At 36.0% G+C, this 144,179-nt stretch overlaps 1 protein-coding gene across 1 annotated transcript; it reads left to right on the forward strand.

Moving 5' to 3' along the window:
* The first annotated feature begins 14,406 nt into the window (after positions 1-14,406).
* Gabrg1 (gamma-aminobutyric acid type A receptor subunit gamma 1) lies at positions 14,407-85,766 on the forward strand. Its single transcript, NM_080586.2, has 9 exons — positions 14,407-14,609; positions 35,992-36,140; positions 51,198-51,265; positions 61,805-62,025; positions 63,619-63,701; positions 67,917-68,054; positions 68,178-68,330; positions 70,898-71,109; positions 85,257-85,766. Exons 1-9 carry the CDS (start codon positions 14,506-14,508, stop codon positions 85,524-85,526), a joined length of 1,398 nt encoding a protein of 465 aa, NP_542153.1. The 5' UTR covers positions 14,407-14,505; the 3' UTR covers positions 85,527-85,766.
* Positions 85,767-144,179: the final 58,413 nt, after the last annotated feature.

A 144,179-nucleotide genomic window follows, 5' to 3' on the forward strand; every position in this document is an offset into this window, starting at 1 on the left:
TCATGGTCCGATAGGACACATTGGATTATTTTTATCTTTCTATATCTTTTGAGGCCTGTTTTATGACTGATTATATAGTCAATTTTGGAGAAAGTACCATGAGGTACTGAGAAGAATGTCTATTCTTTTGTTTTAGGATAGAATGTTCTATAAATATCTGTTAAGCCCATTTGGTTCATGACTTCTCTTAGTCTGTCTATGTCTCTGTTTAATTTCTTTTTCCATGATCTGTCCATTGATGAGAGTGGGGTGTTGAAATCTCCTACTATTTTTGTGTGAGGTGCAATGTGTGCTTTGAGCTTTAGTAAGGTTTCTTTTATGTATGTAGTTGCCCTTGTATTTGGAGCATAGGTATTGAGGATTGAGAGTTCATCTTGGTGGTTTTTTCCTTTGATGTATATGAAGTGTCCTTCCTTAACTTTTTTGATGACTTTTGATTGAAAATCGATTTCATTCGATATTAGCATGGCTACTCCAGCTTGCTTCTTCAGACCATTTGCTTGGAAAGTTGTTTTCCAGCCTTTTACTGTGAAGTAGTGTCTTTTTTTTCCTCTGAGGTGTGTTTCTTGTAGGCAGGAAAATGTTGGGTCCTCACTGCATATCCAGTTTGTTAATCTATGTATTTTTATTGGGGAGTTGAGCCCATTGATATTGAGAGATATTAAGGAATAGTGATTGCTGCTTCCTGTTATATTCATATTTGGATGTGAGATTATGTTTGTGCTTGTCTTCTCTTTGTTTTGTTGAAAAAAGATTAGTTTCTTGCTTTGTCTAGGGTATAGCTTGCCTCCTTATGTTGCCCTTTATCATTTATTATCTTTTGTAGGGCTGGATTTGTAGAAAGATATTGTGTAAATTGTTTTCGTCACGGAGTATCTTGGTTTCTCCATCTATGTTAAATGAGAGCTTTGCTGGGCACAGTAACGTGGGCTGGCATTTGTGTTCTCTTAGGGTCTGTATGACATCAGTCCAGGATCTTCTGTCCTTCATAGTTTCTGGCGAAAAGTCTGGTTTGATTCTGATAGGTCTGCCTTTATATGTTACTTGACCTTTTCCCCTTACTGCTTTTAATATTCTTTCTTTGTTTTGTGCATTTGGTGTTTTGACTATTATGTGACGGGAGGAGTTTCTTTTCTGGTCCAATCTATTAAGAGTTCTGTAGGCTTCTTGTATGTTTATGGGCATCTCTTTCTTTAGGTTGGGGAAGTTTTCTTCTATGATTTTGTTGAAGATATTTACTGGTCCTTTCACTTGGGAGTCTTCACTCTCTTCTATACCTATTATCCTTAGGTTTGATCTTCTCATTGTGTCCTGGATTTCCTGTATGTTTTGGACTAGTAGCTTTTTCTGTTTTACATTATCTTTAACAGTTGTGTCAATAATTTCTATGGAGTCTTCTTTTCCTGAGATTCTCTCTTATATCTTTTATATTTTGTTGCTGATGCTTGTATATATGGCTCCTTGTCTCTTTCTTTGGTTTTCTATATCCAGGGTTGTCTCTCTTTGTGCTTTCTTTATTGCTTCTATTTCCATTTTCAAGTCCTTTATCTGTTTGATTGAGTTTTCCTGGAATTCTTTCAGGTATTTTTGTGATTCCTCTCTGTAGGCTTCTACTTGTTTATTTATGTTTTCCTGTTTATGTTTCTCTAAGGGAGTTCTGTATGCCTTTCTTGAAGTCCTCCATCATCATGATCAAATATGATTTAAAAATCTAGTTCTTCCTTTTCTGGTGTGTTTGGATACTCAGTGTTTTCTTTGGTGGGAGAATTGTTCTCCAATGATGCCATGTATTCTTGGTTTCTGTTGCTTGGGTTCCTGTGCTTGCCTCTCGCCATCAGGTTTATCCTTGGTGTTACCTTGTTCTGCTATCTGACAGTGGCTAGACCGTCCTATAGGCCTGTGTGTCAGGAGTGCTGTAGACCTGTTTTCCTGTTTTCTTTCAGCCAGTTATGGGAACAGAGTATTCTGCTTTCAGGCGTGTAGTCTTTCCTGTCTATTTGTCTTCACTTGTTCCTGTGGGCTTGTGTCCTCAGTCCACCAGGCAGGTCACTTGGAACAGAAAAGTTGGTCTTACCTCTGGTCTCAGGCCTGAAGTCGTTTCTCGGGGGCTGCATTTCAGCTCTACATGAGGGCAACAACCAGAAGGGTCTGCTCTGCCTTTTCTTGGGTCCCTGTGCACAGGGGTCCCAGATGGTGCTAGGCGTTTTCCTCTAGAGTCAGAAATGTAGGCAGAGAGTAGTCTCATCTGGCTTCCCAGGTGTGTCTGCCCCTCAGAAGGTCTATCTCTCCCTCCAAGGAATTTGGGTACAGGGAGCTGTTTAACTGGGTCTCTTCAGACCCGGGTGCATTCTGGACCACTATTTTATTTTATTTTATTTTATTTTATTTTATTTTATTTTATTTTATAGTTTATTTTAAAGTTTAAAAGGTGATGCCACCAAGAAGAGTCTTATGGACTCAATCACCAACTTTGAAACAAAGGAACAGAGGTTGAGTGTACCCTGCTATGAGAAGAAAAGCCTGCTCTAGGTCAAAATCCCAATTGTGTGGCTTCATTCAAAGACGGGTTTATTTGCTTTTAGAATAGATTTATATACAGAATTTGTATGAATCACTTGGGAAATTTCGGACCTAAGGTAAAAAAAAAACAAAAAAACAAAACAACAACAACAACAAAAAAAAACACATTGAATTCTGTAGCACCAAGCAGAATGCATAACAGATGTATATTATACAAGTTGCTAATGGGTAGAGATCTGAAGTTCTGGTAGAGAGCTTAACAGATAGATGGTATATTTTCGTCTACAGGATACTCAGATTCTTTCTAATCTGGGCTCCATGGGAATATTTTTGTGTTAAAATCCTGGTTTGACAAGCTGGCTTCTTCTTATTGACAGGTATTAATAGAAGTGTGATTAAATTTTTTTCAGAGTTAGAAGGGGAATATAAAGATTTTGCCCAAGTCATGCAGGAAATTCTGCCCACATTTCACAACTAGTACAGGGGAAAATAGACATCGGTAGCACCAGGCAGAGTGCATAACATAGATATACTATAAAAGTTGTTTGTGAATGGACATCTGACACTCCAGGTAGAGAGCTTTAAAGAAAAATGGTATATTTTGGTCTGCAGAAGGCTCCTATCATTTCTATTGTGGACTCCACAGGAATATTGGGTTGGTTTCCTGGCATGACAGATTTAAAAGGCCTAAAGTAGACTCGTACAATATTGTTTAGTTTACTTTACTTATTTTGAATTGTTTTAATTTTCAAAATGGGTGTGATTTAAAATTTTGTGATCATATTATTTCTCGAAGAGAATACAAGATACAAACTTTTCTGGTTGCTGACTAAAGAATATACTGATTTGGAGAAAAACGTTTTGCCTTTGTGTTTTTAGAAAAGGTGTTTAGGCTCTGAACACCTTCCAGAGCTATATGGATCAGATTGAATAGAGGGAGACCTCCTGAAGAACTAGATTCAAGAAAATAAATCAAAAACAGAATTTCATGCTAAAAGAGTTGGTACACTTTTGTGCTTTGTGATAAACATGAGTATAATTACATTCTTCTACAGGCAGACATACAGTTAACCCACCATTATTTGTTAAAGATTCTTTTATTTTTCCATTGTTTGGTTTTGATTTCTTTGCCAAATATCAACTGTCCATACATGTACAGATTTATTTCTTGGTCTTCAACTCTATTCCATTGGTCAACCCGTCCATTTTTATGCCAGTATCAGAAAGTTTTATTACTATTATTCTGTAGAATAGCTTGAAATCAGAGATGGCGAAAACTCCAGAAGTTCTTTTATTGTTTATTGTTCAGGATGCTTTAGCTATCTTGAGGTATTTTTGTTTTGTTTGTTTGTTTGTTTTGTTTTGTTTTTCATACGAAGTTAAGAATTGGTCTTTCATGTTCTACAACTAATTGTGTTGAATTTTTCAAGGGAATTGCATTGAATCTGTAGATTGCCTTTAGTAACTTGGCCATTTTTACTGTGCTAATTTGACCAATTCATGAGCATGGGAGATCTTTCCATCTTGGGTATCTTCCTCAAAATTTTCTTCTGATGCTTGATATTCTTATTGTACAAGTGGATCACAGTGATGAATTTTCATATATTGAACCTTCCCTGCATCCATGGTGTGAATCCTATTTGGTCATACAGGATAATGCTTTTGATGTGTTCTTGGATTCAGTTTGAAAGCATTTTATTGGGTATTTTCGAATCAATATTTACAAGGGAAATTGGTCTTAGGTTATTTCTTTGTTGAATATTTAAAGAATTTCAGTATCAGTGTGGCTGTAGCCTCGCAGAGTGATTTTACCAATGTTCCTTCAGTTTCTATTTAGTAAAAGAGTTTGAGGAATATTGGTATTAGCTCAAACAATGCCCCACTATACTATAGTGACATTTGCTCAACTATGTTCACAGCAGTTTTATTCATGGTAACCAGAAGCTGGAAACAATCCAATGTCCCTTGACTGAAGAATGGAAAAAAAAATATGGTACATCTAAACAAAGGAATACTATTCAGCTAGTTTTAAAAAAGAGGTCTTGAAAATTGAAGGCAAATAGATAGAAGTAGATAGTATCCATCCTCAATAAGGAAAAATAAGAGTACATATAGAAAGACAGTTATGGCATGTTCTCATTTATAATTGAACATAAGCCTTAAAGTGGAAAATAAACATGCTACTCAACAGACCCAAAGAAACTGGATAATTAGGCAGGTCCAAGGGAGGATGTGTGATTCTCACTCAGAAGGGGATGTGAATGGAGAGAGTTAACTGGGTGGGAGAGGGGGTAAGGAAGACTATGGCAAGGACAATCAGGTGTGAGGGAAGGGGGTAGGAAAGGACTGGGACTGAGAATGGAGATCAGTGAGAGGTATCTCTTGAACCAGGTGGAGATTAGGGATGGGGGAATTTATGGGGAGCTTATGGGGATGAGTGTAGCTAAGATTTTTGAGCTGCAGGGAATATAAAAACAGAAGTGGACACCTTCTGTAGCCAGGCAGGTCTTCCAGTGGAAGGAGGCATCAACTCACCCACAAAACTTTCCATCCAAACTAGTTCCTGCCAGAAAGATGAACAGGGATAAAGATGGAGCAAAGACTGAAGGAATAGCCAACCAATGACTGGCCCAACTTGAGATAAATTCCATGGAAGAAAAAAATGACACTATTAACGATACTCTGCTATCCTTACAGATAGGAAACTAGTATATCTGTCTCCTGGAAGTTTTCACTCAGCAGTTGATGGAAGCAGATGCACAAACACACACCTAATTTCAGGTGGAGCTTAGGGAGTTGTCTGGAAGAGTGTGGGATAGAACTGAGCAAGCCTAAGTGTTCAAGGATATAACAAGAATACTTACAAAGTCAACTAACCGGGGCTTATGGTAGCTCACAGAGACTGATCCACCAGCCAAAGAGCATACAGGAGCAGGACATAGCCCCAATCACATTTGTAGTTGATATGCACCTTGCTGTTCATGTGAGTCCCCTAACAATTAGAACAGAGGCTGCCTCTGACTCTGTTCCCTGCCATTGGAAACCCTTCTCCTGTTTGGACTGCCTGGATGGGCAGAGGAGGTGCTTAGTCCTGCTGGGATTGCATGTTCCAAGTTGTGGTGGTACCCACTGGTGGCTTCTTCTTCTCTGAGGAGAAGGGAGGGGGTTAATATGAGAAGGGGTTTGCCAGAGTGGGTTTGTAGGAGAGCATGCATGGGGGGATGAAATTGGGATGTAATGTGTTAAAAATTAATTATAAAAGGAAAGAGAACAGGGCGGGAAGGGGGGCAGAGGGAGGCAGGGAGAAACAGAAAGATAGAGAAAGAGGGATATATATGTATATATATATTATATATATATATATATATGTGTGTGTGTGTGTGTGTGTATGTATGTATGTATGTATGTATGTATGTATGTATGGAGAGAGAGAGAGAGAGAGAGAGAGAGAGAGAGAGATTGATTTTACTGAAACTGTTTTACAAGTTGCAGGTGAAAACAGAACCAGTCAGAGAATGAGAAGTAGTCATAAGACTGGAACAGATTCCCAGGCTTTGAGGACACGGAGAAAATTCAGTCAGAATCTGAGAGAAGGCAATTTGAATCAGTCAGTTTGGAGAGGAGATTTTAGCTAGAACAACTGAGCTGAGTGAGCTGTCCAGAGTTCTGAAAGGACAAAAAAGGATGAGGTTATTCAGCAGAAAGCCTCTGAGAGGATAATTATATCAGGTGAATAAAAAGTTACTTTTACACTAGTCATCACTAGTCATTTTGAAAGATGATGTAATGGCTATGGCTCTCAAATTCTGATGTATAAAATTTTACGTGGCTATTATTTATAATTCTTAATCCATTAGGTCCAGTGTTTAACCTATGTTATTTTACCTGTAGGTATATCAAAAGTTTTATTCTAAAGTAATTCCAAAACCAGAAACAACACTCAAACCTTTTAAAATAAAAAGTCATATGATTATGAGTTGATAGTCACTATGCCTAAATATGTATATAATATATATTAATGCACATTAATTAATACATTGATTAATTAATATGTTAATACATATTAATAGGTATATGGTAGGTATAAATATATATCATATGTAGAGAATAAAGAAAACATTTGCTTTCTAATATATCATTAGAAGATATTTTATGCTATGAACCTCCAGAAAAATAAAATCAGAAGATCATGCAACCCTCTTTAGGTTTGAAGCTTCTTTTGTGTAGCAGATGGTAATTAACACATGGACACCCAGTTGACAACATTCAGAAAGTCAGTATCTTTTCAGTACTAAGGCCTAAATGGGTCTAAATGGGTTATTGTTAACAAACCCTTCCCCTCAAAAGTCAGGGATCTATATAGAAGAGAAGACAAAAGGTTGTAAAGCTCGAGGTGATGTATGTTCCTAAACAAGGAACAATTTGCAACTTATAGTTCTTGGGAGAGATAAATCAGTATTAAACAATGGAGTTTTATTGGTTATGTCAGCCATACTTCATGTTATGCCCCATGCTATATAGTTGTTGGCCAACAGGACTAACTCCATATCTCCTTTCTTTACTTTTCCTTTCACCCCTTCCCCTCCTCGGTTACTCCCAAGTCCCTCCCACCCTCTACCTCCTATGAGAATTTGTTACCCCTTCTAAGAAGGACTGAAACAACCACGTTTTGCTCTTCCGTTTTTTTCATCTTCATAATGTCTGTGAGTTAAATCTTCTGTATCCCGAGCTTTTGGGCTAATATCCATTTATCATTGAGTGCATACCATGTGTGTTCTTTGGTGGCTGGGTTACCACACACAGAATGATATTTTCTAGTTCCATCCATTTGCCTAAGAATTTCATGAAGTCATTGTTTTTAATAGCTGAGTAGTATTCCATTGTATTGTACATTTACTCTTTATCCATTCCTCTATTGAAGGACATTTGGTTTCTTTACAGCATCTGGCTATTATTACTTTGCCTTACCGAAGCTTTGCGATTTTATGAGTTCCCATTTGTCAATTGCTGGTATTAGAGCATAAGCCATTGATGTTCTGTTCAGAAAATTTTACCCATGTGTTCAAGACTCTTCCCCACTTTTTCTTTTATTAGTTTGAGTGTATCTGGTTTTATGTGGATGTCCTTGATCGACTTGGACAAGAGCTTTGTACAAGGAGATAAAAATGGATCTATTTTCATTCTTCTACATGGTGACTGCCAGTTGAACCAGCTTCATTTGTTGAAATGCTTTTTACCACGGGATGTTTTAAGCACCTTTGTCAAAGATCAAGATACAGTAGGTGTGTGGGTTCATTTCTGGGTCTTCAATTCTATTCCATTGATCTTGCCTGTCTCTGTTCCAATACCATTCAATTTTTATCACTATTGCTCTATAATACAGCTTGAGGTTAGGGATCGTGATTTTCTCAGACGTTCTTTTATTGTTGAGGATAGTTTTTGTTATCATTGGTTTTTTATTATTCCAAATGAATTTTCAAATTGCTCTTTCTAATTCTATGAAGAACTGAGTTGGAATTTTGATAGGGAATGCATTGAATCCATAGAATATTTCTGGCAAGATGGACATTTTTACTATATTAATCCATGAGCACGGGAGATCTTTACATCTTCTGAGATCTTCAATTTCTTTCTTCAGATACTTGAAATTCTTGTCATATAGATCTTTCACTTGCTTGGTTAGAGTCACAATGAGGCATTTTATATTATTTGTGATTATTGTGAAGGGTTTCTTTTCCCTAATTTCTTTCTTGCATGCTTATCCTTTGAGTAGAGGAAAGCTACTTATTTGTTTGAATTAATCTTATCAACAACTTTGCTGAAGTTATTTATCATGCGTAGGAATTCTCTGGTGGTATTTTGGGAGCACTTAAGTATATTATCATATCATCTGCAAAAAGTGATATTTTGCCCCTTTCCTTTCCCATTTTTATCCCTTTGACCTTTTGTTGTCTAATTTCTCTGGCTAGGACTACTATTACTACATTGAATTGGTAGGGATAGAGAGGACAGACTTGCTGAGTCCCTGATTTTAGTGGGATTGATTCAAGTTTCTCTCCATTTAGTTTGATGTTAACTACTGGTGTGCTGAATAATGCTTTTAATAGGTTTAGGTATGGGCCTTGAATTCCTGATCTTTCCAAAACTTTTAACATGAATGGGTGTTGAATTTTGTCAAATGCTTTCTCAGCATTTAATGAGATGATCATGTGGGTTTTTTCCCCTTTGAGTTAGTATATCTAATAGATTACATTGATAGATTTCCATATATTGTAACATCCTTGCATCACTGTGATAAATCCTTCTTGGTCATTGTGAATGACCATTTTGATGTGTTCTTGAACTTGATTTGCAAGGATTCTATTCAGTATGTTTGCATTGATATTTATACGGGAAAATGTTCTGAGGTTCACTTTCTTTGTTGGGTCTTTGTGTGGTTCAGGTATAAGCATAATTGTGTCTTAAAGGAACTATTTTGGTAGTGTTTCTTCTCTTTCTATTTTGTTGAATAGTTTGAAGAGTATTGGTATAGGTCTTCTTTTAAGGTCTGATAGAATTCTGCACTAAACCAATCTGGTCCTGGGCTTGTTTTGCTTGGAAGACTTTTAAGGACTGCTTCTCTTTCTTTAGGGGTTATGGGTCTATTTAAATGGTTTATCTGATCCTGATTTAACTATGGTATCTGCTATCTGTCTAGAAAATTGTCCACTTCATCCAGATTTTCCAGTTTTCTTTAGTATAGTCTATAATAGTAGGATTTGATGAGTTTTTGAATTTCCTCAGTTTCTTTTGTATTTCTTCCTTTTCATTTTTGATTTTGTTAGTTTGGAGACTGTCTCTGTGCCCTTGGCTAGTCTGGCTAAGTGTTCTTCTATCTTTGTTTTTTCTCAAAGAACCAGCTCCTGGTTGTCGATTCTTTGTATAGTTCTTTTTAGTTCTTTCTTGATTTCAGTCCTGAGTTTGATTTTTTTCCTGCCATCTACTCCTCTTCGGTGTATTTGCTTTGTTTTGTTCTTGAGCTTTTAGTTGTGCTATCAAGCTCCTAGTGTATACACTTTCCATTTTCTTTTTGGAGGCACTCAAAGCTACGTGTTTTCTTTTTAGCGCTGCTTCATTCTGTACCATAAGTTTGGTTATGTTGTGCCTTCGTTTTCTTTAAATTCTCAAAAGTCTCTAATTTCTTTTTGTATTTCTTCCTTGACCAAGATATCATTGAGTAGAGCATTGTTCTGATTCCATGTGTATGTGGGCTTTCTGTTGTTTTTATTGTCATTGAAGACCAGCCTTTGTGGTAATCTGATAAGATGCATGGGATTATTTCAATCTTCCTGTATCTGTTGAGACCTGTTTTGTGACCGATGAAATGGTCAGTTTTGGAGAAGGTACCATGAATTACTGAGAGAGAAGTATATTCTTTTATTTTAGGATGAAATATTCTTTAGATATCTGTTAGCTCAATTTGGTTCATAATTTCTATTGGACTTACTGTGTCTCTGTCTAGTTTCTGTTTCCATGATCTGTCCATTGATGAAAGTGGTGTGCTGAAGTCTCCCACCATTATTGCATGTGTTGCAATGTGTGCTTGGACCTTTAATAAGGTTTCTTTTATGAATGTAGGTGCCCTTGTGTTTGGTGCATAGATGTTCAGAATTGAGAGTTCATATTGTTGGCTCTTTCTTTTGATGAGTGTGAAGTGTCTTTCCTTCTCATTTTTGATAACTTTTGGTTAAAAGTTGATTTTATTCAATATTACAATGGCTAGTCGAGCTTGTTTCTTGAGACAATTTGCTTGGAAAAAAAATTGCATAGCCTTTTACTCTCAGGTAGTGTTTGTCTTTGTCACTGAGGTGTGTTTCCTGTATGTACAAAAATGCTGGCTTCTGTTTCTATAACTAGTGTCTTAGTCTATGTCTTTTTATTGGGGAATTGAGTCCATTGATATTAAGTGATATTAAAGAATAGTGATTGTTGTTTCCTGTTATTTTTGTTTTTAGAGCTGGAATTATGTGGGTATCTTTTTTTGGGGTTGTTGAAAGGAGATTACTTTCTTGCTTATTTCTTGTCTGTAGCTTCACTCCTTGTGTTGTAGTTTTTCATCTATTATTCCTTGAAGGGCTGGTTTTATGGAGAAATATTGTGTAAATTTGGTTTTGTCACGGAATATCTTTGTTTCTCCATCTATGGTTATTGAGAGCTTTGCTGAATGATATAGTAGCCTGGGCTCATGTTTATGTTCTTTTTTTTGTTCATTACAAAACTTGAGTGTATATAAGTGGGTGGTCCACTTATCTCTAAATTTTTAACCCAGAATTGCTCCAGTCTAAAGGAAATATGGTGACAAAGTATGGAGCAGATACTGAAGGAAAGGCCATCCAGAGAATGCCCCACCTGGGGATCCATCCTACATACAGACACCAAACTCAGACACCCTTGAGTATGCTATGAAGTACTTGCTGATAGGATCTTTATATAGCTGTTTCCTGAGAGGCTCTGCTAGAGCCTGACAAATACAGAGGTGTATACTCCCAGATATCTATTGGATTGAGCACATGAAGGAGTTAGAGAAAGGACTGAAGGAGTTGAAAGAGTTTGCAACCCCATAGCAAAAACAACAATATCAACCAACCAGAACTCCCATGGACTAATCCACCAATCAAAGAGTGCACATAGAGTGACCTGTGGCCCCATCCACATATGTAACAGAGGAAGTATTTATCAGGCATCAGTGGCATTAGAGGCTCTTGGTCCTGTGAAGGCTTGTTTCCCCAATGTAGGGCAATGCCAGGGGAGTGAGGTGCGATCAGGTGGGTGGGTGGGGGAGCATCCTCATAGAAGCAATTGGAGGGATGTTTGGATTGGAGTTTCCAGAGGGGAAACTGGGAAATGGGATGACATTTGAAATGTAAATAAATAAAATATCCAATTTAAAAATAAGCTTTAGTGTAGGTAACTCTTTTTTAAGCAATTTTTTGTTGTTGTTAAGTTTGTTTTTATTTTTTGTGTCCTTTTGTTAGAAAATAAAATGCATGAAGTTAGTGGATAGGAAAATGGTGATGACCTCAGAAGTGAAATATCCTCAAAACACATTGAATGATACGTGTAGATAATTGCACACAAAATAAACCAGAAATGGCTGTGACTCAGTCATTCAGAAGATTATATAAGATAAGCATGACTTTAATGACAGTTAACAAAAAAATATTTATAACTGTGGTCAAGTCTATTTACTCACTTTGTTTGCTCATAGAAAAATCCTTCTTCTCCTTGGCACTTCTGAGATTTCACATTTGAAATCTTCATCAGAGGAGGAGGCTTTGTCTATTTCAGAGTATATAACAACAAAAAGTAATACTAGAATCTATTTGCTAACATTCAATAACCCACTCTGCCTTTCTTCACTCCACAAGTGCAACAAGGAAAAATGCCTGCCAGCATTACCGAATCTCTTGTGAGCAAACTGTCCCAAAGTGAAAAGAAGCCCCACAGTGCTCTCTCTCTAGTCCTGCATTCATAGTCATTTTGCACCTTCTAGACTTGAATCACTAGGACATATGACCTGTTCTTCCTATGTATGTGCTCCTGAGATCCAGGAGTTTTATTGAGGGGTACAGTACTTTCTTTTGGATTTTTTTCAGAGCCATAGTTACCATATTTGTATGGCTATCTTAACTTGTCCAGAAGGAGAAACAGAGTTGCCAAATGGTAGCCAACATCCAAACTTATGCCTTTTTTCTTTTTCAGGTTGCAAGGCACTTACATCTATTTTGTCTATTTTAGAGTGAACTGAAATTAGCCATTGTAGTTATAGATAGTAAGAGTTTTGAGAAGAATACCTCGGCACATATTGGACACATCATATTTTGGACAACACAGAAAAGTCCCATCATTGTAACTCTCTCTGTTTTGTGAATGTAAGTCACTTGTTACTATCCAAGGAGACACCCTTCACTTTTCATTTCCATTCATTTCTTATATCTGCTGCTAGAGCCTTCCAGTCAAATATGAGAAGAAGAGAAATACATTTTGAAAGTTATTGATAGGACAGGATAAGGTTACTGTTGTAGAGCATTAGATGGTATCATAATTTCATAAAATGTGGAGAAAACCCATTTAATATTAGCCAAATGCAAGGAGTAACCAGAAAGCTATTTGCTATCAATTCTGTACTAGAAGTGAATTAATTCCTGCTGTACTGGCTAATCAGATTCTTGAATGTGTGTGAGCATCCTGTGAAGCAGTTAAGTAATCCTTCACAAACACTGTTAATTGACAGAAAAAAAAAAAAACTTAGATTTATATTGACATCATGGCCCACCTAAATGCAGGCACTTTAGAATCTATTATAACGTACTTTATTTGGTATGTGAATTATTAGATGTGGGCTGCTTTAATTAACATACTTTATGGAAGAGAAAAATGCTAAATAGTGTGGAGTAAGAGAAAAGGAACAAGGAAGGTCAATACACATTTTCTGATGACGGCGAATCAAAAAGAAGGAAAAATACAGCAATATATGATATTCTGAGCAACATGAAAGAAAGGAAGGAAGGGAAAGAGACAAAGAGAGAAAGCCAATCAGTCTCTAGTCTGCCATGCTCATCGTGTTTCTTTAATGGATTTCAGTGGCTATGGTAGCAACAGTTCCCTTACCGCCTGGCAAGCACAAGCACTGTTACTTTTGCTTTGAACTGTTTGCTTCTCACGTGAGTACATGGTACATTTCACTTCATTTCTGAATTTGGGCAATTCCAGGTGGTGTGGAGTGATTAATGATGCAGCCTAGGACCCCATCCTTGGGCGACATCCCTGGGAAGCACGGATTTAGCAAGGCGTAAAGGCAGAAGATGGCTGGGCACTGAGCCTGCTTCTCCACAGCCACGGGTCTTTGCAGTACAGTTGTTCCAGCTGCCAGAGGCTTTCTGGTTGCCATGGCAACCCTTGGGCTCTCGGTTGAGAACTCAAAGCAGAGCCTCTGAAGTTAGGAACCAAACACAGGAGCTCCACAAATGCAAATGAAATGCGCTTGGGCAGGGGTAACACAACAGGATCATCCTTGTCAAATGTTACATCGCCTTTTACTGAAGGAGCTAGCGCAATCAATTTTCATGGGTTTTGTGTTTGTAAAATAAGAGAGGACTTGCCTGATATTCTTCATTACTGTCATTTTTCCAGCGACTGATGAGAGATGTACATTGCAAACCGGCACACTAGAACGCAGGCAGTAGGGGGGGTGGGGACGGAAACGTGCTTAACGGGAATGAGTCCAGCCTGCTCATTCATTTACTGAGTTTTACATTCCTCAGCTCCAGAGAGCTCATTTGTGTAGGGCATTGTGTCAGGTTCTATGTCTGCAAAGAGAAACAAGACACTGTCCGGAATCAAAATTTGTAACAATAATTAATCAAAAAAAATAATAATAACAGGATTCTCGCCAGCGCAGAGTAAGGCTTTGTCCACAGAGGGACACTTCCAGGGGCTCTCTGTGAAGACAAATTACGGCTCTCTGTGAAGACAAATTAAGAAAAATAAAATAAAATAAAAAAGTAAATAAGCGATTGCTAGCCAATGAGAGGGTAGAGGTAGTGGCTCCGATATGGACTCGCCGGGCAGCGAGAGAAGCCCTGGTTCCCTTGGGAGCCTGACTCTCAAGGCCACACAAATATTTCTCAGGGGCTGGGACGGAGAAGAGGTTTATTTTTCTTTTACAAAAAACCAAGCCCTTTTCCCCACTGGGCTTGATTTCTAGTTTGGAAAACCCCGCCTTTCTGGAACGCTGATTGGTCCAACTCCTTTTGAGATAATTTATGCCGCATCCATCCTGTCTGATTGGCTTCTCAGCTCAGTTCTGCTGGGAGTCGCATCCTACCTGCTTCGGAGGTGTACTGCCTATGCACATTCCTTGTACTCACTGTGCTGCTGCTGAGGTGTGAGGCAAACTCCGCTTGGGAACTGAGCTAGTGGAGAAAGGATCTTAAAAGCGACCTGATGGGTTCTGGGAAAGTCTTCCTTTTCTCTCCTTCCCTCCTGTGGAGTCAAACTAGAGGAGTGAGGTTGATATTCTTGTTACTAACCCTGCATCTGGGAAACTGGTGAGTAAACTGAGGGACTTGAAATTGTCTCCTTAATTTTCTTTTTCCTTAAAAAAAAAAGATCATTCCAAGTAATTTGCATTTTCCCGGAACACGTGCAATGTTTGTCATCATTGTGTGTTTTTGATCCTGCTTACTTGGAGACAGCATGAACTTGGCCTATTTCTGAAGCAAGGATGTTAGTTCGTTTGTTTTTGAGTTCTAAGGGATTATAAACTAATGTAGGCTCCATTTCCACAAAGGAGATTAGGAGTAGAAATGACTTTGTCAATATATTTGAGATTAAATGCTCTTGATGAACTTTGTGGATGATTCTGCATTTTAAACACAAAGTTTTTTTCTTCAGAAACTTTGTGTTACATAGCATGATGTTTATGCTGTATGTATATAAGCAAATATTATGATTTTTTTTACTCATATTTTGGGTAACATTCTTGATTGAGTTGTTCTTCCCTAAGCTAGGTTTGACAATACATCTTACAGCTGTAAAGATATATATTCACAAAATATCAGAAAGGACTCGATATTTTATTAGAAACAACTTTGAAACTCTCTCAGGACACTACGAATGTCCTGCTATATTTTTGTGTGGTACTACCGTACATAAACCTTCAGGGTGACAGGAGCAAGAATAGACTGTTAAGCCTTTTGAAAACTTTGAAGCCATCTTGTGCCTGATAGACAATCACACTTGGCCTGTGGAGGAGACAGTGGAGAAGATGTTGTCACGTTCAGTAAAGGCACAGATACTTTAAAAGTTTGTATATACCATTCATGCATTGTTTCACTGGCTTTAAATAAATTTGCATTCAAGTTATGGTCTTCTAGGCTTTATTCTTGCTTAGAATTCCAGTAAAGCACTCTTACAATTTTTTATATGGATTTTTGTTGTCATTACCAGTCAATAGAACACCTGTATATCCTTGGGATGTGAACACTGGATGACAGCATAAGCAATATTGGCCTCCCTGGATTGGAAATTTGATATTTAGTATGTTTAGCTTTCATTCGAGTGCTACAGTTCTATTTGTCCTTTTGCCTTAGACTTTTAAATGTTCTCTATGTAGAGACCATGTGATGAATGATTCATTCTATATGCTATGTTGTAATCGTGTATGTCCTTGAATATGTCGTGTTTAATAGGAGATATTTAAGGAGAATTGTTACTTTTATACCACTGCAAAGGAAAGCTCAGATTGGCTCAGTGTTTTTCTGGAGTAACAACCTGCATGCTCTTTTTCTCTTTATAACTTCGCATTTCTATTTCAGTCATGTCGGGACACTGTCTCACAAAGAACACATTGTCTATCCAAATGGATGTTTCTTTCCGAGTCGATTCAGATTATATTCATTGTAGCTGGCTCTCAAACTCTCATCAAGCTACTTGGGGTAAAGAGCTCTGTGGTGCAGTGGGCAAGGAACTCACTGGATGGAGGCTTTTACCTGCCACAGCTTTTTAAACTCAGTGGATACAGTAGTTTCATCTACAAAATGTAGGATAGCAATAGACCATGTCTGACTGCTTCAAATATCCACAGTCAATACATCTGAGATTTAAAAGGACATATGCAGTGATTTAAGGGTCTTTTTGTGGGTCTGAGTGGTAATGAAGAGGAAGTTTCTAATGTGGCTACCATCTCCTTTTTTTTACTGTATGTGTGAAAGAATGAATATGTTTCAAGGTTCAAATTTATAAATAATTCATCATTATTATATAGATAAACTGGATTACTTTTGTAAGATGAACAAATGCATATTGAAACGTCTAAACACTGCTACTATTCTTATGGTCCTCAATTATGAGCACTTATGGCTTTATTTTATAAAGCAGCCAACCATGTGATTAATTTTAAACTCTTTCAAGGCATATTTGTAGAAAATTGTCATCAATACTTATAAACTATGTATGATAATAAATATTATTTTTCTTTCCCCTATTCATTTAAGGTTTCTCTTCTCAACACATCAAAGGTTCTGTCTGTAAGAATTTCAATGTCATAATAGTTTCTAAAATACTTGTGCAACGTCATTTATTTAGATATTTAATAACTTGGGTTATGTTACTTTTTATATGAAATCAATGGGGAGGTTTTATTTCCATATTAGTTTCCATAAAGAGCAAAGGGAGACAGTATATTGACTTTCCATATTGCTGAGTTATGAAAACTGATCCTCTTGTTGGATCTAAAAGCTCTGGTCACAGAGCCTGGGCTTCATTCTCCAGGAGAGTCTGTAGCATCTTGAAAACTTGGCTTATGCTTCACCAGCCTGATTTCACTTTTGTAATGTTAAAAACTATACATAAGTTAATCAAGTTTACATGGAGTTGAAAAGATCTCTTAAGATTTTAGCTGTTCCATAAAAAAACAAAAAAAGCCATTGTAACCTTTGTCTGAGAAGTTACATTTTTGGAAACCTGCAGAAATATGATATATTTAAACATTTCCAATGGGTTAAAAAATCCACTGCAGCATTCAGTTTTTCACGTTCAAATATTCAAATGCATCTACTTTAAAAATATATTATTTTAGGTCATTTCAAGAATAAATTTATTATGAGTATGGTAGTTAATAGAAGATTTTTTATATTTTTCTAGCATTTAGGTTTATTTTTCTAGTACAATGCCCATGATAGCCATGTAATTGTCCCGTGATTACAAATATTAAAAGAACTCTAGAGACAAATTGATTTTGAAATGAGATTATAATTGATGAAAGTTCTGAATAGAGTACCTTTTAGATTATCTAAACACAAAGTTTCAGTCCAGCTGCCCTCCATTCTTTTTATTGAAACACTTTGGGCCAAGCAATAAAGGAAATGCATCATACTGCATTCAGAGTTCATATATGTTTTGTACTTAGATGCATGACATTATATTTGTTTCAGAGTACAAGAATGAAAGTAGAGTCAAGAAAAAGAAGTGAGTCAAGGTAGGAGAGAAAACTGAGTAAGGGCTGTGTAGTCCTGGGAAAACGAAGATCACATGTAGCAAGTGACTTCCTAAAAGGGAGGGAATGTTGGGAACAACTTAAATGAGGGAACCCTGGTATGCATCATCAAATTTCAGTTTTACTTTCAGCTCTCATTTCTTCCTGAGTGATTTCAGGCAACTTTTGGGGCACAGAAAACTCATTTTCCAAAGTTAATTCTAAGCTATTAAAAATATTTGGGAAAGTTCCTGCACATAATAGTTTGAGAAGGACATAGTATCAGATATTTTGTAGATTCATCATAATTCTAATATTATTTAACTTTTATAGTGGGTTTTTAATAGTGTAGAATTAAATATTAAATGTCATTTAGATTTTAATGAGATCATCATTTATTTATTACAACATATTTACTGAGTACTAATAATTACAAAGACAGTGAATAGAGGTAGGCTTAATCCAGCAAATGAGGTAAACACATGCTTTATACAAATGAAGATTATCTCTCTGCTAAGTTCTATTAAAGAAAAATATATGGACCAAATAAGGGAACAGAATATCAAAAGTCCAAAGAAAGTTTTTCTATAGTTCTTCATCTAAGGGTGAGATCTTGTGAAATGTTCTCCTCCCACGTTGGGATGTCAAGTGGCATTTTGTTATTTAAGTTTTGTTTAATCAACTATATTGAAGAGATTTCAGGTGTGTAACTTTCATGTCCTATCTAAGAAACGCTGTCTATAATAGTGGTAATCAACCTGTGGGTCAAAAATCCTTTGAGTTTACCTATCAGATATCCTATATATCAAATACTTACATTATGTATAACATTATGTGTAACAGTAGGAAAATTACAGTTATAAAGTGGCAACAAGATAGATTGTATGGTTGGGGAATCATCACACCATGAGGAATTGTATTAAAGGGTCACAATACTAAGACAGTTTAAAACCACTTGTCCAGCTGACAGTGGTCTGATCCCTCGGCCCTTAGAACTTTTCTATCTTCTTTCCTTCAGTTTTCCCTTAGCTGTCAGTAGAGGGTTTATTGAAAATGTCTCAGTCAAGTGTGGATAGTAGATGGATTCTGCATTTTGACCAATTGTGGATCTCTGAAGTCCTATTTGTTGAAACAAGAAGCTTCTCTGAAGAGAAGTTAGAGAAAAATCTTATCTGTGGTTATAAGTATTGAGAATGCAGTTTTCAATTACATTGGTTTAGGGAAAAGGTAGTAAGAGGTATATGATATCTCTAGTCATGAGTAGTTAGTTTGTAGAATAACCCGTTAGTTTCCTGCTGAGCAATCCTTAAGTATAATTACAAAGCTGTTTGTTATCCTTCAAATAAATATTTATTATTGTACAGTGATGGCATCACATTAGTTGGTAAATATGATTCATTGGCTTTTGTGATGGGTAGACCTACAAATTGATTGTCTCCTTTGGCATGTAACTCAGCATTTTCTGATGATGGGGGAGGCAACCCTGAAAGAGGACGTTGTTAGATCACTTCTGGCTTGGCTGCTTCAAGTGCTTTTTCTGAAGTTTATTGGTATTTTCAGCAATAGAGTTTTCCCTTTGAATTCTGAGAGGCAGCCAAAGGCAATGGTAATAGAATGTATTGTTTTGATAGTCTATTGGACTCATCTGATCAGCAGCTCAACAGTCAGTTTCTCATCCCTGATACTGGGTTTATTAGATAATATTTGGATTCTAGGGTGTGTATTATGACCCCATAATGAACAACTGTATATATATATATATATATATAATTTTAAAGTCAGAGAACACAAATCACTTTTTTCCAGGAATGAGCTGCCTGTTAGTTTATCTATTCCCATTGCTCAGCCATTGAACATTAAGAACAACACTAAATGGATCCAATTGGAATATGTATAGGATTATGACATTTGTAGATATCACTAATACACACACACATATATATATATATATATATGTATATATATGACATGAAATGCGACTAAACTCTGAATAATGAATCTATTATTCATTCATCTATCACTATTCATTATATATCAAATATATATATATGACATGAAAGGCGACTAAACTCTGGTTACTGCTCTTTCCCTCATTTTACAAATGGAAATACAAAGGAATAGATATTTTTAGAATATATTAAGGGTTATCTTGCTCTTAAGAGCTAAATCATAGAAATCCATATGTTCTCAGGCCAGAACCTGTATTCTTAATACCAAATATTCCATATCACAAATGTACTGTAAGTCAAAACCATGAGTGTGTTTCTCAATGGATGGAGACTGAAGAGCAAAGAAACAAGGGAAATATTACATAATGTGAAGAGGAGAAAAAGAGACAGAAGAAAAGAGAGGAAGAGAAAGCCATGGAAATGTAATTGTGGGTTCATTGATGCAAACACAGTGAGTAGAAAGTCTAGTGTATACCTATCTCATAGGTCACTGAACTATGCTAGATTCATTATTTTAGGGGAAGCATTAGGCAAACTGGAGTACTTGATAATTAAAACTGACAGGGTCGAAAAGAAATAAAGCAAGAACTTTCAGTTTAGATAAAATTTGTATCTAAACAGCTACTTATTGTTTCAGGGGTCTATAGAAAATCACAGTGAGATTTATTATGTACAGGTGTACCACATACCAGAAGAAAGTAATGAAAGTCACAGGAAGCCACAGTTTCTCTACAAAGAGATAATAGATGCCTTATCACCAGACCCATTCAAGCAGAAGCTTGTGAGAGTGTTCTTGTACTCGGTGGGAGGCTGATGAGATTTATGGTTTTATCTATTTTTAAGCAGTATCTAATTTTCTCCATACTAAAATAGTTTGGCCAATTGAATTCTAATGCTCTAACAAATAGCCTTAGCTATTAATCCATTCAATGAATATTTCTTGCCCATTATTCATCTAATAACTATTTACTCAGTGCTCACCATGTATTAACCAGTGTCCTGGAACCTGATGCTAAAGTGGTGATCAAGAAAAACCTTTGGCCCCTTGTATTTGTAAGTTATAAGAAGAACATAGATATGACACGGGACAGATATATGAGGTATTATTACAATTGAGCTTGAGTTCTGTTGCTTATTGTGTTGACAGTATGTTAATAGAAACAAATAAATACAATAAAACCAATGTAAGCTGTCCACATGTGCTAAGTGAGGTGCAGTACTAATGGTTAATACTCTGGTCTCAATGAAAATCCGAGCAAAGACCATATGCTCTGGATTATGTTAGACTGAAGTTGATCCAGAGCTGTAGAATGAGAGCTCAAGAAATATGTAACAGTCGTGTGTGTGTGTGTGTGTGTGTGTCTGTGTGTGTGTGTGTGTGCGTGCGTGCATGCGTGCGTGTGTGTGTGTGTGTGTGTGTGTATGTGTGTGTGTGGTGCTATTAGGAAGTTTGATAGTTTTTGGAAACGTCATTGCTCTGATAATCTCATGTAACATTACAGTAGAAACAGCAGTTTGGTAAAGGCTCTAATTTTCTATAACAGTAAAGTTCTGAATTGTACATAGCATTTTCTTCCAGAAACAATGTAGTCTGTAAATTGACATATCTCTTTACATTTTGACTGCTGAGTAGCAATGTTAAGAGACTACTATGCCACCGGGACATGGAAACACACTTAGAAATTCTATATGATAACTTGCAGCTGCAGGGATAGATTAGAAAATCAATGCTAATGCATGTTGGGTTTAATATTAACATTTTACTCTTGGTGTGGTCCAGTTTCTGAAATAGATTTAGAAGTGTTAGGGTTAAGGGTTATGGCCATTAAATAATCATTGTGTGTACTTCTGAGATGATCACTTGAAGTTGTACAATAGGAGAATTTCTTAAATGCAGGGATGAATTTGCTTCTCTGTCATTAGAGATGTATGCAATTTTCAGAACATTCATCTAATATGTGTAATTCATTGTTTTCAGTAAGGCATACATTTTTCCTAAAGAAGTCATTTTTAATGCATTAAATTTGATCTCAATGGACAACTTCAATCTATAAGGTATTTTGTTATTTGTGCAAGTGATTTATGAACAAATGCATATTTCCAGGATTTACTTAGAAGCAATTTCATTTTAATTGCCCACATTGTCACAATTAGCATATATGAGAAAAAATGATTGCCTAGTTCTCTTACACTCATTCGTATCCCTTGCTTTCTGAAAGAAATATTTCACAAGGATCTTATATTAATGAACACTATACTCTATTTTAAATCTCAGGACAAGATACTGGCTGGCATGTTTCTCTTATTTGAATTACTAAGTCTGAATTCTTTCCCTTTAAAATATTTTAAAATATCCTGTAATTGAATAAGAATCAACATGATGCCTTTACTTTAAAAAACTCTTGCAGATTTAAAGCATACACTTGATACATAAAGGCATCAAAGATTTAGAAAATATAAATGTCTTGAAGGATTGTGTCATATATAAATCCAGTTTATGTGTTGTCAGGCTTTATAGATATAAATTGAAATAGAAACTCTGATGTTCCCTTTAATATAATTTATATGTAGTGGATACTTAAAAAGTACTGTTCTGAAGATTATATTTGCTTTCTCTTTCTCAAACAAACAAACAAACAAACAAACAAACAAACAAAATCTCTCATGGAAGTGGTTACAAGGAACATTTATAATCTTTGGACATTGACCATATCCCTGAAGACTTTTCAAAGGATCCAAGGTTCCTAGTTTACTAAAGTCACTTTACGGGGCTAAAGAGGTGACTTGACATTTGGGGCAGAATGATTTTAGAGGACCAAACTTTGATTCCAGGAATTTGCATTGCATGACTGGAAACTTTCTGTAAATTCATCATTGAGGGTCTCTTATCATGTTCTGCTTTCCAAAGAAAAACCCCCACCTCCACATACACACAGATTTCAAAACGAATCTCTGATTTTAAGGACAGAGTTAGCCCAGAAAATAAAACAGAAAAAAATCAAAATGTTGGCAAGTTGCCTGTTTTATTAGTAATATTTGCTGCTTTTTTTTACTGTCATACATATCAATAAAAATAAAGCTTTTGAAATGGATATCAAAAATATTAAGAAAAATATTTTTATCATTTTATTTTTATTGTCCTAAATATATGTTTCTAGTTATGATTTTTTTTCAAAAATCTACTCTGCGCTACTCCTACTTTCTTTTACTCATTAGTGAAAAATTTTTCAATCATATAGTTCTAATCTGACTTAGTAAACTAGGTTGCAAAAGCTTAGGAACTCTTCAAAATCTTGTTGAAGACAACAATGACCTGAGAAGACCTCACTCCTATGGAAGGAGCTATGGAAAGTTGAAAACAGTGAAGGGAGGGAGAGTCACTCACTCTCCTTTTAGGGACCTGGCTGCTGGTAGGTTACCCCTCGCATTGATGGAGTGGAACTAATATGTGCAAAGGTAGCCCTACTAGGACTTATCAGGTTATTAAAAATAAAGCTATACTCCTTTTGAATTGGTTTAATATTTTATACTAAAGATGAGCACTGATTTATAAATAATTTTTTAAAAAAATTCTCTCAGTTCTATAAACATGAATTTTGTGTTTATGTGTGCATATGTAAATAATATATGTGACTGTTATTTCAATAAATTAATCAATATTTCTAAATTACTTCACAAAGAGCAAGTCTCTGATTCTATTAATGGTTGTAAAATGCCATTTGTCTGTCTTCTTACTAATGATGCTTAAACGTCTTTTTATATTTTAATTTATTTCATATTACTACCAGTGAATGTTAACATAGTTCCATATATTTACTGGTTTTTACAATCTTTGAGTTCTCATATGCTTATTGTGATGTGTATCTTTCTTGTCTCTAGTGAGGTCTAAGTTGAACTTTGTTATATAGCTTTTCTAATTTTTCTCTTTCATTTTGTTGTTTATTTATGTGCTTTAAGAGTTGTCAGTTTATTGATTTTCAAAATTAACTCTATCTGCAGTTTCTGTTAGGAATCTGATTTTTATTTTTATAACTGAATTAATCACAATTTCAATGCAATTTGCTAGATATTCCACTATTTTATTTCTAAACAAACTAGTCATTTTTTTCTTACCAAATCTTTCCATATCACTAGATTTAATTCTGAAGATTTAAATTATTTCCATTGACAGATTTTTGTTTTGCTAAGTTAGCAAAATTTTAAAATTTATTTTTAATACTTTTGTTTTCTGAGAATTTTTGCATGCAAACAATGGTAATTTTAATGAGCGATTTCCCCATAGACTCCAGTATTTTAATATTATCTCCACTTGGTGCTGCTGTTTGTGGAGCTTTAAGACGTATGTCCATGTTGACAGAAGTTACTCACTGGGGCAGGCACTGAGGTTCAAAGCCTCACACTGTCTCTAGTTTGGTCTTTCTGCCTTGAGCTCTCTGCATGCTGTTCTTATTTTCATCTTCGAAATTTGCTACAATGCTTTCTGCTTTCATAGACACTTATCCTTCAGAAAGTCCAAGCAAAATGAAGTCTTTCACAAGTGTCTAGGTCATGGGTCTTATCACAGCAATAGAAGGGTAGTAAATATGCATGTGTGTCTGATGAAGTTAATTCTCCATTCTTTTTGCTCCAATTTCTACTCCATCTCCACGGTTACTCTCTTTCAATCATATGCATTTTGTTTTACTCATTTTTACACCAAGTCCAGGCAGCACTACCAGTGGTTATGTGCACAGCTTAAGAACATCTGCTAGAACAAGACAAAGAATTGATAAATGAGACCTCATGAAACTGGAAAGCTTCTGTAAGGCAAAGGACATATTAAATAGGACAAATTGGCAACCTACAGATTGGGGAAAAAACTTCACCAATGCCATATCTAATAGAGGGTTAATATCCAAAATATATTAAGAAGGCAAGAAGCTCACCACCAGAAAAACCAAACAATCCACTCAAAAGATGGGGTATAGAACTAAACAGAGAATTCACAACAGAGGAATCTCAAATGGCTGAGGAGCACTTAAAGAAATGTTCAAAGTCCTTAGTGATCAAAGAGTGGCAAATCAAAACACACCAGAGATTCCACCTTGTACCAATCAGAATGACTGAGATCAAAACCACAAGTGACAGCACATGCTGGTGAGGATATGGAGAAGGAGGAACACTCCTCCATTGCTGTTGGGATTGCAAACTGGTACAACCACTCTGGAAATCAATCTGGAGATTCCTTGGACACAGTAAAAACAGTGCTAAGAGGAAAACTCATAGCTCTGCATGCTTCCAAATAGAAACCTAAACATAGTAAAAGCCATATACAGCAAACCAGTAGCCAACATCAAACTAAGTGGAGAGAAACTTGAAGCAATCCCACTAAAATCAGGGACTATAGAAAGCTGCACACTCTCTCCATACCTATTCAATATAGTACTTGAAGACCTAGCCAGAGCCATCAGATAACAAAAGAGGTCAAAGGGATACAAAACGGAATGGAAGAAGTCAAAATATCACTATTTGCAGACACATTACTTTTTATAATTTGAAATTTTTCCCAGTCGTGGAAGAATCTGTATAATTTTTCATTCCACGCTTATCACTGTCTTTCACATAAAAACTTGCTTTGTATTGTGCTAACATTTAAAACAATTTCTTTTATCCAGCTCTAGTACTGGCACTGTAGGGCCACATGGCATCTGTGGAATATTTTCATCTCAGTCACCAAAGCATCTCACCAGCTAAGCTCCAACCCATACTACACTGCTGATTGCTACTCTCTGAGCCCGACAGCAATCTCTCTACCAATCTAGTTCCCAAGGCAGGTTGTCACCATGCCAGACAAACACTTCCCAATTCCCTGGCAGGCCCAGTGTATCCTGTCACCACACACTCTCTTGAACTCAATTAAATCGCCACATGAAAGAACACACCACACAATAACCTCTAATCCAGTTGATAAGATATAATTGTCCTACTAAACAGCACAAAATCCTGTACACATCAAACCGGGAAAGGTAATAACAATTGAAATGTAAATAAGAAATACCCAATTTAATAAAGATGGAGGAAAAAAAAGAATAGCCATGCCAACCTGTAAGTGTGCAGAGAGAAATCTTAACATCTGCCTCCATCTTCTCTCGGCTGCTCCTTTCTCCTCCCCCTCTGGTCTCCTCCTCTCTAAAACTTTTCTCCTGTGCATCCTTCCTGCTCATCTAATGACAGGACTCATTCTATCCTGTACCTGCCTTCACCTGCATAATGACATCAACCTACAGGTTTAATATTTCCAATTGACAATGGAATAAGGACAATTTCTAACAGTATTTTTGGCAAATATTTACATGTTTAGTGCATGCTCAGGATGTGACGGGCCATTCTTTGTCTTTTGTTCTCCTTAGGTTTTTGTGATCACATTTTTTGCTTCTTTCCTACCAATAAAAGTAGAAAGGACCATGTATCTTTCTCCCCCTAACTTTGTCAAAGTGTTTTGAGCTATTTAGTAATTCTCATCTTAAAGCAAAACAGCACTCAAGCATACTAAACAAGCTAAGTATTTTCCATGTGGTCTATGTGAAAGGGGAGATGGAAAGACCTTAGGAGCCAGTGACCCCAAGGAAACAGCATCTTCCAGACACCATACTGCTGTAAGTACAAATTCACAGAAACTGTGAATTCATAAGACTTGTACAAATTTGGTCAAACTAGACCTAATCTCAGCATAGAGAATGAGAAATAGTTATAAATTCTCACCCCATTTATTTTATAGATTCATGGGAGGAAAAAAATCAGTTTGCTTCATTGTGTTACATTGGATATATCAACAAAATTTAAGACAAGCTTTAGGCTCAGGAATAGCTGACCAACACAAAATGGATATTAATTTGCATATATGTGTGTGTATGTGTGTCCGTGCGTGTGTGCATGTTTATGCCTTTATTTATTTATTAGACTTTTTGTTCTTTGAATTTTGTTATGTTTATGAGGGAGAGTGTGAGGTAATGTAAGGTGTGTAGGGCTTGGGAGAAGGGAGGATCTGAGAGGATTTGGGGTAGGGGCAGAAGTATCATTCAAATGCAGTATATTAATAAAAGAAAACACTAACCAGTTGGCACATGACAACAAAATGCTACAGAACCTTGCTGAGAAAGATAACCATTCTGACCCATTCCTTGTTGAAATTCGATCTTTTTCCTGATCTGTTAAATTTAAGTAAGTATATACAACTTCACTGATGTGAACTTTCCTAAGATTGAAGGCATACGTGTCTTTTATGAAGGTTATAGTATTGATCAGATCCATAATATTATTTACATGAATTTTTATGATATTAACATATTTGACATTCTTTGGGTGACAAAGAACCAAGATCTGAGACAAGATAGCCTAGAGACTGCATAAAATGAAGTAATATTCTTCTAAAAGGAAAAAAGTTAGTAATAAAATGACTTCTAATGACGTTCTATTATACACTTCCTATGGCATTGCTTAGCGATGAGAGAAGTTCCCTCTTTCAGAAGATGGGAAGAAACACAGAGATTCATAAGCAGACTTTACTCAGAGAGTATAAGGCCTTGGAACACTGAGCCCTTAAATGGATGCCTCCCTGAGATTCTTCCCCTTAGGACTCAGAGAATATCGCAGAAGGCAAACTCGTATGAGTGGATGTGCCAGCTGGATGGAAGAGACATCAAGAAAACAAGGTTCCCTGCATCACCATGTTCAAGGCACATGTGATCAACTCACTGAGATTGTGTCAATATACACAGGGCCTTCAAAGGATGCTATCGTGTACTTTTTGTATATGTTATGGCTTTCAGTACTAGTGTTCTTATTCAGATTTCTGAATGTAGAAATGGGTAGGTCTCTGATTTTTCTACCTTCTGGGCCATTTTCCTTCTCTTTGTTTTGTTCAATTCCAATGTGTTAGACTTTATTTTATCTTTCATATTATTATATTATATTGTTATATTATATTCATTGCAAATTATTATCCACCAAAATTTTATTTGTTTTCTAATAAACAAATTTGTTTGGGAAGGAGGTGGGGAGGGACAGAGGGAAAGAATAATCGAGTTACATTATATGAGAAAAAAGATGAACGGTTTTCTCTATAAAAGTTTCTGCAGGAAAATAGTTGTCTTTAAAACATTATTTTGTTTTGAATATAGTAATTACTATGCTATGCACAGCTACTCTCCACAACACTTACACTTGTAGGCAGTCAAGACAGAGCTCTTCACAGTAGGAAACCTCTTGTGCTTCAGTCAAAACAGCTGTGTGCTCTATAGCTGTTATTCTTTGCTATTCTTTCAGCCTCACTGAATTTCATTTCATTTCATTTTGTCTTGTTTTGTTTTGTGCAAGTCATTTATCGAAAGGACCTGTATCTGCTACAAAGACATTCAGTTGAATCTTCATGACGAGTTTACCTCTTGACTGCAGAAAGGAGCATTTTCTAGATCCCCAGATGTGTATAGCCCTATACTTACTGTGTAGTTCATGTTTGAGATGTCTCCATACTCGTCAACAGTGGTGCTTGGGAAACCATCTCCCACTTTCCTACCTCTGCTTGGATTCTGAGAAACACAGAGTACCATACCAATAGACTCTTTCAAAATGCAACATTTGTCCAGATTTTAAAGATCTGCAACTGTAAAGCATAAGAACAATCTGGATCAAAAACTTTTAATGACTTCTTTAAGTCCTGCAGTTTCATTAACAGAACAATACTAATGTATATTCTAAACCTTCTATGTCCTATGGGTTTTAATCTGGGGATATTGTCTTTTCCCTTCTATTTTCTTCATCTAGAAATATCTAAGCCTACAGCAATCACTCCATAGTTATTGTAAATAAGATAGCATCATTTTGCAGATGCTTGCTGCCAACCATTGGACTGAGCATGGGGATCCCAATGGAGGAGTTAGCAAAGGACTGAAGGAGCTGAAGGGATTTGCAACCCCAAAAGAAGAACAATAATATCAACCAACCAGACACCCCCACCCCCACCCCAGAGCTCCCAGGGACTAAACCACCAACCAAAGAGTACTCATGGAGGGACTTCAGCTGCATTTCCTGGAATCAATGGGAGAAGAAGCTCTTGGTCCTGTGAATGCTTAATGTCCCAGTGTAGGGAAATGCAGGGGTGGTGAGGTGGGAGTGGGTAGGTGGATTGGGGAGCATCCTTAGAGAAGCAGGGGGAGGGGATGGTATAGGAGGTTTGAGGAGGGGATCCCTGGAAAGGGATAACATTTAAAATGTAAATAAATAAAATGCCCAATTAAAAATACTAAGGAAAAAAGATATCATTTATAAAAGTAGCATTAAAATTGAAGCTAGACTATAATTCCCAGCTCAATTGCTTAGTAATTTTTCCAAATCAATAGGTACTATTCAGCATTTTTCTATTTTACTCATGAATCATTATCAGCAACTTATTTTCCTAGCACTCATAGGGATTGCATAGTGTTTCATACTTATATTTACAAAACGAATTATGTGATTATGTCTACCAATATATAATATGCAATAGTGTCATTTAGTGATAAATACGTATAGAGTAAAATAAAATAGCTATAACATTAAGTGTTATAATATTCTGTCATTAAAGAGAGAGTAGATTGTTTTATACCTTAAATGTTTGTTGAATTCATACAGAGCTAACAACTGCATTATTATCTATGGTATTATAATCCCTAACAGATATCTTTCTACCACAATCTCATCCTCCTAGCTCATCATATGTTTGCTTGGTGTACATTGAAACAGCACGGTCTTTCTTATTTTATTGGAGGCCCTCACACTTTTACTCGCAGAATCATCCCTGACTCTGTGTGCATTCAGAACTTTTGGAAAAATTATTTGTGTCTCACATTTATATTTAAATTAAATCACATCATTTGCATTAAATTAAGAGCTCTTAACTGGGCTCTATTTACTGAATGTTTTATGAAAACAGTAAAATATGTAAACTATATATTTTGATAGCCACTTTTCCTTGAAAGGGTTTTAAATCATCTACCAATTTCATTTACTGATATTAGCATGACAGTATTTGAAAGTTCAGCTAATTAAGTGAATAGATTGATGTGAAAACAAGATCAAAACTTATAGTCAGAATATCTGTGTATATATCATTTTTTTTTGAAAATGTTAAATGGTGCCAAATCAGGTTCCTTGCCCAAGTACACTTATCATGTTGCATTTAATGTCTATTGCTCATTCTTATTTCAGGAAATCAGAGTTAGTATAATCCCCACAAATAGTATTATAAATTGCCATTTGGATGATTTTATTAAAGGTGGTAGTATTAATAGTAGCAGCAGCAGCATCCATAGCTATAATAGGAATTTTGCTTGTGATGATGTAGTAATCATTTAGTTGGTCCCAAAGTTTTGAAGTATGAATAACAGTAACAAAATATGTATTATAATTACTACCCAGAGGTCTTATTCCATATATTCTCAGTAAGTAAGTAATAGTTTTTCTGTCCTTGTCCAGAATGTATATAGGGAATACTTATGTAAAAATTATGACCCTGTCACTGGATATCACTTGAAATTTTAATTTTTCTTTTTCAAACCATGGGAAACAGGCAGATAATACTCGTTTAGGGTTTAGAGAAATTCCTTAGGCAACTCATTAAGATGGTCTGGATTACACCCTGTTTTTTCTTAGATTAATGGGAGAGGCTCCACCGTGTGTCAGAATCAGAACGCACTGTTCTTTTCATGTGAACTATCTACAGAGTTTCTGTATAATTCATCATCCTAAGTAGGTCATTTCGTAAGAGGAGAGAGAGGGATTTAAAAATAATTCCGTAGCAACAGGTTCAAACCAGGCTTGTCCTGAGAAAAGTTGAGGAATTTTCATTTTGTGAATGAAAATTAGTTTATGGCAGTCGATTGATTCGCTTTAGGCAGAAGTATGTCATCATTGTGTTAAACATAGCTCCTCCTTTGATTGTATGACAGAGCCCCACTTGTCTTTTCTGATATTATCTCTCAAATAATAGGTAAAACCCTTTCTACATGAAAAAATATGTAATGTAGCCATGGAAGTACTTTCCTTATGCAATATTGTGTCATCAGAGGTCTTCATGGGGTACACTACATTAAGAGTTTAGAGGATGGGTCCCATATAGAAGGAACGGAATAGGGGTTAGGGGGATGTTGGCCCTGAAACCGGGAAGGGGAATAACAGAGAAATGTAAATAAGAAATATTCAAGTTAATAAAGATAATAAAGAGTTTAGGAAGATATGATACATATGACATCAAAACATTCTTTATTAACTAGTTACAGTTAACCATAGATGCAGAAGCATCAGTGTGTAGTAGAGATGCCAAGATGAGATAGGGTCTGTTAGAGACACTTGAGAGAAAAATAGAGAAGCAAGTATTGTGAGGAGGGCGAATATAAGAGAGAAGCTTCGTGCAAAACAGTTGCTTGACACCTGTGAAACTAGAAGGTGAAGACAAGTTTAGATGGAATGTGTTGAGAATACATTGTTCTTGTAAGAGAGGCATAGTGGACAGGATGCCTTAGAAAGGGAAGCATCAGACAAGAATAGGTTCAGTACTGCACTGCCTTAGAGGAGCTACTGGTAGCTTAGGGCCTCTATAGTCTCCGTGCTGCTCCCAGGTGCCTGCAGCTGGATAGGATGGAGAGCAATGTTGTCAGGACAGGGAATTTATCAGTGGATTTCAGGGTCATCCTGATAATGTTGACAGAATAATGTTCTGCCTCTCCCCAGAAAAAAGCTCCATTTAATTATTTATATTTTATGGCTAGAAATTCATTTCAGAACACTTTTTGGTATAGACAAAGCAGAAGTTTATTCTTAGGCTGTGATCTCTACTATATTAGGCCCTCTATTCATTAATATTATAAATTATATATTGGAAAATTATATAATACTAGTAAATGAAGAATAATGTCTGTGGTTTAACATGTATAAAGTATTGAGTATATATATATATATATATATATATATATATATATATATATATTACCTGTTTTCTTAGTAAATACTTAGAATCACTTTAAACATAAATGATAGACAAACTGCTTAATGTTATGTTCATATGCTCTTGTGCTCATGCTGTATTTTTATAGTTTTGGTAAATAATTGTAGAGAATGAATTCAAGACCTCATGCATGCTAGGCACGTGCTGGAGTTCTCAGCTGCTTTGCTAAGTTCCTAGCCCCGTTTTTCAGATTATTTATAAGCATTAATTGATGACACATGAACAATCTATTATTTGAATATTTAATTATTTACTAAGACATACTCATATTATAAAATGTCTGCTGTTTCTTAACTCAATAAACTCTGTTGTGTATGATATTTTTCAGTATTATTTGTTTGACTACATATGCTCTGTTTTAAGAAATCTTCGCTCTCTTGCTCTCTCTTGCTCTCTTGCTCTTACCCTCTTTCCCCTTTGTCCCTTCTCTCTCCCCATTCCCCTCCCCCTTGTCTCCACATGCTCAACTCCTCTACTCTTCTATTTCTTGACTACTCTTTCTCTTTCTCTGTCTTACTACCCTTAACCCCCTCCCCATGCCCTGAATAAACTCTATTCTATACTAAAAAAAAACAAAAAGAAAGAAATCTTCAAAAGTCATGTAAACCATGCTATTTGTCTTTGCCCTTTCCAGAATTTCTCACATTTTAAAGACATGGTAATTTCTCCTTAAATGAATGAAAACTGTGTGTTGGAGACTAAGCTCCTTAGAAAGTCTTTTTTCACAGAGAAGGTGTGATTCCTTAATATTCACACTTTCAGAAGTGTGATCCCTTGAGGTTATTATTTTACTTTCTTGGAACCAAAGGATAGACAAGGAATCATTCTAGACTTACATTTTTCAATAAGCTTCATATATACCTTTTATTGTATGTTCCTCCAAATTAGCAAATTCACATCCCACCACCTTTTCAGGATAAACTGCTTTTAGCTTATAAAAATTTTTAGAAACAAAAAAATAAACAAATCTTCTTTATATTATTCAACCCATAATGCATCCTGTAAATCAAACCCTTTCGTATCTATGAGATAGGATGTATGTGTTTTCCCCAGAATTAATGCCTATTAAATGATATATATGTCAAAGAAACCAACACAATATAAGGGTAGGCAAAAGTACTTAAAACCATTGGTATTTAATAGGTACAGTAGCTGATAATAATAATGAAACCGTTAATTATCATTGTACACAATTAGGAAAATTGCATAATCAAGACTCAAAGAGTCTTTGAGGTTGCATTTGCATGAATTTAAATTGCTTATAGACTTCTTTGAGAATGAGTCCAGAAAACTTCTAACGTTAGTAAAGGAAATTTAGTAATGAATTCTTACTTCCTATTGTTGCCAAAATATGTTGACTTTACAGTAATCTCCCAACTGTTTACAAGATCTACACAACCACTTGAATATAGTAGTTATGTTTCAAAAATGGAATTTTTCACTATATAAGTAAGACTACCATGATATTAAAATACTCTTAAAAAAATCCCGAAACTGATTTGGATAGCTTCAAAGAAGGTGTAGTGAAATTAGAATTAATTAAATTTCTTTTATATAATGAGATAAAATAAGGTTTTCTGCTGCATATTGAAGGAATAATATAACTCACTAAAACTTTGTTTATCAAAGTTTATCATATAAACTAGGGTGAAAAACCTTTAACTTACTGAGAGATTAGACTGCAATTATGTTTTAAGAGAAGGTTACATTCTTATATGTTCAGTGTCTCTTCCACAAATGCCAAACATTTAATTTTATATATCATAAATTGAGAGATGAAAGGGAGTTTAAAACATAGCTTATTAACAGTGTCTCTGCTACTAGAAGTTAAACAATTTACAATAAGATTGCAAGATGTCTCACCAGTCTGAATTCTTAGAATTTCAGTGTTTTCAATGTCTTAGTTTACCTAAGTATATACTTACTTATTTTAGAGAAACAAATGAGATGTATCTCAGAAAATAATATATTATAAGAGGATAATTTGCAAAATACATAAAAGACAAGTGAAGGAATAAAATACTTGCATAAAATTCTAATAACTAAATATTCATGGAAGTTTATATTTTCATTATTTGTAATAGCTATTGCTTTATTTGAAGTGTAGGGGAAAGCCTTCATTTTCATTTGTAAATGTTCCTACTATGGAGGCAGTATTTCGTTATCTTTGCTGAGCAGTGCAACTGTCAGACTCTCATACCCACCAACAGATCAGAGTCAAAGAACTAATCTCTCAGGTGCTGTTCCCCCATCAATAATGTACTAGAATACCAATAATATGACAGAAGCATAGAACTATGCTCTGTCAATTACCTTGTGATTCTACAGTGGAGATTTCCTAAGGGTGTAAAAAAAGTACATGTCATTATAATTCTTTTATCATTGAAGTAGGATGAACTGAAAGGCAAAGATTAGACTATGTCTTCCTGCGTTCGGGATGTGGCCTTGGTGAGAGAAACTGATAAAAGTTGGAGAAAACAATGAGAGGCAAGAATCACAAGTATATGTCTTCTTGTTTCCTAAGATAGATAGGAAATGAAAACCAAAAAGACCATTGTGACTTTATAAGTAGGAAAAAGCCAGGGTAAAGTGTGTTGGTTGCAAACTGATCTGAAAACCTTGTAACTTGCAAGCCTGGGCTACGTGACCACTATAATTCTGTTATGGCTTGTCCATACCACCTTCATTCTTGGACCAAAGAGACCAACTGCCCTTTTATACAACTAGTTATATTCCATGGGAAATTGATATGACATTAGACTTCTGCTTGGATATGATTAATAATTTACTTTTCAAAACCATGTAAAGAGTCAAATATTAGTTCCTGAGGCCAAGGTTTATATAATTCTCTTGCAGGAAAACAGACCAAGCCAGATGTTATTGGGCTGAGAAGTATGCCGGAATAGAAAAGAACAGACACACATTGAAAAGAAACTAAACACAACCAGCTCTTAGCTCAAAATATCAGAATCACTGCAGAGAGGATTTAGGAAACCAAATTCTTTAAAAGTAATCTTCCCTTTATTGTTTAAATTAATTGTGCATTGCTCAACATTTTGTACTGTTAAAAAAATGACAGATAAAATTAATGCATGTGGATAACAGTCTCATCTTGGTCCATGATTTTGGAGGGTTCACCAAGTAATTGTTATCCATTAAGTTGGGTTAGTAAACCCACATGACACAGAGAAAAAAGCAATATTAGACACTCACTTTCCTCTTGGAAATCTGGAAGCAAGATGATAGGGAGACAAAGAGAATGATTGTCCACAATGCCTTTCAAAAGCATATCTCAATTATGTATTACATTAAGTAATATGTAATACATTATGTATTAACATTACAATCCACCTTCAAAGATACTATTACTTTTCAGTGGTTCCACAGACTGGAGGTCAAAGTTTTACCTATGGATGCACACACATTAAATTTACAAAAAATAGTGTGTATTTACTAATAATTTATGTCCATAGCAATAGATATCTAGTAATAGTGCATACTGGTATAAATATACTAAGATAAAACTGATGTAAGTGATTTAGAAGAACACAGTTCCTTGAGTTTTTCAATGTTAGGTTAGGTATTGGACCTTGTTCACTGAATAACTAAAGGCTTAATAAAATAGAGTCTGTTGCCAAGTCTAGAATAAGTTCCATCAGACTAGAATGGGGTGGTTAAACTTCATGTAATAAAGAAATCCATTATTTCTATTTTCTATTTTTATCTATGTATAAGTAGTATAACCACATCTACACTTGTCTAACTTGAATATCTCTACCACTATTTGGCAACAAATTGAATTCTTATGCTTATTATAAATGGATCTGTGTTTGTATGTAGAGATGTAAGCAAATGCACATATGAGTATAGGAAAACAGTGTAGAAAAGAGTACACTACAGAAATGTGAAGAGGAAATGTTAAATGTATGGAGATGAGTAAGGACAGAATGTAGATCATGGGCCTGAGTTAGGACAAAGGATAAAAAGCTAATTCTTTTTCTAGCTCTAATTCTGTCTTGTCTAGTTTTTAGTCTGGTGGTCTTTAATGAAAGAATTAGAAATACAAACTTTTACTCCTTGTTTCTTTATATGCTTTCTTGATTCTTGTAATACATGTGTTAAATATTTTGCTAAATTATTATACATTTCCTTATGATTATTCATTACCAGGTCACCACATATGTTTTGGGTATTAAATCCTGAATAAGTCTAGGGAGCAACATTCATATTTTTATGGATAATCTGTTTAGGTTATGAGCAGTTTAAAGACAAATTCAATATTTGCTTTAGCATGCTTAATGTGTATTATTTTTAATGTATTTCTTATTTTAGTATTAGCTCGTAAGTTACTGCAGTTTAAACTAATATATATGTTTACCCTGTATTCATACTGCCATAGAAGTTACAATTTTGAAGTAACTTACATATTTATAAATATACCTTTTGATAAAACTTTTTCTGCAAAACATTCTCTTTGAATCATTTAGCATTGATAAAGCAGATGATGAAGATGATGAAGATTTAACTATGAACAAAACATGGGTCTTGGCACCTAAAATTCATGAAGGAGATATCACACAGATTCTCAACTCTTTACTTCAAGGCTATGATAACAAACTTCGTCCAGATATAGGCGGTAAGTCTGAAGTATCAGTCTCAGATCTTGATGGCTTCACTGGTGGTAATTTAGTCATTATCTCAGATCCAATAGATGTTTCTGTTATGGTTGACGGTTGTTAGACGCTGTGGTCACAGTCTTTAAGGAGTTCCTGGTCTGAGGGGAAACAGGAAACAAAACACTTTTAATGTGGTTTTGTGTCAATTGGTACTATAAAAGGTGTTGGCAAGGAGTTTTGATTAAGTGCTTTGGAAAGACCAAGGAGAATCATAAAAGTGATGGTGCTGAAAAATAATTGATGCTTCTAAATTTCTGGCAAAGGAACACATTTTACTAACACAGGACTCTAAGAAGTGATGGCAAAGTGACTGAAGAAATCAACTCTATTCAACATTGTCTCTCTAACGCCCTGGCAACTATGTCTGCATTATTTAACAGAAGGTCCTCACATTAGCTGCAAAGAAAAATCAAATAAACAAATAAAAAAATCTACAAAAACTTTAATTGAAATTGTCTTAAAATTACAGTTAGCAACAAAATCCATACAGGTACAAAACTTTCCCAAGCTTATTATACTTAATGGTGCACTATTTTTCCTTGAAACTATTATAAGACATATGCTTAAATATAATAGATATCTTTGAACAGTACTTTAGGAACAGTAATTGAATTTTCCCAGAATGTACAGTCAGTCTACGTGAATAAAATCAATTTGGTGTACATACTCAAAGTTGATTAACCATTATCTATTGTACAATAACACTGTATTTGTTTTAATAATATAAGGATGCGATTATCTTCACAGTGATGACCACTTTACTTCTTTAATTTCATTAAGAAGTCCCATGGCAGGACTGGAATGCAGTATACAATAGTTTTGGTTTGTTTCTGATCCCAGAGGTCGAATTCACATTTCACTCGTAATAAGAATGCTGACAGCTTTGAGACTGCTTGCTACACTCTCCTTTTATATTGCAAGGGTTTTTATTCCCCTAAACCTTGAAATATTTTCTGATATAAAGAGTGTATTTTATCCATATTTTCTACAAGAAATTTTAGCCACATATAAATTAATATATATTCATATATATATATATACATACATACATATATGTATATATATGTATACATAAATATATGTCTGTATGTAAATATATATTAAATATAAATAAATTATATATAAATATATATAATTTAGGGTGCAACTTCTCCATTCTTTCATCTATTCGCATGTTTACCCCAATGTAAAGCGCACACACTAACTTACAGCTCATAACTCATTTAATAAGATTATACCTGTGTCTGTGTAGGAGACTGATTGACCACGTTGATCTTTGTATTGTCTCTGTGTTTTTAAAAATGTTTTTAATGACATGGACTAATGAGTTACACTTGACATCTCTTTTATTCTCTGGAAATCTGACATGAATGTACATACTTTCTTAAATATTTAAAAAATATCTTATGAGATTTATGATCGAATAGAATAGTATATGTGGAAAATATCTGCAATATGTAAAAGTTTTATTAGATTACATTCAAAGTTAAAATGTCTGTGCAAGTTTTGATTGTAACCATTACAATTCATATGCTATATTTTTAAATTATTCATCTTAAATAATTTTATTTTCTATTTTTATATTTTAATGTTCCTGGGGCATTAGTGTTTTCATTTTCATTCATCTTATTAACAATCTGCTTCTTCATTTATGAAAAAATTTGAAGGTTTTCAATTTTATTTTTATATCAGGTCCAGTCATTTATTTGCCAATTTTCTGTGGTGAATAATTGCAGGACCACTTTGCTGATGTAAAATATTGGATTTTTTACTTTAGTACTTATACATATCTCTTTTCCTACAATACATTAATGTTGAATCAATAAAATCTGTACGTAGACTCAATAATCTGCAATGTTAACATTCAAAGCTCAATTTAAGAGAAATTAATACAAAAACATTGACATAAGGCTACTATTTAATCTATTTATTCTATCAGATCTTCTAACCTTATGCCTCTTTGACATTCTGTAGTATTTGTATTTATATGACCTAAGTGAATTAATAGAGAAAAAGAAACAGTCTTCTTTGGTTAACCAGAATCAAGCAGTCAGGCCTAAAATCACAGACAGACAGACACACGCACACACACACACACACACACACACACACACACACACACGCACACACACACACACACACGCACACACACACACACACACACTCATACACATATTTGCACACACAGGAATCACAAAAAAATCTCAAACTGTAAGCCAAATTATTTATTCAAAGATCTGTAAAAAAAATAAGAAATTAAAAGAAGCCCAACATGCACACATACACATATGCATACATATGACATACATAAATACACATATACATTTATTTATGTATTTATTTGTTGGTTGCCTTTGTTTGTTTGAAGTAGGTATCAGTCACAGATAGCCTGTGGGTTATGGATGAGATCCTGTATCCCCTTCTTGCTTCAGCTCTAAGATCGCATTTGCTTCAGCTCTAGGACCTCATTTGCTTCAGACCGTTCTGGCCCTGTTAATGTTGCTCTAGTCTCTTTCTGAGTTCATATTTGGGCCAGCTCTGCTGTGTCTCGAAGGCCTTGGGTTCTTTGGTATACTCCATCCACTCTGGCTTCACCACTGCCTCTGCAGGCCAGTGCTCTGAGCCATGAGGGGAGGGGCTTAATGGAGGCATCCCATTGACGATTGCAACTGGGAACAAGGTGGAGTACAGAGATTCAAAGGAAGAAAGAGACAGTGGAAAATTAGGTCATTATATTTTAACTTAAAGAAAGAGGCAAAGAGTACTGGCCATTATAGTGTCTTTAAGTGTGAATTTGCCTAATAGTTTTGTTGCAGTCGTGCTAACCTTTTCGCCGAGAGTCCCAGAGCACTGATTTGATCCCTTTCAGTGCATTACATCAGGAAGACACAGTGCTCGGGCTGCTCCATCCCAGTCCAACTTATTGCTTGTGATATGAACATTGTTAACATACTTAATCAAACCTTTCATGTGTCTCTACTTCAAAGCTTCTATGTTTCTCTTTACTGATTAATTTATTTTAAAGTGATACCGTGAAACTGCAAAACTTTCCAGCACAGTCTTGTCCATGATTCTTGAATCATCAGTGAGTCATGCCTGTGACATTCGTTACGGTCCCGTCTTCCAAACAGACTCAGTATTTCCATTATTTATTCTGTGCACATCGACTGTGATTCTATCAAAAGGTACAGTGGCTCTTTCTTTCTCTTGGTATTGCTAACCTATGATTACCATCATCAACAAAGACTATGAGCAATTATTTTGTTTTATGCTTCATAATCCGTCATTGTTATTATTTATTGTGTTGTACAATGTGAAGCGTTCAGCTAGAGGAGCCTTTTATAACTTGTCCTCTTTGCTTTTGTAAGTGTCCTTATTGTTTTATAAGCTCATGATTTCTCTTCCTCTCATCAGACATTCCAGCTCATCTTGACCTAGAACTACAATTCACTCATCCTCCAAGAGCATCGAGTTCTCTTGGACTTTTATTTGGTTTTTGGAGTGACATTTAGAATTTAAATCTAAGCCTTAGGTGTATTCATTACTACTGTGTCATTTTTTATCCTCTTTGTGGACTATGATAGAAAATTACATGTTTTCTACACACATTCCTAGGCATCAATACTCATAGATATTTCCTTTATACATGCATGATGAGGCATAATTTTGTTCTGTAGTTTTGGCTTAAATACAAATATCGCAGCATTCATTCTAGCCCTTGGCTCCTTATTTCTAACAGCTTCTTTTTCCAAGGCAAGATTCTCATGTCTCTACAATATATCCTCATCCTTAGCCCTCATAAGTATATATGATTTTAGAACTTAATGTATCTCTATGAATTTTATGCTTCATATGTAGTTTACTCACACATTTTTAATTAATTCCTGGATTCGGTATAAATTCTAAATCTATCTATATTTTCCAATTTTTTTTTCATTTTTTATTGGATTCTTTTATTCTGTTGACTCAATATCATAAATTATTTTATTTATTACTTGAGTTATTTTCTTATTATACATGGTATTTTAAGCATATATTTTTCATTTTCCAGCATACTTTACATACTAGAAATACTTATTATTATAGTTTATAATATATAGTTTGTAATACAGTAATTATTCCAGCCCATCTTGACCTGAAGTAGAATTTGCTCATCCTCTGAGGACATTGAGATCTTTTGTACTTTTATTTGGCTTTTGGAATGATGTTTAGAAATTGAGGTCTAAGCCTTAGATGTATTTAAAACTATTACACTGCTAATATATAATATATTTTAAAGCTACAATCATCTCATGATTCTATATTATCTTTGACTTTTAGAGTTACCTGAGCTGACATGCCTGTGTGTTTGAATACATCAAGTTTACTACCCATATATTGGTCCTAAATTTTTTGTTATTTTTATGGAAATTGTAAAGTATTTGTAAAGTTGCTTGAAAAACCTGACATCTTGATAAGATTGAATTTCCCCAGAGAAACTCAGTTTGTGATTTCTAAGAGTAATTAAAATATTTCCCATGTGTTTTTTCTTATGCGTACTGCATATAGTCTGAGGGATTTATTAATATTATAAGCAATGTTTCTTTCAACCATCATACCAAGGAACATTTATTTATAAATACTCATTATGTATCCCGCTATTTCATAATTTTATTTTAGTCATCATTTTATGAATTTTCAGATGATGCTCTCATAGCATATGTAGATAATTAACCCCCTGCTTCATCAGTTAATATGCAATCCCATTTAATAATGCTCACTAGTAGTCTACTTGTCTTCATATGTTCTGCTATCTCACAGAAAACAGTATTTTCAATTCACTTCATTTGGGTCCAATATATTATCCTATTTCTGCATTGTTAAACTTAAGCTTTTATCCTTTTAATCAATAATCTTTCTTGTCATTTTTGATACTTTGAGTGATTCTCTCTGTGGGTAGATTTTCCTCACATCATTTCTGAGTGGGAAGCCTTTTCTGTTGACTTGATCTTTAGTGTAGAAAATACAGATGCAAAAGCCTGGGTCTACTCTTTCTTTACTGAGTTCCCCTTAATAGCAGACTTTGCCCCAGGCATGATCAGCTATTCCATTTGGAAAAGTGAGATGACAGTTCAATACTCTATCCCTTGAAACTTATTTGATTTTAAGTTGTTCTTTCTGTGATGGTGTCCTTTGAAATTTTTTTTAATATTTCAAAAGAGTAGTTTTATAATATATACCCAAGAATCATTCTGTTTAGTTACCTGGAATTCCCCCAAACATTTAATTGTTCTAAAAAATCTGTTTTTCTGCTTTTAATGCCAGGAAGACCCATTTGTTTGTTTGTTTGTTTGTTTCACATGATTTCATTCTTATTTGTATTCCAATGCAATGATTTCTTCACTAATTTAATTATCAATAAGTTTCTCACACTTGCTTACTCTGTGTTTATCATGTATTTACCTCTGTAATGATTATGCTCTATTACTAAATTTTTAAAGTATTCACTAGTGGTCATCCTGTGATTCCATTTTTAAATACAAGCAGCAACTGGCTTCTACTGGTTTTTTTTTTTTTTTTTTTTGGACAGGGACTGTGCCTCAGGCTTACCTTACCAACTGAATTTCCTTGAAATTTTGATCCAAATTGATTATAGTTCTTTCTAGAATTCTTGCTTGAATACAGGCTACTCTGAGTATATTCCTTTGAGGTCTCTACAGCTTACTTTTTGTAATGTTTTTCCCCATGTTGCATTATTATGACTTTAAATCATTTTTGAAATAATCCTTTTGTCTAATTATCTTGTGATTTGTAGATATTTTTACCATAGCTTCAATCCATTGATGTTCTCATGTGACTGTATACACAGTATTAATGGTTTTAGTGGCTGGGATGGCGATGTTTCTTTTGTATTGGGCAAGGATTAAATGACATTCATATTATTGGATTCTGTTCCTTTGTAGAAACATATAATTCTCCTTTTGCTATTTTTCTCTTTCCCCATTCAATTTTTAAAACATGTTTCTATTTTCACTTTTGACATTGTGCTCTGCCCAGAAACACCTTGTTTTGAAGAATGTTCTTTTATAACACACTTAGTCATAGATTTCTTTTTTCTTACCATTTGTTCTAGTCTCAAAACACGTTCTTAAGTACCTTCAGATTGATGACACACAAGTTCTTGTAATGGGATTTTGACATCATTCTGAAGCTTGTTACGGACTTCCTTCTCTCACAAACCTCATTTCATTCTGTTAACAGAAGAAAAGCCGCACAGAGGATGAGGCAATGTTTGGGGTATTTCTAAGAGAGTTTGATTTCAATTCTGTACCCCCATCTCACCTCTTTCCCTGTCTTTTTCTGATTCTGTCTATCCCCAGAAAGCCATTTTGGAATTTGAGCATAAATGCTTTCTCTCCTTTCTGCACGACGACATTTCCCATTTTGTTGGAAATGTTGAAACCTTGGGGAGAGCTATACACATTACATTAAGTGCTACTTTGGCCACACAGTTTAGTCTTCTTTAATTTCTTCTCTGACATATGGGAAATTAAGTGAATATTGGCTAATTCTAATAGTCGAGAAGTGTTTTAGAAATATTCTTATCACTGACCATTTATTTCTACTGAACAAGAGTGATGTACATTGTCTGGGTCTAAGACTTGTATTCAGAACCTGATTCCTTGGTTTCCCAGAGATCCCTGAAGTAACTGAAAAGGTTTCCACATTATCATAAAAGCCTACTAACTTGTTATATTCACTTTGTCAGATAACTTCAGCACACAAGTGCCTGAGGACTTTTCATGCAGGATGCCCAACTCTACTCCAAGTTATTTCCCTTGCTGCAGATAAATCCCGGCTACCTCACAGCACTTACCCATATTTTTATCTAACTTAGTGAAATAGCACAAGTGGCTTGATGGACCTGAAGTTTTCTTTGTTGAAGGATGTTCAATCACAATTCAATATCTTTAATATTACAGGGATTCTTCAGTAATTCCTATGAGCTCTCTTAAGGCTATCACTGTCTTCACATTGCTTGCATTTTAAAACACCTGTTTCCCCAGGTTTTTCCTCATCTCTGCATTATTGTGTAAACTAACATCCAAAGTATTTCATATAGAAGTGAGGTTATCACCATATCTTTACATTTATTTTTAGTTTCTGTATATCCTATACAAACATCAGAATCATAACTATAACACTAATATATTGATATTGATTATACAAGTCCCATTTCTGTTTTTTTTTTTTTTATTAACTTGAGTATTTCTTATATACATTTCGAGTGTTATTCCCTTTCCCAGTTTCCGGGCAAACATCCCCCTCCCCCCTCCCCTTTCTTATCGGTGTTCCCCTCCTCACCCTCCCCCCATTGTCCCCCTCCCCCCAACAGTCTAGTTCACTGGGGGTTCAGTCTTAGCAGGACCCAGGGCTTCCCCTTCCACTGGTGCTCTTACTAGGATATTCATTGCTACCTATGAGGTCAGAGTCCAGGGTCAGTCCATGTATAGTCTTTAGGTAGTGGCTTAGTCCCTGGAAGCTCTGGTTGCTTAGCATTGTTGTACATATGGGGTCTCGAGCCCCTTCAAGATCTTCCAGTTCTTTCTCTGATTCCTTCAACGGGTGTCCTATTCTCAGTTCAGTGGTTTGCTGCTGGCATTCGCCTCTGTATTTGCTGTATTCTGGCTGTGTCTCTCAGGAGCGATCTACATCCGGCTCCTGTCGGTCTGCACTTCTTTGCTTCATCCATCTTGTCTAATTGGGTGGCTGTATATGTATGGGCCACATGTGGGGCAGGCTCTGAATGGGTGTTCCTTCAGTATCTGTTTTAATCCTTGCCTCTCTCTTCCCTGCCAAGGGTATTCTTGTTCCCCTTTTAAAGAAGGAGTGAAGCATTCACATTTTGATCATCCGTCTTGAGTTTCATTTGTTCTAGGCATCTAGGGTAATTCAAGCATTTGGGCTAATAGCCACTTATCAATGAGTGCATACCATGTATGTCTTTCTGTGATTGGGTTAGCTCACTCAGGATGATGTTTTCCAGTTCCAACCATTTGCCTACGAATTTCATAAAGTCGTTGTTTTTGATAGCTGAGTAATATTCCATTGTGTAGATGTACCACATTTTCTGTATCCATTCCTCTGTTGAAGGGCATCTGGGTTCTTTCCAGCTTCTGGCTATTATAAATAAGGCTGAGACCCTTAGATTTTAAAGCCACAACAGAGTCCTACTCTGTGCCCTGCCACTACCCTCTCTGGGCCAGGAGGCTCCAAGCATGTTTTCCTGAGTTTGTAGGCTTTTTTAAAATTAGATATATTTCTTTACTTATATCTCAAATCTTATTCCCTTTCCCTGTTTCCTGTCCATAAACTCCCATCCCTAATCCCTCCCCCATACGGGTATTCCCCCTATTCATCCCCCTTACTGCCCCCATATTCCCATGCACTGGAGGTACAACCTTAGCAGGACCAAGGGCTTCCCCTTCCACTGGTGCCCCAACAAGGCTATTCTCTGCTACATAAGCAGTTGTAGCCTTAGGTCAGTCCATGTATAGTCTTTTGGTAGTTGTTTAGTCCCTGGAAGCTCTGGTTGGTTGGCATTGTTGTTCTTATGGGGTTGAAAGCTCCTTCAACTCTTTCAATACTTCCTCTAATTTCCCCCAAGGGATCCTATTCTCTGTATGTCTTTCTGTGATTGGGTTAGCTCACTCAGGATGATATTTTCCAGTTCCAGCCATTTGCCTACGAATTTCATAAAGTCGTTGTTTTTGATAGCTGAGTAATATTCCATTGTGTAGATGTACCACATTTTCTGTATCCATTCCTCTGTTGAAGGGCATCTGGGTTCTTTCCAGCTTCTGGCTATTATAAATAAGGCTGCAATGAACATAGTGGAGCACGTGTCTTTTTTATATGTTGGGGCATCTTTTGGGTATATGCCCAAGAGAGGTATAGCTGGATCCTCATGATTCCTTTGGTAATGTGTTTACAGCTTAAGGATTCAGTGAAATTCCAAAATCTTTTTGTCTCTATTTGTGAATTTACCAAATTAGTAATAAATGAATAAATTCTGAAAAAAGTATCTCAAAAATTATGGTCCCTGACTCAATTCAGTAAATGGGCAAAATCTTGTTAAATAAACCAGAGTTAGACATTCTAGTAAAATTTGAACACTGGCTCTCCTAACTGAGCAATGTGGCTAAAATAGTTCCTTGGAGAAGTAATTTTCAGATATTTGAATCCATAAAGAAATTTGAAAAAAATCATAAAACTCTGACCATGATTTGGTAATTAAAATTAAAATTTTGGAAGGAATATGAAAATGTGAAAACAAGAGTTGTGAAATCTCCTTAGTCAATGTGGTTCTTTGCGTGGAATTGGGTTTGTATCATTTGCAAACAATATATTTGGTTTCTATATGAAATATAATTCATAAACATAGTTTTAAAACATTTGTTATGTAAAATGTTTCAATCAATTATATAGTTTAAATGATTTAAAGACTATTTTGTGACAATGAGAAAAGTCTGTAAAAATGTCCTCCATTTATTATAGGTTTGACTTAGACGAACTGCCTTAATAAAAGAAGATACATCCAGATGAAAGCAGAATTCTTATAAAATAAAATAAATGTTCAAGTCAACATTATTAAAAATATTGAAATTCTCCTGAAACATTCTGAAAGGGATTGGAAAAGTGCTTCCAAGAATTCATGATCAGAACCCTCTGTGGAGAAAAGACTTATTTTCATTCTCTTACGTAGATGGTCAAGTTAACCTGAAACTCTGTTCTTTTTGTATATTTATTCCTCCTGGGATGTCTCTTACTGTCTTGGTGTGTATTTATAGGAGTATGTTTATCCGAAATGGGAGCCCAGCATGAACATGCCAAGATAGCTGTTGCAAGGTCTGTGAGGCGCTAATCCTATGCAAAGAAACATAGACAACTGAGGAAAGCTTGGAGCAGGAGAGATGGTCATTCACAAGGAGAGCACTCAAAATGGATGTCCACTGCCACATGGTGATCTCTGCAAACATACACAGAAGCAATAGTGACAGAGCAGATATATTTAGGGATATACATATATACATTCATGCATGTGATAATTATAAGTGAGAAAAAGAATTCATGAATTTGAAGAGTGCTGGGTAGATAAAAGGTTTAGAAGAAAGAAATGGAAAGGAGAAATGTCATTATATTATAATCTCCAAAATAAATAAAATTTATAACAAACCAGTGAGGAATATTTAAAGCCACAGCTCAGAAAGGAACTTTACAGAACTAATGCAGGCCATTCTCAGTTTCTTGTTAGTGTATGGGTCTATTGTTTGTTGTTAGACTGTTTCAAGGAAGATCTTTGATAGATGTGGGTAGGGATGAATTAAACATAATCTGTGCTGACTCTTAAAAAATCACTTCATGAGGCCAAATGGCATTTCTCTCTAAAATGTTTTTCTCTCATATTGATCTGAAAATGTGTTTTCCTTTCTAAATATCATAGAAATGTTGCTGTTGTCCCATTTTGCATAACATGATGTCAAGAAGATACTCTCTCAAATATTTTTTTAATTTTTTATTATATATTTCTTTACTTACATTTCAAAAGTTATTCCTCTTCCCGGTTTCCTGTCCATAAGCCCCCATTCCCTCCTCCCCCTCCCCCATACGAATATTCCCCCCATACATCCCCCTTACTGCCCCCCCATATTCCCCTGCACTGGGGGTCCAACCTTGGCAAGACCAAAAGCTTTCCCTTCCCTTGTGCCCCAACAAGGCTATTCTCTGCTACATATACAGTTGGAGCCCTGGGTCAGTCCATGTATAGTCTTTCAGTAGTGGTTTAGTCCCTGGAAGCTCTGGTCGGTTGGCATTGTTGTTTTTATGGGGTTACAAGCTCCTTCAACTCTTTCAATATTTCCTCTAATTCCCTGCAAGAGTGTCCTATTCTCAGTTCAGTGATTTGCTCCTAGCATTGACCTTTGTATTGGACATGCTCTGGATGTGTCTCTCAGGAGAGATCTATATCCAGTCCCTTCCTGCATGCATCTTTTAGCTTCATCAATCTTACCTAGTTTTGGTGGCTGTATATATATATATATATATATATATATATATATATATATATATATATATATATATATATATGTGGGCCACATGTGTGTCAGTCTCTGAATGGCCATTCCTTGAGTTGCTGCTCTGAACTTTGTTTCCACATCCCCTCCTATGAATATTTTTCACCCTTTTTAGAAGGAGTGGGAGCATCTGCATTTTGGTCATCCTTCTTCTTGAGCTTCCTGTGGTCTGTGGATTGCATCTTTTGTAATTTGAGGTTTTTGGCTAATATACACTCATCAATGAGTGCATACCAAGTGTGTTTTTTCTGTGATTGAGTAACCTCGCTCAGAATGATATTTTCTAGTTCATTCCATTTGCCTATGTATTTCATGAAGTCATTGTTCTTGATAGCTGAGTAATACTCCATTGTGTAGATGTACCACATTGTTTAAATCCATTCCTCTGTTGAAGGACATCTGGGTTCTTTCCAGCTTCTGGCTATTATAAATAAGGCTGCTGTGAACATAGTGGAGCATGTGTCTTTGTTGCATGTTGGAGCATCTTTTGGGTATGTGCCCAAGAGAGGTAACCTCAACTTTTAAAAACATTTGATTTTGAGTAATTTTACCTGTGAACAATACTTGCGGTATAAGTCAGTCATAAGGACAGTGAGTCACTGTGATAGGGAACCTACAGAACCTTGTGACTTTTCTTTAATTCTGTATTTTGTGCCTCATAATCATTAAGTTTAGTTTTAAAATTAATCTGAAACATTTTCCACAATTTTCACATCCATGTTCCCTTATCTTTTGCAGGGCTACAGTTTAAACGACCTTAACTAAGTACCAGCCAGCAGTTACCAGATGATATAGGAAAATAAACCATCTTTAGAAAAAATGTGTTTCATGATTGTTATTGAAGCATTATTGTCACCACTGAACACAGAGAGTAAAAAGCAAAAATTGCTCATATTCTATAAACAAACATGGAGAATGGTATCTCATTTTAGTAATATTTTCATCATAGTATCATTCCCCTTTTCTGGTATTACAAAAACACAGTTCAGAATAATATATTGCATATTTCTTATCCAAATTTAGTTTCTTTATACAATAAACCAGCAATTTACCTATTAAGAAAATATTAAAATAAGACATGAAATATCTATGTCAGCAGCATTATTTTGCCTTGAACTGGTGATGTTTCCTCCACCGTGGGGACCTCAGTGGCCTTGCTTTTTGATGTTTGTCAGCAACCCTCCCAGTAACTGGATGTCATCTAGCCTGTGCCCAAACACCAGAGTTCATATTTGACTAACATACACAATTTTATCTGATAATTAGTTCAGAAGTATAGCTATTATGGAGTCAGCATAACTGATTAATATGTAGAAGTTCCTACATTTTAATGTGATCAACACGTCTTTCAAAATAAATAACCTATTTTCATTTGTTTTTACTGTAGGCAGTAAGTGTTGTGCATTAAATACAAAAAACCCCAAATATTTGATTTATGAGTATAAATGAAAAAATCTGATTATGAAAGAGTTGTGTGTTTAGATCAGTTGTAATTACTTAGAATGCCAATAAATATACTTAACAAATTCAACTAAGGAACCTCTTGTAGTGTTGTTAATTGGCTGCATAAAAATTATCCTTTAAATCGTAGCTATAATTAGCTTAATTATCTATTTATTGCCGCCAGTAAATAGTTATCAGGAATAAATGACAATTAAAGGCACTCATCTTAGATGTCATCAGTCTCATATAGATTCCAAACCTCTAAATCATGTGACCTATTTTTATTTAAGACAGCCAATTGAGGCTAGCTATTTAAATTACATTTTCTTATGCTATGCTAGTTTGGAAACTCAACTTTCTTTTAAGATACTTTGCAATGATTTATTTGTATTTCTGCTTAGGTAAATGAGTATAATAGTCAACAGTTCTTGTCAGAGGGAACACATAAACAAATCTATGTAGAGAATGAGCGATCCCCCAGCTGCAGATGCTAATCATCGCCATGTCTTTGTGAGCACTGTTTTACAAAAAATGCCTATGAATTTCTATTGAAAATTTGTAGCTTGTGGGCTTTGTTAGGTAGACCAGTAAATAATAACTTGATAAACATTGAAACTGACAGATTCAGCCCTTTGCAAAAGAGCAAGAGAATTCAGTGAAGACTAACACAACCCTGGAACACAGGTAATGTATATCTGGTTAGAAAGGCAAAGCATTCAAGGCTCACAATGTTGGAACAGTGAACTGAACACCATGGTTCCAGCCATGCTGTGATTACAGACAAATGTCCCTACAAGGTGACTTTTCTCCTCACTCATTTCCTGTATCCAGTTCTCTGGAAGACATGATAGATTGTCTTCTTGCAACTGTCTTTTTTTTATTTTTTTAATTAATTGTATTATTTATTTCTATCCCAAATGTTGTTCGCCATCTCTGTCCCCCCAATCTCAGAATTCTTCATCCCCTCCTCTTTGCCTCAGAGATGGTCTCCCCCTTTCATCCCCTCTTTCTTACGGCATCAAATCTCTATAGAATTAGGTGCATCTTCTCCACTGAGGCCAGACAAGACAGTCCTCTGCTACACATGTGCCAGGGGCCACAGAACAGCCCGTCTATGCTCTTTGGTTGGTGGCTTAGTCTCTGGGAGCTCCCAGGTGTCCAGGTTAGTTGACAGTTGGTCTTCTCATGGGGTTGCCATACCCTTCAGCTTCTTCAGTCCTTCCCCTAACTCTTCCACAGGGGTCCTGACCTCAGATCAATGGTTGGCTGTTAAGTATCTACATCTGTCTCTTGCAACTCTTATCCTCTCATGCCTACACTGTCAATATGTTTTGTGTTGGCTCAACTAAAATCCAATGAACCAAATCAAAACGGTCCTTTGCATGTTTGATTATGGAGATGACAAGTAGAATTAAAGAAAGTATGTAAAAATATTCTCCGTGGCAGAAAAACAATTGTCAAATATTTTGGTAAATCTCATTAGAGGCAGGTTTAATAGGAACAAAGGACTTCAGTCACCATCAGATATGGAGCTGTAGTGCATAAGTTTTAATTATAAATCATATCACTTTATAACAATTTAAAATGCAGACCATTGATGTGCATTTTGATGGAATATGCAAAATCAGATGCGGTCTCTGAGACTACCTGAAAAACCTTTAATTGCAATACACAAAGCAAAGTAGATGAGGACCATAGAAACATCTCTGTACTGATCAGTAAAAACCAGTATCAACAACATCAGGGAACACTGTTACTAAAACATAAAGTAAGGAATAAATGAATGTTTGCTAAGATCCTCATGAGTCTCAGGTCTGGAAGCAGCTTCTTACATTACCTCCTTTGATATGTATGCTAGTTTCACAATGTGCCAAAAGTGGCTCTAATTGGTAGAACTTATTCTATATCATCTCAACTCTTTATTTAGTGACTTTACATTGTATCCTTAAATTAGACATCCTGGATTAGATAAGCACTTTGAAAACAGCAATAGTTAGAAATCAACACCTTTTCCCTTACTCTATGAAAACAAGATTGCTATACACTCACTAACAAAAGACTCATTAAATTTAAGTATATATGTTATTTATATACAAATAGAAATATATATTATTATATATAAAAATATAGTCTAACCCTAAAGGCCTAAAGGAGCTCAGAAAGAGTTTGGTAAACATTTTATTGAATTTAAAGTTGTAATCTCAGTGAAAAAAAATTTGGTGAATAATTTTTAGATGTCTTTAATATTTTAGATGGTACTCATGAAATATCAACTCAGTGATTTATACTCATATAACTGATTTCAAATCAGAATTACTTTCAGATGTTGTAACAGGTTTTTGTTGCTAATTTCATAATGACATATATTATTATTGAAATATATAAATGATATGATGCAAAACTAAATTTAAGGTTTCTCTTAATCCTTGATATCATTAACCATTCTGTGCTAATTTGCAGTGAGACCCACAGTAATTGAAACTGATGTTTATGTAAACAGCATTGGACCTGTTGATCCCATAAACATGGTAAGAGCTGTTTTAATACAGGGTTCATGAGTGTGCCTTACAGCAGAATGAGGAAATGTGTGAATTAAGATGGTTGATGGTGAAATAATTTTGTTTTCAGACTGAAATTACTATTACCTTGGTTAGTTTGACAATTTGACACAGAGTAAATTCATCTGGGTATAGAGAACCCCAGTTGAGAGAAAAGGACTCTATCAGGTTGGCCTGAGTACATGTTTGGGGAATTTTCTTAAGTAATGATTGATGTAGGTAGTACCACAATCTGGGCAGGTGGTTCTAGGTCATATGAGAAAACAGAATGAGCCGGCTCTGGAGGGCAAGCCAGTAAGCAGCAATCCACCAAGGTCAATGCTTCAGTTCCTTTTAAAAAGGCTTTGGCCTGCCTGAATTCCTGCCAAGGCTTTCCACAATGACGGAGAACGACCAGCAAGCCAGATAAAAACATTCTTCCTCAAGATTTGTTTTTTGTTAGCTGTTTTGTTTGGTTTCATTTGGCTTTTGACTGTGGTCTTTATGACAGCTATAGAAAACAAACTAGACGAACTCTGTGTCAAATACAGGCAAGTGGAACTGTGACACTCTTTAGGGAAAAAGTAGCAACACCTCATTACAGTGGGTTCAGTTTCTAGTGCATAAATAATTATCACTCAATTTATCAAGAGTCAATCTCTGATGAAATCTAGCAAAAGAAAAATGAGAAAGCCCAATGAGAAAACAGACTAAAATTAAGAAAGCTTAGTAGAGAAACAAACAAAACAGACATAGTTTATGCTAGCAATTTTATGATTGAAGGCATTCAGAATAAGCATTTTAATAGCTTTTATTTATTAAAGAATAAATATTTGTAGCTCCTAGGAAGCTACAAAATTCCATTCTAGCACTCAGACTCCTGTGAATACGTAATGGGGCTCAGTGATATACTTATTATGTAGGTCCTCTAACAGTGCCATCAGTGACTAATTTTCCAGGGTTACTGTAAACAAACAGAGACTGTCATGAGAGGAATTCACTTCACAAATGGGGAAATAGAAGTTCAAGTTTTTCATGGGCATCGTTCATGTCTTGTTCCCCTGGGATCCTAACAATGCCTTTGTGTGCTTACTTATTCCTGGTGTCCCATTCAGTATGCTTTTAAATATTTGTCTCTATAAAATTATGTATATGCTTTCATGTGAATGCAGTATTCATGAGTGTAATTCTTAAAAATAGGAATTTTAAATTTAAAAAGTATATGTCTATGTGTGTGTGTGTGTGTGTGTGTGTGTGTGTGTGTTTGTGACTGTCAGGGTCTACCAGTCTGTGTGCCTTTGTGGATGTGTGCTCATAAAACAGGTATTCTGGAGGCCAAAAACTTCAGAGGCTCCTAGAATCAAAGTTATACATGGTTGTAAGGATCTCGGTGTTGGTGTTGGGAACTGATTTCTGGTCCTGTAGAACAGCAGTTCCCCACCACTGTGCTAGCTCTCTCTAACCCCCTTTTCAGTATCTTAATGTTCTTTTCTCATTACAAATCCTAGTGAGTTAGGACGGAGATTAAAAGTTTCATTTTTCAAGTAGTACTTTTATTAACATTTCCTGTTTGCAAATACAATCACATTCTGAGGCACTGAACAGATAGAATTCAATTATGAATTTGAGGAGTGTACAATTCACTCCAAGGATGTCTAACATTTGTCTTATTTTTTTCCCTTGAACTATTTTATTCAATACTACAGAAGGAAAACTGTGTCTTATTATAGCCCTTAATTTCTTTTCCTACATGGTACTTACTAAGGAATTGAACTCAGTGCCCGCACACATGCTAGCCAAGTGCTGTACAAGTGACGTATGTGCCTATCTCATTTATTACCAGGAAAACTGTGAAGATACGTTAACTTTTGAGTGTAGTCATCCAAATTATACTATACCATACTTCATTTCTCTCTTCCTCCTGGATCAGCAGTTCGGCATAATGATTACTCCCCAGAAGACTTACATTTGATTCCCAGAACCTATATGGAAACTCATAATCATCATAACTCGCGTCCCGGGTATCTGACGCCCTCTTGTAGGGAAATTCACATGGAGTGGCTGGACATGTATGCAGGCAATACATACATGTTTACATACATACATACATACATACATACATACATACATACATACATACATACCATAGAAATGATAAAATAAAATGAAAATTCTCTTTCCGAATATGTTGTGTCCATGGCTAACACTAACTTCCAGAGCTGTCTGTGCCGATGGGTATAATGACAGCATTTTAACCATAACATGACTGACATACTAGTTACCTTAATGCAAGTGAGTATAAAAAGACTGTAGCTCAAAAAACTGAAATGATAATGTGGTGCCCTGTTGGAGTGGCCTAAAAGATGGTCTTATTTATGGGCTAACACTCAGGGGAGAGAGGACTATAGTCAGAACTTCGTGAATCATCTGAACCTCTTCTTAAAGAGCTAATGAAATGAAGTTGTTTTTGAAGCTAATGACACTAAAATATGTGGGGAATAAAATGATCTCCGTGGTGCAGAACATAGAATTTATTGTAGAAAAATAAACAAACAACAGAGAAAATGAATCAAAAGACCACAGTTACAAAACGGGCTCGTAAGAAGCCCATGTCGAAGACAATTTTAACTAAGAAATCCAGGACAAATATTTCATGAAATGAACAGAATTGCTTGGCTGTGAGTGCAGAGAAACATGAGCACAGCTCACCAGACAAGAGCTTCACCCTTATCTCAGTAATTGCCCGCCCACTGCAGCCCGAGTGCAAGTATTCATGCACTGTTGTAACTGTTTGATGGGACCAGGTTTGCTTACACCATGTTATCCTTCTTTGTAAAACTTGGCTATATTAAGTAGCACATAATAACACCTAAAATTTCATTTAACAATTAATTGCAGATTTCTTTCCTGTGTTTCAGGATTGGATCACGACTTTGAAATATCATATGCCTATTTTAAAAATTAGGGCTTTTTATATTAACTACATGAATGTTTTCAGCCAATTAACAGTTTTTTTACTTTTTATACTGAGAATTTATATTAAAATATTTGAGAATGTACTGGTGCAGGCTGAAAACAACTAAGTAACATGAAGAAGCATTATAGTTTTGTTTACATTCTTACTAAAATGCATAAATATAGACAAAAAGCAGGTACATACAGATCTGAAGCAAGATAATATCAACAGGAGCAATGTAATAGGAGTAAAGCTCTTTCCTACTTGCACATTTACTGTCTTTGAGAAGCGGGTAGGGTTTTATTTTTTTTTCCTTTTTCTTTTTTTTCGGAGCTGGGGACTGAACCCAGGGCCTTGCGCTTCCTAGGCAAGGGCTCTACCACTGAGCTAAATCCCCAACCCCCAGTTATGGTTTTATTTTGTTGATCTCATACAGCTCACACTTACTAGTGGGGAAAACAACCAGTGGTTAAAGAATTCAGTAAGGGACACAGCACTTTTTTTCTCCAGTGAAGGCAAAAGAAGAGAAGCAACCAGAAAGTGAAAGGAGATCTCTTTATGTAGAGAGACTAGAGCAGGAGATTAGCAGGTTTAACTCCATGCAGTGGGTATTAGTGGGAATCACTGGAAATGAAAGCCAGGAGAGAAGTAAGCATTAACAACCTGTCATGGGGTAGACCACATCTTCAGAACATAATCCCTCTGATCCTAGGTACCAGAGTGACCTCTCTCGTTGTCGCAGAACACAACTTCTGAAGGCCCATAGATTCTTCTTGCTAGATTTTCTAACTGGTTTTGCTAATGGAGGCAGAGCTGAGAACGCAAAATTCAGATATGAGGTGTGTAATTCAGAGACAATCTGGATGATCAGCGGGACTGGATTCCAATTAAAGGACTGCCCTGTAGGCTACCCGGCCAATGGGGCAGACAGAATAACAGACACAAATGCTTCTAACCTCTCTAGGTTGCTTCCCCAACTCTATTTCCTCTCTTCTCTTCTTCTCAGTTGCTTCTACATTTAAGAAGGGGAAAAACATGAGATGTATGTTTTACACATCAAAGAAAATATTTTCTTTTCGTTTACTATATTAACAGGAAATGTTATTATGCCAAGTGAATTAACTTGAGAAATTATGAACAGGAAAAATGGCACAGGAAGAAAGCTCATTTTTTTCTTAACAGAGTAAGTAGTCTGCAGGTGCTGTGGAGTGGAGAAAATAATTTGGATATTTGGGAGTTGGTGAATGGTTGTTCTGTTTGAAGAAACGCACCTTCAGTTTTGACTTTTAAGTTTATTCCCTTAGTTTTTATGATCATTAAAACTTGCCACCATAGTTTAATTTCCTTACTTAGGCACTAGTTATGACATTTTTGTAACCAATTACAAAAAATGAATTTAATCACAAATCATATTTTAGAACAATAGAAAACATTTTTAACATGGCACTAGCAGACAAAACATATATATATACATATATATACATATATATATATATATATATATATATATATATCTGCCTCAATGATCTGGTGTGCTCATTTTCCATGGACTTACTCATTACATCAAAATTATATTAATGTTTAAGTACCTGAAATTCAATATAAATTTTATTTTGCCTTAGACAAAACAATTTATTTTATGTTTTGTAAACCTCACCTTCTGTATTCCTGAAGTGTTTGAGTTCATGGTATGTGTGTATGTGGGCATATGCATCCCGGCACTGAAATGGAAGCTTGAGGTCAACTCTGGAAATAGTTCCCTTTTTCTACTTATGACTTGGCTTCTGAGGCTCAACCTCAGACTATACACAATGTGATGAGCCATCACATTGATCCATAATCTTTATTTTTATTGCAGTTTGTTGTATTTATTGTTGCTTAGTTGATGAAAATTAGTGCAAACACTTCTCAGTTTGAATAGAAAATCTGGGAGAGATGCAAAAGAAAAAATTTCAGAAAAGGTGTCACAATTTTTAGCAAGTAGATATTTTGGGTTATTTTGTTATTCTATTATTTATTTATTTTACTATTTTAGCAAGAAGCTATTTTTCAGAAAGCAGAAAAGTAAATAGATGTTAAGATCGCTGTATGAATCTATATCAATTTAAGATGCTAATGCCGCTTAAGCCAGTGCCATTTGTTATAAAAGAAAAGTTGATGGGAGTAGTGTTTTCCTATATTGCAAAATAAATGGGCTGGTGATTTAGCCTAATTATGCAATCAACAGCAACTCTTCTAGGGAGAGAGAAACTGTGGGAAAGAGAGGAGAAAGAACAAAGGAAAGAAGGAAGGGAACAAGTGGGGAAGGGAGCGAGGGAGGGAGGACATAAGGAGAAAGAAAGGAGCAAGGAAAAGAGGCAGAAAGGAAGAGATAAAAGAGAACAGAGCTAGCTGTTGCGGTCATAGTGAACCTACAGTTGGCACAGTTGTGATCAATTTTTCTTAAAGGCTGTAAGCTTTTATGAAATTACTTCCTTGCATCACAATTAGGGCAAGAAAAACCAGTAGAGCATGAAAAGGCTGAGCTTGAAAATGCAGAATAATTATTTTGCAAAAAAAATATAGACTCTAGAAGTGAGAATGCTTTGAGGAAAATTATATTTAGTCATCTGTGCAATGAAATATTTAAATGTGAGCATGAATACACTTGTATCTTATAAATGATGTTTCACACACCCAAATCTGATTCCTAATGGCTTTCCGGATCTCATTTTCTGGGAATTTCTTGGAATACCACATGTCTTTAGGGTTAGTCATTTATTTCTAGAATTGATGATCATTTAAGTAAACCTCAGCATGCAGTGAAAATACAATCATGAATCTATAAACATAAAGCTTTAGTTTATTTTTTCCAATCAATTGATAAATATGAAACAAAGCAGAATTAAAAATGAGATGAGACAACATGAAGTAACTGTGAACAGTCTTAGAAAACACGACATAAAATTCTCCCTCCAAAAGGGATCATCCCCTTGTCTAGAAAGAGAGAAGTGGATATTTTTTGTTAGATATTCCAAAGCCAAAGAGAGCTAGTTAATCTAGTGGGATGACACTCTGAACAATAGTCTCTGGGTTATTTTGCTTTGGATAAGATTAACAGTTATTTGTCCAAAATACAATCCCAGATCTTTTTCTAAAAGTTTTTTTTATTTTTTTTACTAATATATTAGAACAGTTTTTAAAAAAGTAAACTAACTTCTATAATGGGGGTAAGCCTCCCAAAGTCACAAGAAAGTATAAGAGAACAAAAGCGGTTCCTCAAAAGGCAACTTTTCCGCAATAGTAAACTTGTGCGGGAACCCTCTCTCTAGCTGTCTGTCTGCTCTGCAAATGTCAGAGGAGCCATCCTTCCCAGGTCTCGGGAGCCAATTCTATATGAGAGGCTTATCTACTCTCTCTGTCATGTGTCCCTCTGATGTATCTGCTCGTTCTCAACAGAAACTGATCAGCATAAATCCATGGAGACAGTTGTGTGCAGATCTGGGTGATAAATGGTTAGAGACAGGAGTTGGTACTGGCCTTTCTGTTGTGCTCGAGTCTCCCTAGGTCTGGGGAAGTTCTTATTTTCTATTCTACAGCAAGAGTTTAGCTGTGGCTCTCCTAGGTTGGATATTCTACTCTTTGAAATTACACACAGATTATCATGAAATTTACACCTGTTAGTAAATATATGATTAAGCTGATACCAAAAATCAACAAACGAATTATTAGGAATTTAGGTTCTTAGCTCCAGTTGTAATAGTACATGGAATTAGGGCTATATTTGTATCTCAGAAAAATTGAGAATTTGATATTAAATAGATAAAAGCTTACACATGTAAAATATTTTGTGTATTTTGTAAAAAAATCTTTGACACACACACACACGCACACACACACACACACATACACAGTCCATTCCTTTGTTGTTTGAATCATGCACTTCTTCAAAATTTGAATATGTGCTAAAATTTAGAGTCTTATTATCAACTTATTAACCAAGGGGCCTTGTACCTTCCACAGTCCTGTCCTTATGTATCCTGTATCACTGTAAATTACTTCCAGCTACAAATAATTTTTACCAGTCTTCACCATTTGGCTACACTTATTCAAACTTTATTGATTTTCAAGTGTTTATTTCAAGTATATTCATATCAAACAGAAGGAGCACAATAATGACGCCATCAAAAGCTGTTTGATGAATGGGTTAGCAATTAATATTTATGATACTGTGTGATATTTGCAAACTATATTCACAGAAACTAGGCCAGAGCCAAAGGATACACAACCGAATTCAGGACTCAAGGGAATTTCTTGAATCTCTTTTTATCATTTCATGACCTCCATGTTCTCCTTGAAAATTTTTAGGAAAAAAAATCATCAAATTCTCTACTTATTGTGAGATTTTCCAGTCTTCTGTTTTTACGATAGTTGAGTGACGTGCAGTTGGTTCTGTGAGCTGTTACCCACGGACACTCCCATAATATGGGTTCACTATTCATCCCTCTTCCTGTCTGTATCTTTACTTTTGCTAACAGATGACTTGGTCATTTAAGGAAATACTTATATGAAGGTAGACAGACAAGATCAAGATCAAACACACAGCACAATAAAGTTATAGCTCTATATTAATAGCTAGGTAGATCATGCATTTTATATGAAGATTTTTTCCACACTGAAAAAAAAAACCAAATATCAAATATCCCCTTGCTCCTTACAAACTGATGTATCCAAAAGGTAGCTACAATATTTAACTTTGGTTTCTGTAGTCATATCCAGTGGTGATTTTTCTCTTGCTACCTTATAAATCAGAGTAGCTCATTTTTCTCATTTATTCATTTTGTTGGTTAAATTTCAAGGAGACAGTAAAGTTTGAAAGGCATGGCAGATCTCAAGTATTAAATGTACTGTTCCTTATCTAAAATGTTTCTGCTAGAAGCAATTGTACTTGTTCTGAGTCAGTAGAAACTCCATTTCTAATTTTTTTCTTATTTTGTATGCAGATTATTATAACCTTTAAATGGGAACATAAAGTACAAGAACATAGTTTGATCATTTTCTGGAAATTACTCTAATATGAATGAGTAAACAAAAGTGGATTTTTTGATTACATATAAAATGGCACAGACTTCAATAACCTTCTTATCTCAGTAAGACATTTATTAAGGATTAGCCGTTTAAAGGGGCCTGGGAGTGCCGCACCTGCAAGGCTTTGTGAAGGACAAGTTATCAAGAAATACGCTCTGCCTCTCTTTCTTTTCACCGCAGATTAGTTTTGAGGAGAAACATTTCAGTTTTCTTTAATATTTTCTATTTAGGGAAATTTGACCTCTTGGAAACCATATCCCCTCCAACAGCGATGAACACATTTAGAATTATGTATAATGAAACAAGGATCCATGCTGAGCTTACGGCCACGCGGGTAGAAAGCCCTGCGTTCAGACATTCCTTGATGTTGCTGAATAGCATTTGTGTTGTGTGAACATTTCTATTACTGGGAAAATTGTTCTCAAATGCCACTTTTGATGATATCTTAGGAATCCGGAATTTAATTATGCCTAAGATCACAATGTTTTTTTATACTAGCCACATTTTCTACCTGGTTTCATATAAATTATCTGCTGTAGTTGCCTGTCCAAATGTGTAGGGGAAAATGGAGTTGGCCTGGGCTAGCTGGGTTGAGAGCTATTTGTCATAGGTTCTTCAGAGTAGAATCCATGGCTTCTGGGGCACAATGTGCCTTTCAGTTCCAGAGAGACATATGCACTCCCTCAGGTAGTGAAATATTCAGGCTGCTTGTTTTCCTCTGTGTGTTTCCTTAGTAGTGAACGAGGCCTGGAAGCTCGACACGACAATTGGTCATAGATATTAGTCTTGTGTAAACAGTGTAGCTTGCAAACTTCATATATCCTAGCAATGACAACTAGTATTGACCCTAGCAACTGCCTTTTAATTTTATGTCTGATAAAGCTATAAAAAGCTTGATTGCTATTAATAAACTTGCTGCAGCCTCGGCTTTGCTGGGGATCCTTCAAGTGGCCTGTTTAATGTTGTTCCAGTAAGTACAAGCAAATTCATGAACGTATGACTTGGCTCTCTAAATAGCATTGGCCATGTTCTCTTTCCGGGTGTACCTAGATTTCCCTCTGTTTATATTTGCTGTTAAAAGCCAACTTTCCATCATTGGCAAAGTTAGTGTTGGGCTTCAAAGAGTTAATCATTTGAGTATATGAAGAGAAAATATAGATAAATATCACCAATATCAAATACTTATTAGGGATATTTGCCCTGACCAGGAAGTGAGAAAAGGGTTAAATACTATAACCTTTTATGTTAATGATAATAATCATTTTCACATAATTCAAGGAGCAGTCAGTCCAGTGCTAGTGTGTTTAGAAGTAGATTTGCCTGGCTAAAAATGCAGAGGTAATGTAGCACACCACCGATAACATCCAGTAAGATGATTCAGAATCTCTATCATATGTTTGTGATAAAATCAAGTTTCCCCTCTTAATTTATCTCTGTATTCCAGTAACCAAATGATAAATATTCCTCCTGCAACCTAGGATTTTATCCAACTTCCCTATTGATAAATTGGGTCCCAGACTGTTTATTCATTAGTCTCTTTGGCTTAAAAATAGATATTAAATATTCATCACCCAAACTCACAGTCATGCTTCCATTTCTTATGGTAAATATTTCCTTTCAAGCAAATTGACCAATTGCAAATATCACATCAAGAATATCCTTTCTACTAGCCAACAGTAAACTGCTTTTACTTCCTCATTTAACGTTAACATTTTGCACACATACAAGTCATTGGCCACACAGAAACACACATATGTTTACAGTTTCTTTTTTCTCTCATTGTTCTTTCCTTATTTTTTATGAAAAAATAAACACTCATAGGATGGCAGGCATTTTTTTAGGTTACAAAGGTAGGCGATGTCTGATTTGATATTTGTGATTTATAGCCACGCTTCTCTCTCTGGTAGCTACTTCTTGTTACAGAGTGTTGCACCCTAGGTCTCACCATGAGAACTCTAATAGGAATTTAATATTCAGCCTTGTAAATGTCCATTGGCAATAATGATACATATTTCACAAGATGTTAGAAAGTTCTGGTAACAGGATAGTATACAGAACCATTGATATTAAGTTTCAGATGTAATTGCTTGGTAGTCAACAGTATTGAACTCAAATAGTGGGAATCAAATTTCAGACTAAAGATATTATGAGTGACCTTTGATAAATTGGTGGATATTGTTCATGTTTATGGAAAGTATGATGTAAATATAACCAAATTTAACACTGCTAATGGTACTTAATAACTTCTAAAACTGAAGATTATGGAACTGAAAAATATTACAGAAGATTAATACCACAGAAGGTATCTGCAATTACTGGATTTCACTTTAGGTGAGTCACTCAAACTCAATTTTAAAGGAAGTTTAAAATACCAGAATTATTTCTTCAAAGAGACAGAATCTAAGTGCTACTCATTTATAGGAAATTTTGTTCTATGAAATTCAAATTTCATAGAGAAACATCTAAAATAATACCATTATTAACATATTATTATTGTTATCTTATAGGAGTACACGATAGACATCATTTTTGCCCAGACCTGGTTTGATAGCCGTTTAAAGTTCAACAGCACCATGAAAGTCCTTATGCTTAACAGCAACATGGTGGGAAAAATTTGGATCCCTGACACGTTCTTCAGGAACTCAAGGAAATCTGATGCGCACTGGATAACAACGCCCAATCGCCTGCTGCGGATATGGAGTGATGGAAGGGTTCTCTACACTCTGAGGTAACAGTGATTGTAACCTACAGTACTCTGTCTGCTACCAATAGGCCTTCTTCGTACCAGCCGAGCAGGACACAGGAGCCCCTTCTACTTGCCAAAATCTAAGATGGGGAACTCTTTAGGTTACCTTTTCATAAGCAGAGTTGCTCTTATGTGAAAGGTCTGGGGAAAGTCCTTGGACTTTTTCTTGGAAGCCGAGAAGATTTCATCTAGTGTTGTAGTATTCGTTCATTTATTTATTTGATGTTTTAAATTCTTTCTATTTTATATGTCTATTACTTTTGTTTGCATTTTATCGAGGCAGGCTTTCTTTGTGTAGCCTCAGCTGCCCTAGAACTCATGAAGTAGATCAGGCTGGCTTTGAACTTACTGAGATCCACTTGCCTTTGTCTCCTCAGTGCTGGGATTAATGGTGTGCATCACCACTGCCCAGCCTTACTTACACATTTCCCACACTCATACCTGCTAGAAACCAAACGGAAGCACTTACATCTCCTGGAACTGGATTTATAGATGATTCTGAGCCACTGTGTGGGTACTGGGAAGCCAGATAGGTGCTCTGCAAGGTCAGCAAAAGTGCTTGCCTGCAGATTCATCATTCTAGCCGTGCCTTATATGGCTGAATATGTAATGGAAAATACTGTCAATCTTTCTTTGGAATTTAATATTATTCTGGTTTTAAGAACTATAATAAAACATGACCAGAACAGATTGATGTATGAGTTCAAATCTACTCAACTTATTCCCAACAACAAGTATGCTTATTAAAAACTAAATTCTCTATTTTTACTGTTTTAATTTTACTCTTGAGATTATAATATAGTTGCATTTCTCTCTCCAGTGTCCTCCTTCCTTCTCATATATCCTTTCTCACTCTCCTTCAAATTTATTGCCTCTTTTATTATTAATTGTTATTACATGCGTACATGTATATGTACATGTATGCATGCATTAATGTGTACGTGTATATGCATACAAATATATATTCCTAAATATATGACTTGCTTAGTCCATATAGTGTGTAACTTTTATCAATTTTTCAAGGTTGACCATTGGCCCTGGACAGCCAATGGGTATGCTCCTCCTTGGGAAGTCCTCTTGACAGACAGTGAATATGTTCTTCCTTGGGAAGACAACCTCTCTTGTTCCAAGGTTTCCTCAGTTGCCTGCAGTTCTTTGAGGCTTCAAGAGGTTTTCACTTTGCCATGATCCTTAGTGTTGTCTTTGAAGATTATCATACAAAACTTAGAGAAAAAATTCATACATAGCCTTGCATAATGTACTACTTTCATATTCCTATAAATATATTTGCAAATATATGTATTCCTGAAGTTACAGAGATTTTAATGTAAGTGTAGAGATTGAAACATATAGAATAGTAGAACAGCTACTTAGTTGGCTTTAGAATAAAAGATGTGTGAGTTTCATACCCAACAGTGAATGATATCATAATAATCATTAATCTTTAATGTAAGCCTAGTATTCTATTAAACCATAATCCATTAGAGGTGGTCCTAATGCTATTTTAAAACATACATGTTTTTTGATGATTCAAAGTATTTTCTTTTATGCAGTACTTTTCCCCCCTTTAAACAGATTAACAATTAATGCAGAATGCTACCTTCAACTCCATAACTTTCCTATGGATGAACATTCCTGTCCACTGGAATTTTCAAGCTGTAAGTGAAAAAAATGATAATTCTACAAAGTTTAGCTTCAATATACTTTATTAATATACAAAATGAAATAAAACTAGTATAATTATAGTTATTCTTATTAAAATTCTTCAACTTTTTAGTAACATAAGTCATATTTGTTTATTGAGTTTGAATAAAAAATTGCAAATAAATATATTGTCTGAATATATGCATTACAGAGTAATTTTCACACATTTTAGTTTTATTTTGGTGCCGTTAATATTTTTCATGTTATTTTATTGAAAATAGATCTTAACAAGGAAATAGAATTTTTCACTCAATAATCTATTTATTCTATGAATTCCACTTGAGCTCTATTTTGTTTAAAGTTGCCTTTTGAAATTAGCTCACTAGCTGGTAGATATCTATAAGGCTTCTCATACATCCTTAGCTTTGGTTAACTCAGCCCCAACCGCTTCCCTTTTCCAGTCCCTGCACCTCATCTCTGCTGCTTATTTTTTTCATTTTGTTTTTCTCCATCTTTATTAAATTGGGTATTTCTTATTTACATTTCAATTGTTATTACCTTTCCCAGTTTCCAGGCCAACATCCCCATAACCCCTCGCTCTCCCCTTCTAGATGGGTGTTCCCCTCTCCATCCTCCCCCCATTACTGCTTATGCATATAATATGTTCTGCTTACAATTTCCTGCCCCAAATCCTCCAAAATACCATTCACTTCCTTTCCCATTCAAATCCACAAAGTTTCTGTTTCTCTGGAGAAAAACAAACTGGTATTGAAGAATAACGAAATAAGATAAAACGAAGCAAACAAATCCACAAACAAACAAACAACAGAAAAAGAAAAACAAAATAAAGAACACAATAAAACATTCCTTATTTTTACCCTGTTTTGTCAAAGGTGCTATGAATCTTGTTTTGCATTCAAATGTTTCTACACAAACAGAAATTTAAAAAAAATGTTTTAATCATATTAATCTTCCTTATGCAACATTTAACTTCATTAAATTATCTTTAAACTATGTTTTAAATGGATTGAGAGAAAAGTATTTACTGTGTGAATAACAAATATTAGAGAAGACTGTAATAAGCTGGAAAAGCAAAGGTAAACGTGGTTTATTTGGTTAATGAAAATAGGTGAAAGGAGTATTTAGATCTCAATAACCTGAAAATAAAAACCAATCTATTATTATTTATGATATGATAGTTATAGTGTTTTATTGAAATATTAATTACATTCAATGATTATTAATACATGTTACTCATATATAGTTTGCAAAAATAAATACTTGTTTAGATAATAATCAAGTATTAGGAATATGTGATCATTTTGATAATACAATAGTTTATATTGATAAATTAAGTTTCTTTCCATTTCTATAAATAATGATTTTTTTTAAGACTCTCACCTACTTCCTCTTGGACTGTGAGGTAGCCATTCCCAAATTTCACCCAGCTTTTATCCTCTTTAACCTCTTAAATCCTTTTAAATTCAGTATTAATTTTTTGAAACATATTAATAAGCTTGCAAAACTATAACATAATTCTATACTAATCAGGTCAGAACTCAGTTCTTTGTTTTCCAAACTGTATCTCATGGAGATAAGATTCAATTTCCAGGTGAGATATGATTGCTCACGGCATACTTTATAGGTAAATATTGATGTTATGACAATCATTGTTCTTTTTAAACTCTTACCTCTGGATATGGCCTTCACTTGGCTTTGATTGATATTACTTGGGAATTCTACATCTTGTATGGACAACTTGGTGTCAATGACACACTAATACATTAGTTATGATCAGAGTCCAGTAGAAAAATTCAAATTTTCACTTCTAGCACTTTACAACAATATGTAGAAAATCCTGTTATAGCATAATTCAGTCAATGTCATAGTTTTGTGTTTGTCAGTGTCCATGGTATTGTTTAAATATATCATCTAGTTTCTATACCTATAATTAATAAGAGCAAGCAACACAAAATGTGATAAAAAAGTGACATGAAAAAAGGAAAGAGTAAATAATCTTAACTAGGTCTTCGAAGGTGAAACATTTTATTGCTTTAATGACAGAATATCCTGCAAAATAATGTCTTTATTTGAAAATATCTACAGTGATTAGTCTCTACTGATCATGTAATATGCATACCAACTCCGGTGTAGAAACAATTAAAACTTTCTTTTTCCCAAAATATTTCAAACATTACAAGTGATTACAAATAGAGGAACACTTCAGTAACAAGAATTTATATAGAATTTATAACCAGAAAGATAGAATTGTAATCAACTTAGATTTGAGAATTTCTTTTTTTCCATCTTTATTAAATTGGGTATTTTTTATTTACATTTCAAATGTTATTCCCTTTACCAGTTTCCAGGCCAACATCCCCTTAAACCTACCCTTCTATATGGGTGTTCCCCTCCCAAACCTCCCCCAATTACTGCCCTCCCTGCAAGAAACCCGTTCACTGGGGGTTCAGTCTTAGCAGGACCCAGGGCTTCCCCTTCCACTGGTGCTCTTACTAGGCTATTCATTGCTACCTATGAGGTCAGAGTCCAGGGTCAGTCCATGTATAGTCTTTGGGTAGTGGCTTAGTTCCTGGAAGTTCTGGTTGGTTGGCATTGTTGTACATGTGGGGTCTCGAGCCCCTTCAAGCTCTTCCAGTCCTTTCTCTGATTCCTTCAACGGGGGTCCCGTTCACAGTTCAGTGGTTTGCTGCTGGCATTCGCCTATGTATTTGCTGTATTCTGGGTGTGTCTCTCAGGAAAGATCTACATCCAGTTCCCGTCAGCCTGCACTTCTTTGCTTCATCCATCTTATCTAGTTTGGTGGCTGTATATGTATGGGCCACATGTGGGGCGGGCTCTGAATGGGCGTTCCTTCTGCCTCTGTTCTAAACTTTGCCTCCCTATTCCCTCCCAAGGGTATTCTTGTTCCCCTTTTAACAAAGGAGTGAAGCATCTGCATTTTGATCATCCTTCTTGAGTTTCATGTGTCCTGTGGATCTAGGTTAATTCGAGCATTTGGGCTAATATTGTTGACTTCATGTGTTGGTTTGACAGTATTTCGGGAATATCTAGTAGAAAATAGAAGCTACCAGGCCACAGTGATGTCGACTTGTAATTCTAGCACATGAGATTCTGAGATGATTTCAAAATCCAGACCAATGATGTTGGAGAAAAACTGAGATGGATGAATAAGAATGATAGGGTGACATCCATGAGTCCTTATGAATCCTTCTGAATACTGCTATATAATAAAATCATCATAACTGCTATATAATTCTTTAAAGCACAAACACACACAAATACATACCCACATGCATACACACACACACACACACACACACACACACACACACACACGTTTCAGTTAGCATTTTCTATATTTGACAAACCTGAAATATTGAATGAGAGAAGACTTTTTTCTCGTAATTCTTTTCTTTTTTTCTATTCTTTTATTGGATATTTTCCTTATTTACATTTCAAATGTCATTCCCTTTCCTGGTTTCCCCTCTGGAAACACCCCATCCCATCCCTCCATACTCTGCCTCAATTAGGGTGCTCCCCCACCCACCTACCCATTCCCTCCTGCCTCCCCATCCTGGCATTCCTTACACTGGGGCATCAAGCCTTCACAGGACCCAGGGTCTCTCCTCACATTGATGCCCAACAAGGCCATCCTCTGCTACATATGCAGCTGGAGCTATGGGTCCCTCCATGTGTACTCTTTGGTTGATGATTTAGTCCTTGCAAGTTCTGGGGCGTCTGGTTGGTTGATACTGTTGTATTTCCTCTGGGGTCGCAAACCCCCTCAGCTACCTTAGTCCTTTTTCTAATTCCTTCATTGGGGACCCTGTTCTCAGTTAGGGTTAGCTGTGAGCATCTGCCTCTGTATTTGTCAGGCTCTGGTAGAGCCTCAGGAGACACCTATATCAGGCTCTCATCAGCGAGCACCACTTTTGGTGGGATGGATCCCCAGGTGTAGCAGTCTCTGGATGGCCATTCCTTCAGTCTCTGCTCCACACTTTGTATTTCCTCCTGTGAGTATTTTGTTCCCTCTTCTAAGAAGTACTGAAACATGCATACTTTTGTCTTTCTTCTTCCTGAGCTACATGCAGTCTAGAAATTGTATCTTGGACTTTCCAGTAGTAATTGTTTAAATGTGTTGCTATTGTAATTGTAACTTGTTTAAATTTTGCTACACTACATACATTTTATTACAATTTTCTCTACAGATGGATACCCTAAAAATGAAATTGAGTACAAGTGGAAAAAGCCGTCAGTGGAAGTGGCTGATCCTAAGTACTGGAGATTGTATCAGTTTGCCTTTGTAGGGTTAAGAAATTCAACCGAAATCTCTCACACAATCTCCGGTAAGGAGGAAATAGGATTCAAATGAATAATTCTGGCAGTAACAGTCACTGTTATAAAGTTTGTAAATTAGAATCTATATTTTATATACTTTACTCAATTTAAAACATATCTGTTTTTTATAGGAGATTATATTATCATGACTATCTTTTTTGACCTGAGCAGACGGATGGGCTATTTCACAATTCAGACCTACATTCCGTGCATTCTAACAGTTGTTCTTTCCTGGGTGTCTTTTTGGATCAACAAAGATGCTGTACCTGCTAGAACATCCCTGGGTAAGGCTGTGCTACTACATCACAGACTTAAAGATTAGTAAATATATCTTTATTGATACATTTGTTAGAAATATCCCATAGACTACAATGAGGTATTAATAAATAGGAAAATTAGGTGTTATACCAACTTTAAAGGACTTAAAAAAAAGAAAAGACAAAACAAAACAGAAAACCACACAGTAAGAACTTTGTATTAGAAAACTCATATTTTCCTGTAAACATAACTTTATAACATATGAGAAATAACACATGAAGAGCAGAAAGTAGAAATAGCTAAATACTATTTAATCAATATTTCAATTGCTTTATAATAAAAATTGGTTTCTTTTAGCAGAATCACAAAAATCAACATTCGTTTCCTGGTGAATCATGGAATCACAAATCAATACTCAGCTGTCCTGAGAGACAGATATCTGGAAGGAACATGAAGCTTCCTGGCTTCTGTACCATAAAAAATTGATTAATTTGTTATTCTTGGAGTTTCTTACACTATAATTAAAAGAGTACATTCTATTCATACTTTAAAAAATAGGTTATTCCTTCCCTGTAAGAGTGTTTTTTACTGAACATTCTATATAGGAAAATAAATGATGTATTTTAAATGTGCTTATAAGAGAGAGACAATCTATTGTCCTTGTAATGATATACAAGGAAAACTTATTTATCAACTGATTCATTTACAGCATGAAGATTAAATCTCAACACAGTTATAATGGTATCCAAAATATAAAGTTAAGTTGATTTTATTTTTTTCCTGTAATTTCTATGAGTGCTGTTAAACAAGTTTGTCTTATAAACACAGTAAAATGGAAATCACAAAATATGTCAGCTATAGAACCTGAAGATTCAAGTAGCAGAAAAAAATTAGGGGGCGTTACTAAAGGAGTAGACAAAATGAGTAAAAAATCTACATATCTAAATTTATATTAATTAATTAAAATGTTTTATGATCCTATGGTCCATAAGTTTTATGACTTATGGAAAAACTTTTATGATAATAAAATTATGACTTAGTTACTGTGAATGTTGATGGCTCTGATCTATAGGTACAATTAAAAACAATTAAGACATTGTTGCTATGATCACATAGCAAATAATTGAAAAGTCAGAAGGTCAACCTAACTTTGTTTATATTTATACACACATAACAAAATCTATAACACATATATCATTTTTATCTCTAATACTATTTATACATGAAAGAAAAAATTATGTTCATATCAGGGAATTATTTCTGAATGCTTCAGTGGGCACATAAGAGAAAATGGTCCCTGCTGCTTGCCCCATAATAACGATGTTTCTATAGCCCTTTCTCTTCATATCTACAACATAATTTATTTAGCATTATACTTAGTAAATTTAAGAGAGTTAAACATTCCACTTGTAGATCTATCGTTGGTGACATAAAAAATGAGAATATAGTTGGTAGGATCTAGAGAGGTAACTTGGAGGTTAAGAGCAGAAGACCCAGGATTGGTTTCCAATACTATTGTGACTACAGTTTCAGGAAATCAGGTCCTGTTTTCTTACAATATATGTATGTGACGTACATACAAATATAAAAGCATACCCAAATGTGCTTACATAACTATGAACATAGATGAATGAGAACGACTGTGCTTTAGGCACAAAGAATATTGAGGCTCTTCTCATTTATGTGTCCAAAGACTGACAGAAGGGGGAAGACTAATGTGTGAAAAAGAGAGGTAAATTAGAGATGGACCAATGGGCTAGGCTCTGACATGTATTACAATTACACATACTGAATTCTTGGAAATAAAAATTCATTGTGTCTTTGAAATATAAAATTGATGTAATTCTGGATGGATCCTTACATATGGAATTTTAAATACCAAGTCAAAATTACCATGTTAAAATATATTTTGGTAGTATACTAGTTTAGGTTATTTTCACTGGGTAAAGCCAAACAAAACAATAGTCGTGCAGTAACTGTTGCTTCAAGTGAGTTGAAAAGTACTTTTTTTTTTTATTGTACAAGTCCAGATGTTGTGGTTCATTGTGGTATATATAATGTGGCAAGAAGGATTCAGGGACATTATGTTTACAGCTATGTTGTGGGGGAATTTCCAGAGTCTTCTTATAGTTTGAGGGGACTACACTGGCTTCTCAATTTTACATCACAGTAAACCTAAGAAGACAGACAAAAAGGAGAGCATTTCCAGCAGGGAAGCGTCTTCTTCTAGACTTAATTTTGAGCTTAGATCTTATTCTGTGGTCACAATCTGCAGCAGAGAAGGTAGACAATGAAAATGTTTTGCAGAAAGCCATCTCACAATGAAAAATGGTTCTTTTTTTAATGACAGAAGAAGGGAAGACTGAATATTAGGAGCCAACCTGCAATCCATAGTAATTTAAATCATTAAAATTTCCTACACAAAGAACACAGTGAATGTAATGTAGCCATGGTTACTAGTAATTCTTTCTGGCAATCATATCCTTTTGTCTCTATTGTTTATTTCAGCTGACAATATTGTCAAATTAGACAAAAGAATACAAATGTTCTGTTAAATTACTTTTAATCATCTATTTTCCCCCTTTCTTCACAGGTATCACTACGGTTTTGACTATGACAACCCTCAGTACAATCGCTAGAAAATCTTTACCTAAGGTTTCTTACGTGACAGCAATGGATCTCTTTGTCTCTGTGTGTTTCATTTTTGTGTTTGCAGCACTCATGGAGTATGGAACCTTGCATTATTTTACTAGTAACAATAAAGGAAAAACCACCAGAGACAGGAAGCTGAAAAGCAAAACTTCGGTATGTTTTATTTTTAGTTTTTAATATTGATATGATGATAACTTCACACAGGAGGGAACATTGTATAGATATCACTCTCCTTTTTTTTTTCTCCTGCCTTTTCCTCCCTTCCTAATTCACAAGTTCTCCTTCAACTCTTCTTGTTACATGTACCAATAATTTGTATGTAATATGTGTGCAGATGTGCATGCAGCACTCTGCGTCCATTTTCCGTTGCTCATATGTGCATTGTCGAGGGTTGCCCACTTGGGATTGGACAAATCATGTGGATGTCAGTTCCCAGGGACAACCAGTTCTCCCTTTCTCAGCAACAAACTAACCCCCCTGTAGCAATTCATCCAGGAGTGAGACCTTGTAGAATTTCTCCTACCTGCAGCTGGTGTTATGATGGTCTTGTTCAGACAAGTAGGCTGCTGAGAATCCATAGGTGTGCTTACTTGTTGTGTCTAGGAGATAAGGCCTGTGAACAGGCATCCTCAGTCACTGCTTATGAGAGTTTTCCACTCCATTTTCCGTGACTTTCACTTCCCCTCAGTGTTAGGAATTGTACTGAAGATGTATCATTTGATATTGACTACCTGGCAGTCTCTAATGCTCTGCATAGCCAGTAGTTGTTCAGCTATGGATTTGTCTCCATCTCTTGGAAATGAAGATCCTTTGATGAGCAGTGACAGCTACACTTATCCGTGTATATGATGGTATTTTGAAAAAGGTTAGAAATCATATTAGATTAGGAAACTGGCAGTAACATTGTTGGTTCTCAAACTTACGACCATTTCAACCACTGGTAGGAGGCTATGCTGATAGCACCATCATGCATTCCCTCCTTTCAAGCTGGTGCTAAGAGTGGTTAGACAGCTGTTAGCTATATCTGAGTAAAAAGTACTTCTCTTTCCCCAGTGTGGATGCCTTAACAGCACCTCATTTTAGTTGGAGATGCTTTTCTGAACATCGATGGGTTTTCTTTCTTATATAAACAGTTTGAGATGTTTGAGAACTATGATAAAAAGTAAATAAAATTAAGGTAAAACTAGATTACCCATAACTGCCCAGCCATAAATTCTTGGTTATAGCTTTCTCTATTGGTTATTCCTTGCAAAATGACACACACACACACACACACACACACACACACACACACACACACACACACACACACACACACTATACAGCATCCAGTCTTGATAATACTATGTTTCACTACCCTTACTCAATCTCCTCTCCCTAGGACTGTAGCAGTACATTTTTATCCTAACTTCATGTTGTTTTAGAACTATATATTTTACATGTTTAGTCTTTTCAGTCCCGATCACATGCATATGTGTATGAGATCATCCTGTAGGTCCTGGACAACCTTCCGATGATCATAGTTCTAAAGAAAAATGACCCTTTCTCTTAGAGCAACTACAAACACTTAGTAGTTCCTCATCTGAGTAGTGGTTGTAGAAACCATAATCTGCTTCAAGCTAGGATCTTAACTGGATCCCGTTATGCAATCACAGATGCTTTTAATTCTTGCGTGGAAAAGCCATGTCCAGAATACAGCATTTCACCACACCCTTCTTACAATCCTTTTCTCTGTTTCTTACAATGTCCCATGAAGTTTTGTAGGAGTGATGGCATTGATGTAGATGTTCTATTATGAGGCATTTGCAGTAATTTCCAACACTTTAAAGCGTAACTACTATCCACCGAGGTAAAAATGAATATAAACATAAGGTCTTGTGTTAGAAAACATGGCCGTTTAGAAGAATAACATCAGTAAGTTACCCTCTGAGGTCCAAGACTTCCACAGCCATGAGTTTTGATCATGTTTTCAGTACTCCTCCTGTGAAGCAGGCTTCAAATCTTGTGGAAAACAGCTGGTTAACCCAGAAATAGAATTTCATTATTGTACCAGTGGACAGATCTTGTCTAGCAGGTCAGCATCATGGTATTCAGGGACCAGAATTAGATAACTCTGTTGATGTCCTTTCTTCCCCAGCAGCCTAGATGACACCTTGTAGTTCTATGAACGCAGGCAGCAGGTAGAGTTTCTGGTCAGCTCAGGATTGATTTCTCTGGAAACTCAACCAAGTATGTGGTTTCTCCAGCAATAGAATCTAATTATGTGAACAAACATGGAAGATGGCAAAAGACTTTATTGTTTAAGTTTTTATTTAGGCCTTCCTGACCTTAGAGAGGCAACTTAATCCTTTAACTAAGGTTTTCATTTAATAACCACCTCTGTTAGTAGTTAGTACTATTCACTAACATTCAGTATTTCCGTTCAAATTTCCTTTTAAAAGATTGTATCTTAAATTAGCTTAGAAATGAATGGGGTTCCTTCAACGGGGGTTCTATTCTCAATTCAGTGGTTTGCTGCTGGCACTCGCCTCTGTATTTGCTGTATTCTGGCTGTGTCTCTCAGGAGCGATCTACATCCGGCTCCTGTCGGTCTGCACTTCTTTGCTTCATCCATCTTGTCTAATTGGGTGGCTGTATATGTATGGGCCACATGTGGGGCAGGCTCTGAATGGATGTTCCTTCAGTCTCTGTTTTAATCTTTGCCTCTCTCTTCCCTGCCAAGGGTATTCTTGTTCCCCTTTTAAAGAAGGCGTGAAACATTCACATTTTGATCATCTGTCTTGAGTTTCATTTGTTCTAGGCATCTAGGGTAATTCAAGCATTTGGGCTAATAGCCACTTATCAATGAATGCATACCATGTATGTCTTTCTGTGATTGGGTTAGCTCACTCAGAATGATATTTTAGTAAGAGCACCAGTGGAAGGGGAAGCCCTGGGTCCTGCTAAGACTGAACCCCCAGTGAAGTAGACTGTTGGGGGGAGGGCGGCAATGGGGGGAGGGTTGGGAGGGGAATACCCATAAGGAAGGGGAGGGGGGAGGGGGGAGGGGGATTTTTGCCCGGAAACCGGGAAAGGGAATAACACTCGAAATGTATATAAGAAATACTCAAGTTAATAAAAAAAAAAAGAAACTGAAAAAAATGAATGGGGTTTCATGGTGCTTCTTTCTACATCTGTAGTTTTAGTTAATTCATCCCCTTCCCCCAAATCTCCACAGTTTTTATTTTAGTTACTTTTCCATTGCTGTGAAAAGATAACAACATAAAAGCAGCTCTTATGAATGAAGGCATTAATTGGGGGCTTTCTTAGGGTTTTATATGGTTAGTCCATGATCATCACTGCACAAACCAGACAGGTATGGCACTGGAACAGTAGCTGAGAGCGTAACAACATGAACGGCAGGTAGGAGAGAGAGAGAGAGAGAGAGAGAGAGAGAGAGAGAGAGAGAGAGAGAGAGAGAGAGAGATTTTTGAAACCCTAAGCCTACTCTCAGTGAAATACCTCCTCCTACAAGGCCACCATCTAATCCTTCCTAACAATTCACCAACTGAGAAGAAACATTCAAATCTATGAGGGTATGGTGCTCATTCCTTTTCAAGATATCTCAATGTTCACTTAAATCTTTATTCCCCCGCTGTTACCTCATATCTAATGTGTTCTATTATTCTCTCTCATTGTATTTTTACTTTAATTGCAACATCATAGGTTTCCAATATGCTCTCATGCCTTCCCATAGGCTCTCGTGTCTCGAATCCTGATTACTTCACTACCTGCTTTCCGTGTTTCTGTCCCAAGATTTCCCCTGCTTTTTTGTGTTCACTTCATATCTGTACAAATTCCCATTCCACACATGCATCTCCCTCATCAAAAGTCCTCTTCATGTTTCCTAGTTTCCACATGTGCAACGGGTTAAACACACAGAAGCAAGCAATTGACAGAAAATATGTGTTGTAAATGCAGAGAAACTCGGTGCCTCCACTAACATCAGAACAAAGACATGAGTTCTGGCAATTTCTATTCAATTACTGTAAGGTTCTTCTATATTAAATTATTTTATAAAAGTATCAAAAGTTATTTAGGATGCATTTTGAATATGGTTGTGTTTTTTCACACCTGCTATTTCAGCAGTTGGAAGGTATAGGAGGGGGACTGTTATGTGTTCTGGGCTGTAAAATAAGGCCTTGTGTCAATGTAACAAAGCAAATATTAATAACATCAAATAACATCTCTTTGATTTCTATTTCATAATACGTTTGGATTTTCAACAATGAATGACACATGGAATTAACTTACTTTTAAAAAGTAAGGTCACATTTAAGGTTAAAACCCAGCGGTAGCAGAAAGTCATAGCTCTTCCATTCTTCCTTGTTTCTGTAGATTTGTAGACCTTCACGTTCCCAATCACAGTGACTAAATTACAGACTGCATAAATTGATGGTAAAATTGATTTTAATGATTCTAATACATGTAACAACTTGATGATTGACAGTAATTTCATTTTATAAAGGCAATTATAGCAACCTGAATCCAATCTCTGACATTCATTGAGGGTTCCAGGAATTGATTTGAGCACTTTACATGATTTCATTTACACTCAAAGAAACCATACAAGCACACTTTTGGTGATTTTTCATGAGGACAGCTTTGTTTAATGTTGGATCACAGACTAACACACAGGACGTTTGAGAACATACAGCTCTGACTTGCTGCCTTTCATTTTAACATTTCCTCTGTTCAAAGTATTTATTAAAAGTAGGTTTTCACGTCACCAAAATTGACAGTGACAGTATATTACTGATTCCAGCAAGAACGCTCAGAGCAGATTATGCTGAAGCTCAAATAAAGACAGTGTAAAACATCTCTTCTCGATAAGCAGCTTGTAACACTACTGTGATGCGTGCACCATTAGACTCATGGGATCATGTTGCTCACTTTAAGTTTGGGAGCTTAATGATTTGAATCTCTTTTCTTGTTTTTATATTATTTGATTTATAAATTTGGACATGATTTTAATCCTATTTTATTTCATCTATTATATTTTAAACGTTAGAGCCTAGTAAACTTTGGTTTTAGTTCTACACAGGCTATGCCTAGCATCCATGGACTGCTTGAGACACCATGGAAAGTGGTCTGTGAGGTATAATTTTAATAGACACATAGTGTTGAGAAGACAACTATGTGAATGTGGGTCACATGGTACTCAGAAAAATTTCCTTTCATTTCAAGTGGAAAGAATTCACTTGTAAGGCCTTTAAAAATATGTATTCCATTCAACATCTGGCAGAGAAAGTTTATAGAGATACTGTAGCACTGTCAAAGTAGTTGTCTGGACAATAAATTGCAGTTTTCAGAAGAAAAAAATTTGGAGAAAAATTAAAACAGAGGAAAAACCACATGAACTGAGTTGAGGTTTGGAGACTGGAATGAGAGAAAACTAGTTTATGCCCAGAGATATGACATCTAATACAGTAGCTGTTAGAAACTGGTTAGGTGGGTTCCAAGTGATATGAGCTGAACAAAATTCAAAAGGTAATGTCTTCATAGCATTTTTGCACTCCATATTTGACATGCTCCTGCTATGCTGAGTATAGTTGACAGAGAGTATATTGCAGCTCCATTGGACACCACTGCTTACAACACAGGAGCTTTCTGGACAAAATTACTCATGTTGAAGATAGACAAGTAGTTTGTGGATAACTTGTGCATTTCTAGTGTCATGTTAAGATTATAGTTTTTGTTCTTTCAGCTCTGACATGCTACAGACATTTCTAAATAGAATGGGAGAGTGGCATCTATATACAATAATGAAAATTGAGGATAAGTACATAGTGTGTATTCTTAACTTGTTGAAGAGGTGGGCCCTAAATCTTACAACTATGGTATTAGCTCAAGAAACACCATACCACTGAAAATAAAAACTGGCATCTCAAAGGAAGAGAATGCGGGGAAGGGACTACCAGCCCCCCAGTTCAGTCTTCTTTGTGCAAAAGGCTAATCCCCTTTCCAATCAGCACATGTCTGCATGAATAAACCCTCAGATAGCTTTCAGAGGATACAATGAAATAACAAACACTTGTGTCAATCTTCAATCTCACAAATCATAAAAGATTTTTTTTTCTTCTGAAATGGTGTTTGGCAAAGCTCCTAGGCAGTATTTTGTGGTATTGGTAATATGTAAAATACAACAACTACCAAAAAGGCAGCAGCTTAAGAAATTACAAAATGTCAGTGGATGGTGGGATAAGGCGGTAATCGCTTAATGTCAACTGCAACATCAGTTAGATAATGTGAGTTCACATGCATCCAGGTCCCACTCGTACCTTTCTATTTTGTCATCTTATATAGCATATGTTTGGGTTACTACTGTCCTCAGACTAAATAACTATATTAATCATGGAATAAGATCCGACAAAAATCTAAATTTATACTAATATTAGTATTTGAAGCAAATAAATAAATAGAGCAATAATGTGTAATGAGAAACATGGCTATCTCTGCCTAACTCTGTGGCCACAGATTTCAACATTAAAATGTATCACCATTTTGGCTTTATTCTCATGAATAATCTCACTTGTTTCTAATATTTTATAACAAATTTCAAAGCAAAAATGTCAGAAAAAGTGAAAAATACTTATTTTATATGAAAGATAAGCTTTTTTATTGTCTTATTTCCATATATGTGAATATATTTATATGAATATATAGGAATAAATATATTCACTCACGTATTAGTATTTTGTATATTGTTTAAATTTAAGTCTTAAAATTTAAATTCATATTTATGACCAATTTTGATGCCACTTTATTTCTTCTAACTTGTAAATTTTATTATATTTTATAATGTAAAATAAATGTCAAATTTATGGTCCCTCTTTTTATTTAATATTTTTATCTTTTATGCTTGTGAATTTGATTCTTTTTCTAAAAGCTTCATTTTATCATTTTAATCGTGTGTGTGACTGTGTATGTATATGTGCATATGAGCACAGGGGACCATCGGGTTCAGTAGATGACTCCTGAACATAAAGTTAGAGGTGTCTGTGAACCATACATAGTGAGAGCTAAGACCCTGTACCAGGTTCTCTGAAAAGCCTCATGCCATATGTGGACTTAAACAGTGAGAACTTTTCCAGCCTCTACTTGATTCCTTATTACGGAAACGTCTATTTACTCCTCTAAACGTCGTCATTAGGATATTAAGATATTTATCTTTTTCCAGAGAGTGTATGCTATCTGGTTGCTGGCTTTGTCTCTGAGAGACATCAGGGCTCCAGGTTAGTCAAGACTGCTGGTCTTCTTTTCTTTTCTTTTTTTTTTTTTTTTTTTTGGTTCTTTTTTTTTTCGGAGCTGGGGACCGAAACCACGGCCTTGCGCTTCCTAGGCAAGCGCTCTACCACTGAGCTAAATCCCCAACCCCGACTGCTGGTCTTCTTATGCCATTGCCCTCCTTCTCAGCTTCTTCTAGCTTTCCCTAATTCAACCACAGGGTTCTCCCAGCTTCTGTTCATTGGTTGGATGTAAGTATCTGCATCTGACTCAGACAGCTGTTTGTTGGGTTTCTCAGAGGACAGCCATGCTAGGTTCCTGTCTGTAAGCACACCATAGCATAGGTGACAATGTCAGGCCTTGGAGACTCTCCTTGAGATGGATCGCAAGTTGGGCCAGTCACTGGACCTCCTTACCAGTGGAGGTCTCTTCTCTCCATTTTTGTCCCTACAGTTCTTTTAGATGGGAACAATTCTGGGTCAGAGTATTGGTTGTGGGATGGCAACCCCATCTCTCCACTTGATGCCCTGTCTGTCTCCTGAAGGTAGACTCAACAACTTCCCTCTCCTCACTGTTGAGCATTTCATAAGTTCCTTCCCTTTGAGTCCTGAGATTATCTCACCTTCCAGGTCCCTGGCACATTCTAGAAGGTCTTTTCTCTCCTCCCCTCTCCTCTTCCAACCAGCCTTCTCCTTCTCCCTCCCCCATGATTTCTTTCTTCTCCTTCCCAAGAGGAACTGAATTATCCTCATGTGGACCCTTAAGTTTGTTAAACTGCTTGAGTTCTGTGGATTGTATCCTGAGTACTTGGTACTTATTTCATTAATATCCACTTATTAATGAGCGCGTACCATGCATGTACTTTTGGGACTGGGTTATCTCACTTGGGATAATATTTTCTGGTTCCATCCATTTGCCAGTAAAATTCATAATGTCTTTGTCATTAACACCTGAATAGTATTCCATTGTGAGAATGAACCACATTTCGTGTATCCATTCTTTGTTTGTGGAACATCTCAGTTGTTTCCTGTTTTTGGCTTTCACAGATAAGGTTACTATGAACATAGTGGAGCATGTCCTCCTGTGGCATGTTGGGGCAAACTTTGGGTATATTCCCAAGAGCGGTATTGCTGGGTCTACAGGTAGAGCTACTTCCAATTTTCTGAGGAACCTCCAGGTTGTTTTCCAGAAGGGTTGTACCAGTGTGCAATTCCACCAGCAATTCAGGAGTGTTCCCCTTTCTCCGCATCTGCCAAAATGTACTGTCACCTGAGTTTTTAATCTTAGCCATTCTGATTGGTGTAAAGTGGAATCTCAGGGTCTTTTTGATTTGCATTTCTCTGATCACTAAGGACTTTGAGCATTTCTTTAAGTGCTTCTCAGCAATTCAAGATTCCTCGGTTGTGAATTCTCTGTTTAGTACTATACCCCATTTTTGGATTGGGTTGTTTTGTTTTTAGGGAGTGGGGAGGCCTGGCAGGGGTGGGGTGTGAGTAGGGGTGGGGACAGCCTCTTGGAGACAGGGACAGGAGGAATGTGATGAGGACCTGTTGGGGGATGGACAGGGAGGGGTATTATGAATAGACTGTAAAAATAAATGAATAAATAAAAGTAATAAAAACAATAAACAAACAAAAAACATACAAACAGAAAATCCAGCCTTTAAGTAAAAGGAATTATTAAAACATGATATTTATTTTTTTGAGAATTTTATGTATTCTTATGTTTTGATAATGTAAATGCCCATTCACTCGTCTCCAATCTATCCTAAGCCTTCTGACCAAAATTTACCTTTATGTGTTTGCTTTTTATACTCTTTGAGTCCATTTAGTTCTACTAGCATGTACGTACTGTTGGACCATCTACAGGGCCACATGCCTGAAGAAGATAGACTCTCCTTCCCTTATCAGTCATCAATTGCTAATACCTCCTCCGACAGGACTGAAACCTCATAAAGTCCTCCCCAATTTAATCCAGCCTTGGAATGATTAGCGGGCTTTATCTTACAAGGGTCTTCTGCTATGAGTCGTATGTACTAAGGTTCTTGCTACAACAGCCATGTCGTGTCTGGTAAAATTGTTCCAGCATGGAAACCCACTACCTTTGGCTCTTTAAAATCTTTCATAATCTTTCTTTTCCACATGACCTCTGAACTGTGCATGTAGGATGTGATGTCACATCATGTATATATTTCTTATTTTCTGCCCATTGAACTTTTCTGAGTCTCTGCAAAAAAAAAGATGCTTCTCTGATGAGGAGGTATCTTACAGTCCATATTTCCATTTTATGATCTTTTACTTCTCCTTATATTTTTAAATAGCTTACAAACTTGTGATTTTTAAAAGAGTTTTCATCCATCCAACATTTTTGTTAACCCACTCCCTGTCCTCTCCTTTCTTTTTCTCTTCTCCCTTTGGCCCCATTCCTGCACTCATTCTGGCTTAAAACTTTAGTCCCCCATTTGGTCCCAACCCACAGGTGCTTATCATCTTATAAACTTTCCTTTTGTGCCAATGTCATAGATTTCCATGTAGCTTTCTTACACACAGCTCATTTTGTTAAGCCGTTTCCTCACTCCTGTCCCACCCTCACCATCACTCACACCAGCTGCAACCCTTCTGGTTCCAGCATTATTCTTCTCTGCCACCATTTTCCTTTCCTTCTCCTGCCTTCACCTTTGATTAAATCCTTTTCCATGGATCATTTCTAGTGTCCTAAAACAAATACTCTAAAACAGAAGACAGGAAGCTAAAAAGTCTCCACTTTATTCAGTTGAGGTCTCCTATTGAACCCAAGTTTCACAGGTAGGCTAGGGGAGGTAGCTAGCTTACCCTGGGATCCACTGTCACTTGTCTCTCAAGCACTGTTGTAACTGGAAACCACCACGCCCACTAGGCAGGGCAAACGCTCTGTCTTCGGAGCCATTTCTTCGCAGTCTGCATCTGCTCAACTTTTCACAGTTTATTCGTCTGTATTTTCTTATGTTTTAGAAACACAACAGCTTTGAATAAAAGTTCAAATTTGAAGAAACTCATATATCATTTGATTTTTAATTATTTCTCTTAAAATATATCATGCCTGTGAGGTGGCTATTTTTTTTTCAAAATCTAATGCAAAAAAAAATTGATAACCGTCTATATGAGAAAGAATTAAGCCCAGTATAATGGTGTTTATATTCTTGACTTCTGATTTACTGCTTAGATGGCCACAAAACAGTGCTTAGAGTGAGATTTATAAGCCATGCCTCAGTAATATCACACCATCCCAAAGTTATGGAGGACAATGGATGACTAAAGCTGTTGTCTTCCTGCCATTTTAATGGATTGATTTTTTTTGTAATAACCACTCTTCTTGTTAGCAGAATGTGTATGTGCATTTTGCCATGTGTTTTATAGTCTGTTTGACATGCTCTTTTCAGAAAGCAATAGCAACTTAGAAGGAACAGCAGTAGTACGTGTTGCCTAGTTGCCACCAAATGCATGCTCCACATGCCCTATTACTTAAGTTGGTCTGTAGCATTGAAACAGTCACTTTTCCATGACAGGGATCTCAGAGACAGAGGAACAGCCATATTTCTTCTTCAAGTTCACACATACAGCCCAAGTTTTTCTGACTCTAAACTACTTGCTTTATATTAGCTAATATTTCAACTCTTTCCTGAGCTACGGCATTTTCAAATATTATTTTTATCATTACAAATATTCATATTCAGAATCAGTTGGGTATCTCTGCATGTAAATACATATTTTACCAAGACTAACAAACTAAGTTCAATCTCAGGTCTCAAGGACTTTACATTTATCCTATATATTCATTATTGTGCAGATGCACATGAACACACATGGAAATATAATAAAATAAAAATAATAATCAGAACCTGTTATAAAATGTTAATTTCATAAGGATCTCAAATAATCCTTGAGTTATTATTATGGTCAAGCAGTATTGATTGTTGTATAACAGCTTATAAAACTTACTTAGGCACCAATAAATTTTCCCCAGAGAAGATTGCCACATTCCTCAATGAGCCTAGTTTGATGCATCTCTTGCTCCTAATGCTGAGTTTTGATGTGTCTATATGCATTACTAACTTGTACATGTACCATATATGTCTTTGTCCTTTCTGGTTTTTCAAAGCGTTTTTCCTTTTTTTTTTTTTTTCAACTCCCTTGTTATCAACTTTTATTCTCTGTCTTCAATAGGGTTTTACTGCTGTGAACAGACACCATGACCAAGGCAACTCTTATAAAAAACAACTTAATTGAGCCTGGCTTACACATCCAGAGGTTCAGTACATTAAACTCAAGTCAGGAGCATAGTAGCATCTAGGAAGGCATGGTTCATGAGGAGCTGAGAGTTCTACATCTGGAGGGCAGCTAGCAGAACACTCACTTCCAGACAGTTAGGACTGGGTTAAAGCCTACTCCAACAGCAACACACATATTCCAACCAGGCCACACCTCCAAATAGTGACACTCCCTGGGCCAAGCATATACAAACCTTCATATACCATTCCCTGGCCTCCATAGACATGTTCAAACACACAAATCTACAGGGGTCATACCTAAACATAGCATAATGCAAAAAAACATTTAGTCCAACTCCCAGTGTCCCAATAGTTTATAGTAGTCTTAATAGTGTCAAAAGTCAAAAGATCAAAGTCTATTATGAGATTCATTCAGCCACTTAACTGTAATCCCCAAAGCAAGACAGGAAACTCCACACTCTGCATCTCCATGTCCAGTGTTAAAACGTTCTTCAGATCTCCAGCTCCTTTTTCATCTTTGTTGAATGCAACAAACTTCTTTCTCCTGCACTGGTTCTACTCCCGATTAGCAGCTTTCTGGACTCCAGGGCAACTTCAATGTTACAGTTTCTTGTTTCAAAGTCTGATATCCACACATGATCTTCTGGGCTACTCCAAAAGGCTGGCATCACTTCTCCAGTCCTGCTCTCTGTAGCACTCCAAACTCAGGTTGATGCACTCCACTGCAGCTGATTTTCGTGGTCATTGAAAGACCCCCAGAGTGGGGAGACCCTCACTCAAGTCTCGGGATGACGCAACCCCCCAAGAACTCACACAAGACCGTCCTTGTTGTAATCACATGAGGTTTATCGATAGCAACCAGTGCACTGGGGTCGAGACTCGTGTCCCACGCAGGGGCAGTGGAGTTCGACCCCGAGAGGCTGGGAGAAGAGGTATTTAAAGGGAGAAACCACAACCTGAGGGGGCAGGGATGTCGTCATAGAATAACAGTGAAAAATCACAAGGAAGAACTCTCTGTCTCCCAAGATTGTTTCCTAGGAGAAGCTGTCTCTTACTTCTCAGATTGTTTAACTTCATGGTCTGCTAGTTCCTAGGAGAAGTTGTTTCCTGCTTCTCAAAATTTTTCTCTAAGATTTATGGTCAGCTAGTTTCTGGGAGAAAGCTGTTGAGCTGGCCAATGTAATTATCCATTCTATAGCCCTAGGAGAGGCTTCTTGGAACATACAATTCTGGGGCCTAACCTGTTTTCTTTTTCTGCTCTAAACTTTGTGTCTAGGGGGGCAACTTTAAAACTTTTATCTTTCATTCCCCACTTCTTCTCGTGGCTAGTTCTAATCTTAGAACTATATTTTTGTATCTTTATAATATTGTTTTTTTTTAACCTTGTAAAACATGATATTGTTGACGTAACATCAAAATCTGAACAGTACTCATCTTTTTCTAATAAAGGTAACTAGCTTATTTAACACACAGGGACCTATAATCAGAAACAGAAGCAAAATTAAGAAGGGTCCCATAAGGGAAGATATCAGAGTAGTCATTCAAGGAGATCTACTAAACCAGCTCTCGAACCATCTCTGATGTGTTAAGTCTAGGGAGCTTTTTGGCTCTTTTTTGGTTCTTTTTTTTTTATCGGAGCTGGGGACCGAACCCAGGGCCTTGCGCTTCCTAGGCAAGCACTCTACCACTGAGCTAAATCCCCAACCCCTTCTAGGGAGCTTTTTGAAGATCTGAGTGTCCCTCTAGGTCCCAGCTCTCAGCCCCAACGACTAGTATGTGGCTGGTGAAGGCCAAGACTTGACAGCTGTCAGGGTGGTCAGCAGCACCAGGTACGGTTCTTTCTGGCGAGGCTCAAGTGTCTGGGCTCAGTGTTGTTGTATGTAGCCAAGTCTCCAACCTGGAAGTGGTGAGATGTCTGAGGGGTCCCCGGGGCATAGGCTGCTGCCAGCTGATTTCTTTCTGTATCACCTGTAGGTCTTTTAGCCTCCTTTGCATGACCTCTTCAGTCCTGGGCCATCAACTGCAACTGAGGCTGCACCTTCACTAATGGCCTTCCATGACCTTTCTCGGTGCCAAGCCTCAGCTGTTCTTCATTACCCTTTCATTCCTTCAAACCTAGTACCACCTGGGTGACTCTTAAATATTACCAAGGACAGCTGCAGCATAAGGTACAACCTTGACTATCTTTGGAACACAGCTTCTTTGTGCTCTCAGAAAAAAACTTCCCAGATTTCACCTCAAGGATGCTCATCTCTTCTTAATCTCCACTAATTTCTTAGCTCCAGGTAACCAGCATTAATTGTCCCAGTAGCCCCTTCTATTTTTGAAGAATCCAAAGCGTTTTTCCTATTAGAATATCTTTTCTTGCTATTTATTCTCATTATAGCTAAGATAAGTAAATTGTATAACATCCAATAGCAACATTATAATTGTTTGAATGTTCAACACCATAGAAACATGTTCATTGCCATTTTCTACTTAGATTCATAGTTGACAATATTTTTGTAAATAAACTTTCTAGTTAACCTGGAAATATAACCTATTGTATAAAGTTACCTTTTCCTACATAGTTTTCTGAATAGAAGAAAAGCTACCTATAACAAAGTTGATTGAAATCTGCAAATACATTGTAATTGAAAACAACCAATATTTTGAATCAAGGTGTGTTTTTTAATTGATTATCTGTTTCCTGATGAGTCCCTGGCAGGAGCAAATTTATTTTCTTTTCTTGTATTTTTCTGTCTCATGGTCTCCCTTAATTACTCAGGTATCCCCAGGTCTCCATGCTGGATCTACTCTGATTCCCATGAACAACATTTCTATGCCTCAAGGGGAAGATGATTATGGTTACCAGTGCTTGGAGGGCAAAGACTGTGCTACCTTTTTCTGTTGCTTTGAAGACTGCAGAACTGGGTCCTGGAGAGAAGGGCGAATACACATACGCATTGCCAAAATCGACTCCTACTCCAGGATCTTTTTCCCAACAGCTTTTGCCTTGTTCAATCTGGTTTACTGGGTTGGATATCTATACTTATAAGTTCTGCCAATAGATAAAAAAATTCATAAAAATCTGGCTTAGTCCAATATAATCACTTGCATTTCATAACAGGAAGTTAGAATTTAAAATGAAAGTCTACCAGTTAAAATCTGAATCATTTGGTCATATGATTAAGGCTTTCATAAATAAATAAGAAAGAATTATTCAGGTTAATTTACCTAACTAAACATGAAATTCATTGTCCAATATAGCACATTTAAATCATAAACTTATATTTTTACTTTGATGTTTTTATGTTTCTTATATACAACTAACATTGGACTTAATACTTATGTGAAAAGTATTTTGAATATTAAATAATTTTGACACATATTTTATTTAAATATCTATTACTTATAATGAAAAACGACTGCCTAATATTAAAGTATTCTTTGCCTAGATTCACCATTAGCTTGATTTATTTCTTGTTTTGTCTTTCCCTGTTTAGGATATAGTTGCTTTAAAACAAAGCCATGATTTTCTTGGATCATGAAAGATATGCTATTCCCCAGCTGAAAATAATGCATTAATTACTTTTTAAATAATTTATTTTGTGACCTGACAGTTTGTATACATTTATATATTTAAACACTGTTGTGTCTTGTGTTTGACGTGTAAAGCAATTACATCAAACTACTTGGCAATTATAGCTTCCAAAATGGACAAAATTTACCTGTAATCAAATCAATTTTCTGTTCAATGTTAAATGGAAGTCAAGGTACATTTAATTTGAGGTTTTTCAAATGTGGCTAGGAAACACTAAAGTCATTTTTTTGTTTTTCTTGCAATGCAAGTTCAAAAACAAAATCAAAGTTATTTTCTGCCTTGTAGGATTTTATGAGGTATAAAGAGGTTAACACTAAAATGTTAAAATGTACTAACAGTGAAATCAAGTGGGAAATGTTTTTTTTTTTCTTAATGTGCTACAAAAGAGATTCACGAGTTCAAAGAAGCATTGAGTAAATGTGCTTGATTTAACAGGGCTTAAAGAACCATCTGGCAAACTAAACTGTAGGTTGTCTTGAGAATACAGATTTAAATACATGCTATCGATACTTTGTAGAGTAGACATATTTGGGAAACATCAAAACTATTTATCTACCCACTGATTTCTTACCCGGCTTTTACAGCTGTATTATAATCACTGTTTTCTCTTCTTGAGGCATGTGAGACTTCTCCAAATTCATTTTACAAATGGACTTTGTGAGAGACAACTATAATGAACTTGAGTAGGGACATCAGGAAATCCATATAGTGAGGAAAAGACTCCAGAGAGTCTCACTGTAGGGAAAGCTGTCACAGTTACCAGTGCTACATCTGTGAGCAGAGGCTGAAGCTTGGAAATAGGCAATAGAAATATTCACTGTAGGTCTGGCAAGATGGCCCAGCATACTTGGTGAGGACCCAGGCTGAGTTATCAGCCTCCATGGGGCAATTTACTATGGTCTATATTCAGGAATCTGAGGCCTCTTCTGGACTCTATTGATACTGCATGCACATGGTTTACAGAAGCAGACAAATACATAAAATAAAAATAATAAATCCTAGAAAAGAAGACATGATCATTGCTGACAGTAGTTGTCACAATGAGAGGCTTTACGAATAAGGGTATTTTTGATTTTGAAGAGGAGGTGGCCATGTGGGTTTTTGACACAAATGCTTTTAATTAAAAAAATTTCTGCACCTGGTGTATCAATCACTGGATAAAACTTTGATTGTATTATAACGTGAGAATTACAATTCTCCAGGTAACTATAACTTCCCCCTAAACACACAGGATTTGAAGCAAAATAAAATATTGACTTTTTTAACAAATGGAGTTCTGAATGAAATTTTGACTCTGTGAATATTAATTTTTAGATATTCTATGCATTTAGGTTCAAAATATTACATATTGGAAAATGTTAATGAAATCAACATCATTCGAGGGGTAAATGAAGTATGGACTGTCCATGAAGGCATAGCATGCTTCACTATATTTTTATGGCTACTTCCACATTTGTATTGACGGCTTGCTCATCGTTAAGGGTGGGAGGGTGTTTAGAGGCTCTGTCAATTGTATCTCAGCATGACTCTATGTTAAAGTCCTTTTAAATGCTTGATAGAAGTATGATTAATTTTCATTGCTGTTTTAATAACTAGGCTTTAAATGGTGACAATATTTACAAGTGAAAATAAAATTGTTAAAAATATCGTGTTCTCTACATATATTCCTTGTATATATAATCATCAAATAAGCACTTAGCTTCAGAGCCAGTGGGATTTTATTTAAATATAATTATTAGAAAGACAGAAGAACAAATCTAATTATTCTAAACCTAGAGACAAAAAGATCATATTTTTAATTAGAGCTTAAGAACTCCTGTAGAGGCTAGAGCTTATCTTCAAGGGGGAAAAACCCAGCACTTTTTTTCTTATTTCAATTTTAAAATCAACTCTGATGAACTATTAAAATAAAGAAATCATTTTCCAGATAAGGTGAAATAATTTATTAGATTTATTTTCCTGCATATGTGGGAAATTGATTTTTAATACTAACATAAACCAAAAATATAGTCACTAGGAGTGACAAGAACTGTCAAATAGGGAGATGTAAGAGTAAATGAAAAGGCGGTAATTCATGGAGACCGGGTGCCTCCTTACAAAACCTGGATTTAAATTGTGTGAGAAGCAGAATATGCGTAGCGGCATTTTATTCTCCAGGAGAGAACAGCATCCTAAGTAGTTTCCTCTGTGTGCTCCATTGTCCACCAGAACATTATTTTGAACAGTTATGTGCCCCTCATCTATATGATCACAAACAGAAGAAGAATCAGCATTGCATTTGCTAGCCAAGCCGGGACACTTGGAACGACCTTAGAGACCGAGATGTGTTCTCTGCCATCTTATAGGGCAAGCACACACCGTCCTGCAATTGAAATACACAACTGCAATCAAAACACAATGCCAACTGAGTATGCCCTTCATATAGTAGGATTCTGCAGAGCTGGGGTGGGCGGAGGGAGGGAGGGAGGGAGAGAGAGAGAGAAAGAGAGAGAGAGAGAGAGAGAGAGAGAGAGAGAGAGAGAGAAAATGTTTACATTTCCAGTTGACAGCCTTTAAATTTTTATTCATAATGTGTTCAAATGATTCTGTAATTTTTTTAGATCAGAAATTGATCATTTTGGTTAGATGAAAAATTTTCCTCTTTGTCCACTAAAATTTTAGATATTCTAACCCATATTTTATTCTAAAAAACATTTTGAGTATTGGGATTTAACTCAAGATTAATTTAACACAATTTTTTAGATTCATTGATTTAATTTCATATTAATGAACATTGCCTTAAATAGTTGAGTATAAAATGGACATTTCTGAAATTTCAGTGGGTTTATGCTATGAGTGAGCATGGGCATTAGGATCATTAATTAGTGAAGGACAGTCTAGGGCTGAAAAAATGGAGAAAACATTATTGACAGAGTTTTCGGTGATGAGTCGATAGCATGGAATATGAGAGAAAAAGACTAGATACTAAAATTTAAAAATAAACAAAACTAAGAGATAGATAGTGTGTTTGGGCGGCCTTCACATGCACATCTTGTATTCAGTACTTGCATGGTTTAGAATACACAGTGAGGCACACTCTGTCCTACAGTGTTGTTTACTGTTGTACTTTAACCCCATTTTAATCTGTCTGATCTATCTCATTGTGGATGAAGAAAAAGGATTATATCCCGAAATATAAATTTTAGGTGAACTACCTTTACAATTATTTTTTTAAATATATCTTCATTATTAAAAAGCACATGCCTGTAATCACAGTTTTGGGGTTAGGGACAGAGACGGGAAGGACCCTAAAGTTCATTGGCTATTTAGTATGTTCAATTCAGTGAGCTTCAGGTTGGATGTGAAACCTTTTCTCAAAGGTGAGGTGGAGACCAATCATGGAAACCCCTGCTGTAATCATGTGGCCTCCACACATATGCTGACAAGCACATGAGCACATACACTCTTGGATACATGCATACATCACATCCACATATACAAGTCCAGAAAAAAACACACAAATGCATACTCATTTTACTGTAAATAAACCATTATTACTCTTGATAAAACCATATTTTTTATATATAGAAAACCTCTAGTCATGAGTAATAAACTAAATGTTCTTTATTAGGGAGTGAAATTTACAAGGATCCATCGAGTCTGTGAATAAGAAAATTTGTGATAACTGGAAAAAAGGACTATGTCAATTTCAAAGGAGAATGTACTTAAAGTAGTTCGTGTCTTGATAAGTCACTGTAATAACTGTTATTTGCATCCATTAAGTGTGCACAGCCACTTCGCATAATAAAGTTTCAGGCTCGTGATTACAGTGACTTTTGTTCTGCTTCTGCCTCCTCGTCTCTGCAGAACGCTTGCAAATGTCTCACAAAACATATTGCAATTTTCAAAAACATTTTGTACCTTCCTGATTCTAAGTATAAAGTAAATCCAATAACATTTTAAGGTGCAAAGAGTTCTGGATTACATTTTCTTAAAACTTGTCCTTTTTGATAGCTCCATGCATGCTCCTTTGCTCTGGTGACACCAGCATATGGTGAATTCTGGTTAATTAAATCTCAATTACAATCAAACTTTTCTTCTGTGAGAGGAATTTTTTAAAGGAATTAAACTATAAGAAACTGTGTTAACATAACTTTTGTGTATGGTTTTCATTGGTAAGTATGAATTTCTGACTCATTCTAATAATAAATTTGTTTCGAATCAGACCTTCCTCAGTGATTCTAAAAAAAGGACTGAGGGTGTGGTGTTCCTTGTGTATCTCTGTGTTCTGGACCTTTCCTGAATCATTTGATAATATTTTAATTTTCAAGGAAAGGGAGTCTGTTTCCCACTGAGAAAACAGAGGCTCAGAGGAAATTGGTTCTCCAAGCTTATGGATCTGGAAATAAAATTGAATTTGTACACCTCTGCTCACAGTAAGCATCTTTTGGGTATAGCAAACCAGCCAGGTGGCGAAGTGACTGCTCATTTTTACCACCTGAACATGTTGCGTTCACAACAGAGAAGTGGTTTCTGAAAAGAGACCGTTTGCTCCATTCTATTCAAAGGGTAAAAATCAATATCTCGAGCCATTCATTGATAGGATAGGGGCACCTCTGCTATTCCTTCCTTGTTATTTCCACAGTGCATTTTGTTTCAGCTGAAATCCACATATAACAAAAAAGCTTTTAAAGAGACTCCCTGGTTGAGATTGGTAACACATGCCTTGAAACTTAGCCGTAGACAGTGTGAGACAAATAATTATGAGTTAGAAGACAATTGGGTTATATAAGGAGAACCTGTAGTTAACTAAACAAAACAAACCAATAAAAATTACAAAACATTTATGTAATGTATATTACAGATGGTTGTGAGCCACCATGTGATTGCTGGGATTTGAACCCAGGACCTCTGGAAGGGCAGTCAGTACTCTTAACCACTGAGCCACCTCTCCTGAACATATACCGAAAAGATGCTCCAACATGCAACAAAGAAACATGCTCCACTATGTTCATAGCAGACTTATTTATAATAGCCAGAAACTGGAAAGAACCCAGATGCCCTTCAACAGAGGAATAGATACAGAAAATGTGGTACATCTGCACAATGGAGTACTACTCGTCTCTCAAAAACAATGACTTCATGAAATTCATAGGCAAATGGATGGAACTGGAAAATATCATCCTGAGTGAGGTAACCCAATCATAGAAAAACACACTTGGTATGCACTCATTGATAAGTGAACATTAGCCCAAAAGCTTAGATTACCCAAGGTTCCACAGACCACAGGAAGCTCAAGAAGAAAGATGATCAAAATGCAGATGCTCCTACTCCTTCTTAAAAGGGGGAAATATCCATAGGAGGGGATTTGGAAGCAAAGTTTAGAGCAGCAACTGAAGGAACGGCCATTCAGAGCCTGCCCCACATGTGGCCCATATATATACAGCCACCAAAACTAGATAAGATTGATGAAGCTAAATGGTGCATGCTGAAAGGGACCGGATATAGATCTCTCTGAGAGACATATCCAGAGCATATCCAATACAGAGGTCAATGCTAGCAGCAAATCAGCGAACTCAGAACAGGATCCCGTTTAGGGGAATTAGAGGGAAGGACTGAAAGAGCTGAAGGGGCTTGCAACCCCATAAGAACAACAGTTCCAACCAACCAGAGCTTCCAGGACTAAGACTTTACATGAATTGACCCAGGGCTCCAACTGCATATGTAGCAGAGAATAGACTTGTTGGGGCACCAGTGGAAGGGGAAGCCTTTGCTTGGTCTTGCTAAAGTTGGTCCCCCAGGGCAGGAGAATGTCTGAAGGGGGCGGTAAGGGAGGTGGATGCGGGGACACCTGTATGGGGGAGGGGGTGGAGATGCGGGCTTATGGACAGGAAACGGGGAAAGGGAATAGCATTTGAAATGTAAGTAAAGAAATACATCTAATAAAAATTTTAAAAATTACAAAACAAAATATTATGATACCAGATCAAAATACTGAATTTGGGCCACAGGCTTGTTAGATTATACACAGACACCTTCAATTGCACATTATCTTGGGTTGCTTTTCAGCCATTGAGTGTAGTTGGTAGGCCAAAATCAAATAGATCACACAACTAGATTATTATTTATTCCCTATCAATTTACAAGAAAGTTTGGCATTATGCATTTCACAATGAATTTAGAGTGCTAATTTGAAAACATCATATTTAAAATGTTTTTAAAATTTTTATTAAATTTTAAACCTTCAAAAGTAAAGATGTTGATTAAGTTTCCTGTAAAGTAGTGCCGTTGACTTTTCCCTTGTTCTTCAGTTAATGTAACAAAGTCTGATTAATCGCAGCTGTACCCTTTTGAAAAGACCTGTAAATTAACATATGTGTTTGTTTCCTTAAAGGAAAGAGTTGCTTGATTAAAACTATTTCAATATTATTTGCCCTAGACAAAGCAAGATAATCTAGAGAGAGGCTCAAATGTTTTTTTGGCCACTGAAGTTGACACAATATTATTTAATTAAAACATAAGTGATCACAGTAAATATTAATTTTTTTATATTTTCCCCTTGAAATAGCATTGTTTAACCATTAAAGTTATTTATGACAACATAAAATTGATAAACTTATCATTCTTCCAGCATTAAAACCCAAGCAGTTATATATAAGAAACTTTATTAACAAAAATATTTATTTTGCACTGCTTTTTCTTCACTTTCCCATATATATTTCAATTGATTAGATGTACATTTCAAATACAAAATAGTTCAACAAAACATACATTATTTTAAAAAAGACATTCCTAAAGTCTGTAAATTAGGTAGTTTGACCCCTTGTAGGACTGCAATCTGTAATCTTTTAGATTTTTGTTTATTGTTATTATCATTATTATTATTAATTTACTTATTTATTTTACATGTGATTACAGTCTGCCTCTCTCCTCTCCTCCCAGTCCCACCCTCACAAATCCTTAATTTCATCCTTCCTTTCTACTCAGAGAAGGGAAACTTGGGTATGACCCTGCCTTGGGACATCTTGTCCCAGCAAGACTAAGCCCATCCTCTCCCACAGAGGTATATATATATATATATATATATATATATATATGTGTGTGTGTGTGTGTGTGTGTGTGTGTGTGTGTGTGTGTGTATGACTTTTAAAAGCTAACATAAATCATATATATATATATGACTTTAAAATGCTAATATTCATGAAAATGTTCAACATCCTGTAGACAAACATCTAAAGTCCCATCTCTGATGCTTATGTGAGGTAAAAAGTTATGAAAAAGAAAATCTCTGGGAATATTGATCTTCTGATTCAGAACTTTAGTTGAGCCAGTACCAAGGAGCAAGTAGAAATGTGACTGTGATTTCAGAATCCCGCTTTTTACTGCAGGTGTATCACTTATTAAACATGTGACAATGCTAAGTAAACTGCTCACTGCTCCAAGCTACACATATCTCTTGAACACAGTACGGTGACACAGTAATGGTACATTTCCTACAGAGTGTGCAATACAGAACTATACACTGAGTGTTAACAAATGTGTTCTCAGCTTTCTCTAAATAGAAGCAAACAAAAATGTGTTTCCTAAACATTTCCGTATCCACTGTGGATAAAGCTCAGCTTGGAGAGTGCTCCTTCAGCCCACACAAAGCCCCAGGCTCAGGTTCCAGGACCAATACAACTGGTCATCTGGTATCTGTTTGAAATCGCAACATTAGGCTGGTAGACTCAGGATGAACAGAAACTCAGTCATCCCCAGCTACATTGTTAATCTGTGGTCAGAAAGAGCCACAAAGTTCCTGTCTCAAAATGTAAAATCAAAACAAAAGACACAAAATATAAACCATGAAAACAGGAAGTTTGAGCATATAATGTAGTCTCATTAACAGCCCATTAGGCAAGATCTAGGCTTTTCTTTATTAAGTTCTTATCATTATTCCTAAGGAATTTATTAGACTGATTTCTGAAACCAGCTTTTAGAGCTAACGGCTCTTGACCTACCCTTTCATCCTTCCTAAAATTAAGACATAAACCCAAGAAGAAAAAGAGTGGATTCATGTTACTATGTAAGTGCCATTTAAATCTTGGACTGATTATTTCAGAATTTTTCTTGTCTTTATGGACTAAATAAATGTCATATGTATTTGAAATAGCATAAGTCTACAAGATTAAAGGAAGGAAATTGTAGAGAACACTTTGTGCAGAGACTTAACTCATATCAACAGCAGACAGGCATACTACTGAGTACACCTCTCAGAAGGCTTATCTTTCACATGCTCTAACGTTGAGCACTGGTAAGAAAATGTGCTCACAAAGAATCTACACTTATGTGATAATCCGGACTTTTAGTAATCTCTTATCCCTTTTCGGTATGTATCCTAGGTTTTATTAGATTACCTGGAGCTTATTTTGACCTATTATTTTGCTTTTGTTGTTGTTGTTGTTGTACTGGATAGTGGTCCTAGGTCTCATGAACCAGATGGCTAGATCTTGTTCTCATAACCGAATCTTACTGAGTTGCTCACAATGACTCATATTAAGGATCTGCCAATGTAATCCAATTGATTCAGTGGAAACTTATGGAAACATATTCAAAGTCATAAGAATATAATGTAAATACCTCAAGAGGAATTGAAAAATCGTTCCTTGTATGAGTCTTACTGCTGTATTAAAAATATTCCAAGTGCATCTGTTTTTAGACTATGTTGATGACTCTTAAAATATCTTGTGGGAAGTAGAACGTCCTTGCCATATGTTCCAGACTTAGTTCATTGATTGGTTTATTGAGCTGTGCTGACTTCCTAGTGGAAAGCCGATTCATTTTATAATTTATCATAAGAAAAGCTAATGAAAACCTCAAATGCTTTTTCTGCTCTCCTGGAATATGTGTCTTTCCTAATAGCTTTTAAATGGTGTGGCTCTCAACCATGACCTTGATTTCATGTCTCCAAGATGAAAATTAAGATAGCATTTAAATTGAAATGTGGTATTCAGTGAAGTAAAGATGTTTCTGGTTCTTTGAAAGATGCATGGACCCTATCACATTCAGAGTTCATTATTTACTTAACTAGCCTGTTCCAGGGTGGTTTCCTAAAATGCTACAATATTTCCCAATGCATACATTCTAACAATCAGACTTTGACTCCTCTCCCATTAACAGGTCAGACATGGAATGCTTCTTCATAGCCTGGAGACTGGAAAGGAAGGCAAAGCACTGCAGGGAGACACAACACAACTTAAAGGCTGTCTGGATACTACCAGTATCAATGCAGTTGTGAAGCTCCAGGATCCACATGACAGCCCCAGCTGGAACAGTGACATCAGCGCCTGCTTTAAGGGCCACTGGCCCTGGTGCCAGAGAAATTTAACTGTTAATTAATACTACATCTTAGTGAAAAGCCTGGGTAAGAACTTGAAATCGAACAATTTGACTGTGTGGGAATCACCTCCTAAAATATAAAAGAGGAAAAGTCAGGAATAAGAAAACTTCACTGAGCTTCACTAGGAAGCATTAATGCATGTAGGTAATGCATTCTCATATAAAATACCAGCAGATAAAATTCATGAAATAGAGTTTCATGGCATAGAAAGTGTTTGTTAACTATTACCATCTTCTGGAATGACAATGAAGTTTGTGACCAGCAATAACTCATAGAGATCACAGAGCTCTAAGTGCAGCAAACATATTTTTGAGGCTACATTTCTGACTCTAGGGAATGAATTCAAAATAATATCTCACACAAATGATAACCTTTAAAAAGCTTTTTTAACTTAGCATGTATGTGTATACAATTGTTTGTATATATGTTTATGTTTGTGTGTGTGTGTGTGTGTGTGTGTATACAGTGTGTCTGGGAACATGAATATGAGAGTGCATAAGTACACAAGAAGTCAATGTAAAGTGCTCTTCTGCATCTTTCTCACCTTTACAATTTTAAGAAGAGTCCTCCCTTTGAGTCTGTACCTCACCCATTGACTACTATAGCTAGAAATTTTGGGATACTTTTGGCAGGCCTCAAAAATTGGGGTTATAAGTGGCTATTTGACATTTTCAACAAAACAGGACATAATATTTCTCACATAGCTTCAACTGTTCACTAAAACCTCCCAGACTTATTTGAGACAATGTCAGTGAATTGTGTCCATCAGATGCAAGTGGGATATTTAATAGCTAATGATATAAGAAGGTTCAGTTAGTGAGAAGTACAATTCACAGGCAAGTGGGCCAGGACAGCCTCATAAACAGGCCAGACATATAGCAAGCCAGCAACCAGTATTATGCTATGGTTTCTGTTTCAGTTAAGTTCCCACTTGGGTAACTGTCCTGATTTCCCTCATGATCTACTGTTTTGAAGTCTAAACCAAATAATCCTTTTCTTCCAGAAGCTTTTTATGGTCATGTGCTTTTTCTTGTTTGGCTGGCTGTTTATTTTTTAAACAGAATATCAGCTAGAATATGATCATGGACTCTGAAACTTGTTTTGAGAATTTTAGTTTAGACTTCTCCTAAAACTTAATACCTGTTAATCATTCCTGTTTCAGTTAGGTACGCATAATGACAATTTTCTGTAGTAATAATAAAATCAGTATATTGTTACTGGAGATAGAACACAGATTATCAGACAAAGATAATTGCTGAATGATCCTGAGTTCAGTTTCTTAAACCTACATTAAATATGGAAAGGAAAATGACTTCACAAAGTTATCCACTGGCCACTACATGCATAATGTAAAAGTTATATCCACATACTCAATTATAAGAATGTACACACTAATAAATGAATAAATGTATTTATATAAATACATACACACATACATACATTTAAGTTGTTAATATGAGAATTATAACACTACTTGTATTCCAAGCATTTGAGCAGTAGACACTGCAGGATCAGGACCTTGAAGACGTCCCTGGTAACATAGGAAGAGAATGTGAGGCAGATATCCTAGAAGGTAAAATGCGAACAAACGTGAGCACGAGTAAACAGAATCTACACTAAAAATTTTTTAACTCTTATAATGAAAGCCAGCTTTTAGAAAAATATCCAGCAATTCTATCCATCATACATGTGTTTTTCAAAACAGCACAATTAAATTCATCAGACCAGAGCTCCAATAGTATGGATTTCTCTGATTGCTTCATACTCTCTTAGATTATTTTACATATTTTAAAGGCTATATGTTTCAGGTAAATTCTGGAAGTTCATTCTATAAAATAATTATTTTGTTTGGTGCCTCTGCAGTGGTGTGATGCAGGAGGAACCCCATCCTTTTGTTGCAGTTGGTTTGAAACGTACAGAGAAGCCACCATGAAAATTAAGGTGAGAGCAATCACTGGGAGTAATGACTAAGGAGCGTTGACAAACGTGATCAAGAGAAAGGAATCGCCATGGAGGTTGAACATCTGTGAAAGAAATGGAGCGGGGAGAAATGGGTTGGAACAACTTAAAACTAAACTGCATAGCCAAGAAAGGTTTGGCAACACTGGAGAGGAAATCTAAAACCATTTCATCAGTTAGAATAGGTCTGAGACTCGAGTGACCAAATATCAGGGCTCTTGTCATTCTAATGCAGTGGCTGGGAATAATATATAATTAGCACCAATTTCAGACTGCAATATTTTTGCAGAGCACTATTAAGGTGTTTAAAATCAGGATTAATTCATATGCGTCAATTACAGGCAGCTTTTAGATACTTATTGGCTTTTAGCTTTGTCATGCAAAAGTGGACAACTTTCAGCTTTAATATATAGCTTTCCCTTTTGTTTGTTTGTACTTAGGAAACTATATTGCCACTACTTAGTCAATAGAAAGGTACAATGAAATCAATATATAATACACATTAGAAATGTTAGCCATATTACCTTTATTTCTTGGCCTTGTTCAAATAATACTTATTGAAAATCAGAGATGATTTATTGATTTACGTGTAATTATCCTCCTTCAGGCTGTAGAATTTATGGTGGCATTATATCAGAGAAAAATATCCTATTGGGGCTTTAGACATGTCCAGCAGCTACCTGCATGTATTGCTTTAATACAGGACTTAAGACTAGTTTCCAGGACACATGACAGACTTCTCAAAACTACCATCAAATCTAGCTCCAGGAGCTACTAATGTCTGTCACCACTCCAGACAGCAGTACTCATACATGTTCCTACTCATGCGATTACATGCATTCTTTCTGCCTTTCTGTCTCTTTGTGTCCCTACAGGCACATGTGCACACACATGTTCACACACATACGATTGAGAATTGTATCACAAAAGTATAAATATCATTATTAGGAAAAATAATACTATGACTAGTAAGGGGAAAATCAAATGTACTTCAGCACCATAGAGAGATCTATATTATAAACTAAGATTCTGCAGCTATTCTATTTTAAAATATAACACGAAAGTTTACATGAGAAACCTAGCAAATACAAGGGCATACTTAAAACCAATTACTATGAATTCATTGTGATACACAGTATGCATTCAATCAATGTATTTCAATCTTTTATACAGATTTATTATTTTTCTTCCTCAAATATACTTGCTATCTTCCTTTCCTTTAAAAAAAATATACCATAATACTTTAGTCTGCCTTAGTTTATAGAGGATCAGGGAATAAAATCTATTTGGAACATCTTTAACAACATAGGTTATTATTGTATTTTTAAAGATTTACTTATTTAATATGTGAGTACAGTGTCACAGTCTTTAGACACTCCAGAGGAGAGCATCAAATGCCATTACAGATACATGTGGTCTCTGGGAATTGAACGCAGTACCTAGTCAGTGCTCTTAATCTCTGAGCCATCTCTCCAGCCCAACAACATAGGTTTAATTTTTTCCACAGTTACTCTTTTTTGTAAGTATTTTTATTGGATATTTTTATTTACATTTCAAATGTTATTCCCTCTCCTTGTTTCATGTCCATAAATCCCCTAACCCATCATCGTCTCCTTCTTCTATAAGGGTGTTCCCCCTCCTCAACCACCACCCTTTACCCCTTCCTGCCCTGACATTCCCCTACACTGGGGGAGGGGGTGTTCCAGCCATGGCATGACCAAGGGCTTCTCCTGCCATTGGTGTCCAACCAGGCCATCCTTTGCTACTTATACAGCTGGAGCCATGGGTGTGTCCACGTATAGTCTTTGGGTAGTGGTTAAATCACTGGGAGCTCTGGTTGGTTGGTATTGTTGTTCTTATGGGGTTTCAAGCCCCTTCAGCTCTGCCAGTCCTTTCCCAAATCCCTTCACCTGGGCCTTGTCCTCTGTTCAATGGTTTGCTGCTAGCATTCGCCTCGGTATTTGTCACACTGTGGCTGTGCCTCTCAGGAGATGGCTATATCAGGCACCTGACAGTATACATTTCTTGGCTTTACCCATATTGTCTAGTTTTGGTGGCTGTATGTATATATATGTATATATGTGCTGGATCCTCTGAAAGGCCGTTCCTTCCATCTCTGCTCCAAAATGTGTCTCCATATCCCCCCATGAATATTTTTGTTCCCTCTTTTAAGAAGGACTGAAACATCTGCTCTTTGGTCATCTTCCTTGAGCTTCCAATGGTCTGTGGATTGTATCTTAGGTTATTCAAGCTTTTGGGCTAATATCCACTTATAAGTGAGTTCATATCATATTGGTTTTTTGTGATTGGGTTGCCTCACTCAGGATGATAATTTCCAGTTCCATCCATTTGCCTATGAATTTCATGAAGTCATTGTTTTTGATAGCTGAGTAGTACTCCATTGTGCAGATGTACCAAATTTTCTGTATCCATTCCTCTGTTGAAGGATATCTTGGTTCTTTCCAGCTTCTGGCTACTATAAATAAGACTGCTATGAACATAGTGGAGCATGTGTCTTCATTGTATGTTGGAGGATCATTTGCGTATGTGCCCAGGAGTGGGAAAGCTGGGTCCTCAAGTAGTGCAATGTCCAATTTTCTGATTAACCTCCAGACTGATTTCCAGAATGGTTGTACCAGTTTGCAGTCCCACCAACAATGGAGGGGTGTTCCTCTTTCTCCACATCCTCCCCAGCCTCTGTTGTCACCTGAGATTTTGATCTTAGCCATTCTGCCTGGTGTGAGGTGTAATCTCAGGGTTGTTTTGATTTGCATTTCCTTGATGACTAAGGATGTTGAACATTTCTTTAGGTACTTATCAACCATTTGATATTCCTCAGCTCTGAATTCTTTGTTTAGCTCTTTACCCCATTTTTAATAGGGTTACTTGGCTCTCTAGAGTCTAACTTCTTGAGTTCTTTTTATATATTGTATACTAGTGTTCTATTGGATGTAGGATTGGAAAAGATCTTTTCCAAATCTGTTGGTTGCTGTTTTGTCCTATTGACCATGTCCTTTGCCTTACAGAAGCTTTGTAGTTTTATCAGATCCCATTTTCGATTCTCAATCTTATAACATAAGCCATTGGTGTTTTCTTAAGAAAAATTTATCCAGTGTCCTTGTGTTGGAGAGTCTTCCCCACTTTTTCTTCTATTAGTTTTAGTGTTTCTGGTTTTATGTGGAGTTCCTTGAATCATTTGGATTTAAACTTTGTACAGTAAAATTTGTACCCAATATGAATGGGTCAATATCCATTCTGTAACATGCTGACCTCCAGTTCAACCAGCACCATTTGCTGAAAATGCTATCTGTTTTTCACTGGATGGTTTTAGCTCCTTAAGATCAAGCCCGTAAGTGTGTGTGTTCATTTTTGCCTCTTCAATTCTATTCCATTGATCTTCCTGCCTGTCTCTGTACCAATACCATATAGCTTTTATCACTATCACTCTGTAACACAGCTTTAGGTTGGGATTGGTGCCTTCCCTAGAAGTTCTTTCATTGTTCAGTATAGTTTTCACTATTCTGGGATTTTGTTATTCCAAATGAATTTGCAAATTGCTCTTTCTATCTTTATAAAGAATTGAGTAGGAATTTTGTTGGGGATTGCATTGAATCTGTAGATTGCTTTTGGCAAAATGGCCATCTTTACTATATTAATCCTGCCAATCCATAAGCATGGGAGATCTTTCCATCTTCTGAGATCTTCAATTTCTTTCTTCAGAGACTTGAAGTTCTTGTCATACAGATCTTTCACTTGCTTGGTTAACGTCACTCCAATATATTTTATATTATTTGGGACTATTGTGAAGGGTGTCATTTTCCTAATTTCTTTCTCAGCTACTGATTAATTTACAAATTTATTAATTTTATACCCACCCTTTTTGCTGAAGTAGTTTATTAGGCTCAGTAGTTCTCTGGTGGAACTTTTGGGGTCATTTAAGTATACTATCATGTCGTCTGCAAATAGTGATATTCTGACCCCTCCTTTCCAATTTATATTTGCTTGACCTCCATTTGTTGTCTGACTCCTCTGGCTAGGAATTTGATTATTATTTTGAATAAGTAGGCAGAGAGTGGGCAGCCTTGTCTAGTCCCTCATTTTACTGGGATTGCTTCAAATTTCTCTCCATTTAGTTTGATGTTCACTACTGGTTTGCTGTAGATGGCTTTTAATATGTTTAGGTATGGACCTTGAATTCCTTCATTTTCCAAGAATTTTACCACAAAGGGGTGTTGAATATTGTGAAATACTTTCACAGCATCTAATGAGATGATCTGTAATTTTTTTCCCTTTGAGTTTGTTTATATAGTTGACTATATTGGTGTATATCCCTATATTGAACCATCCCTGCATCATTTGAATGACACCTACTTGATCATGATGGATGATCGTTTTGATGTTTTCTTGGATTCCAGTTGTGAGATTTCATTATTTTTCCATTGATATTCATAAGTGGAATTGTTCTCAAGTTCTATTTCTTTGTGGTCTTTTGTGGTTTAGGTGTAAGCATAATTGTGGCTTCATAGAAGGAATTGGGTAATACTCTCTCTGTTTCTCTATTGTGGAATAGATTGGACAGTATAAGACACTATGAAGGTCTGAGAGAATTCTGCACTAAACTCATCTGGTCCTGGAATTTTATGGTTGTGAGACTTTTAATAACTGTATGTATTTCTTTAGAAGTTATAGGACTGTTTAGAAGGTTTATCTGATGCTTATTTATGCTTGCTACCTGGAATCTGTCTAGAAAAACTGTGCAGTTCCTCCAGATTTTCCAGTTTTGGTGAATATAGACTTTTGTAGTAGGATCTAATGAATTTTTGAATTTCCTCAGGTTCTGTTGTTATGTCTCCCTTTTCATTTCTGATTTTGCTAATTTGGATATACTCTCTGTGCCCTCTGGTTAGTTTGTCTAAGGTTTTATCTATCTTGTTCATTTTCTCAAAGAACTAGCTCCTGGTTTTGTTGATTCTTTAGTTCTTTTTGTTTCTACTTGGTTGATTTCAGCCCTGAGTTTGATTATTTCTTGCCTTCTCCTCTTGGGCCTATTTGTTTCTTTTTGTTCTAGAGCTTTTAAGTGTGCTGTAAAGCTGCTAGTGTATGCTCTTTCCGTTTCCTTTTAATAGTACTCAAACCTATTAGCTTTCCTCTTAGCACTGCTTGCATTGTGTCCCATAAATTTGGCCATATTATGCCTTCATTTTCAGTAAATTCTAAATTGTCTTTAATTTATTTCATAATTTTGACTATGTTATCATTGAATAGAGTGTTACTCAGCTTACAAGTATATGTGGCTTTCTTTTGTTTTGTTTTATGTTATTGTCATTGTTATTGAAGATCAGTGTTAGTACATAGTGATCTAATAGGATGTATGGCATTATTTCAATCTTCTTGTATCTGTTGAGGCCTGTTTTGTGACTGATTATATGGTCTATTTTGGAAAAGGTACCATGGCTTGCTGAGAAGAAGTTATATTCTTCTTTTAGGAGGAAATGTTGTATTAATATCTGTTAAGTCCAATTGGTTCATTACTTCTTTCTGTTTTTCTATGTCTCTAAGTATCTGTTTCCATGATCTGTCCATTGATGAGAGTAGGGTGTTGAAATCTCCCACTATTATTGTGCGAGATGCAGTATGTGCTTTGAGCTTTACAAAGTTTTCCTTTATGTATGTAGATACCCTTGCATTAGGGGTACAGATATGCATAATTGAGAGTTAATCTTGGTAGATTTTTACTTTGATGTATATTAAGTGTCCTTTCTTATCTTTTTTGTTAACTTTTTTGTTGAAGTCGATTTTATTCATTATTAGAATGCCTACTCCATCTTGTTTCTTTAGACCATTTGTTTGGAAAATTTACTGTGTGGTAGTGTCTGTCTTTGTCTCTGAGGTATGTTTCCTGTATGCAACAAAATGCTGGGTCTTCTTTACTTATCCAGTCTAATAGTCTATGTCTTTTTATTGGGGAATTGAGTCCATTGATATTAAGAGATGTTAAGAAAAAGTGAGTGTTGTTTCCTGGCATTTTATTTTGCTGGTAGAGTTGGATTTGTGTTTGTGTGGCTTTCTTCTTTTGGTTTGGTTGCAACTAGAGAACACATTCTTGCTTTCTCTAGGGTGTAGTTTCACTCCTGTGGTGGAGTTTTCCATTTATTATCATTTGTAGGGCTGGATTTGGAGAAAGATATTGTGTAAATTGTCATGGAATATCTTTGTTTCTCCATTCTGGTCCAATCTATTTGGAGTTCTATAGGTTTCTTGTATGTTTATGGGCATCTCTTTCTTTAGGTTAGGGAAGTTTTCTTCTATGATTTTGTTGAAGATATGTACTGGTCCTTTGAGCTGGGAGTCTTCACTCTCTTCTATACCTATTATCCTTATATTTGATCTTCTCATTATGTCCTGTTTTTCCTGGATGCTTTAGGCTAGGAACTTTTGCATTTTACATTATCTTTGACAGTTTTGTGGATGTTTTCTATGGTATCTTCTGGCTCTGAATTTGTCTCCTCTACCTCTTGCATTTTGTTGACTGTGCTTGCATCTGTGACTCCTTATCTCTTTCCTACGTTTTCTAACTCCAGATTTTTCTCCCTTTGTGATTTTTTAATTGTTTCTATTTCCACTTTTAAATCCTGGATGATTTTGTTCATTTCTTTTACCTGTCTGGTTGTGATTTCCTGTAATTCTTTAAGTGATTGTTATGTTTCTTCTTTAAGGGCTTCTACTTGTTTAACTGTGTTGTCCTGTATTTTTTAAGAGAATTATTTATGTCCTACTTAAAGTTCTCCATCATCATCATGAGATGTGATTTTAAATCAAAATCTTGTTTTTCTAGGGTATTTGGATATCCAGTATTTGCTTTGGTGGGAGAACTGGGCTCTGATGATGCCATGTATTCTTGGTTTCTGTTGCTAAAGTTTCTGTGCTTGCCTCTCACCATCAGTTTGTCTCTGGTGTTTCTGGCTATCTCTGACAGTGGCTTGACTTTCCTGTAGGCCTGTGTGTCAGCACTCCTGTAGTCCTGTTTTTGTTGTTGTTGTTGTTGTTGTTGTTGTTCATGTTGTTGTATTTTTTTGTTTGTATGTTTGTTTGTTTGTTTTTTCAGCAGAATCTGGGAACAGAAATTTTCTCCTGGGTTTGGGTGTCCTGAAGCTTTTAGGTGGGTTACTTGGAGCAGAAGAATTGGTCTTACCTCCCCTCTCAGTTATGTTAGTGCTCTAGAGGACTCTGGGCTCAAACAGAAACTGGAATGGTTCCGCCCCTGACTGCTCCTAGGTTCCTGAATCCAGATGGCACTAGGTAGGTTCCTCTTGGGCCAGGAATGTGAGAAGAAATGGTGGACTCCCCTGAGCTCTCAAGATTGTTAGCACTTTTGAGAATCTAGCTCTGTCCCCCATGGGACCTGGGTAAATTCTACAAAGACATAAAATGTCAACATTGTTTTATGACAAAAGTTGAATTATAACTGCAACAGCTTTGGCCTGAAGATTTTTCTTTAGCCTAATAACAATTAACACTCTGATTATTAAGGGTTAATAATACAGTGCTTAGGGTACGACAATGCCCAGGCTGCCTTGGAGATTTTCTTTTTGTCCAGCATCCCTTGAAACAGCAAGACACTTAAATACTGGGTTATGCGGTTTAATAGTGAAAAAGACTGTAAAAGATAATGCTCTTCCGTCACTGTTTATCAATGATGTCTAAACTTATGTCCAAGAGGAAGTTAAGACACATGTCCAGGACAAAAGTGATATGATTTATGTTTTGAAACAATATGAATCTATCTCTGCCTACTGAGTTCTGTCTAAATAAAGAAGCATTTGGACTGTCAGTCAGGTTGCAAGATTCCACTGAACTCCGTGTCTATCTCTCTTCTTCCTTGCTGAGTCCTAATTTCCTCTTCAGGATCTGGCAATTGCTAGGGCTGGCTCCAGGAAGATTGTTAACTACTTCAGAAATACTTGTGCTATGCCTTAATAAAACAAAGAAGCAAACTAAGATGCATCCAGTTGAGGAGGTTCAAATTAACACTCCATTGGCCATGTCAACATAAGAAAATAGGTTCTCCTCACTAATAAAACCCTCTTTGAAAAGTATACTCTATCTATATAAACTGTTTTGAAATAATGGTTAAATTTTGAAAATATTAATTTACCTAGTTGTAATTAAAATACATAGGAAAATAAATTTCTCTGTGTAGATATATTTTTGTCATCTTTTTTTTATTAACTTGAGTATTTCTTGTATACATTTCGAGTGTTATTCCCTTTCCCGGTTTCCGGGCAAACATCCCCCTAATCCCTCCCCCTCCCCTTCTTTATGTCATCTTTGATGTAAGCAAAGCCTTTGAAAATAGAGCCATCTCTTCAGACCTAGACAGACACATTTTATTCCACAGCTTAATATTTTCTGAGAAAGTATTTTCAAACATCTTAGCATCTAACCTCCTCATTTAAGAGAGAAAAAATAAATTTGAAAAATCATGGAGTTTATAACAGTTTTATTTTGGGCCAGATTGATTCATGTTAAAATAAATAATTTATTCATTATTTTTTATTCTTTTAAGCTTGTCTGTTAATAGCTGCAATATCGATTTTTTTTCTAAATTTAGATGATAAGTGATGACAAAATACATGTTCTATTTTATGGAATGCCTGAGTAGCTCAAATAATATATTTTATTATATTTTATATTCAGTTTGTTATATTTCATCACTTTTAATATTTATTTGGGAATCATTTGTTTCAGGAGGTGATCAAATAATTCAGTACCATGTTTTCTACGGATAATCTAGAGCAAATACTTATTTTTGAGTAATCAGACTTTCTGGCTTACTAAGATATTTCTGTAGTTTCTTTTTTGGGGGGGACAGTGTTTTGTTTCAGAGACAAATTTGTGCAGTATGCTGACTCTTACTGGGATCTGTTTATTCTAAATCAGGTGAAAATATAAAAGTCAGAAATTTTGTCTGTGTGTGCTTGTGTGTCTGTGTAAATGCAGCTGTGTGTATGTGTTCGTGTTTTGTGTCTGTGTGTCTGTGTTGTGTGTCCCTGTTCTGTCTGTGAATGTGCATCTATGTTGTGTGTGCCTGTGTGTGTCTGTGTTATGTGTTTTTGTGTTATATGTATGTCAGTGTCTGTGTATGAGTGTGTATGTGTTGTGTGTGTGTGTGTGTGTGTGTGTGTGACAGGATGAAGCAAATACATAAATGTAGTGAGTGGTTTTACCACAATAGAAATGATAATGAATACAAAAGCAGGAGTGAACTCAACTTATTGTACTGAGCTAAGTTTCAATATGTCTGTGCATTGTGCTAATTTTATAAAGGAACTGTTACTGGTTAACTCGTCTCAGTTTTTTAAAGTAATGTTGCTTTTTTCATTTCTATTCCCATTGACATGAAGATTTTTCTAAATGTTTTTAATGTAATACTGTTCCCATAAGACATTGTCAGGCTGAATTGCAGTCATTAAATTTGGGGAATGTGTTCTCTCTTCCCTCTGAAGATAACAACAGAGCCTGTCTAACCAAAACCCAGAAAAGAGCTGATCACAGAAGCATCCTCCTCTATTTTTTCAAAGGAAGAAATCACAGAAGCGTTCTGAAAAATGACAACCTAGAACATTTCTACAGAAAAATGTCCTAGATAGAGCTAGGATGAGAAGAAGCAACCTTGTTCATATGTCAAACTGTACATGAGATCCCCATTTTTGTCTTGGGAAAAGTAGGATAGTAAAAGTATTTTTCAGGAAAAATTTAAGGAGTGGCTTAGCCAGCATGTGTTGAAGGGTTTTTCATTCCCTCTTCCTTACAAGAGATATATTATATTCTGTCTTTTCAGGAGTTTAATATACTGGCACAATAGCCATTTATATGAAGATTCATATTTGCAATTAAATGCAGGAGACAACTTTTCATGTTCTTCCTGCAGAAACATTCACCATTCTTCATGTAGCAGCAATGATAAAGTTACAAGGGCTTGGAATTACAATGGAACAAATTTTTCTACATGCCTAGATCTACTTTTGATATTAACATCTCTTTGATAATGTATTTATCTCTCTGCTACAAATTTTGTTTCAGGTTAGAAAGAAAACTAAGTACTTAAAATAATCCCAACAAACTACAACATGAGGAAGAGAGGATGCACTTGAATTCAACCTGGGCTCAAGTTGTAAATGAGACCAGATGTTACAGTGGGACCTTGTACACACACAGACACACATGCAAGCACGCACACATGTGCACACACACCAGACACATTAAAAATTATATTGCCATTATGTACATACATAAATATTACCTAGGGTGATTTATTGCTTTATGTCTTTTTTTTAATAAAAAAGGATGTGGAATGCATTGAAAACACATAAAGCCCTCAAAAACCTCATAGATATCATCAAAAACAGAATTTCCAAATTTCTGATTTCTCAAAGCAAATCTTTGATGTGTGCATTCACAAATATTTTTTTCTTTTTCTTTTTGTCTAACTGTATTTGAAGATGAACACACATCTGTGGGTCCACATACATGCATGCAGAATCCACTTTAGAATGATAAGTTTCCTCCTCTGATATTCTATATTTTTCCTTGGACACAGGATCTCTCAGAGAACTGGAAACTTAAATTTTTTAGCCTACAAATCAGCAAAGACAAGCAATTCCGTGTCTGCACTGCTCCTCCCAGCACTGAGGTACTTGCCAACGTGGCCACACAGTCTTCTTATGTAGCGTCTTGGGATTTAAGAGCGGTTCTCAAGTTTGCACATCCTATGATTCACTAGCTCAGCCATCTGCTTAATCCTTGTATGATTTCTTTGATTTAATCTAGACGATTTACTTTTTTAGTATTTTGAAGTATACATTCATTCTTCAAATATCCATGTCATCTTTACATTGTGCCAGACACAATGTCAGTCATTTGAGAATGAAGAATACTTGTATGTCCATGGAAAAGGTAGGGTGGGCATAATAATGGAGGTCCTACTATGAGATGTGGTAGGTAGCAACTTTGCCTATCTCTTCAGGTCTACTTCAAGGGGAAGTTTAAGAAATCTGTTGATTTATAAAACGTAATACTATATAGACCTCATTCATATCATAAGTATTTTTATATGTCATATAACTCCATTGAATGCGATGATGAAAAATACTAAATAGTACATCCTACTAGGAAATGTGGTGTGCCTCCATGTATCACTAGAATATATAACTAATTAGTTTTATTGTCATTATAGTTTTGAGTATTGGCATTTTGTGACAGGATATCAATATTTAATCATGTATGTCTCTGACTTCTGTAGCCTGGTTGACCTTGAACTAGTAATGGTCTTCCTACCACAGTCTACTGTGTGCTTGGACTGCAGATGCGTCCTACACCCAGTCACAATCTAGAAATTCTGACTAACTCTTGTGGAAAAGCCAAGTGTGCTGTTCATTTGGTATAGAAGGAGATACACATAGCTAGACATGCTGACTTAAGCAAGAGCTATTAGGAAAGATGCATAGGGGATCATCCGTTACATCAGACAGCCAGATGCAGGTTTCTGTTTACTCCTTGGTAAACTGCACATATTCCCAGCAGCAAACTCAGTGACCTGGCAAAAAAAGCTCCTTTTCTGGACAGGGTGACAGATCTCTCCAGTTGCTCTGCTGAAATGTATGTTAAGGCCAAAACATGACACATACGTGAGTGAGAACCCTTGTTTAAAATTCGTGCACAAACAGAAGGCAGCAGCAGTTGTGTCCTGCAGCTTTCTGAAAGCGTGGCACATCTCTTGATTGTTCTTTTCCTGGGCATCCTCATGAATAAGCTTTTGTGGGGAAGAGCACAGCAGATAAGCCAGTTCTCTTTCTTCCCTTTCTTCCTCTAGGGGCTGATTTCTGCCTCTCACTTTCAAATTAACTCTGCCTGGTCTCTCATTGCTCTGCATTAAGTCTAATTTTCCTTCCATTACTCTCTAGATTTCTGTGGCAGGGACAGGCTGTTCTTTTCATGGTAGTACCTCAGCTAACCACACTGTGTCAACATTTTTATCAGCAAGGTGACGTGGGATCACCTGGTCAAGACTTTTATTTGCTAGGAGAGCAAAAGGAAGCCAAGAAAGGTTAAATGACATTGACTTCTCTCTTCCCTTTAAGTTGAGCTGCCACTATTTCTTTGTTTCTTTACTCTAATACCTGCCTAACTCATGCTAGTATATTCTGCAGCCCATACCCCAGGCTGGTATTTGAGTCTTCACTCAAAAAAAAAAAAAACATGACTTCACATCTCTTTACATAATTCCTTTCTTTTCATTGCAAGTCTGTGATTTACCTTGTCTCTTCTGATTGTCCAGCTTGAATCTCCATTACCTCTCTTTGTATCTTCTAGCTACCTACATATCCCTACATTCTTACATTCCAGGTCTTACAAATGCAACCATCTGCCCCCAGGCCCATGGCATATTATCTTCCACTTAAAATGACTTTTATAAACTATAGGTCAAAACATGATTGTCAATTTTCCTTCCTGTCTCATGCACAAGTGCCCTGAGCTATCATTTTCTACCTCCTACTTAGCAAATTAAGCATATATATATATATATTCTTCTTTAATGTATATTAAGTATATATATGTAATAAATATTCTTTAATATATAATTCTTCTTAGATTAATGCTCATTCCTCAACTCTATACCTTTCTATATTTTATGAATCGTTTATAAGTTTATGATTACAAATTTGTTGGTGTACTGTGTTTCCTGGTTCTTGGTTACCTAGAATTCCTTTTAAGTACCAATTGCTCTGTATCCTCTTAGCTCTCCTTGATTCATTCTGATGCTATTTATAAGTTACCACCATTCAAACCATGACTGTCCTCATGTTAAACATCTTTGCATTTTGTACTTTAGCTGCACTTTATCCAACATTTCCATTAGGGACATTACTATTTTGATCTCTGAATATGTCTATAAATTAATAATTTAGGATATATAGATTGTACTGTGTGTTCAAATGGCTTGTTACTTTATAAAGAACCTGAGAGAATAAACTTGAAAGTTTAAATATAATTTGATCCATGACTTCGACTAGCTCCTTGCATTGTGTCCTGTAGAAGACACTGAAACACAGCAGAGAGTCCATAGCACAGGAATACTGTGATGCCTCTTAGTAACTGTGGAATAATGAGAAGAAGCTAGAGTACTGCTAACTACTTCAAAGGCATTCTGCAGATGACTTAATTTCTTTACATTGTAACCTGTAACCTAATGTTTCCGTCAGGGAATGCTTTCAAACCAGAGCAGGTTATGATACTCATATATTTTAATGTTGGTATCAATGTTAATATCTGAACAAAACCTCTTAGTTGTGGATTGCTGTCAATTAATATACAGGTAAGGGCAGTTGAAATATAAGACTAGAGTCTGTGATTGGGAAAAAAAGGAAGACAGGGCTGCGAGTTTTAGACAGAGAGGAGAAGGGACAGAGAGATAGAGGATGAGAGAAGATGGAGGAAGAGGATGAAGCTGATCCACATGACTTGAAATAGCCACAGGTAGCTATGAATATTATAGAAAAGCATACAATAATAGAGGGCAATTTGTTCAATCTAGGTAGGCAGCTTGTATTAAATACCAACTGGCTCTGAATTTATTGTATGGGTGTTTTGTGGGTTGATAATTTGGTGATATCTGCATGATAATTTACAAGCCTCTGGGGTTTTGGTTTTAGTGGGTTTACAGGGATTTGTGTCAACTATCCACAGGGGGTAGAAGAAATGAGTGGAAATGAGGGGAAACAGGGAAGACCATGACTTGCAACACCCAGTAGAGGAGGGGAAACCGAGTTACTAGAGTGTAGCTGACTATAGCATGGATATTTTAACTACAGACAACACTTAGTTGCTTGTCTATGCTGGGAAGAGACACCATGATTAAAACAACTTACATAAGAAAGAGTTTATTGGGTTTTTAGAGTTATAGAGTATGGTTCCACAAGCATCATGGTGGGAAATACGGAAACAGGCAGGCAGGCATGGCATTGAAACAGTATCTGAGAGCTCACATCTTAGACAAGAACCATGAGGAACAGAGAGCTAACTGGAAATGAAAAAAGCTTTCAAAGTATCAAAGCCCACTCCAAGTGATGTGCTTTCTCCATCCAGGTCAATCTCTAAATATTTTCCAACATTTCAACATTTCATATCCAACATTACTGAGAACCAAGTGGTCATATGTGAACCTATGGAGGGCACCCACATCCAATCCACTACAGAAACTTACAATGAATTTCTCTCACCTTTTGCTCATACATAGTCCTTGTTTGCTTATTTTAGTTTGCCTTTATAATGTAATATACCATGTACTCTATTCTTTGCATGTTAACAATTCTTTATGAACACAGTACATATTAAAATGTATTCTATGAGTTTTGGTAAATGAAATTAATGTATTATCTTTAATAATAACATTTTCATTTTTGCAGTTGTAAAAATACTAATCTTATAAATTGTTTATACTATCATGTTAAGTGAAATGCTTTACCATCTGAAAACAAAACTATAAGATATTATTTTTAGGTGAAATAATTAAAATCTTTCAAATCTCATAAGCGTATCCAAACTTATTTGCATAATTTTGAATATTAATTTACCTTCTTTCTTGGAATATAAATAATGTCTACTCAGAATAAATGCTTCATTTATATAATATATTTTATAATAGTCTTATATTCTCTCATACCCTTGCTACTTTAACAATAAAAACAATTTACTTATTTTTAAGAGTACATTTCTTTCCTTACTAATTAAATTCACTTTTTCTGAATGTAACACATATGCTTCATTAACTGTGGATGGTTTTCACTATTACCCTATTGTCAGAAGCCATCTAGGAAAGGCTAAGCAAAGCAAGGGAATTTTCTGGAAATGCCCCATCAATTGGCATGACCCATGCAAAAGGCAGGTATAAATTGCCAGAGAAAAGAAATAAAGTGTGGCATTTCGGGGCTCAGCCCCATCTAGCTAATGTGCGTGCGTGTGTGTGTGTGTGTGTGTGTGTGTGTGTGTGTGTGTGTGAATATATACATATATATGTATATATTCAATATGTATATATTCACACATACAAATGTGTGTAGGTATATGGGCATGTATGTAACTATGCATGAATACCTGTAGAATTGTTGAGACAGATGATTGGGCATGGACAAAGTATGTGTGTCTATGCAAAGTATGTGTGGCTATGTGTAAGTGTGAATTCTCCCTTTCTTTATCTCTTTTCTATCTGGTTCACAAAGACTTAAGGAACTCCAAGCCTCTGTGGCTACTGAGGCCTCTTGAGCCAGAAAGAAAACAGTTTTTTTGTTGTTATTTTGTTTGTTTGTTTTTTTTTAATCTCCTGCTTCTCACCTTAGGATATAATTACCAGAGTCCAGTGACTTTTGGGCCATAGAATAACAAAGGGTTAAAGAAAGAGAAAATTTACCAAAAGTAAGCTGCTTTTGCCCCTGCAATGACAACTTTTGCCCCTGCAATCACCCACCATTGTCTGTCTCAGTTTAGCAGGATGCCTGGCTGGTCACTGGCATCCTATCTTAAATTTTACAATTGGAGTAGTGAAAAAGTTAATATAAACAAGCACCGTGGCATTTATTTCAAACATTTTCCCTGCTACCTTCCTCCTGTTGAATCTGTGTCTTAATTATTTTGACACATAAAAGCTTATGTCACTCTTCCCCATTATCACAGGTATGAGCAGAGCTCACCTCCACAGTGACACAAAATAGTTAGGTATTTTCATCATTTTTCCCCTTTAAATGTAAGCTACTGAACATGAAAATAGGTTAAAGTTCCTCAGGGACACGCTTAGAATCCCATCTCAGGTTTCATATTACAGAATCTCTGTTCCTTGTCAGCATGTCATATTGTCTCTAAATTACCTAATTAAGCACACAAAAAAATGCCTTTGTTTTAAATATCTTCTTGGCTTTACTGTCTCTTTTCTACAATTCAAAAAATATTAGAAAATAATATATGATCCTAACAATTTAGTTGGTTTTAGGTTGGTTGATTGTTCTATTTCAGAGTGTAAGAATAATAATTTTATGTACCAGTTTGGATCCCGATGATTCATACAATTGATAAGGACTCAGATGTTTGCTGTGTATTAGCTATGTATAGACAAATGAGTTTCTTGCATCATATATTATAGACAGAAACTCTGTATATTGCTCTTATAGTCTTATATTCATGGTGCTCTCCACTTTGATATATATATATAATAAATGTCAACTATTTATTTTTGAAATGTCATTATTCATAAATATTTGCTACATGATTTCATAAGAATTCTGATTTCCCATGAGTTGTATGAGAAAAAGGTCGTGAACTTTTGACAATGCTTTCCATGTAAACACAGAACCATAGGAGGTATTACAAAATATGTTGGCGGAACAACTTACTATTCTCGATAATCAAAGAGGTACATAAAATAAGCCTTCAGGCCTGATATTTTTATGAACCAGAAAAAAAATGTTTAACCAATGCACTTATAAAAGACACTTCTTGCATCCTACCAATTAAAATGTATTTTAAAGGGAGTAAAATCTGTCCCAATTAGTGAAAGTACTGACCGTGGTTTTGAGTAACAGGTCACATTGTGTTAAACCAACCAAGAAGGAGTACAAAGAGTCCTTTCACTTGTCTAATGTAGGCCGCTATAACAGTCATCGGGTGCTATATCTTGTTATTTGTATAGTTGTGACACTTTCCCCAGGAGATGCCAGACAGGAATCTCTGCTGAAATGTTATCTTAGAAGTCTGGATGTCTCTGCTGTGCATGTGTGCTTCTGATTTGCCAGTCGTGGTGGAATACCATGAACGTGTGATCCAGTACCGAAAAGCAACTGACCCTAGATTTGCAATGGAGAGCCCCTGGGTTGTTGTGACATAGTATTGGATGGAAGGCATTATGTTTCAAAGAGCAGAAACGGGACTCAGGCTGTTCAGTCTGAGTTCTTATTTCAGAATGTTTCATCCCTGTAATTTCTACAGTTGTTTTTGAGAACATCGAGTGGAGACATTGAAAAAACTAAGAGAGATAAAGGCTGGGATGCTTTTGCTATATTGAAGCATTCCAAAAAATGTCACATAATATAAAAATTAGTATGTGTGTCCTTATGATAAAATATGGCCAGAAAGGAGGTCAATGTGATTGTTGTTTTAATCAATAGGGATTAGATTGTGAATATAAATCAGGATACTATTAGCATCCTGAGATTTTTCTTTGACATTTTTTCAATAAATGTTAAGAAAAAATATATTGAAATTAAGGTTATTTTCTATATATACTGGCATATATTACACAGTAGAAAATAATGTTCTGTTGTTATGGAATTACTCACCTGAGGCTTGATGAGAAAAAAAAATCTGTGAGCTTTACCTCCTGTAAATAAGAACAGGGATCACTTTTGTTTAAAATGATGATTATTGTTAATGACAATCAATTTATAAAGTTGATTTTTGGAATATATGTTCTTGGTGTTGTCAGTATTTGATTAGTATGAAGAAAAAGGTAACAAATACATTCACAAAATGAATTATAGTGCTATCCTATCAATTAGTTAATAAAATTCTGTTAGCAGAAGTTAGGGTGGAGATTAGACAGGCAGGTAGGTGTTTGCTGAGAATAGACATGGCCAAGTCATGAGGTAAGAGCAGCACGAGATCCTAGATCTCCACACAGGTATTATCAACACAAAGGGTGGTATTGAACCAAATTGAGGTCATAGGAAACTGATCTCATACATGGATAAGACAAATGATGACTTAAGACGTCATTATAACTTATGATACATTTAGAATAAAATGCGAGTGTATTCAGTATTCTATAGCATAATCTTCCAGCAGTATTGCGCACATTTGTCAGACACAAAGTATTTATTGTACAGACTTGCATATAGTTCAATTCATCATGCTTCCTCTATTCATGAAATTGTTTCACTATCCCATTACAAGTTTTCCTTCTTTGTATTTTATTTTATTCATTACACTGTTTTATTTGTTTTTATGCCTAACCTAAGATTCTCACATATATACCATTAGTAAACTTTGCAGATGATTTAAACAATATACCTTTTCATTGTATCCAAGTGAACACTTAAATTATGTGTTAAACAATTATCACTTCTAGGAAATAACAATTGTTGACACCCATGGGCATGTCTCAAAGCTTACCAAATATATTAGCTTATTTGACTGTTATAGAAATCATGGTAAAGACAATATTTTTTTAATTAAATAATTGGAAACAAGCATTCAGGGCAAATGTCATGACTTGCTCAAAATTACCTAACTACCAGGAGACTGGATATATGAAGAAACGAAACTTGAGGGTCTAATCAATAGATCCTTTTTTAGAACATGAATTGGATTTCAGATTTCTTTCAATATCTTATTTATGTTTTAAAGATTTTAGCAAACTACTATTGTTTATTATTATTATTATTGTTATAGAGTAATACTACTGGGTTCAATTTCTTTTTAGATTGAATTCTCAACATTTCTGTTTAACAGTTCTAGTGAGAAACAAGAATAAAGAGGGCTGTTATCTTAGTGGTCTTCAATTAGTCCAAGGTTTCAGCCTTGTTTCTTAATATATTTTAAGAATATCTATAGAATATAGATATTGGACATGGGTATCTCATGTTAAGAAGCAATTGGCTAATACCCATACTCTGCTTTTGTTCATTCTAGCACTGTCTGTCAGTGGTTTAGCTATATGTCACATAACCCTAGGTCTACAAATTGCAAACCACAATGGTTTCCCGGGTTCCTCAATGTGAAGTTGCAGGGTACATGACTGTGTCACTCCCAAGGCATGATGATCTTGGAGGAGGGGCTGCTATTAAATACGGTTATGCTTCTATTGTTTCTTGCTGTCTCAATCCATATGTGTGTGTTCATGTATTCATGCTTTAATGTATGTGTGCATGTGTATATGTTTGTGTGCTTGTGTGTGTGTGTGTATGTGTGTGTGTGTGTGTGTGTGTGTGTGAGAGAGAGAGAGAGAGAGAGAGAGAGAGAGAGAGAGAGAGAGAGGGTTCATTGTAAATCTTTGCTGTGAGGGGAGATAATTTAAAGAAAGGCACTTGTAGACCTCTGCTTGTAACTATTCGAGATGAAAGTAAATGGGCATACATCACTGTGTTGACTACAGAACAAAGAAATGATTGTACCCAAGTCCATGATGATAGGGCAATGATTCTTTTTCCATCTTTATTAAATTGGGTATTTCTTATTTACACTTCAAATGTTATTCCCTTTCCCGGTTTCCAGGCCAACATCCCCTTTACCCCTCCCCTCCCCTTCTATATGTGTGTTTCCCTCCCCATCCTCCCCTCATTACCGCCCTCCCCTCAACAATCACGTTCACTGGGGGTTCAGCCTTGGCAGGACCAAGCCCCTTCCACTGGTGCTCTTACTAGGCTATTCATTGCTACCTATGAGGTCAGAGTTCAGGGTCAGTCCATGTAGTGGCTTAGCCCCAGGAAGCTCTGGTTGGTTGGCATTGTTGTTCATATGGGGTCTCAAGCCCCTTCAAACTCTTTCAGTCCTTTCTCTGATTCCTTCAACGGGGGTCCCATTAAAGTTCAGTGGTTTGCTGCTGGCATTCACCTATGTATTTGCCGTATTCTGGCTGTGTCTCTCAGGAGAGATTTACATTCGGTTCCCGTCAGCCTGCACTTCTTTGCTTCATCCATCTTATCTAGTTTGGTGACTGTATATGTATGGGCCACATGTGGGGCAGGCTCTGAATGGGTGTTCCTTCTGCCTCTGTTCTAAACTTTGTCTCCCTATTACCCTCCTACGGTATTCTTGTTCCCTTTTAAAGAAGGAGTGAAGCATTCGCATTTTGGTCATCCTTCTTGAGTTTCATGTGTTCTGTGCATCTAGGGTAATTTGAGTATTTGGGCTAATATCCTTTTATCAATTAGTGCATACCATGTGTGTTTCTCTGTGATTGGGTTACCTCACTCAGGATGATATTTTCCAGTTTCATCCATTAAGGCAATGATTTTAACTGGATTCATTCTTAGAAAACTGAGTGAAAGGTTACCTACTGGAGTATAGAACATACAGGCAGCTATGCTATGGAAGAATAACTACTTCCAGCAATTGTTAACTGTTAAATCATATGTTCCCAGAAAGAGAAGCGCTTTCTTTTCATAGTGCCTTCTTCTAGTCTATCATGATCTTTCATCCCAGTCATATGCAAATGTTTCTGGTCCCAACCATTTGAGTTTCTCTTACCAGTTATCAGACCCACCTCCTTCAATTTCCACAATCACTAGCTCTGTCATATCCAGAGCAGGTTCCATAGCAGCCTCCCTTGTGCTGTTTGACCTTCTCCCACTGCGACACTGCTTAATTGATATGTTTACCACGTTTATGATTTTAAAAGAAAGTACAAAAATTCCTTCCATACATCTGTGTAGGAGTAAACAGTGGCATCAAGACAAGGAATTTCCCTGGTTTGGTATAAATCTTAACATTTCTATATCATACTGACACTATTTCAAACGGGAGTAAGTAACTTTAAGACCCCGTTTTTCTCTGCTATCATTTAACTTACAAAAAAACAAAAACAAAAAAAAATAAAACAAAACAACAACAACAAAAACCCTCTGTACCAGAATGGAGATCATAAAGACAACCTGGTCCTTGGTTCTTTCATCTAGGAAAAGCCTAATTAAACTATCTCACTGCTAATTACATGTGTTCTTGCCTTTGCCTTTGGGCTTTCTACAAAATGCTTAAAATGACCACAGATATAGCAGGAAGGATGTTAACCTTCTTTATATTATATTTTGATTAACTTTATTAATCCATTCTCCATACCAATTTCTGTTTTCTATTTTTTTTCACACAACACTAAGGTTTTGGTCTGTGGTTCTAAGTTTCCATCACCAAGTGGGTTCCGTCTCAGTAGATACTTTCAATAACTCTGAAAACGAAGTTCAGATTCCATAGACTAAGTTATTGCCAGTGCACAGCGACTCTAATTTGTACCTAGAATATTTACAATTCTGAATTCGCCCCAAACAGTCCTATGGAAAGCATTCCTTTAAATTCTGCTTTGAGAGTTGGGGATTTAGCTCAGAGCTAGAACACTTGCCTATCAAGCACAAGGTCCTGGGTTCAGTCCTTAGGCCTGGAGAAAATATTCTGCTTTGAGCCCAAGCTTGAATTGGGACTAAAATTCTCATTCATGTAAATATACACATGCGATTCTACTATAATTTCTGTATTTGATGTTTATTTCCACTAAGAGGAATTTACATAAAGAAACAGCTTATCACATGATTCTAAACAGTTAACAGAAACACATACCCTTCCACACACACCCACATACAGTGACCTATACAAATGATCCCCCATCATCAGATTTTTCAAATGTTAAATTTAATTATTTGCTGGGCCTTTTCTGGCTGCATACTGTATTTTTTAGATGTTAAAGGTACCTTTCTATGTGAATACACAAAAATAAAATAAAATCGAAGAAGAGTACAGGAGAAATTCAGGTTTTCTCTGATGGTTATGGCTTTCCCTCTTGATTGGTCTAAAATCACAATTATTTTTGAACCACACTTAAAAGCACAGGAGTGTTGGCAAAATATATTGAAAAGAAATCTTTGCCAACCCAAGAAATCTCTGTGTAAATGCAGTGGAGAAAGAAAACAGTGTTATTACTGAGTAATCATTAGCTGGAAAGTGTATTTTCCAAGCAATCTGCTGTTTACAAAGAAGAAGGAAATTTCACCAGTAAAGCCAAGGGAGCAGAGGGCTCTTCAGGTAAACAATGAGCAGACCTCGGAGATGCCTTGACAGCACCAAGTGCAGGATGTTCACTGTAAATGTATTGCTGCTCGGGGTGATCATTTTCTTTGCCTATTTGGCTGGATACAAAGTAAAATACACCTTTAAAATTCTGTTCTAAATGATTTGGAAGCCTGCTGTGTCTAACTACTCAGCAGCAATAGACAAGGAAACACTTTTTGATAAGGTAAACTACTAATGTCTTCTCTTGTCCATTACATCCTATTTAGGTAATTTGTAATAATTAGAACAATACAAGGGCTATTTTATTCGTAGTTATATAGAATTGTTAAAAAATAGTAACAACAACAACAACAACAACAACGACACCAGCAAAATTTAAGTCTATAACCATTATCTACAGACAAAAAATTTTCTTCGAATACTTTCTAACAGGTATTTGATTGAATTGATAACACAGAACCCAAGGCATAAAAGTAGGAGCTAAGGTTTTATGTAACTAAATTATTTTAATTCACTTCCATATTTTAATTATGAGAAAGTAGTGGAGGGGATCTTGTGTTTTATACAGGGGCATTATCAGACAAATACTAGTGTGATGCTCTCTGTTTCCCATTAATGCGAAAACTCAAGCTTCTTGTTGGTTTGGGGAACTGTTTCTACCACAGTGGGGGTTGGAGGAATGTTGCTCATCTATGATTTCCATTTTGCTGTAAGTTCTTGTGTACTGTTGGAACCCTACTTAAGTATATGAAATTCAGTGAGATTGTCCCAAGGATACCCTAGGAGAGAACATTACCCTTTCTTAAGAGAAATGGAGATAAGGGAATATAAAAGCTTGATTATCTGACACCAGCTTTTTTTTTACCAGTACCAGAGAAGGCTAGGGCACATTCAAATTGACCTAAAAATGAGGAGGAAACATGTCCACTGTAATATTTATGAAGTGACAAAATGTTATGTCTGAGGTACTCTTACTTCATAACTGCCCAGCCACAAAATCCAGAATATCACCCTTTGAGCTTCACCCAATTACCTCAAATTCTGCAGAATGTAAAAAAGAACAATTGTTGATTAATAGGGAAAATATTGATTCTGTCCAGGGAAGCAGTTCAATGACTTGTTTATCCATCATCAGAGACTCTTTCTCCTGAAGAACATGGGAATAAATAAAGCGATCCACAGTCAGAGATCATGCAAAATGTGAAAGACCATGGACCACTCAGCTTTACAAAAAGATCTTTCCAACAAGTACCTCTCATCAGTCACAGGCAATCCATAGAAAAGAAGACAGAAAAAGCATTAGAGTCAGAGGAAGTGGAGGACACCAAGAAAAGAAGGGCCTCTCAGTCAAAATAATCAAAGCTCATATGAGCTAACAGAGATTGAACCAGGATGCATAGAATGTGAACAGGTCTCCATCAGGTGTTATGTTTATGGGTTATAGCTTCCAGTTTAAGGATCTTCTTCTGAGTGTGTCAACAAGTGGGTGTCTCTTTCTTGCACATTCACATGGGCTCTTTTCTTTCTCTTTGTTTGTTTTTATTCAGTTCCAATATCTTAGCCTTTGTTTTGTCTGATAACGTATTATTATTTGATAATGATTACTTAGAAGTCTGTTTGCTTTCTAATGAGAAACAGAAAAGGAGTGCGTTCAGATGAAAGGAAAGGTAAAGACTGGGAGGAAAGGGAATGGGCGACTGAAATAAGGATGTACTATCTGAGAGGGGAAATCTGTTTTCAGTAAAGGGAAAACAATCTCATCTGTCACAGAAGAAAAACAAAAGAAAAGAAAATAAATATAAACTTAGAGAAAACATCACCTCAGACCATCCTCTTAGAACCTTACTCTTCCAACCTGCCACTGTATTTTAGCCCCAAGCTTCACCAGTTACTCCTGCTCAACTGCATGCCATGCATGTCAACAAGGTAAACTGCCTGCAGACTTTCTCCTCTCTCTGTGTTCTCCCAAAACCAATCCCCAAATCTCATCTCCAGTGCTGCAACAGATACTCTGCTTCGGTTTCTCACAGAGCAACAAATAGGCTGAAGCCAGAATCATGCCTCTCCCATTGCTCCTGAGATCCAGGACCCAAGGGTCATTCCAAACTCTGTAGTAGGAGTCCTGCTGTGATCTTCCTCTCTTCTCAGACTCCATCCCTATGGATCAGAGATCTTCTTCTCCAACATCCTTCCCCCCAACCCATGCCTCTAAACACCAGCTGAGCAGATAAGAAAGCAGGCAACACACAGGCATTACACTTTCTTAAAATTCAGAGAATATATAGAAAACAAGGGGATAAAGTACCCACCAAAGACAAATCCAGAAGTCAGCACCTAGACATATAATGATTCTAAACCCAGATGCCAAGACACAACATTAAATGCAACCAATAATAGTCATGGTGATATGTATGTATGTATGTATGCATGCATGCATGTATGTATGTATGTATGTATGTACACAACATTTATTCTACCATGGAAGGCCCTGATTACTTCAACATAGTTGAAGCACAAGAAAAGGAGGTTAAAGATAATTTGAGGATGGTAGAGGCCATTAAAGAGGAAATGAATCAATTCCTTAAAGAAATCCAAATACAACAACAACAAAAAAAAATCATGAGTTGAAAGAAACATACAACCGTTCAAGACCTGAAAATGGATATAGAACTGATAAATAAATCAGACACTGAGAGAATTTTGAAAAGGAAAAGTTAGAAATTTGAACAGAAACTGCAGAAGAAAGCGTCCCCAAAAGAATACAAGAAATGGAAGAGAGAATCTCTGGGATTAGAGATACAATAGAAGCAATTGATAAATTTGTTTGTGCAGGAATAGAAACCCTGACTAAGACAGCAATTGTTTTAGTTTGGGTTAACATTGCTGTGAAGAGACACCATGACCAAATCAACTCTTAAAAAGGAAGACATTTAAAAGCCTGTTACTCTTTCAGTTTCAGAGTTTCACTTCATTATCATCATAGCAGGAAACATGGAAGTTTGCAGACAGGCAGGATTCTGGAAAAGCAGCTGAAAGCTCTAAATCTTCATCCAAAATCAGAAGAAGGAGACTGTCTCTTCTAGAGGGAGCCAGGAGGAAGGTCTCTTCTGCACTGGGTAGAGTCTGGGCATAAGAGGAGACCTACAAGCCCACTCTCATTGTGACACATGTCCTCCAACAAGGCCACAACCCTTAATAGTACCACTCCCTATGGCTCAGGCATATTCAAAGCACCACATCACCTACTATCTGTAGACCTAGAGGGATCAGGTATAGAGGAGTGCTTTAGGAAGGACACATGGATTGCCCTAGAAAGTGGAGATTTTACAGGTAGAGTGGGAGCATATGGGGATGGAAAAAAGAAGGATCGGATAGGGTGGGATAGAGGGAGGTAATACAGGAAGAGAATGCTGGAGTTGGGGTACGTGAACAGGAGTATGAATCCAAGTGCTGTGGAAACTTCCTAGAATCTAATAGTGATCCGAATGACGACACTTAGTATTGAGGAATAGAGTCTCAGCAGCCAGGTAAGGCTTCCAGTGCCAGAACTGGGTTGCATTCACTTGAATTGTTGGCTAAGGGAGTCCCAAGGAAATATTCAAACAACTCAGCTAATGCTAAGAGAAAAGGTTGCTCTTCGCGAACTGATAGTTGGGCTCCATTTCTTAGAACAGTGTCCATACATCCCATTCAACATGGACAAGTTGAGCCGGTGCATACATGGAAACTTCATCCCTATATTATAGTCTATTTAGTGTCTGAGGTAGTCTGAAGGTTTCCAAAAGAGAAACCAGCAAGGAAACATTTGACTTGTAATCTGTTCTGCCTGCAAAATATGCAAGGGTAATGGTGGAAGAGAACTGTGGTGGTATCCAACCATTATCTGATTTGACTTACAACTCACTCCATGAGAGGGAACCCATACCCAACATTACTTTGGAAATCAAGAAACAGAGACTTGGTAGCCCAGTGATCTGGGCTGTGTAAAACTAAGCAGTACTGGCCTTAACAATCAATAAAATGATTCTTGATAATATTCTGTTATACTTATAGAACAGGTCTTTTCCTAGTCACCATCAAAGAGGCTTCCTCCAGCAGAAGATGTAAATATATGCAGAAATGCATAGCAAGATGTTATGCAGGCAGAGTCTACATTTGAGATCTCCATCAAGTCCCTTTCTTCAAATAACTGAGAACCTCATAGAAGAGGAGGCAGAAAGCTTGCAAGTATGACTTAATTGTGGACACCAGGAGAACAAGGCATTTGAAATAACTGAACAAAAAGCATGTGAGCTCATAGACACTTAGGTAGCAAGCCTTGAGCCTTTATGGTTACAGAACAGATCTGACTATATATTACAGCTATTACCTGAGTATTACATGGAATTCCTGACTAGGAGAATAAGTAGGTCTCTTGAGTTTTTTGCCTGCTTTTGAGTTCTTCCTCCTGTTGAGAGGCTGCATCTAACTTCGCTATTATAGATTTTGCTTCAACTTAATATAGTTTGTTTTATCATATTTGGCTGTTTCTTAGAAGACTTTTTGCTTCTAAGAGACAGAAAAAGAGTACATTTAGAGTGGGGGAGAGGTAGAGAACACCTGGGAAAAGCAAGGTGATGAGAAAGTGTAAACAGGTATATTTCATGAGACAAAAGCTATTTTCTATAAAAGAAAAAGAGCATTTCACTTTTCCTCAGCAGTGAAGAAAATTGGGAATGCACGGTGGAACTTCAGGAATGTGTATTTAAAATTAGGACACAATTAACCTTTATAAAGCTTATTAGTGTAAATGTTTTTCAGAAAAAGAAAGGCCACCCCTTAAATATTACTTATGTGCTGACAAAAATTTCAAAATTTCAACATTAGCAAAACAACAACAAAAGTCCAGTAGATTGCAGATTTAGGGAAATGGGTAATACAAAGGAATTTAGTTTGTTACAACAGCTCAATGCTTTATAGTTGCTGAGGAAGAGGGGACACCAGGTTCAAGAGAAATTCACTAAAAAGAGAGAAAACTAGATAAACTAGAGGTAATGTGCCTCTGCCAGCACAGATCGAAAGTGATACACATTCTAGAATTATACTTTATTCCTTGCAGATTCCAGTTCCCTGGTTTTGAATGGGAAAAAATACTTTCTTGAAACTAAAATTCTCTGTCTGTGAAATAACTACTGAGATAGCATTTATATCATGAAATTGTCTTGGAATAAAATGCGATGAAACATAGTTAAACTCTTAGCACAAAATGAGCCATGTGGTAAGAATTTAATGTTAGCATTTGTGTCCAGGGGTAAAATAATTTATGTACATTTGACACATATACTGCTTTTAACACATTTTAAAAAATCATTCTTCAAATTTAGATTGTGAAAAGCTTACGTGGCCAAAAGTAAAATATTTTTACCTCATATCTTATCACTAGGAAGTTTCTCAAAGCTGTACCCATAGCAGTCAAAGTTAGAGAAATGTGTGCCAGGCTTTCGTGTAGCATGTAAGATATATTTGCTGAATTAATGCATTTCTGTTATAGAATTACCGTCCTACAACACTAGGAAGTAGGAGAATTAACCTAATCTAAGCAATTATTTGATCTAATTTCGTGATATCACTGAAATATGTTTAGCTTTTATTTAATATTGTCAAGTTTTTGTGGTTATTGCTCAATATGAATAATTGACTAATAATACCAAAATAAGAAAATATCATAATTAACAATCATAGTACTGTAATTTGTATAAATTATGAAACAGGTTCTAATTCATTATGTAAAAATAACTTCAAACATTAGCACAGTGTCCTAGTTTGGGGTACCATTTCTAAGATGAAACAAAAGCAAGTTTGTGAGGAAAGGATTAATTAGACTTACATTTCCACATCATAGTATATCACTGAAGGAAGAAATTCAAATAGAACAGGAACCTGGAGGCACAAGGTTGATAAAGAAGCTGTCTTAATTAAGTTTTCATTGCTGTGAAGAGACACCATGACCAAGGCAAATCTTATGAAGGACAACATTTAATTGGGGCTGGCTTACAGGTTTAGAGGTCAGTCCATTATCATCAAGGTGAGAAGCATGGCAGAGTCCAGGCATACATGATGCTGAAGGGGCTAAAATTTCTATATCTTATTCAAAACAAAACAAAACAAAAACTAGAAGTCTTGTCTTCCCAGAAGCCAAGAGAAGGGTCTCTAAGACCCACCTCCAGTCCCTAGTAACACACTTCTTCCAACAAGACCAAACCTAGTCCAACAAGGCCACACCTTTCAATAGTGCCACTTCCCAGGCCAAACATATTCAAACTACCACATTCCACATTCCTTGTCCACCATAAGCTTGTTCAAATACATGAGAGCCATACCTAACTATAGCATAGTGCAAGATATATTTAGTCTAACTTCAAAAGACCTCACAGTCTATAGCAGTCTCAACAAACAAAGTTCAAAGTCTCATTTGAGATTCATCCACACTTAACTGTAATTCCTTATAAAATCAAACCCAAAAGCAGACCATATACTTCCAGCATCATGGGATATATATATATTGTCATCCCAAAATGTCATAGTGAAGAAACCCTAGACAAACGCAAGACCAAAAGCCAGTTGGGCAAACTCCAAACTCTGCATCTCCATGTCTTATATCCAACTCTTTTCTGATTTGCTAAATGTGTTGAAATTACTTTTATATAAATAATTGTAGAGCCTGTTTTATAAACACAATTTTTATTGGCTCCTTCTACTCCCTGTTAGTCACTTTCGTCAGGAGGTATCCCATAACTCTGGCTTCTTGAACATCTTGGGGTCTCCAAGACAACTTCAACATTACAGCTGTTGAGGTCTCTCCTAAAGTACAGCTGTAACCCTTTTGTTCCTTGCTGCCAGCTCGTTCATATTGTTCCTGTAATATGCCTGCCAGTCACTGACACAGAAAGATAACTTGGTTCAAAGCAGAGTCATGTTAACCACTCCCCGTGTTATGTTCTGTATACGCTGTATAAGGTTTGTTCATCTTAGGAAATTCTGTGAAGCTTTATTTAGGACCCATTAAGCTAAGGGTCATATGGACTGTTATGTCTAAAATGTCTTGAATTAGAGCCACTGAAAACAGGGCAGCATTTCCTGCAAATGTGTATGAGCTGAAAGTGGTGTGTGTGTGTGTGTGTGTGTGTGTGTGTGTGTGCACGCCCGTGTGTGTTCCTTTATAAGTCTGTCCCGAGAAATGTTATCTGAGATATATTCCTAATCCAGTCAATGTTAGGGTGTACATTCAACAAATCATCCCTGTCTGACAGAGATTGATGTTCCTGTGGTTTCTAGAGTAATTCTAAGACCCCCAAAACAGGTCTGGTTCCAATGTCTGGGGTCCACACATGATCTTCTGGGTTCATTCAAAGGATTTTAGTCACATCTCCAGCTCTGCCCTCTGTAGCACTCCGGGGTCTGCTTGAATCCACTTCACTGCTGCTGAGTTCTTGATGGCTATCCCATGGTACTAGCATCTCTAACACACTAGAGTTTCTCACAGCATCTAAGATTCACCAATAGCCTCTCATAGCTCTCTTCAGGGAATTGGCTCACCTTCTTTGCATGACTCCTTCAGTCCTGGAACATCAAATACAAATGAGCATACCCATTCAACGGTGGTATTCCCTGGCCTCTAACAATGCCAAGCCTCTGATGCTATCCATGACCTCTTCATTCCTTAAACACCAGTAACCACTTGTGTGATTCTTATACGTTATCAAGTCCATCTGAAGGACACATGTACAACCTTCTCTATCTCACGAACACAGCTTCTTTGTACTCTCAGAAAACACTTCCCAGAATATTTTACCTCAATGATGTTGGCCTCTTCTTAATCACTGCTAACATCTTAGCTGCAGCTAACCATTATCAATTGTCCCAGTAGTCTCGATCGACTCTTGACCCTAAAGCCAAAGCCATGTGGCTGAAGCTACCAAGATCTGCTGCTTGCTTGGGCTGAAAGATGGGCTTCCTGTTCTATTACATTGTTCCTTGCCAAAGATTGACTGCACTGGAACTTGCTCTGTAGACTGACCTTAAACTCAGAGTTCTGAATGACTCTGTCTCCTGAATGCTGAAATTAAAGGCATGCACCATAACTGGACGTAAGCTTTTCTTTCCTGGAACTTGTTCTCTATCAGAGTGGTCTTAAACTCAAATATCTGCTTGCTTTTGTCTCCTGGCATTAAAGGAGACATCATGCCCTAGATGAAGCTTTTCTTGGCCATTATGCCTCCAGATCTGGTTCAAAGGCCTATGTTTCCAGCCTCAAGATCTGAATTACAGGTGTCACAGCTTCCTCTTGTATATAGGGGAAATCTCACTAGGCCTTAACCCTACACAAAGATCTACAGGAAGTTGAGGAATGTTAAAAGCAGGAGGTATAATCTTATACAGGGCAGAAAAGCCAATTACTTGTCCAATAATAAGTGCTCAGCTCTGAAAACATGCATATCAGTAACATGCACAGTGAGCAGGTTGTATTTATGTGATATATGTCTATGTACACGTATACATAATATGTATGTAAATGCAATGAATTGTATATATAATTCACACGTGTGTTGGTGAGAATAATTAATAAAAAAGAGTCTGTGAATATTAGAAAGCAAGAATGGATATGTGTGAAGGTTTAGAAGAAATGAGAAAGGAGAAATGTAATTATATTATAATCTCAAAAATAAAATAAATAATTTAAAAATAGAACAGACCAGCATCTTGGCTAATATTGCACATAGTCTTGAGAAAGAACACAGACAAACAAGAATTTGTTTTAGTCTCTCAGCTGCTGTGATTTTTTATTAAAACAAGAGAGTTTCAGAAATCTATCCCCCAGTGGAAGCACAGGATGAGTTTAAAAAGCATACCTAAATATTTCAGATGAACATAAGTCAGAAAAACTCAAATACTGCCAATAGCCTTGTTCTCCGTTGTTTTTAACTATGCCTTCTGAAAAGACAGAAACTTAAATAATTTAAAACATCTACCCATCTCTTTTCTAGTATACAGATAAGAAGCCTTCTGGTCTACTTTTCAAAAAAGTCTTGTTAAAAATCAAAATATATTGCTTGATTCCCTCATGTTTTTCAAATTGTATATTTAAATTCTTCCCTTTAGAGTTTGTTTCACAACTCAAGGTAAAGAAAAACTATTAAATCTTCAGTGTACAGCAAACATAAACAGGTGCCTCGAGGCTTTGGTCTTGGACTCAGAAGAACTGAGTCTTAATTCTGAATCTCTGAATTTAGAGACCTATTTGTCTGAACTTGGAGAACTATGTGTCCTTCAAAGGCAGTCTGTTCCTCTGATATTCTGATTGCCTAATATCATCAGGGTGAAAAGCAGACTGTAATCTTAGTAGCCTCCAAAATTCAGTGTTTTTGTACACACCTTAAGCCCTGTCATCTGAAGAGACTACTTATAGATAGACTTTCATCAGAAAATTCTTAGCATTTGTCTCTACAAGGGCACATGCACTATATTTTGTAGTGATCATCATCTTACTTAGTGTTTGACACAGTTGACTCACAAGATGTAGTCCACACTGAATTGAAGCTAAATATTTAGTTCTGGGGTACCTTTAAACATTTGCTATGTTTAAAGGAGAAAAGCAAAGTTTTATATATTTTCCAAATGTGAAAAAATGGTTTGCTCCTTATGTACAGAATACTTTGAATGCTTATCATATATTCTAAAAAAGGAAGGAAAAGCAAATAAACCAAGAGAGAATTGGTGGGCACAATATTTCCAAGCTTAAATCCACCCACATTAAATTTGCTTCAGGCTGTTTTGCCAGCTTGTGACACTGTTGAGATTTGGACTTATATGACTTTTAGAAAATGAGTCCTGGGTAAAGGATCAGATTACTGAAGATATTTGACAATGTTCACTCTGTCCAGAGGAATGGGATTGGGATAATCTGCTCTCTTCTTCTTCCTCTTCTTCTTCTTCTTCTTCTTCTTCTTCTTCTTCTTCTTCTTCTTCTTCTTCTTCTTCTTCTTCTTCTTCTTCTTCTTCCTCTTCCTCCTCCTCCTCCTCCTCCTCCTCCTCCTCCTCCTCCTCCTCCTCCTCCTCCTCCTCCTCCTCCTCCTCCTCTTCTTCTTCTTCTTCTTCTTCTTCTTCTTCTTCTTCTTCTTCTTCTTCTTCTTCTTCTTCCTCTTCCTCCTCCTCCTTTTTTCCTCCTCCACTTCCTCCTCCTCTTTCTACTCTTCCTCCTCCTCCTCCTCCTCTTCTTCTACTTCTTCTTCTTCTTCTTCTTCTTCTTCTTCTTCTTCTTCTTCTTCTTCTTCTTCTTCTTCTTCTTCTTCTTCTTCCTCTTTCTTCCTCCTCCCCCTCCTCCTCCTTTTTTTCCTCCTCCACTTCCTCCTCCTCTTTCTACTCTTCCTCCTCCTCTTGCTCTTCCCTCTGCTTTTCCAGATTCAGCATAGAGCTTTATGACCACAGGTTAAAAAGAAAACTATATATAAACTTTGCTCTTTTACATTTATTATCTTAGCCATTTTTTCACAGTAGCAAAAAGTTCCCCAACACACAGAAAAATAAATAATGGATGTAGAAATAATTAATAAAAGAAAATATTATTGTTTTTGATTCTTTTAATATGTGAGTTATATATAACATTGCATAATAATGTGATAAACACTTAGAAAATATTTAAGTAGAAGAACATTTGCCAAATATTAATTATAAATATTCTGAGTTAGTGTTTTCTATATTAACTTATAGGTCAATGAAAATTGAGAAAATAATGGAAGGGAAAATTAACTGAGAAAGGAAAAATTCCTACTCAAGGCAGTATATTTCTGAGATGGCTATAGTCATTGACTCATTTGATGACCATGCCTAAGATCACTACTGTGCTTTGGAAGGATCCTATTTACTCTTTGAAGATTTCTACGTTCACTCCAAAATTGAACCAAGTCAGATTTACAGACTTTACCTTTTAATTACAATGAGCCTTTTCCCAAAATATCAAAGTTGAGGATCTCACCCAAAAGTTCACCAAGGGTTCCTTTTTCAGGAGGAACAGAGAGACACAGACTATAAAACTTTTCTTGCTTTAGTTGAGAGGTTAATGGCTGTGCTCTGTAATCAGTGAGCATCGTAGCAGACCAGAAACCCCAGGCTGTGGGCCTGGCAGGTTAAGAGGAATGATTGACATGGATCCTGAGGGACATGTGATCAGGTCAAGTGGCCTTCATTGCAACAACAAACTTACTAGAATGTACATAATGTCATCTTTGAATGCTTATCACAAAGATTAGGAAGAATTTCATGCCAGACCAAAGTGGCTAAGTTCCATGAAACTGGCCAATAAAGGAGCAATAATTCTCCATTTGTACGTTGGCTTTGCATTAGAGTAGCATAGCTGTTCATTAGTGCCAATTATAATCTATAAATTTCCTGAAGACAAGTGGTATTTTTTAATATAAGCCAGTACTTTTCACATCATCCTGACCTGTGTTTTTCCATAGACAAGAAAGATTAGCATTTTGATAGTCTGGTAGATTTCTCTTCAGTCAATGCTGAAAAAATAACCCTTTAGGTTGGAATGGTCAGAGAGATGAGAGGATTTCCACCAATCATATTTTATAAAATTGTTAGTGGATAACAATTAACAGTGTTAGTCAATAACAAATCATACTTTATGAAACTGTTAATGATATCAATAAAAGTATTTTCACAGTGATACCATAGGATGGATTTCAAATGAACAAAGCACTTTCACAACATTTGCCATGACTTAACATGTGTCAAGAAGAAAAATAGTATCTATGAAACTGATTTTGATAAAATTCCAGTTACAGAACTGTGTTATTTGGGACTCTGTGGCCAGCATTTTACCAGAATTGGACCCTTTTTTGAGAGAGAAAAAAGCTATCAAAAATTTGCTGAGCAACATTTAAGGAAAACCTGTTTCTCATCAGGCTAAATGCAAAGAGAGAAATCACAAACCAGGCCTCGTATTTTCTTCTTATTTCTTGAAATTTCTTCAAGATTTCTTGACATTAGCAGCCTACAGTACACCAGAGTAATTCTGCAGTTCCTGTGGAGAAGGAAGCAAAACGGTATTAGATCCCATAGAATCACTGGATTTCAAAACGAGTGGCTTAGAAACACATGGAACATCAGAACTGCTTTTGCTTCTAAACGTGTTTTTAAATTCAGAAATACAAACTGACGTATCTGACAGAGCAAAGGAAATATTAATTTTGTTTCATGGTTTCAGGGGTTCATGCCCAGTGACTACTCCCATAGTTCAGCAAACATTATGCTAATCCAAGTATCGGGGGAGTCATTTCCCCTGATCTGGACAGGAAACAGAGAAAAGGAGACTTGGGAAAATCTCCAAAATCACATATCCTGTACTGTACTCACTTCACCCAGGTTCTGACTCCTAAAATCTCTGTTACCTCTCCCAGGCAGTGTCAGCAGACTGTGACTGAGTGTGGAACACAATATCCTGTAGCAGACATTTTATATTCAAACCCTATCACTATCAAGACACCACTCAATGTGATCAAAGATTAATTTACTTTTTGGGGAGCTGAAAAAACAACTTGTATTTTAGTATTTATTGTCATGTCTCCTTAGTAACAGAAACTTAACAGAAACAGGAAAATAACTTTCTATCAAACCCATGGATAGTAAAAAGTCAAATTAAAATATAAACTATTGGCCCAAAGTGTGGTCATTAAAATAAAGATCTTAGTCTCTAGGTTTCTACTTTTTTAAGTGCCTTCCAAAGTTGTTTCTGTAAAATGTTTTCTATTAATTGTCCTTAAACTTCAGGTTTCATCTGCTACCCTTTTTCCTTTCTGGATGAAATGAGGCTGTATTCCATTATTTATGGAACAAAGGCTTTAGAAGAGAAAAATAATTGACTGATTTCTTCATAAAGCTTAAACCAGTTCCAGGTTCATTCAGTTAGTTAAGGCTAACTGATAACTGTGAGTAGAATTCTCTAGCACATTTATTCAAAAGTCTAGGTTTCAGTTTAAAACTCTTAATTCCTTATTATGACTTTCATTTTCAAATATCCTTTGGATATAGCTGTGGATATCTTTTCTTTAAATATCAGTTATTTTTAAATAATGAAAATGTTTATTTTTTCTGAATTTCCATATGTTAGTTAACATGCTAGTAAGAATGTTCTTGTGCCAGCATTAAGACCTCAGTTTAACCCCTAGAACCCACATAAAAATTCTGAAAAGGTGGCAAATTTCCAAGTCTTGGGAAACAGAGACACGTAGTTACCTGTGCCTCACTCGGTAACAAGCATGTGTACCTAATTGGCTAGTCCAGGCAAATGAGAGACCATCTCTTAAAAAAAAGGAAGAAAGAAAGAAAGAAAGAGAGAGAGAGAGAGAGAGAGAGAGAGAGAGAGAGAGAGAGAGAGAGAAGGAAAGAGAGAAGGAAAGAAAGAAAATAAAATAAAAAGGAAATTGTCTTCATGGCATCTGAAGAATGAAATCAGAGTTTGGTCACTGGTTTCTACACTCATGCACCCACATATTTACCTGCTCATATGTGGGTATATATGCCCATACATGCATGCACATAGAAATACATAAAGAGAAGCACACATTCGCCTATTTGTTTAATGGTTTCTATTACATGAAATAGTTAACAAAGTACATTATATGTCCTATACCTTTATAATCTCACACTTTAAATAGGACAATTTGTAGAATCATATAAAATGAAGTATATACAAGTGCAGAACCCGGTGTGGCTCTGGTAGGCCCAGTGTGAGCCTTCATGAGTGCTGATAGTTGCTGTGGGCATAAGTTTAGTTTTCATAATCATGTACATATTTTACATTCCTGCTTCAAGGAAATTCCTCCCTGTAAACATTAATGACTCCATGATAGTTAGATAGTAAATGTCCAGGAGGTGAAGGTATGGCTAATGTCCTAGAAAAATGGTAAATACTAGTACCATCAGGACAGCCCTTAAGACTGTGGGAAAGACTCTTAAAACAAGAGTTTGAAAATACATAATTTCTCAACTATGCAAAGAATAAGGATTCAGTATGAATTATATGAGGGGCTTCAAGGATCTAAAGGAATAAGAGATCTGTGAGCCAACTTGTCAAAAACAGATAGTAGAGAGGAGATAGAGACTTAGGGAGGAGTGATGACAGCAGTATGGAAAAGCTGTATCAAACAGAAAACAGGTCCTCAGCTTCGTTCCATGATTTGACTTCAAGTTGTTTCTTTTTGCCCTTCCAAGACACCCTTTCTCTTAGAACCCTATTCAAGCTGAGGATAGCCCTTGGAACACAAGAAACTAACTTTCTATCAAACCCATGGATAGTAAAAAGTCAAGTTAAAATTTAAAGTAACTTCTCAGTGGGCCCAAAACTGATTTCCAGTCACAGGAGGGTATCTCACCTGTGGTGCATTCCATGTGTTCATGACAGAAGAACAAGATTTTTAATGTTTTAAATTTAATTCTGCTAAATTCTTGTATTAATTTTAACCTGCTTTTCTCCTTGTTTTCCTTTTCAGTCCTTTTGCTCCTCATTTTTTTTTCTTCAACTTAAGAATGGATTCAGGCTTCTCATCCAGCCCCGCTATGAGTGCCTAGACTTACTCTAACTGGTTATGCCATGTTCAATTGACATCCCTTTGGGATCCACCCTTTTCTGAAGGGAGATAAAGTATAAGTGGATCTGCAGGATATTGGAGGTGGAGACAAACTGTGAGGAGTGGAGGGAGGGGAAACTGTGGTAGAGATGTAACATATGAGAGAAAAATAAATTTAAAAATGCAAGCAAGCAAGCAAGCAAGAAAACTAATGAATCTCTCTATAAACAAGCACCCTGCACAAAGCTCTCGGGTGTAGAAATAAAAGTATCTTTTGGTACACTGATTCTTTGGTTTATGTCAATACAATTTGATTACACTAACTATAATATCTATAGTTAGTGTAGACAGTTTTTTTTTTCACAAATACTCCTCCAGCTGGAGTTTTTGTAAAGGATCTTAGAAGAGTAGATACATGGGTTCCTCTAAGGCACAGAAGGAAAGGAAGAGCAAGGTAAATGAGCAATTTGGACAATGTCTTCTAAAACTGAGAAGACACATGCAGCACACACACATGCAAGCTATACCTTGTTCCCTCATAGCACCCCCTCATGATATGATATACACCTAATGGGGACTAGTCACCTGGGACTCGAACAAAACCTTTGCAATGACTCAGTGCTGAAGGAGAACATCCCAGTCTGCATATTTATGGAACATAGATCTCTTTAGACTAAGAACGTCAACTGTGGATGGTAGAAAAACTAATAGGATATTCATTTGGTACACTGAAGGATACTGTCATGATATAATTTGACCTTCCCATGAAATGAGTTGAATAATAGTTTGGGCTATGTTAAATTTATAAAGAGAAAGGAAAAAGTGTAACTATTCACATCCTGTGTTTTAAAATAAAAGGAGAATGGAACACACGCAATATTCAAGATTAGAACTCTGGGATGGCAGTTTTACATTCATCTATGGCATAAAATATGAATAAAAATCATGATCCCCTTCTGCTTGTATGGAATCTCCAATTACTCCTTTCGCCATAACCTTGGAACTGGAAAATTCCTTTTATAAAACAATAAATTCATTCTCTGGTATTTCTGTGCAGATAGGTCTGAGGTGGGATCAATTTCCTTTTCATTTTCCCTTTTCATCGTCCAGTGGAAGTACTTGAGCTGCTTCATGCCCTGGCTCCACAACACAATGAGCTCCATGGCAAGTCCCTCACAGTTCTTCAGAAACAGTTCCTATCATGGAGCTTGTGTCTGGGTAGACTCCTAGGGCCTGAGAGACAACAGCATATGTAAAAGGAAAATATTTCTTCAATCTTTGAACATTTCTAATATAATCACTGTAATTTTGATATGTTAGCATAATTAAATAGATGACTTTTTATTAAAAAAATTACGTGGTGGAAGATCCTGGTCTAAGACTTTCCAAAGTTTTTACCTGATGTTAAGTTAGACACAGAGGTTGGAAATGAATAGTTATGAAGGGAAATTGGAGCTATTTTAGAAAAACTGTCTCTGGATAGGTGATTTTCATCTCTTAATGATTTCAATTTTTGAATTAGTCACTTTTGTAGAGTCTTTAACATGGTGTTTCTCTTCATAATTTCTATTTCTTTTCTTTCTTATTTTTTTTCTTTTTGATGTATATATTTGGGTTTAGGACCTAAGTTCACATTTCTAAAGATTAAATGAAAACCAAAACAACAACAATGACAGTTTTAACATGAATAAACAAAAAATATCCCAGTGAACAGAAGGTCATGAAGTCAAATTTTTCTACAGTGAGTCCTATTATACCAGACCTGACGTAGTCCAGAGAGGAAGGGAACTAATCCTTCTTGCCTTTAGGTATGAATGAATTTGTTCTTCTATACACATAATGCTAGCAAATTACCAGCATTTATATTAGCCACGCTTGTTATATACAGGTGAAATGTGTAACTAATGTATCTATTAATAAATAGGGGTCCATGTCTTAGCCTCAGAGTTTCATCAAGGAAGTAACATTGTGAGAATACAGAAAATATCTAATATTAAAAAAATTGATCTGACTTCTTGGAGTGTTTCCCTACTTGTTAAAGATCTCTTTTGAAGATTTAATATCACGCATAAATATTTACATTAATATGTTCATATATGTGTATATATATGTGTGTGTGTGTGTGTGTGTTTTCTGTTATTATGTACTCATTTAGCTCACCGTGAAGGTAGATACACCCTTAAAACTAGACTTGTCGTTAAAAAAGTTAAGAACTTGTTTTGATTTTTGCTGTGTCCTTTCCTTGCCTGTATTTTTGGTGTAAAGGTGCTTTCCTTTATGTACTTTATTTTACTTCCTATACAATGAAAATTATAGCTGAACTGTGAGTTCATAAATAAATGGAGAAAATAAGTAAAATTACAATCAAGGAAAGCTTCAACAGTAGAGGTGGTCTTAGCTCAGGAATAGCCAAAGAATTAGCCATCAAATTCCAAATGGTCAGTTCTGCAATCATAGCTAAAGTTAACATATGGCCTGAATAAGTTATACTTAGAAGTATATATTTGTCATGTACATATATATCAGTAATAAATAGTTAAAAAAGGAGCCACAAGTTTAGTGGAGAGTGGAGGGGCAGGGCTATATAGAAGAATTTCAAAGGAAGAAAGGAAAAATGTAATTAAATTATAATGTACAAATGAAAGAGAGAACTAGGAATACATTTTAAATATTATATTAGTTAATTTGAGGGTGAAATAATTATATCCTTATTGGGTATTTATTAAACAAAGCAAGTATGTTTCATAAATCACTAAAGTTTGAGGAATTCTTATAATGGTTAACATAAACCAGAAGAGTTATTACATTAACAAGCCAATTTTCTATGTGAGTTGAGATGAAACATTAAAAATAATGAAAATGTAAGTTCACATTGAAATGGAAATACCTTTTTATTTTACATGAGTAATGTATACCAATAAAGTTTTATTCATCCAATTCTAATAAAAGGTTTAATTAAAAAAAAATCAACCAGTACTTAAGTCTACAAAATTTCAGTTGGATATTTTCTGAGTGCCCCCAAAGAAACAGACTAAAGTAAACAACAGTTTCTCTAATCTAAAGAATTCCTTCTTTTTTAAGTTTAAGCCTTTAATTAATAATGTATTAATTATTACTAATAATTAGTAATTAACATATAGTTATAGAAGTCTACCAAAGTTAATATAATTTATTAAATAAGATCTACTATATTATCATATCTCAGTCAATTACATTTTGAAATCTGAGTGGGTTTTAGTTAAGATCATGTAAAGAATACATGCTTTATGCTCAAGCCACTGAAATATAGCTGTTAGGTAAATATAGGCCATTTTCATTTTCCTGTGTCTGGGTTGTCTCATTCAGGTATATTTTTTCCTAATTTAATTCATTTGCCTAAAATTTTTACTCTAACAGCTAAGAAATACCCTACTGTATAAATATAACACATTTTCTTTATCCATTCTTCTAATGAGGGAGATCTAGATTGTTTCCAGTTTCTAGCTATTATGATTAAAGTTATAATTGGTTGGTATTTTTAGTTCCCTGAGTTTTCCATGTATTTTGGACATCAGCCCTCTATCAGGTGTGGAACCCTTAGGTAAATGATTATCAAGCTGAAATCTGTAGACACAGGGAGGTTAGGAAAAGAGGAAGGACATAATGTGTCTTAGGGGACACTTGGATCTCCCTGGGAAGAGAAAATAAAATATATTTTAAGCATGGACTTGGGGCAGGTGGCAATGAGAGTGGGGGAAATCAGTTGTGGATACACATGGGGCGAAGGGAGAGAATGTGAGGAATGGCACCTGGAATTGAGTAATATTTGGGGAGTAGTGTGGAAACATTGTACAGTTGAAACATCTTGGACTATATAACCAAGATTTTAATGAGGACTCCTAGTAATAGGAGATACAGAGTCTCAACTGGCCATCTCTTGTTGTCAGGTGAGGTTTTTGGTGCCAGGATGAGGTTGCATTCAGTTGACTTCCTAGCTAAAAGGGTTCCATGGAAATGTTCCAACAACCCATACTGTTGCTAAGATAGAAGGTTGCTCTCTGAAAACCAACAGATTGGTTGCATTACTGAGAACTTCACTCACACAACTCATTGAACATGGAGAAATTGAGCTTGTGCCTATGTAGAGCCTTGATCCCTATGCTCTAGTCTCTATGCTGTGAGAAGATACTCTGCAGGCTACCAATAGAGCAATGTAGATACCAAACAAGCCACAAAAATTTTGACCTATAATCTCTTTTAATAGGTTAATGATGACACAGAATTCATAAGGATGTCCTCACCCCACTCACCCCACCAGACCTCTAAACTCCCTTGGGCCTCCAGTCACTTGAGGTTTAGGTGCATCTTCTCTGACTGAACCCAGACCTGCGAATCCTCTGTTGTATATGTGCTAGAGGCCTCATCTCAGCTGGTGTATGCTGCCTGGCTGGTGATCCAGGGTCTGAGTGATCTTGGGGGTCCAGGTTAATTGAGACTGCTGGTCCTTTTATGGGGTTGTCCTCCTCCTCAGATTCTTCCAGCTTTTCCCTAACTCAACCAGAGGCATCAGCAGCTTCTGTTCATTGGTTTGGTTCACACATTTGTATCTGCCTTTTTCAGCTGCTTGTTGGATCTTTTGGAGAGCACTCATGATAGGTCTCTTTCTGGGAATGCCCCATAGACTCAGTAATGGTTTCAGTTCTTGGGGCCTTGAGCTGGATCCCACTTTGGCCTGTTGCTGGACCTTCTTTTCCATCGTATATTGTGGTTTTTAAGTAATTACTTTTCCTAAATATCCATTTGGTCTTAGCTCTCTACACACCTGCCTTTAAGAAAACAAAACAATAGCAACAAAATATTGCTTCAAGACCATACTCTAATTAGCTAAAAAAGAACAGTTACTGTAGTTCTTCTTCTTCTCCTCAATTTACTATCCTTATTGAAAATAATTCCCTGGGATAAAAGTAAGAACATGCTCCTGCAGTCAAGACCATTTCGGTTGTTTTTCTTTTTATTACAAGTTCAGTTTCACCAAAAATGTTCCTCCAACGTTTTTAAGAAAATGGAAATCTAGAGTTAAATAAAGTCTTCCATGAACGTCCTCTAGATTGATCTCTATGAACAAAAAGCATCTATTTTTTCTACCTTTCTAATGAAAATGAACCCTAGAAAATATATTTACTCCACTAATTTATCGTTCAGCCTGATGCAGCCCTCTTGCCCACTTGGCTATTCATTGCTAAATCATTCAGTATGTCAACATACATTTATGATCCAGGAGCTGAGTACAGGTGTGTATAGCACACTGCTGTCACTGTGGTCACCTGCTGGAGGCCTTTTGTGTTTAAATTGTGCAACTGGATCACTCTTGATAGCACTGTACCCTTTTCTGACAATGATAGAGAGGACTGTAAGTTTTAAAACCTTGGAAACAAAAACATTTATCAGCAAAACTATCAATGATTTTAGACTGCTGAAAATATTCACACTACAGAACAAATACATGTGAGGAAATTAGTGCTAAGATACTGGTTGATGTTTAGAGAAAGCAGTTGTTGACTTTCAAATAAGGACAATGGTAGTTCCTCTCTGTCCTACATGTGTTCATAACTCTCATTCCTCTTCTTTGAGTGTGTTCAAAGCATGAAGAAGCATGTGTCCTTAATTAAATACCTGGAACTATGCCATAGCAACTGCTCTTAAATGAAAGAACTCTTTCCTCTAAGCAAGTGGGATGTGCATGAGGCAAAGGACAATAAAGGATAAAAGCTATGGTCATGAGATCTGCAACCATTCTTCCCAATCTTTTCCCTATTCTCTACTACTAACAAAATACATAGTATTGGATAATATATACATATTTGATTCTTGTGTTTCTTATTTATTTACTATAGTAGGACAATATCTACTCTTCTGCTTCGTCAGTTTGATCTTAATAATTCAATAATATGGAGTGTTAGTTGGTTTCAGAATACGACAAACTAGGCAATTCATGATGCAAAGTTATCTACTTAACAAGAATGTTAAGAATAGGAAATTCAGTATCAAGATACTAGTAACTAATGAAGATTTCCTTGCTGCATCATCGCAGAGCAGAAAGCATTGTATCCCAAGAATGGAACAAGGGTATGTATATGCTTGTCATTAATGTTGGCACATTACTTGCTCCAAGTTACTTTACATTGTGTAAGTAAGGGGGCATTCCAGTTGTATCTTACTCTGAGAGACCCCCTGAGTAACATGTGAATCCTTTGAGTACACACACAGAGGCAGAATGACTCTGCCCTTGGTGCATTTGTAGAAATCACCATCTGGCTGTCACTTCACAGAAGGAACAGAACAATAACTAATGTCTGAAATTAAAGGAATGCCAACCTATAAATTTATAAGTATAAATTGAACTAAATTACCACATAAGCATATTAAAATCATATCATGTGAAGTATTTGAGAATGTATCAAACACATCAGACCAAGAAAAGGGTGAACTGCTCTGATGGCACCAACCTGTCATCACGTGTGTTTGTGTGTGTGTGCACACATGTATGCAATATAGTTAGAAAAACCCTGACTGTTGTTAGAGACATTAGTTTGGTTCTTTTGCCAATGTTGATAAGGACTTTTCAATTTTTACCTGTTCATTTACTTATTTACCCACCCAGATCTGGACCTTCATGTCTCCATTAATGTTCTGTATCTTTAAGTGTCATTTTAGTTCTGAAGCTTGACTTGACCTTGAGATTTGACCTTACTTTTATTCAATGGCTTTGCTCTGTAATAGCAAAACCAGTCTGTTTTTGACATGTTTTCTCATCTAATGCCCACATGGGTAACCTATTTAATCCATATCAACATTTTGAATTCTCCAGCTAAACCCCTTGGAATTCTTTTGTCTCAACAGTTTGGTGTCCTAATGACCATTCTGTAATCTAAAAAGTTATGTATAAAGGTAAATGGAAACATAAATAAATTATGATACATAGATATACACACAGACAAATAGATGAAAGACAGATTTACTCTATGAGATGTACTTGTGAACTGAGATTTCATATTAGTAATGAAGACTACAGGAAATAAAAACATGTATTCCTCAGTTAGCTAGTAAGAGAAATTAGGAAAACATGGCAAATCACAGCCAGTGGCACTAAAATAACATATATTTACTATTACTTTATAAATGCCCTAATTGAGGGGAACTCAAATGTATTCATCTGTGGTCCTGATATAATGATTTCTCTTCTTATAAAGCTACTATCCTCAACATAGACCCCATTAACTCCATTCCTTCTTCAATTATAACCATTCCCAAAGGTGAAAATCTTCAAATATCAACATATAAATTTGACAATAAAAATTTCAACATATGAATGAGCTTCTGGAGAAATATTTGAGCAACTTAGCAATTATGTAAAAGTGTATAAAGTTCAACTCAAATAAACTGTGGTATTAATCAAGCTTTATATGAGAATATTAGTGGTTTATCTATAGATTTTGAAATAAGTCTTATACTATGTAAAATTTATCGATTTTATTCATCCTTCAATATTCATCTTTTTTATTAAGATTTTTATTAAGTTAAGATTATCAAGGAGTCTTATGACATTTCCATATACATATATACATATACATGTATGTATTATATATATATATATATATATTACTTATAGTAGAAAATAGAATTTTCAAAACCCAATCTGGTAAGGCCAGTACAATTTTGTCCTTTTAGATAAATATTTACATATTATGAATGGATAGAAATTATTTTGATTAGTGAAGACAAGGTTTTTAAAATATTATCTCAAAATCATACCCAAACTTGTGGGAAACAATGAAAGCAGTGCTAAGAGGAAAACCCATAGCTCTGAGTGCCTCCAAAAAGAAACTGGAGAAAGCATACAGTAGCAGCTTAACAGCACACCAAAGCAAGAGAAGTAAATACACCCAAGAGGAGTAGACAGCAAGAAATGATCAAAGTAAGAGCTAAAATCAACCAAGTAGAAACAAAATAAATCATACAAAGAATCAAAAAAACCAGGAACTGGTTCTTTGAGAAAATCAGCAAGTTAGAAAAACCTTATTCAGGCTAACCAGAGGGCACAGAAACAGTATCCAAATTAAAAAAAAAAAAATCAGAAATGAAAAGGGAGACATAACAAAAGAAACTGAGAAAATTCAAAAAAATCATCAGATCCTACTACAAAATCTTGTACTCAACAAAACTGGAAAATATAGATGCAATGGACAATTTTCTAGACAGATACCGATACCAGGTATCAAAGCCACATGTAAACAGTTCCAAACTCCTAAAGAAATAGAAGCGGTCATTAAAAGTCCTAACCCAAAAAGTCCAGGATCAGATATGTTTAGTATAGAATTCTATCAGACCTTCATAGAAGACCTAATCCAATACTGTCCAAACTCTTCCACAAATAAAAACAGAAGGAACACCACCCAATTCCTTCTATAAAGCCACATTTATTCACACCTAAACCACACAAAGACCCAGCATAAAATGAGAACTTCAGACCAATTCCCCTTTTGAATATTGACGTAAAAATACTCAATAAAATTTTGGCAAACTGAATCCAAGAACACATCAAAATGATCATCTATTCTGATCAAGTAGGCTTCATCCCAGGGATGCAGGTATGGTTCAATATATGGAAATCCATCAAGGTAATCCACTGTATCAACAAACTCAAAGAAAAATAACCACATGATTCTGAAAAAGCATTTGACAAAATTCAACACCCCATTTATGTTAAAAGTCTTGGAAAGATCAGGAATTCAAGGCCCATAGCTAAATATAGTAAAACCAATATGGAGCAAACCAGTAGCCAACATCAAACTAAATGGAGAGAAATTTGAAGCAATGCCACTAAAATCAGAGACTAGACAAGACTCCCCACTCTCTCCCTACCTATGCAATACAGTACTCAAAATCCTAGCTAGAACAATCAGACAGCAAAAGGAGGTCAAAGGGATACAAATTTGAAAGGTAGTAATCAAAATATCACTATTTGCCGAGGTATGATAATATACCTAAGTTACCCCAAAAATTCCACCAGAGAACTCTTCAATCTGATAAACAACTTCAGCAAAGTGGCTGGATATAAAATTAACTCAACAAATGAGTAGCCGTCCTCTACTCAAATGATAAACAAGCTGAATTAAAATTAGGGAAATGATACCCTTCCCAATGGTCACAAATAATATAAAATATCTCATTGTGACTCTAACCACACAAGTGAAGAATTGGTGTAAAAAGAACTTCAAGTCTCTGAAGAAGGAAAGTGAATAATATCTCAAAAGATGGAAAGATCTCTCATGCTCATGGGATGGCAAATTAATAATGTAAAGATGGCCACCTTCCCAAAAAGCAGTCTACAGATTCCATGCAATCTCCATCAAAATCCAAACTCAATTCTTCATAGATTTAAAAAGAGCAATTTGCAAATTCATTTGGAATAACAAAAAGCCTTGGATAGCGAAACTATACTCAACAGTAAATGAACTTCTTGGGGGAATCACCATCTTTGACCTCAAGCTGTATTACAGAGCAATAGTGATAGAAACTGCATGTTATTGGTACAGTTCAAGAATATCTGGTCCATCTTCTTCAGCATGAAGACACCAACATGCAGATTATATATTTAAGGGTCTTCCTAAATAAGGTTAAATAAAGTCCCTATCCATTTTATAATCCTAAAGATTCCAAAAGAGATAGCTGTTTTTTAAAAGAAAATGTTTAAATTAAAATGGACTTTTTCATTTTATTAGCAGGTTAATATGTTGGAAGTGATCCTCCGCATCCTATAGGTACATCTAAATGAGACAATGGCTTGTAGTTGAGCAAATGATGACCCTGTTGTAGTCGCTGGTTTGTATTTGGTGTGATATTCCCTTTAATGTATGAATTGTGCTATCTATATTTTGTAGATTGGAACAATGGCTTATCAAAAATCAGGTCTATTAGCTAATGAAAATAGAATTTAACTATGCATTTGCATTTCTCTAAACACAGCCCTCTACATGTTATAAATCATGAGTTTTACATAATCGTTTTAATGATAAACTGGCAAATAACACATATGAAAATCATATTGTCAAGAGAAACTTTTCATATCTAGAAACTGTTTCTTCTTTAGTAAATGTAGGCTAAGATTTTTTTATCCTACATTTAATAGGGTTCTCAAATGCTTCAACCCTCCTTCTAACCCACCATCAAAGGGTAGGGGAGGAAAGACAAGGGGATGTGGATCTATTTAGTTCCTTGGGATGATTTCAACATCTGTTTGTCAGGATCTTATCAGCCCAGTTCAAATTCATTTATCAAACATGAATCATCAGTGGTGGCATAATCTAGTAAAAACCA

Source organism: Rattus norvegicus, chromosome 14 (assembly GCF_036323735.1).
Source record: "Rattus norvegicus strain BN/NHsdMcwi chromosome 14, GRCr8, whole genome shotgun sequence".
Taxonomy (NCBI): domain Eukaryota; kingdom Metazoa; phylum Chordata; class Mammalia; order Rodentia; family Muridae; genus Rattus; species Rattus norvegicus.

What these genes read in the sequence shown, in the direction of transcription:
- Gabrg1 (NM_080586.2), top strand. Translation starts at nt 14,506, where the DNA reads ATGGGTTCTGGGAAAGTCTTCCTTTTCTCTCCTTCCCTCCTGTGGAGT. An exon ending in ACCCTGCATCTGGGAAACTG is followed by an intron (nt 14,610 to 35,991) that starts GTGAGTAAACTG and finishes TGAATCATTTAG; the next exon opens with CATTGATAAAGCAGATGATG. An exon ending in ACCTGCTAGAACATCCCTGG is followed by an intron (nt 68,331 to 70,897) that starts GTAAGGCTGTGC and finishes CTTTCTTCACAG; the next exon opens with GTATCACTACGGTTTTGACT.